This window comes from Musa acuminata, chromosome BXJ3-7 (genome assembly GCF_036884655.1).
Source record: "Musa acuminata AAA Group cultivar baxijiao chromosome BXJ3-7, Cavendish_Baxijiao_AAA, whole genome shotgun sequence".
Classification (NCBI taxonomy): Eukaryota; Viridiplantae; Streptophyta; class Magnoliopsida; order Zingiberales; family Musaceae; genus Musa; species Musa acuminata.
Window position 1 is genome coordinate 38,158,307 of NC_088355.1, and position 127,793 is coordinate 38,286,099.

The window sequence follows — 127,793 nt, forward strand, 5'->3', positions numbered from 1 at the left end:
TTCCTCCTTCCGGCTGAGATTGATAGTGTTATTTGACTTGCTATTTGACTTGTGTCTTTCATTTATTTTATATCTTTCATCTGCTCTTTTGCTATGAATCATTCAGATGCATTTGTACCCTTTCAGATGTTGGGAAGTCTCTCTGTGGTGATGCATTCAAGTCTAGTGGCATCTTGACCTCACATTTTCATGATAGTTTTGTATTTTATTACATGTTATTACTAACATTTTGCTTCTTTAAATGATTAAATCTTCAGTGAAGTTGCAATCAATTTTCTCTTAACTTGTTTCATTTGCCTATGTGACGATAAATTGGACATTTAATTTTGTGGATAATTTTATGTGGTTGAAGTTTGTGTTGGGAATTTTCTGATTGTGTATGCCTGGCTTTGACATATACCTTTATAGCTGGAGAGTTCTACTAACTCATTGCAGTGAGGTCAACATGGAAGACATGGTTTTCCAGTATTGATCCTAACATTTTCAAGAATCACATTGTGATATTTATGTAGGAATGATTTTTCCATGAATTACTTAAGGAGGATTGTTGAAACCAGAAAGTGATGTGGTCTGCTGGCTAAAGCATAGCTCCTGTACATCAGAATGAAGAGCTTGATGCACATATGGAGTGACCCAGAGACAAGTTGAGGAAGTCATCTTTAATAAATATGAGCAGTGCATGAGAACATGTACCGGTTAAAGGGTGAAAGATAAGAATGTAGCCTATTTCTGATGCTTCAGGTATTTTGTAACTATGTGTGGTTTAGTAAATGATGCTTAAAAGTGGTAACAACCATAACTATTTCTGGAATCTGTGGTGAATTCAAAAGGATATCAAGGATTGAAATAGGCACTGGTATAGGAATAGAAAGTCAGAGAAGGGGAATGTTGTTGTTACTGCTACATTAATTGAGTAACAAGATTCTTTTTAGTAGATTTAGCTCAAAAGATAGTGTGTATAGCAGCAATTTAAGTATTACAAATTTACTGGATATCTTTCATGATTTTTTATTATGTGTGATTAATTTATCAATGGTGCTAATAGTACTTTCAAAGTTAAATGAGGAAACTCTACATAGAAAGGGTCATAGTTATTGTCATCTGGCTGGAAAGATTGTTTTCGCTGAAGCAATTGTCATGCAAAGTCAGTAGGAAAGAATTCCACCTTTTGCATGCTTTAAGTAGGGTGCTAAGACCATCTAATTGTTGATTAGTGAGAATTAGATTTTAAATTTTTGTAGCAAGTGGTGTGTTTTACAACATTTGATGTGGATGAACTGAATAATTCCTAGTTTGCTAGAATGAAATTCACACAAAGTGTCTTTTGAATTTGTTATTTGCTGATATTACTGACTTTGGATGTCTTGGTGCATTTATATATGAGACGGCTTACCGGCAGCAGAAGGGGCTAAATCTGGAGTTATTCATGTTGGAAATAAAACTGATGATCTCTAACTTTTCTGATCAGCCATCAGTGAAGTATTAGTCCCACCTGAAATGCTTCCCATGATTTAATTGACTCTTTGGAATGGGAGGTAAAAACTCAAAAAAGCTTGTGCTGGTCTATTGAACTTTGATCTTCTGCTTTGTAGGAACTGGTTAAGATGACTACCTGATCCATGTATTGAAGTATTGTTGTGTACTGTACCACAGCATGATACATCACTATCTTATGATACCCTGCTGATGCATATGCACAATTCATACCTTACAGGCATCAGCATTAACTATTTCATCTCAAGAACTGTGACACATGCAGGCGCAATACTGAACTTGATAGTGAAGGAATGGCATGGGAAGACACACTCCATACTAGTAGTTGTTGTCTTTGTTTTCTGTGTGATATGTGTGCACTACTTTAAGAACCTGTGGTATAATGATTCAGATGTGAATAGTGTGGGTTGAAAATTGAGTGATGTGTATCTTCTCTGGATTGTTTCTGTTTTATCGAATTTCTCTGATGAGAAGAATGATATATATCTTGGTGTATTGTTTCAGTGACCAGGATGTTTTTCTTGGTTTTTTTTGTTCATCACCATATCATGCTGCTAATCTTGAGGCCTCTTGTCACAAGCATGCATTTCCTGTAGCATTTTTTGTGATCCTCTTTTTTGCTGCTATGGTGTTTATGACTGACTGACTGGCTGATTTGTTTCAGGGAGTCAAATTCTAAGAAAAAGTCATTTAAATTGCATGGTTGATAGAGAATATATTTATGGTTAATCGTCATATGACACATAATCATCATGTGAAAATTATCGTGGAAGAAAGAAGGTCCAACTCACCTTTTACTCGTCTACCCGTATGGATAAATGTCTAAAGTAAATCGTTGCTCATGTGGATAAAATATCAAGACAGAGACATTGAAGCGATTACAAATTATTACTTTTAAGTCAATGTATAAAAATTAATCCTCGATGTTACGTAACTTTATTTTTAGAAAAATCTATATCGAAAAAAACATCGATCACTAATTTAAACGTCGGAGGGATCGTGTTTTGGAAGCTCAATACTTTTACTTCAAAATCACTTCGTTTACCATCTTGGATATTTTTGCACTGTCGAGTTTAGACCATTAGATTTCATGCCTATGACCTGTGATTTTAGCCCTTTTCTCTTCTCAAAACTTCGATCATGTACTGCTTATCACAAGTCCTTTACGAGCAGTGAGAGCTCTTGCCATTTTTAGTTGCTTTTCACAAGCTTTTTGCGGTTTCCGCAAGCCAATCTGCGAATTGGAAGCAAATGGATCGTTCGCGACCGACGCTCTCTGGCCCAGTCCAAGTACGTTCCCAATTGGCCCGCATAAAGGCCCCGTCACTAGTAGCCAAATTGCAGCCTAATTAATACATCTTTATTCGGATCCATTGACATTATTGGATGCGCAAGCGTCTTAGTCTTGTCCGTTAAGCGGATCCGGATACATAAGCTGTGTAGATCCGACCCGGTAACACTCCATTTCGTTTGCGACTCCTTTCTTGGGGTTCAAGCAGCTTTAGCCTTTAGCTCTTGTTAGTATCTCTTCCTCCCCGATTTGTCCTCTCTCCCTCGCCGCCCTTCTCCGCTTCCCTCCCGATCTGTTGCAGGAAGACGAAACGAGCCGATTCTCGCGCAATCAAGGTTTGCGTGCCTTGTTTTTCTGGCCCTTTTCTATTAATTGTACGCTATTCGTCTGTATCCCTCATTTGCTACCTCCCGTGACTGTCGTACACTTGAGGCTTTTTTGGAGTATGATCATCTCTTTCGATCCGTGTTCGGGAGGGTTTTTTTTTTTACTGGAGATCATTTACTGTTCTTTTTTCTTTATTATTTGAAGGCGTAGGTCTTGTTTTTCTCTTCTATAAATCTTCGTCTGCACTTTGTAGTTTTCTATTAGACTCACAATATTATCGTCTATGTTGATTGTCTTCGTTATTGAATTGGTATCATTAAGATCATTCAGTTCGCGAAGAAACTTTTGTTTCATAGATCTTTATTATCCTGTGTGTATGCCACATTTGAGAGATTATAATCTTCATTTGTATGATACAGCATATTTATTTATGTTTCATGCTGATGTCTTCACAGAAACCTAGAAGCACTGCCATTTATTTACATTGTGGTTTCTCCTCTTTTTCTGTATGTTAGGATGAAGTGCTTTTGTTATACTGCCCTGCATTTAATGCGAATAGCTTATCATATAATAAGATCGGATATGAATAAAACAAAGAGACATCTTTCTTGCACATGTTACATGCATAGATGATATCTGTGGTGCTGAAAGTACCAAAAAAGAGTGATTTCATACCTCGCTCAGGTGATTTGTTGCTAGTATTCTTGGGCACAGCTATGACGGGCATCTACCTAGATCTGTTTGTGTATGAGTTATTTGGCTAAGTTGTATTGGGTGATGAAGAAAAAGGTATTGAAGTAACTCCGTAAGGCCTTTTCACGTAAGAAGATATATTGTGGGTCAGGTTCAAGATCGGGTTTTCTTCTTCCTGATGAGAGGGATGGGACCAGAGTTGATGAGGTCAACTGTGGTAGATAAAGATTTGAGTTTACTTCCACATCCGATTCGGGGCCCAGCTTGAGTCAGAGTCGATTAGAGTTTTAGATCTAATCAGTATTTGGTGTAGATTATCTTTTTTTCATGTATTTTTTTGGAGAATTTTGTTTTTTTGTTTCATTTGATTTCAGATGTATATTTGCTTTTTAGATCTCAGTTGATCGATTAGTATTTTTTATTACTGCTGTTCTCAGTCTACTTTTAGTTCTGTTAAATCTTTGTGTCGGTGATCCTCACCAAAATAGTCGATCAGTTTGACCTGTTGCGAGGATCCTGCCCGATGTGGTTGAGGACACCCAAATGTGTGATTCCCGAGGGTGGGGTCTAGCTCCCGATGTCCCTTTTCGTGCATCAAGACCTTTGTCGGATGGGACTCCCTACCAAGTCCCCTAACCACAAGCAGTTAGGAAATATTATTCGAAATACGAAATGGAAAATATTTGGGAAATATTTTCTTCTCCGATTGTTGTTGACATTATAGATTTGTTCTGTCACATTTTGTCCTTTCTGCCTAGTTAGCAGCCACGAATCAAGCCCCAGTTGAAGGCGAATATTCCCCTATCAAGTTGAATTTTATTTGGTTTTGGGATAGGATTATGTCCATGTGATCATATCTATCGAGCTTTGATTTAATGGGGTATGGAGTCTTAGCTACACAACATCATGGGCTGAGACAGATGTTTTTTCTTTTCTTGCTCATGGTTATTCCCTTTGCTTCTGATTCCTCTCTTCTCTTTGTGGTACCTTTACCATTATTTTCTTCCTCTTGTCAATTGTCTCACTAAATTGATTGTTAAAAATGAGAAATAGCAAAGACAGACAGGTGTAAAAATGGCTATATTGGACAAGACAAGGCTTTTATTTATGAATCCAAAAAAGAGAATATATGAAAATCTTTACTGGTTGTGAAAGGATGTTATTAGTTGTTCGTTTACATCAATCCTTGAGAAAAAAAATTTTACATGGCTCCTTCGTGAAAGGATTTATAAATGTGAGGGTGAGTTTGTAAAGGTAAGTATGCAAGTAATGGAAACATAGATAATTGCATGTGTGTCTTGTTTTCAATTGATTACTGATCAACTGGCCTTGTCCATAACTACATGCAATTGACGAAAAATTGATTCAATGATTATGAGCAACAAGTAGAGCATCAGGATACATAATAAAATGGATGAGGCCAAAGTTCAGGTCAAGTTGGATGGGAATGTTGAAGTTGTGCTGTAGACCTAATAACATTATTTGGTGAATTTATGTTGTGCAAACTGGCATGATATGTAGAAGCTTGATACGAATTTGACCTAGCAGGCTACATTTTCCAGACATAACCAACATGTTAGGGTGTCTGTTCAAGTTAAGCAAGTCTAGATCGCATGGACCCTATAACTGAATTTGGCTTTTTACTGTCATGGATTGCTAGTTGCAATTATCCTGATATTGTAACTCAACTATATATCCTAGTCCTTTCATACGTTTGCTAGAAATAATAGCCAAAATTTTGTTTTGTACTTCATTTTTTCATCATTAGTTCTTTATTCCAACTCTTTCTGATACAAATTCAGTTGACATATAATCCACTAGCCTGGATCCCCCAGTTTTATATCCATTGTTTTCTTCTTATGCATAAAGTCTCCTTGTTTTTTGTTATGTTATAAATCTTTGTGCCTGATTCAGTTCTGTGTTTAATGAGTCATGAAATAAATTATAGACCTCTATTCATTTATTTGAATCAACCCTATCCTACCCTATAAAGTAGGTGGGCAATGATCATCTAATGATCATGTAATGTAAAGGACTATCCTCTCAAAAGAAGATTTGTTTTAGTTTGGCACTAGTACTAGAAAATTTGTTAGTGGTCCGACAAGAAGGGGGATAGAATTAAAGAGTAGAGTTCAACCCTTTTTCTTCCTCCTCTTTCAGAATGAAATCCAAGGCTTTATTAGTTTCAGCAAGAAGGCTTCTTCAGCAACCCGGTGATGAGGTTAGCGAAGAATTTTGACTCCTCTCGTGTTCCTCCATATCACTTTGCCTCTATTATTATCCATCTTCTCGGAGGTGAAGCAGAATGCTGAGGGAAACTCTAAGGGTGATAATATTCAATTGATTGAGAGGTTTCCATTTCTATGTCCCCTTTGTGAGTTCATACGGATTTTTCAGAAACCGATCGCATGAATTAATTCATATTAGATTTTCAACTCATCTGATCCGATGATGATTCAATCAGGCCGATTAATGATTCGATCTGATTTTGATCACTATAATTTCTTTTATTATTAATCATATTATAATGCAACAATGAATCAAGTTTTTTCTTATAATTCCACAATTTATATCTTACCATCGATCGATTAAAGTAGAGATTCATCGAACATTCATTCATTTCATGTCGATAGTTGTGAACCGAAAAAATACATAATTGGAAGGTCTAATATTCATTTTCTTTCCTTCTTTTAAAGTCATCCGAGTTGAAAATATTTTTTATTATTTTGACTCACGGCTCTTCAATTTGGCAACAAAAACATTTCATTATCGTATATTTCGAGGATATTGATAAGGTATATTTTGGGCTCTGGCCACATCATAATCAACGCCATGCCACGCCGCCGCCAGGTCAGCAGGAGGAGCAGTTCCACATGCCGAGCCAGAACCTGTACCAAGACGTTCCTCGATACGTCTTGTTTTGGGATGGTGGCCGCACAAAGATACCATCTCGCCCCTCGAGGATCAGCCGTCATGCCAAACCCGCGTATAGCCGACCCTTGTATAATAGTATAAAAACCCTTGGCCGACACCCGGCCAGGAGAGGGGGCAAAAAATAAAACCAACTAAGCACTGACTTGCTCGTTGAGGGGCTAAAGTCGATAACCACCCGACGAGGGCTTTCTATGCAGAACAACAACCGCCCCCGAGCTACGACCACCTCAACCAAGAGTCGCCAACCAACGTCCTGATCGAGAGATGCCAATTAACGTCCCGACGCCAGCATCTCGTCCTGAGGGTGTGATTGACCTCGGCAACTAGCTCAGCTGACCGAAGACTTTTGACATCGATTCGTGGACCAAGCCGTGCTGACTCATCAGCCACGATACATCAATTCATCAACAGGCAAGTGTCACAACATCACAAAATGCTATATTTAGGTCTCATATAGTGCAAGATTTACTTAAGGGATATCAACAGGGGAGGATACCTACTCCTTAAAGATCCCAAAATATCATATACATCTCCCTCCCTCCCTCCCTCTCTCTCTCTCTCTCTCTCTCTATAAACATACGCTTTCACATTTTGGCCATTTTATTACATATATTTTATGAATTCAAAAAATAAAATTTAATATTAATTTTTTTAAAAATTTAAAATAGTTTATTTAATATCATTTAATGTTTTCGTGATTTATATATCAAATTTATCTATTTTTTGAAAATAAAATATATATAAAGATGATTTATTCTTAAAATATTGTTTTATAAATAAACACACTTGTTTTGTCTTTGCCCCCAAAAAATTCCTTCGCCTTTGTGTCTGCCTCTCCGTCGTTCTCCCATCTATGCTTCGCGTCAAAGAAGCTAATCGAGTATAGGAGAAGGAATAGGAGGAGGCGGTCATGGTCGTCGGCATCATGCGTCATGAGGGCGGCGACGGTGGCGGATGGGGTGCTGAAGAAGGTGTTGTTGTCGTACGCGTATGTGTCGATCTGGATCTTCCTCAGCTTCACGGTGATAGTCTACAACAAGTACATCCTCGATCCCAAGATGTATGGCTGGCCCTTCCCCATCAGCCTCACCATGATCCACATGGCCTTCTACTCCGCCATCGCCTTCCTCGTTGTCCGTGTGCTCCGCCTCGTCGAGGCCCCATCGTCGCCGTCCATGACCCGCGCCTTCTACCTCTCCTCCGTCGTTCCCATCGGCGCCCTCTACTCCCTCTCCCTCTGGTTCTCCAACTCCGCATACATGTACCTCTCTGTCTCCTTCATTCAGATGCTCAAAGCCCTCATATTACTGACTTTGGATGAAATTCACACAAAGTGTCTTTTGAATTTGTTATTTGCTGATATTACTGATTTTGGATGTCTTGGTGCATTTATATATGAGACGGCTTACCGGCAGCAGAAGGGGCTAAATCTGGAGTTATTCATGTTGGAAATAAAACTGATGATCTCTAACTTTTCTGATCAGCCATCAGTGAAGTATTAGTCCCACCTGAAATGCTTCCCATGATTTAATTGACTCTTTGGAATGGGTGGTAAAAAATAAAAAAAGCTTGTGCTGGTCTATTGAACTTTGATCTTTTGCTTTGTAGGAACTGGTTAAGATGACTACCTGATCCATGTATTGAAGTATTGTTGTGTACTGTACCACAGCATGATACATCACTATCTTATGATCCCCTGCTGATGCATATGCACAATTCACACTTTATAGGCATTAACATTAACTATTTCATCTCAAGTACTGTGACACATGCAGGCGCAATACTGAACTTGATAGTGAAGGAATGGCATGGGAAAACACATTCCATACTAGTAGTTGTTGTCTTTGTTTTCTGTGTGATATGTGTGCTCTACTTTAAGAACCTGTGGTATAATGATTCAGATGTGAATAGTGTGGGTTGAAAATTGAATGATGTGTATCCTCTCTGGATTGTTTCAATTTTATCGGATTTCTCTGATGAGAAGAATGATATATATCTTGGTGTATTGTTTCAGTGACCAGGATGTTTTTCTTGGTTTTTTTTGTTCATCACCATATCATGCTGCTAATCTTGAGGCCTCTTGTCACAAGCATGCATTTCCTGTAGCATATTTTGTGATCCTCTTTTTTTGCTGCTATGGTGTTTATGACTGACTGACTGGCTGATTTGTTTCAGGCAGTCAAATTCTTCTTTTAGAGAGTTGATGATGTTTATAAGTTAAGAAAAAGCTATTTAAATTGCATGGTTGATAGAGAATATATTAATGGTTAATCATCATATGACATATAAGCATTATCTGGAAGGAAGAAGGTCGGGTTCATCCTTTACTCGTCTACCTGTATGGATAAATGTCTAAAGTAAATCGTTGCTCATGTGGACAAAATATCGAGACAGAAATATTGGAGCGATTACAAATTATTACTTTCAAATTAATGTATAAAAGTTAATCCTGTTACATAACTTTGTAACTTCTTTTTAGACCACTAGATTTCATGCCTATGACCTGTGATTTTAGCCCTTTCTCTTCTCACAACTTCGATCATGAACAGCTTATCACAAGTCCTTTACGAGCAGTGAGAGCTCTTGCCATTTTTTGTTGCTTTTCACAACTCTTTTTGCGGTTGACATTATTGGATCCATTGACATCTTTATTCGGATCCATTGACATTATTGGATGCGCAAGCGTCTTAGTCTTGTCCGTTAAGCGGATCCGGATTCATAAGCTGTGTAGATCCGACCCGGTAACACTCCATTTCGTTTGCGACTCCTTTCTTGGGGTTCAAGCAGCTTTAGCCTTTAGCTCTTGTTATTATCTCTTCCTCCCTGATTTGTCCTCTCTCCGTCGCCGCCCTTCTCCGCTTCCCTCCCGATCTGTTGCAGGAAGACGAAACGAGCCGATTCTCGCGCAATCAAGGTTTGCGTGCCTTGTTTTTCTGGCCCTTTTCTATTAATTGTACGCTATTCGTCTGTATCCCTCATTTGCTACCTTCCGTGGCTGTCGTACACTTGAGGCTTTTTTGGAGTATGATCATCTCTTTCGATCCGTGTTCGGGAGGGTTTTTTTTTTACTGGAGATCATTTACTGTTATTTTTTCTTTATGATTTGAAGGCGTAGGTCTTGTTTTTCTCTTCTATAAATCTTCGTCTGCACTTTGTAGTGTTCTATTAGACTCACAATATTATCGTCTACGTTGATTGTCTTCGTTATTGAATTGGTATCATTAAGATCATTCAGTTCGCGAAGAAACTTTTGTTTCATAGATCTTTATTATCCTGTGTGTATGCCACATTTGAGGGATTGTAATCTTCATTTGTATGATGCAGCATATTTATTTATGTTTCATGCTGATGTCTTCACAGAAACCTAGAAGCACTGCCATTTATTTACATTGTGGTTTCTCCTCTTTTTCTGTATGTTAGGATGAAGTGCTTTTGTTATACTGCCCTGCATTTAATGCGAATAGCTTATCATATAATAAGATCGGATATGAATAAAACAAAGAGACATCTTTCTTGCACATGTTACATGCATAGATGATATCTCTGGTGCTGAAACCTGAAAGTACCAAAAAAGATTGATTTCATATCTCGCTCAGGTGATTTGTTGCTAGTATTCTTGGGCACAGGTTACGAAGGGCATCTACCTAGATCTGTTTGTGTATGAGTTATTTGGCTAAGTTGTATTGGGTGATGAAGAAAAAGGTATTGAAGTAACTCCGTAAGGCCTTTTCACGTAAGAAGATATATTGTGAGTCAGGTTCAAGATCGGGTTTTCTTCTTCCTGATGAGAGGGATGGGACCAGAGTTGATGCGGTCAACTGTGGTAGATAAAGATTTGAGTTTATTTCCACACCTGATTCGGGGCCCAGCTTGAGTCAGAGTCGATTAGAGTTTTAGATCTAATCAGTATTTGGTGTAGATTATCTCTTTTTCATGTATTTTTTGGAGAATTTTGTTTTTTTGTTTCATTTGATTTCAGATGTATATTTGCTTTTTAGATCTAAGTTGATCGATTAGTATTTTTTATTACTGCTATTCTCAGTCTACTTTTAGTTCTGTTAAATCTTTGTGTCGGTGATCCTCACCAAAATAGTCGATCAGCTTGACCTGTTGCGAGGATCCTGCCCGATGTGGTTGAGGACACCCAAATGTGTGATTCCCGAGGGTGGGGTCTAGCTCCCGATGTCCCTTTTCGTGCATCAAGACCTTTGTCGGATGGGACTCCCTACCAAGTCCCCTTAGCCAGGTTCCCTAACCACAAGCAGTTAGGAAATATTATTCGAAATACGAAATGGAAAATATTTGGGAAATATTTTCTTCTCCGATTGTTGTTGACATTATAGATTTGTTCTGTCACATTTTGTCCTTTCTGCCTAGTTAGCAGCCACGAATCAAGCCCCAGTTGAAGGCGAATATTCCCCTATCAAGTTGAATTTTATTTGGTTTTGGGATAGGATTATGTCCATGTGATCATATCTATCGAGCTTTGATTTAATGGGGTATGGAGTCTTAGCTACACAACATCATGGGCTGAGACAGAAGTTCCGTGTTTTATTTCTTTTTTAGAGTTTTTACCGAATAGACCTACTGACTCCTTATGTGTGTGTGTTTTTTGTTTGTGGAAAGTGTATTGTTGTTAGTGATTAGTTTGATGTGACAAATTTTTATCAACAGAAACTGCCTTCCCTTAATCCCTAAGCGTTTTTCTCTTCTTGCTCATGGTTATTCCCTTTGCTTCTCATTCCTCTCTTCTCTTTGTGGTACCTTTACCATTATTTTCTTCCTCTTGTCAATTGTCTCACTAAATTGATTGTTAAAAATGAGAAATAGCAAAGACAGACAGGTGTAAAAATGGCTATATTGGACAAGACAAGGCTTTTATTTATGAATCCAAAAAAGAGAATATATGAAAATCTTTACTGGTTGTGAAAGGATGTTATTGGTTGTTCGTTTACATCAATCCTTGAGAAAAAAAAATTTTACATGGCTCCTTCATGAAGAATTTATAAATGTGAGGGTGAGTTTGTAAAGGTAAGTATGAAAGTAATGGAAAAATAGATAATTGCATGTGTGTCGTGTTTTCAATTGATTACCGATCAACTGGCCTTGTCCATGACTACATGCAATTGACGAAAAATTGATTCAATGATTATGAGCAACAAGTAGAACATCGGGATACATAATAAAATGGATGAGGCCAAAGTTCAGGTCAAGTTGGATGGGAATGTTGAAGTTGTGCTGTAGACCTAATAACATTATTTGGTGAACTTATGTTGTGCAAACTGGCATGATATGTAGATGCTTGATACGAATTTGACCTGACTTCAACTACTAGCAGGCTACATTTTCCAGACATGAACCAACATGTTAGGGTGTCAGTTCAAGTTAAGCAAGTCTAGATCGCATGGACCCTATAACTGAATTTGGCTTTTTACTGTCATGGATTGCTAGTTGCAATTATCCTGATATTGTAACTCAACTATATATCCTAGTCCTTTCATACGTTTGCTAGAAATAATAGCCAAAATTTTGTTTTGTACTTCATTTTTTCATCATTAGTTCTTTATTCCAACTCTTTCTGATACAAATTCAGTTGACATATAATCCACTAGCCTGGATCCCCCAGTTTTATATCCATTGTTTTCTTCTTATGCATAAAGTCTCCTTGTTTTTTGTTATGTTATAAATCTTTGTGCCTGATTCAGTTCTGTGTATATAATGTGTCATGAAATAAATTATACACCTCTATTCATTTATGTGAATCAACCCAATTACTTTACTCATTTTATGTTTGCAATTTTCAAGGATGTCTCGCCGCTATGATAGCCGGACAACAATTTTCTCCCCTGAAGGTCGCCTGTACCAAGTGGAATATGCCATGGAGGCCATCGGCAATGCTGGGGCAGCTATCGGCATCCTAGCACGTGATGGTGTTATCCTAGTTGGCGAGAAGAAGGTCACCTCCAAACTCCTCCAGACGTCCCGATCAACTGAAAAGATGTACAAGATCGACGACCACCTTGCATGTGCTGTCGCTGGCATCATGTCTGATGCCAACATCCTAATCAATACTGCCCGAGTCCAGGCTCAGCGATACACCTTCGCTTACCAGGAGCCCATGCCTGTTGAGCAGCTGGTTCAATCCCTCTGCGACACTAAGCAGGGCTACACCCAGTTCGGTGGCCTCCGGCCTTTTGGGGTTTCCTTCCTTTTTGCAGGATGGGACAAGAACTATGGTTTCCAGCTATACATGAGTGATCCTAGTGGCAATTACAGCGGATGGAAGGCTGCAGCGATTGGTGCCAACAACCAGGCAGCACAGTCGATGCTGAAGCAAGACTACAAAGATGACTTCACAAGGGAGGAAGCGGTGCAGCTCGCACTCATGGTGCTGAGCAAGACGATGGACAGCACAAGCCTTACATCCGAGAAGCTTGAACTGGCAGAAATTTTTGTCGAGCCTTCTGGGGATGTGAAGTATCAGGTATGTAAGCCGGAGTTACTGGAGAAGTTGCTGGTGAAGCATGGGGTAACTCAAGCTGCGACGGAGTCCGCTTAGGTTCGGGGTTTCCTGAGTCACTTATATTGGCCCCTGGAGATCTTTGATGGGAACTTACTTAGCACCTGCAATCCAATGACAGTGCCCCCTTAGAACAGTTGTTGGATTAGGGTTCAAAAATTATGTTTTGAAATATAAATCTTTTTATTTAAAATGCAAAGCATGTTTCTTTGTATGAACTTTTCAATTTGAATCCTTCGCTTGTTTATTTTTTGGGGGTTGTAGCTTTGTCTTAAAATCATGTGCTGTGTGGCTGAGGATGGCTCGATCAGATTTCATACTTAGTGTGAAGAAAGATATTACTTTCTTCAAATGCTTAGTGTGAAGACAGAGTTTGTAATAGTAGATTCACACCAAGTTATAATATATCTGAGTTCAAATGAGAATATAAATCTGTTTCTAAGCTCGAGACCGCAGTTTGTGTTTTTGATAGAGGATAGGTGAAGCAGAGATGGGACATACACGAAAAAGAAGTTAAAAGACTTATTTGCCACTCGAGAATATCCCAATTGATAGACGACTCAGCCTTATCTCACACGTGCCAACGGCGCTCACTTGGAAACCCATCGGCCGGAACTCGTCGCGCGCGCTCTCCTCTTCCCCGTCCGTCCGTCGGCAAGAGCGCAATGGCTCTCGCGAGCTGCTTCTCTCCTCCTTTTCGGCCTCCTCTCTGTGCCGGTGGCCGCTCGTTATCTCCAGTCGCCTGCGCTTGCGCACAGACCGTCACCACCGCTCCTGCTGCTCCTTCCCTCCCCAAAGCCCTACCGGCGATCCTGGACTCTAGGCTCATCGCGTGCCTCCGAGCTCGAGAGTACTTCCCGCCCCCATTTCGTCTCCCATTTTTTCGATATCTGACAATGAAGCTATCAATCAATGTAAGCTGTAATTTTGTATGACTTGTGAGCGCTCCTAGTATAATCTTCCAACAGAATTGATTCAAAGCGTTCATTCTCGCGTATGTTATTGCACCGTCTTCGATGTCCTCGAAACGAACTAGATGCTTTTTACGTGTGTTCTTTTACCTTCTCTAATGCCTAGGAAATGAACTAGATGCTTTTTGGAACCAATAGTTTCTCAGTTATCCGAACATGATAAGTTGATAATGACGTTTGAAGTCTTTAAGGATTCGTTAAGCTGTCTTAATCTGTGTACTTATCTATGTTAGGTGGGTTATGTTTATAACCCACATGTTTAAAACAATATGTTATGTTTCTTAGTTTGATGATTATGATACTGTTTCATCACATTTTTAGGATAATATTCCTATTTTGGATTTTGCTAGAACTGCCTCTAACATTCTTCATATGCATGCTATTTAAATGCTTGAACTAAGATTACAAAAATGGTGAATATGGCTTATGCTTGAAAAATATTTTGTAGTGGAAATACCGCGATGGAAGCTGCTTGTGCTGCTCTTAGTGGTGGCATATCCGTTGTAAGTCCTATTCGGAAGTTGTTTTAGCTTTTCAAATGATATTTGAGTTTATTTGCCACCATTGTCTAATAAGACTTCCTTTCTAAAATGTGTAGCTAGAGATTGTGATGTCTACTCCAGGTGTGTTGGAGGTTGTTTCTTGTTCCTTAATGTGTGAAAATTCTTCTTGCCTTTTCTGATTAGACATATGTAAAGATACTCATGAATCTTTTCTATTAGGTGATAAGAGGACTTTTAAAGGATTATCCTTCATCGGTAATAGGGGTAAGTTAACAACAATTTTGAGTTGCTATACTGGCTTTCCGTCATTTTGCTGTATGCACAATGTTATTATGTTTCAAAACCTTTGGGTTTCCGAAAACATTCTTGACAAGGACAAGGATAAAATATCAAATGAGCTATTTTATAACCACAACAAAACTGTAACCAAAAGTATCTCATCAGAATATAAGGTAAAACTTAGGTGCCTGTATTTGTCCATGTTATCTCAGCTATATAAATATCTCAGCTTATGTTCATGTAATTATTGAAATGTCAATTTTATACCATCATAAATAATTGAAATGGGATGTGAACGTCTACTTGGTGGCAGTCTTTGTTATCGTCTAGTCTTACACACAGAAATCTGAATAAAACTGCTTTATTTTTTATTAATATCTTCGAGTAAACTGTATGACTATTGACTGAAAAATTATGCAATTATTTTTCAGCATCCTTTTGCTGCTTTAGATGATATCAATTTCTACATTTTATTTGATGTAGGTTGGTACTGTCTTAAATGCTGAGGATGCAAGAAAAGCTGTGAAAGCTGGAGCCCAGTTTCTCATGAGTCCTGGTACAGTCATGGTATGAGCCCATGTTTAATTCATATAGATTTGGTTTGTTTATATGTTAACTATACTTTCAGGTCTGTCGACTGTATTTTTTGTCTTTATAATTTCTTGCATTCCTTGATAAAGTAAATGAAGATATCATTAGTGATGCACTTTCCCTCTTGCACGGTGTTCTAGCTTACTCTTGTTTTTCCTGTTTGTCATGTTGATATTGTCATAGGGATTATGCTCTGAAAAAGTTCGAGCTTTGGCATCACCATAAGGTCCTTCCTATGTGACATTGGCGACTAGGATTTGAATTTTAGTAACAACCTCTCTGCTTGCAGAGGTAAAATTGAGTACCATGATCCTTCTCAAATTCTATGTTAGTGGTAGTCTCATGCACTAGACAGATCCTTTATTTGGTATTATTATTGATTCTGGTATTTTTGCTTGGTTAAACATTATAAATTATATACGATGATTTTTCTTACTTGATGAGTAAACTTTTTGAAGTATTTTAATTTATATTGTAATGTTATGCTCTATTCATTTTGTCCTACATTCTGATATTCAATCACCCAAAACCCCTGGTGTGACCAGAATTTGGTTTCAGATGTAGTGCAAATCCATATTCCTCAGATCAGTGTATAATACCATTAGTGTCTCTATGGTAGATATCGCACATTCATTGTTGCTTCTTTGTTTTAGGAGATATTACTAGATCTTCAAAACACTGATGTCTTATATATTCCAGGAGCGATGACGCCAACAGAAGTAAGTCTGTTTTTCCATTGCCCAAATATAATGAAATAAAATGCATTCTTTTAATTTTATCATTTTTACTATATTTTTTTATAGCAATATGATACCATATTTTCTTAAGCACGCATACTTGCTGTTTATTTAGCTTATTATTCATTCCAATTGTTTACTCAATTATTATGATGTATAGGTATTATCTGCATATAATGCTGGTGCAAGAATTATCAAGGTGACCTTCATAATCTTTTCATAGCTGTAAAATGATTATAACAACACTGAAACTAAAGAATAGTGTATGAATCTGTAGCAATTTTGTATGCTTATAGTTAAGAAATGAGTAATTTTTTGCAGTTATCATATTAATGGTAGTTATTGATTTGTCTACCTTGGTGATTATGTTGAATTTGTCATTTTATAAATAAAAGAACAAATATTTGCTTTTTTTTTTCTTTTACTTGGTGATAACCTATATGAGCAAAAGTGGGAAATAAAAACTGACTCGATATTGAGTTTATGTAACAAAAAACTTTTGGTAAATGTTTTGCTAGGGAAACTTTGCTTGCTCTCTTTTCTATATAGGCAATTACTGCCAGCTGTCTTTTGTCTCTACTTCATTACCTACTAACCTGAAACCATGGTTTGCCTTACTGATCCATACTAGTATATTGACTAGCTATCGGTATAGTACGCATCGAGTTGTACTGAGCCATATTGAGTGTACTGGCACATGGTACATGGGGGTGCACAAATATACTGCCCGTACCGATCCCCCGTTAGACCGATATGTACTGTTTATAGTATACTAAGTGGTATTCCACGGTATGGTAAACCTTACCTGAAAGGCTGAAACCACTATTGAACTTATAAGAAAGCATAAGGTCCTTACTTTTATCGTGGCATCAATAGTTCCAACCCTTTTTGTGGAACCCTCTATGAGTTACCTTGCTTAATGAGGTCATTCAATAAAAGCAGAGCTATATTAGTACCAAATTACCAATAGTGTTTTATTTGCTGGTACATTGGCAAATCATATTGGAATATCTGATAGTTTCATGCTGTATCATGTTGCATGGAGAAAGAATCTGCTGTACTTTTCAAAATCTTAAAAGGAGATATTTAATGGTCACTTTTTAGTTTTTTTTTTCTTTTCTAGATTTATCCAGTTTCGGTCTTAGGTGGATGCGATTATATAAAAGCACTTAAAAAACCATTCCCCCATATTCCAATGGTTGCTTCGCAAGGCACCACGACAGGTTAGCTATCTCAACTACACAAACTTCTTCAATATTTTTTTTTTACATTAGTTAACATTTTACTCTCATTATGTTTGCTGTCTTCTTAACTTTTTTGTACCAAGGCACATCATAACTAGCTGCACTGAATCACATGTTTCATCTGTAATAGATATTTCAACAACTTATTCAGACCCAAAATATTACTGAATGTATAATACATTGTTACGGAAGATGTGTCACAACTTAGTGTGCACCACATAGCAGTCAAGAATTGTGCATCCAAGGTTCTTTGGCTTAATTTTCGAGGACTGCTTATGTTTTGTCTCTTCTTTCCATTTCCTTTGCTGCTTATGCTCTTTCCATAGGTGTGGAAGATACACGGGAGTCATGTCACTGTGTCACTGAGATTGCTGCACATTGAGGTGCTCCTCTGAAGTTGTTTCAAACTTTATCCCCAAAGTACGATCAATAGGTTTCTGCAGAGGTTCCACCCTTTTTTGTATAGACAACATTAGAGGGGTAATCCTAGGTGGGTATTCGGTGGAGAAAAAAAAATCTTAACAAGAGGAAACAAATAAAGATTTTAATTTTAATCACATTAGTTGATCAAAAAAGCATCTTTTTTTGAGATATATTTATATATATGTATATAAATATAAGTTATATTTATATACATGTAAAAAAAAGCCCTTTTTGAGATATATTTATATATATGTATATGTTAATTCCAGCAAAAAAGCATCTTTTATCCTTGAAGCATTTTATATATAAGTTAAATTGAATTAGTTGATCAAGCCTTTGCTCTGGAGATTATACAGTTAATATATTGACTATCATTCATTTGCAATCTTTTCTTTGGATCATGGTATGCTATTTGAGCTATTCCATGTGAACTAAAGATGCTTCTTGCATAAGCTTTATAAATGCGCTATTGTTAATGTAGTCAAAGAAAAGGCACAATTTGTAAATGCCTTTCTTCCCATTTGTAAATTTATAGTCCTTGATATTTGATAATATCATCGTTACCATTCTATATGTTCTAAATGTTACAGACATTTGTAAATTTATAACCAAAGATTCTAAATGTTACAGACTTATACAAATGCTCCCTTCTAAATTGAGACATACTTCAGCTGAATTTCGGACAAAATGGCACCTATAAAATCATTGGTCTTGCTTATTATGAATCTTTTTAATGGGGCTTTATATGACACCAACAAACTGACTATTCTCATTAAATTTGACTTGCACAATTTTACTATTATCTTTTTGGTGAAAAAGGCACCTATTTGGTCATTCATGCTGTAAACACTTGTTTTGTGTAGTATGAACTTACTAGTTATATGATAGTATTCTTCCAAGGAAACTGATCCTCAATATAAGTCTAGCATATTCATCACTTGTTGCTACAATGTTCAAACTTGGCGCATGTCAAAAAATAATATTATTTCCAGCCTTCGACGTCTTCGCCGAACGCCGCAGATGAGGAGAAGACCGCGTTCTTCTCCTCGTATGACGTGACGAGGAGAAGAAAAGGAAGCGACGTTGCCGAGGCAACGTACGCCTCCTTTTTTTATTTTTTATATTATATATATATATATATATATACCAAACGGTACATCTTGACGTACAACTCAGTACACCTGTACCGAGCGAAGCTCAATACGTCGGTACGGTATGAAGAAGAAGCCACCGGCCACAGGCGTCTCTAGCCTTCGACAAAGATCACAGCGAAGAAGAAGCCGAGCCGCCACCTCTATTACCTCCTAGATTGGGATCGTCGAGGGAGGGCAGCGATAGTCGAAATTGACCATTATCGGCCTATTTTTCGACCGTTACCGCCTAATAGAGCTCCATAGCAGATTAATGGTACCGCCTGGTAGCGAGCAGTCCACGTACCGGTCTACTGGCGGACCGGTACATACCGCTCAGTATGGGCGATATCATTCAATATTGTAATCCTTGATTGCTTCTAGGATTGGATTATGTTTTAGTTAACTTCTTATTTCAACTTTTCATGCTTATCAACAGATTCAATCAGAAAATACATTGAGTGTGGAGCCTCAGCTGTTGTACTTTCAGATGCTATATTTGAGAAAGAAGCCATGAGACACAGAAATTTCGACGAAATACATAGGCTAGCTCATCTTGCCACTCTTCAAGTTGGCCAGGCTGGAAAATGTTAAGCAAGTAAAAAGCTATGGTCGATAGCATTGAGATTTACGAGAATTGGCTTAACGCGTCACTCTTCTATTTTACATGTTTTTGGAAGGGCATCATGGTTTATTTCTCTTGGGATCTTCGTCACACTTAGTGTTGGAGCCAAAACAACTTGTTTCAGGTAAACAACTCCTCTCGTCATTTTTGTTACTCTTCCTTTATATTTCAGCCCATTCCATCTGTTCAACTTCTCTTCTCTTTATGACAGGATCAGTCAGGTGGTTTCGATCTCCCTTCTACTTCGATGCATGACTCCACAGTTCTCGGAAGGTGATGCTGCTTAAATCGTAAATCATTTTCCAAGCAGACCAGCAATTTGGGCTTGAATGTTCATTTCAGATGACCAGCCTTTAGTTCGTGTATTCATATCATCCATTTTGTTGATAAAGAGGACTAAAACCTAATGTAATCTCTTGTTTCATAGAAGAAAATACATCTTTTGATATGATTGATCAAATCATGTATAAGAATGTGGGAATTCAAAGCACATTGGAAGCTCTATATTCTTGTAGTAATACTTGATGGTCTCTGTGCATGTTTGTGTTCTTGTAGTAATGCTTATTGGTCGCTATAGGTGAACACAACACAATCTATAGAGGTTCTGTTTAGGCCGAGCGTGCAGCCCCAATCGGTTTAATCTTAGCTCGTTTTAGACCGTACTGATAGACCGGCTTAAAGAGTGAACCGACCAATTCTTGAACCGATTGATGAATCAAACCACGCTGGTCGAACCGGTGCTGTCCTGATTCCAATCTCTTTCGGCCGGGCCGAATCGTCGCCACGGAATAGCTAACTCCAACCGACGCCGGCTCGAAGAAACCCCAGCGGACCCTCGGCTCTCCTTTCCTTGAAATCCTTGATTCAATCAATCGTTTTCGTATCAGCTCGCGTCTCAATCGAGTTTTAGGGAGGCGAGAGAGAACTCGTTGGATTTCAAAGGTCTTGATCTTGCTTTCTCCGTCGCTCGATCGGGCCATGGCGACACCGAGCGAGCAATCCATCCTGGATTGAACCGTGGGCTCAGGTATTTGATTCCTCCAAACGGATTGTGGGTCGGTCGGAAGCATTTGACGCTTTTCTTGGAATGTCAGAAGATTAGGGTTGCGATCAATTTCTGCTCGTCATTCGGGAGGCGTTGATTTCTTGTTTGGTTGAAGCGATCGCCGAATTTGGTTTGGGGAGAAAGAGAGTCGAGCTGAGCGATGGATCAGAGGAGGGCCCTGTTTCGCTCGAAAGTGAGAGAGGCACAAAAGCGTGAGAAGCGCATCGATTCTCCCCTCGTGAGGTACTCAAGAATCCTCGCATTTACTTCCGCGATCGTCAAAGCTTTCTCCGTTTGTCAAGGTCACTTGCTGTGTTGATTGTTGTTCCTCTGTTAGTAAATATAGTTTCACTTCTATCTCTTGTTCTAAGATCTTCGAGGTTGTTTTCCTATTAATTTTATTGCTTTATTGTTTTTGCTGGATATAGGCTTACAGTTGCCTATCTCCATATATGTTGTGAGCTTATACAATAATTCAGATATTTTGCCTCTAGCCTTCAACTATAATCCGGATAGAGGAGTTAACTCTGGAGATTTACAATTGTACGTTATGATTTGTCGTGCAAAAGGACATACCTAAAAATTTGCTTATGTATGCATGTCAATATTCATCATTCCTTATGCCATGCTAAAAAATCTGTTTTTCTTCACTTCTGTCATATGTTTAGTCACGAAGCATCTTCATCAATTGCTTTCGCCACCCCTTTTCACATAGTTTAGAACCACATGCTCTGGTACCATGACGACTGCATAGTTGCACACGTACTCAGACATGCTACCATGCTGAAACTTCAGTTCTTAGGAAAATGTTGTTAGTTATTACGAGTCGTTATGGAGATGTCTATGGATTTTAAATGTAGAAGAAGATGCATGGTTCAGGGGTCAATGAGAAAAATGCAATAGATGTGCAGGTGCATGTCCATCAAGGCTTCTATAAGGTTTTCTCCTCCGATGCATGTTTATTCTTTTCATGCTAGTGGCAAGGATTTTCTTTTAATTAAAAGATTATAACATATCAAACTTCCTAAATTGTGACACTAGTGAGCTAGACAGACATAATTGCTTTATTATATTATTTGAGTTGGGACAATGATCTTTTGGAAGTTCAATTACATGTATTGCTTTTAGCTGAAATGATGGCAAGTGTTAGAATAAAGGGTTTTTTTTGGTCCTGTAGGTATAATGAGAATGATCAGCCAGTTTGCCGAGTGTGCAACATTGTCTTGAAGTCAGAATCAAATTGGCCTGCACATCAAGTTTCTAGGAAGCATCATGAGGTAATGTTTCCTCGTCACTGTGACTATTCTTCAGTTTTTTAACCATTCTGTGAGTGAGAGATTTTTAATCAAACTTGATGTCTATTATGATTACTGAAAATAGCACATAATGGGTGCCTTCACACTGTTCTTGATGCAGGCTATTGAGAATCTAAAAGCTACAGCTGGTGGATTGCCTCGTGAGAATAATCTAGGCTCTGAACCTCCAAAGGTGTCACAAACTAGATCGTCTTCCACATTGCCTGCAGACTTTTTTGATGGTCAAGGTGCAAAGAGACAAAAGACCAGTAAGATAGCCTTTTCAGCTTGGCCTCTTGATAAGTTTAGATGCTAAGCACATTGTGTATTAGAAGTGTAAGGAACGAGTAATCTTGTGTGGACACAATGAGCCGATGCTGAAAACTATGATCTGTGATCAGCGAAGTCAAGTATGAGGTCTTTTGAATTAGAGTTGAGTCATAATTTGTTAGCAAAGATTTTTCTTTTCTTAGGATTTTTGGGTAAATAATCATCTAAATAATGTTATGCAAATGAGACTATTTCACCATTTTTTTGTCGTGTTCACCACAACCCATTGATTGTCCTCTTTTGAATAATTACCAACAACACAAGTAAGCAACCATCTAAAAGACTTTAAAACTTGTGCACAACACAAACGGAATAGGAACTCATTGAGAACTCTTGTCTCTTCTCAGTGAGAGATAAAGTAGTCCAATCAGATTTAATATGTTGTGTTTTGGAGTAAACTCAACTTCTATGCTTAATCCTACAGAACAATCAAAATAAATATTAGTCAGCAAATCTATATAATTTTAGTGCAATTCTATGCCAAAGATGAGGCAACCATCTGCTATCCCACATAGATTTTGTGATATTTTGTCACTTTCAGGTCCTCAATTGGGATCAGACCAACACGTTCATTTTTAGATCATAATGTGGTTTCATGAATGTTAAATATCAAGGAACTGAAAGAACGTCTTTGCTCTACTTCCAAATTAACTTATATAGTTTCTGTTCACTTGAAGAATGGATCTAAGTTATTGTGTAAATGTTATTATGTAGATCTAAGTTATTGTAGAAGGATGGATCCAAGATAATGGAGTAGATAAAACTTCAATAGGTCTTTGCTCACTTTGCCGAGTCACTCAATTGTTTTCTTTTCATTATATTCTTGCTGAATCTGCATCAGATGTATTGTGTGATTAATTACATGTACTGGTTTTCTATAATGCAAATCATATGATTGTATGCCAGATGAATGCTCTATAACTTCCTGTGCTTCATTCTTGTATTGGTCCTGTTGTTAGTTATTACTTTGTGCTTGCACCTACCAAATTTACAGTATTCAAGTTATCATCTTCATATGTGGTCCTCATATTTATTGTTTAACTCATTTGACTATCTGATTGTCTAGATACGGTTCTGGGAGGGACGACCCAGTCTGTTATCACACCAGCTGGTTCTTCTTTCTCTTATAAACAAGGCAAGAAAGATTTATCTCCCGTTAGTCAGCCCTTGAATGCACCAGAGTCTCTGAACATTAGAAGTGAGAAGGTTGTGGTGAGTGAGGAAACAAGTGTGAGTAAACTGTCTACTAAGCTTGATCAGCCGTCAAAAATGATGGGTGGCACAGATGGTCAGCAAGATATGGGGGTTCTTCCCAATAACTTTTTCGACAACAATGAAAGAACTGATGATCAGCCTTTAAAACAGATAGAAGACAAAAGTAATTTACAACTCAAGAAGGTAAACAAAACTCTGGATAGTTCCAATCAGACCAGTCAAGCATCAAAAAAGATCGATGGATCTGATACCAAGCAAGTTAAAGGAGCATTACCAGAAGGTTTTTTTGACAATAAGGATGCAGATCTCCGTGCACGTGGGATTGAACCTGTTAAAGTTGATATAAAGTAAGCCTCTTTTACTTGTACTTCTTCCATCATGCTACTATCTAAGTTTCTCCATTGCTCATTTCAATCTGGTATAAGAAATGATTAAGCTTATTGTAATTACAAAATTTGCCATGGCAGATTGTCTGCTAAACGTACTGTCATTTTTGCAATCATATTTGACATGTTTTCCTTGCAGCTAAGTACTTTAGGATTCAAATTTGTTTGTTGGATTATTGTTGCATTAGTTCGTGTTAAGCAATCAAATCTTGACTGTTACTGAGTACTGTCCCCTGTCTGGACAGTGATGGTAATGTATGATGCTGACACATTATACAGTAGGCATTTTGACAAGAAAAAGGAAGAGAAAAACAGACAGCAGGGAGAAAAAGTCATCATCGGCAAGAGGACAATTTATTATTGTCAATGGCTTTGAGAAAGCTAGAGGGTACTTGGCTGCTGGCAACATGGGATGTTTTTGACCATACCCCACCTTTGGCCTGGTGAAAATGACAGAAGAATCAGGTTGGGGCAGTGACGAGAGAAGCTAGGATTAGGAAAGGCTCTAGTCAACCAGATATGGGAGCAAACTTGCAGCCTGAGGCATGAGGCTTGGGCATTATAGAAGAGAGGACAGAAAGAGAGAGATTGAAAGAGGATGGTCCTTACGGTTTTTAATCCGGTAAAAAGAAAACAATGGTAGAATGGGCTTTCAGTCAGTTATTGCATTTGTTGGACTATGTATGCCCTCTGCAGACCAAGTAGGCTGTGCCATTCCCTTCAGCCTGACTCCTCTTGATTACAATTTGACAAATTATTGACCCTAACAATTTGGAAATAGTGTTGATAAACTTGTTTGCACCACATACATAAAGGTCTTCTAACAAAGAATGCTGCTGTCTGGACTTTCCTTCCATTTTCAACTGTTATTACTATCGTATTCAAGTTTTCTTTTATGTGGATATGGAAGTATAACTGTGGTCAATATTAATGCAGTGATGCATACAAAGAATTCGAGAAGGAAATCCAAGGTAATTTGCAGGAAGTGGATGACCGCCTGGAAGAAGAAGAGGTTTGCAATCTTCTGCTTTGCACTTCTTATTTGTGCTGGTCGGCTGAAAATGATTTTCTTAACAAATAAACAATTGATTTGATTATTTGGGAAGTCACAAATCTCATGTACCTGCTGCAGATTGATGCTGCTGATGAGATGGAGGAGTTTCGTTCTCTGGAGCAAAAGTGAGTTTTTATTTTCCGGCAACTTCATGTTAAATATATATGCCAAAAGACTTACGATTGTTCCTACATTTTCTGTGAACTATCACAGGGCATATAAAGAGAAGGTGGATGAGATAAAGAAGAAGCTTATTGAGGCGAAGGCAGAACGTCTTGCAAGATTACAGCAACCCCCGACGTTTTTGGGCAAGGAGTCTAGTGATGAGTCATCGAGTGACGAGGAGGGTGACGATGATGACACCAGTAACTTTGCAGTGGATTGGAGGGCTCAACATTTGTAGACTGTACAACTATTTTGATCATACAGACCTATTTTGTATGCAAGTATCCTCTCATTTTTAACTTTTGTCCCAATCATTTCTTTCTGATTTGTCTTTTGAAAAACCTGTAGATTTTTTTTTTTTTTTTTTTTTAAGAATACTAGATTTGAGTCTAGAATCTTATGATAAATCATCAAGATCTTTCATCAAGGTCTTTACCAACTAATAGTTGATATTTTCATCATTGTCAATTGAATTATTTTTTATATTACTAAATATAAATTAATCGTTTGATAATGATGATTAGATATTTTATCTAGAAATTTTTGTATTGTTATGGTTTTACCAAATGATGTCCCATAGTTTTCACTCATGGGCAATCTTTTTTAGTCAATTTGATGAAAAAATCCTTTCGTCTTTCGTTAGTCACTTTCAACCATCATCATCATTGTTAGTGTCATCTTCGATCATCATTGCCTTCGCTTATGATTGTCCTAGCTGCTCTTGCTCTCACCACGAGCAATGTCGTGGTCATCTCCTTTTTCTTCTCTTCCTCTTATAATTTATCGATAAATCTTCATCTCTTCCTCTCCTTTTTCTTCTCCTCTTATAATTTATCCTTTTTCTTCTCCTCCTCTTATAATTTATCGATAAACCTTCATCTCTTCCTCTCCTTTTTCTTCTCCTCTTATAATTTATCGATAAACCTTCATCTCTTCCTCTTATAATTTATCGATAAACCTTCATTGAGGAGGCGCAATAGTTATGAGTCGAGACAATGATGAGTCGAGACAACGATGAGTCGAGACAACAATGATTGAAAGTGATTGATGAAAAAGAGATGACCCTTTGTAAAAATTAATTATGGGGATGTCATTCGATAAAAATCTAATATTAAAGATTTTTTTAACTTAAACTATCCAGGATGATTAATCAATTAATTAATTAATTAAATTAGAAAACCCAAAAGGAATCTCATATTGCAAGTTCATTCAGTTCTATCAGACGTTTGGAATAGCCATTTTCTAATAACTTGACTAAAAATATTATTGGAAGCTCTATATTCTTGCCGTAATACATATCAGCTCGAGCCCGACCACAGGCCTAATTGGTTCAATCTAGTTCGTTCGACACAATAATTTTAGACCATGTTGTCAGATCGAATCGACTCGACCACTCAAACCCGCCGGGCCGAACCGGATCATCGGTAGCATGGTGGTACGACCTCCGTGCGTTTCCTGATTCCAACCTGTTTCGGGCAAGCTAGGGCAGTTCGCCGCCTCGTTGCTACATAACACCAAGCCCCCCCACCCCCACCAAGCCGCCGACGACTCGAAGAAACCCTAGCGAGCCCTCGGCCATGGCGGACTACGACCTCACCTCCCGCATCGCTCCCCACCTCGATCGCCACCTCGTCTTCCCGCTCCTCGAGTTCTTGCAGGAGCGGGAGCTCTATGCCGACGATGAGATCCTCAAGGCCAAGATCCAGCTCCTCTCTCAGACTAACATGGTCGACTACGCCATGGACATCCACAAGGCCCTCTACCACACCGAGGATGTGCCCCAAGGTTCACTTTCGTCTCTGGCTTCTTTCTTTTTTCTCTTTTTCCTCCCAATTTTGTGATCTGGACCTGGTGTTCTTGCAGAGATGGTGGGTAGGAGGGTAGAGGTCGTCGCGAGGTTGAAGTCCCTCGAGGAGTTGGCCGCTCCGCTTATCTCGTTCCTTCAGAATGCTTCCTTGGTCCAGGAGCTGAGGCCTGACAAACAGTACAACATCCAGATGCTCCATGACCGCTTTCAGGTGTGTTCTTGGGTTCATTAGTGCATAGATCGATGGCAATTTTGTATGCGAATTTCCATCTGTGTTCGCAATGTGATGTGATGCCACAGTTTCACGACAAAGTTGGTAGGATTGACTGGTTAGGGCAATTGATACATGAAACTATTGGTCAAGAAGAGGGGGAAAAGGGGAGTATTTAGGAGTGGCTGATGTTGATTGTGTTCTGTTGTCGAGCAGATTGGGGCAGATCAGATTGAGGCTCTCTATCAGTATGCAAAGTTCCAGTTTGAATGTGGTAACTACTCTGGTGCTGCGGATTACTTGTATCAATATCGCGCGTTGTGCACTAACAGTGAGAGGAGCCTGAGTGCGCTGTGGGGAAAGCTTGCTGCAGAGATTTTAATGCAGAATTGGGATACTGCACTTGAGGAGCTGAACCGGCTAAAAGAGATTATTGATTCAAAGGTATTCAATGTTTTAATCGATGCATATAATCTACAACTGTTCTGCTGCTGCCCTAATTTATGTCAATTTTCTGTTTGTTTGGCTTGTGAGCAGAGCTTTGCTTCTCCCTTGAATCAACTGCAAAACCGAATATGGTTGATGCATTGGAGCCTCTTCATCTTCTTTAATCATGAAAATGGCAGAAATGGAATCATTGATCTATTTTTCCAAGACAGGTTTGCCACATAAAACATCTATTTTTCTATTTTTTTCTGTCACATCTGTTGTGAAATAATACTCGAGCCAATCTTATCTTTCTTTTGATAATTCTCGTAGGTGGTGATTCTTTTTCATAAAAGTTGCTAATCAGAAAGTTTGTCCTCTTTGTATGTATTAGTTATCCCCTTATAAGATGGTATAAGTCATTTTATACTGTACCCTTGGTGCATTGTTGTGCCACCACACAGCATGTAGGAGTAATTACATGGGCACCTTGGTATTATATTCTCCTATTGCTCGCATCCTGTGCTAACTCAAGTAGACATAGTGTAATTAATTTCCCTAAAGGACATTTTTTTCTGCATATGTTTGATGTTAAAACTAGCATATTCTTTTGATGTAGTATATGTAAGTTGCAGATATTTTTCAACATATTTTGGGTTCTGAATCGACTTCAAAATATGATAGCCGAAAATTTACTGGTAGGTTCTCCATATAATTGATTGATAGTCACCAGTTTTCAGACCCATCTGCCAACACTTCCATGAAGGCTCACAAACACAATAAACATCTAGTCATTTGACAGCTTGAACATACTAGTTGACAATAAACAGCACTTCAACTGAATCCAGTTAGTCCCAGGTGGAGTGATTGATATGCTCAGCCTGCAGGTGTCAACAATTTATAGTTTTAATGCATATTATTATGTTAAACCAGATCTGTAAGACATCACAATCTACACAAGTAAAATGTGATTTGCCCTAATCGACATCACAATCTGTCATTTTCAGTTTTCTAAGACTAATCTTATTTTCTAGTGGATAATCTGCAAATTTGAGCATTTGAATCCACTTTTTCGTCTGTTCAGATACTTGAATGCCATTCAAACAAATGCACATCACCTCCTCCGTTATGTTGCAACTGCTGTCATTGTTAACAAAAGAAGAAGAAATATGCTTAAGGAGTTGGTCAAAGTTATCCAACAGGAGCTGCATAGCTATAAGGATCCCATAACTGAATTTCTGGAATGCTTGTATGTGAATTATGACTTTGATGGTGCACAAAAGAAACTCAAGGAGTGTGAACAAGTAAGTTTTTCGAAGTACATTGAGATTTCTTTCTAATTTCTATCATTTTGGTGGTAAGGTTTGATATGATATTTATTTCATATGGTTGCTGAGTTTAGTTTTAATGGTTTTTTATTGAGTGTAGCTACTGGGTTCAAATTGTTCATGTTCTGTTTTATTTATTTATTTATTTATTTATTTTGTCAATGGAGTTTTGGTTAGAGCATCTGGTAGGAATTATTGGACATGTTGAACTATTGACTCAGAGTAAATTATACCAACGGTTGGATGATTTTGGTGCTTTGAACTTATCAACATGTTCAAAATTATACCAACATGTTGAACTATCTACCAACGGTTGGATGATTTTGGTGCTTTGAACTTATCAAAAAGAAAAAGATGATTGTGGTGCTTTGAAGATATTTTTAATGACTTCAATCTGCACTCAGACCTACAAGCCTTCTTGACTCTTAGGTTTGTGATTGATAACTAAATAAGGCTTCGTGTGGAAGGTTATTAGATCAAACTGATCTGCAGTTGCTTGCTTTATATCAAAGATTCAGAAGTGGAACAAAATTACACTGAGAAGACTTGGTAGTGGCATGTAGGATATTATTTTTGTATTGTATGAACCAAATGCCATGACTTTAGACTTGTTTAAACCTGTCTAGCCATTTTTATCCAAAAGTGGGACTTGCATGAATGCTAGAAAGCTAATTGACTGCTCATGGCTTGCAAGTACCAGAGGCAATTTTCACAAACAGAGTACAATCCTGAGTGAAGGCAGTGCATAACTATTTCTATGTTAGCATCTTTGGGGAAAAAATAAGTTAATGGAACTTTAAACTAATGAAATAAAACTAGATTCAATAAGAAAAACCCTCAAGAAGCAGCAAGTTTTGCTATCGTTGCCACTCACATAAGTAAGAGAGAAGCTGCAACCACTGGCCATGCTAGCACTGCATTAGCCATAGCTTCTGCAGAATCTGGTGGAACAATAAGCAGCAGCTGCACTACAACTGCTGTGCAAGAAGCAGAAGTTGATGCAATCACAGCTGCCTTCCATGAGGCAAGTGACATCAAATGTGTAACTGTAATCTTCTACTAGTTACCCAGGCAGCAGCAGTTTAGCATATTTAGAGACATTTTGAAAGCACAAAATAGGAAAGATGAAAACAAATCTTTTTTGCCGAGCATCATTGGCTATTAGTAGATCTACCTGTTTGCAGTCATTCACATTTGCAGTTGGCATGAAATATTTCCCTCCATTGGGATGAAATTCTCTATATCAGCTTATATGTCGAGTTAATTAGAGCCTTTTGGATTTAGTTGATTTCTTAATTCATCCAACCACATGCATGGATAAATTTGCCCTTAGTCTTAAACACAAGATGCATGTGCCTGGTTGAAGTGGCTTCACCTTGATATAGAGGTCCTTAGGTTCGCCTTGTTATGGTAGTACCTAGGTAAGCCAGGCATGTGCCCGAGGGAATACCAATGCTGACATGATTATAATCAAGATTGCAAGATTCACATGTAACCATCAGAAGTTTATTCAGTGAGTAGTTCATCTATGATGAACTTATGGGCGGAGTCAATTTTGTTGCTTGGATTTACAAAGTGATAGCGTCATTGAGGATGTTTGTTGCCATGAATGATTAAAAAATCTCTGAAGGATTAATTTCCAGCATGTTGCTTGACTGTTAAATTTTTATATGGTGTTCGATTCTGTTTTCTGTATTTCATTGTTTTTTTTTTGTTTGCTCTGCAAGGCTTATTTCATTAGAGTTGTATGTGAACTTCTGTTGCATCATGAATGATTTTCCTAGATATGTTTTATTTTTCTTCCAAGTCAAGTCATAGTCACTTCTCTCATTGAAAATACTTAAAACTTCTTTATGTAGTTGTCTTAATATATTGTGGTCTTCTTCTGAATCTAATGTTGTGCATGTTTTACTTAGGTAATATTGAATGATCCTTTCCTTGGTAAACGGATTGAAGATTCTAACTTTACCACTGTTCCTCTGAGGGAGGAATTCCTGGAAAATGCTCGTCTCTTCGTATTTGAGACTTACTGCCGTATCCATCGGTGCATTGATATCAGGTAGGTTGCTTGCTTTTTTACTTTGATATTTTGAGATTGTATATAATAGTTGCAAATGACCTTTAGTATTTCTTGCAATCTACTGAGATATGGTAAAACATTATCTCCCTAATTATGTTCACGAGGTTCTTCAGTCTTTATGTGAACTGGTTGGAATTAAGTCAAGAATTAGTATTTCTTGCATTCTTCTTATTTTCGTTTTTTTATCCAGAACCTGAGTTCCTCTTCTAGAAGATTGTATTCTGAAACTAATGAATTATTGCTAATTATCAAACTGACCTGTGGCGACAGTGTGCTTGCTGAAAAGTTGAACTTGAACATGAGCTATGATGAAGCACTGGTTTGGATAACGAATCTCATCCGCAACTCAAAGCTTGAAGCTAAAATAGATGCAGTGTTAGGGACTGTGACCATGCCAATCGTTCATCAAAATGTGTAAGTATATATTCCAATCCACGGATTTCTCCGGCTATCCATCAAATGACAGTTCTAGATGTTTCTCCATCCATTATTCAGAAACTAAATGTTGGCCTATCTGCTTCTGCTAATGCACTTCTACCTCTCTCTCTGTTAATTGATCTTGTTTATGACCATTGACCTAATCCGAACAGTAAGCTCTGATCATTAAGTTCTTATTTGTTGTCGGTCTTTGTCCTTGTAGCTCTTCTTGTAGGTAGCCTAAATTTATGTACTTTCTTGTAAGCTTTTATGGTTGTATATACTGATTTAAAAATGTTGCTTCAGGCACGAGCAGATAATAGAAGCAATGAAGAATCTTAATATGCGGACTTACCTACTGGCAAAGAACATTGTAGAACCTGCACAAGCTGCACAAGCCACTCGTTAGGAGGGGAACTATACCTTCTTCCTAACATACAGTCAGTTTTTTTCTTTGTTTCTTGAACTCAGTAAGATGTTATGGAAGCTTTTTACCCAAGCGGAAAATTTTGCATCTGCAAAGTTGTTTTTATTCATATTCCTTGTTGGCTTTATGTAACTCAATACTTTATGGGGAAGTTTTGCTGGACTGTGTTGCAGAGTCTTAGTCTCTCTTCTACCTCTTGATGTAATGTATGCTAGGCCAAGGTATTTAGGGTCGCATGACCATTCTCTCTGTATTGACAGCTAGCTATTGGATCTGTGGTTTCTCTGAGAAGCTAATTTTTAAGGACAGGGTTGCAGATCATTCAACTTGAATTCGAAGAGATGTTTGCTCATACCAAGGATGATCATATTATTATACTCTAATGGAACAGTAGATGCACATAATGGTGCAAGATTTATGAAGCTTAATTTTTTACGTCTCAAGGAACCAAACATCAAAGAGTTTATTAGGTGATTATGCAAAACAGTGATAAAGTATTTTTTTTAATTGTCGAACTAATTATATATTATTATTTATAATTAATTATATTTAATATTTTTTTTAATGTTTTTTTAAAAATTATATTATTATTTTTATATTTACGAAAATAAAATATCTAATATCGTTTTTTTGGATAAAAATATCGCGTATATTTAGTGATAAATCAAAATAAGATAGAATCAATATGATAAATTTTATAATATTTTCATTAATAAAATTTGAGAAACGTGAGAAAAAAATAAATATTTCTTTATAAGTATAAAAATTCTAATATAATTTTTAAAAATATAAAGATGAAATTAGATAACGTGAGAAAAAAAAATAAATTTTTTTTTATGAGTATAAAAATTTTAATATGATTTTTAAAATATATAAAGATGAAAATGTTAAAGGTAGCTAATTAATATGTCGTAAGCCGCTTGTTGAATAATTTTGAGTTAGAGGAATGTTCACTTTTCTTCTGCCTTATTGTGGCAAAGGGAATCAAGTTTCCACCAACATCATTCCAGCAGCAGTACCACATGGATCATGTGATTCATTACATCATATAGTTAATGATACATGGCCCCAAAAGATAACAATGGACACAAGGCATGTATATGATTCAGCAATGCAATAATATCACAGGTAGATGCGTAGCTTCTGACCCGAACCAAGAAAAGAACGAGACATGCTAACAACGTTTGTACACACTGGTCTTCTGTTGGAAACCTTACGATATTCCCACAAAAAATATCGTATGGAAATAAATCATCAGCATCCACACCTTTGCTTCGATGCCCATTAGGATTGTCACATCACCATCGATGCAACAGGGAACAATCTATCTAGTAAGGTGTACAAACCCCCTCCAAGTAAAAGTGCTCCACTGCAAAAGCAAAACAAGTCGGTCATGACAGCCGCGCATGTATCAATCAGGAATTTGTTAATGAGTTAATGCTTGTACAAGACCATCCTGAGTTCATTTTCTTTTTTTTTTTTAGATGAGACAAATCAGGAACAAGCTTGCTTGTCCAGCAAATATTTATGCAAGACAATATCTATTTAGCTTAGTTTCATACTCTGCATGAGTCCCTCAAGACAAAAAAACAGCTGAAACAACTCTTATGTCAGATTAGTGTTTTTGTGGCAAATGGGATCATAACTATAACCCATTATAGTTGCAATTCCAGTTTTACTGATTACAATATCTATATATACCCTTTGTTTTTTCTTTCAATGAGTGATGATTAACATTGTGGAAAAGAAAAAGGAGTAGTACATTCTTTGATTAAATCATGCTTTTGAATCGTATTAAGCAAAAATCATACCTCAAAGGGTTTATCCAAGCTGAAAACCTCCGAAAAGAAAGCAAACTCTGCAAGATAGCAATGTTTGTTACTAACGGCAGAAGAGAAATAACCTAAACAACTTTCATTGTTTAGAAATCTATAAGAAAGAACTTACATATGTCAGTGATAATTTCAAGGAATCTTTAACGAGTCAAAATCACCAAAAATAACAGAAGTGTTAAACTTCCTTTAAGCAATAGCCAGTTTGCTCGACATACAATTGACAAGTAACACTATGATCTATACCAACGTTGATGTGGCTATTAAAAAATGATGTTTTTTAGCCAATAACAATTTAAATAAAATGTATATACACTACTTTTTAAGGTTCAACTCTCCATAAAATCCAACTATCAACTTTATTCTTTTTGCATCTTGGCTATTTAAACTCTGCACATTTCCAGTCACTGTTCCTATCACTCATGTCCACTATGTGGATGCTGCTCTTGATACCTTGTCTCTCTTTTCTCTTGGAGTTCACTTGCTCCTCTTCCTCTACCTCTATCTTGCAACACATCAAGAGACATATCTGGTCTTTAACTCCAACCCTTACCCACTTCACCGTTGATCAGGCTGGCTCAGGGTTTAACCAAGTTTTGCTAAATCTCGTATTTAACTCCAACCGTTAACCACCTCAACATTGATTAGACTGGGTTAGATTTTAACCAAGTTTTGTTAAATCTCCTCTTTGACTCCAACCCTTACCCACCTCAACATTGGTTGGACTAGGTTAGGGTTTAGCTAACTTTTGTTAGGTAGCAGGCTGGTGGGTCCATGTTGAAGATGGTAACCAACATCATGCTACCTCGATCTAAGGCCAGTCATGTCTCATGTAAAGTAAATTACTCATATCTAAATATGCAAATAAATCAACTTATCAAAGAGAGAATATCCTGTAGAAACATGAAAGAAAGAAGGATTTCCATATCTGTTGTTAACCTGTAATGCGCCAGCAAAAGAAGCTGCAACAAGGAGAGGAGCAATATAGCCTGTAGTATATGTTAACAGTAGGCTCCCACCTATTATTGGATCCTGGTGGATCACATTTACAATTATAAGCATTAGTTGCAACATATATGGTAAAGAATCCATAGAGAAGTAGGATTCTACTCAGGAAAAGGGGAATGTACATCATCAGTAGCAATATAGCAAAAAAAGCAAACTTTTGACCATGTGGAATATAATTTTCCTGTCATTTTACACTATTAAAAGCATAGAACTAGGTATGAAGCTTCACAAAAATGTCAACACCTTATGGAAATATAATTTAGCAAATAGAATTGTCTTTGAACAGAATGGGAAAAAAGCCATGTGCGAGGACTGAAGAAACTCATATTTAACAATAAGAAGCACAAAAAGCCAGTGTTAGTCATGCAAAATAAAGCCTCCTGCAGTGGCCATGCAATACTGATAATTCTTTAGTTTATACTTTATACAACCCACAATGATTGCTGAGTATTAATGCTTTACCTTCTGCTAGTCTGGAAGATGATACTTAGTCTTTGTCAATTGACTTTGATGAATATATTCTCTACTAAGCCATGACCTTTACAAATTACATTAATTAAAACCTTGTACAATGTTTCCTGGTCATGCATTTCTCCATCTGTATAGCATAAAATATTGTTTCTATTGCAAGCTCTAAATCTCAATCAGTATGTGATTCTTCGACTCGGTGAAAGAATACAACAGAGTGAAAGAGAGGAAAACATTAAGCACCAATTATTGGATTAACTTAGTTAATATCAAATAAAGGTTTCAAGTAATGGTTTATACAGGGTTTTCAATTTCGATGTGTACCACCCGGTATGGGCGGTATGTACCAGTCCGAGAGGATACTGGTACATGGACCACACTCTATCGGGCAGTATTAGTATTTTGACCGGTACCGCTTTGTATTTCGACCGTTACCGAGACGTACCGATCGGTATGCCCTGGCGTGATAGGTGGAGCTATTTTTAAGGTTTTAAGGTATACCATCGGTATGCCCTGGCGTACTGATAGGATATACCGGTACATACCGCACCGAGTAGAGCTCGGTATGCCGGTACGGACCCGTATTCAAAACCCTGGGTTTATATACATGATGACAGTAACTAATTAGTAAGAACAATGGAAAAATAACAAATAACAAATCTTTTAAGTTAAATTCTCAGCCACAATTTCTGTTCAAACAAAGAAGTTCTTGAGCTATATAAAAGCTAAATTTTAGCACATATAGAAATCATGCTATAATTTTATTTTGCTCAAATTTTGATACCCTGGATGTTGCCACATATCCCAGAAGAGTGGCAAGAACAGGAGTACTGCAAGGTGATGCAGCTAGGGCAAATGTAAGGCCAGCCAGATATGCTTGCACACCTGAGATTCAAACTTCAAATTGGAAATCCTTTATTACAGATCTTAGTTAAAGTAAAGAATAGCAAATCATGTATGCCTTCTAACAAAATTGAAACTAGTAAAACAAGATATAATTACCCGAAGGGAAGTTAGCTGCTGCGGACCGAGGGTCAAAATCACTAAAGAATGAGGGAAGTTGTAACTCGATTATCTTCAAAAAAAAAAAAAGGATGGCTCAGTAGAAGAAGCAAGTGCAAAGCTAACACTTAGCAACATCTTGGTAGATGTTTAAGGCTTAAGCACTCTAAATCACATAGTATAAAGTGAATAGTAGAGTTATAGGATCCAAACCACAAAGATAATTGTTTTCTCGGAAAGACAAGGGCATTAGACAATGTATATCTGCACAACATATCCAACTTAATTTTGACTGGTTTCATTGTATCTCTTAAGTTGAGATTTTAACAGAAAACCATCTGCACAATCATGATCATCAAGGATTTTCTTGGGATACTCTGGCTTGAAAGTTCATTCATTATCAAATAAATAGACCTCGGAGAAAAAGTAATTTTATTCCTTTTGCATGATATATTACAGTGGCTGGTTCAACAACATAACTACTTCAAATATTAATATAGCTCAAATATAGAGTATCAGCAAAAGCAGCTTCATTCTTGAAAAACCACATGCAGAAGTTGAATTACCTCTAAGAGATTTAAACCCATCAGGATTGCCAAGCCTGAAGCAGCTACTGGAAGGCCTTGGCCAATCTGCCCGTAGGCCTTTCCAGCAAAAGAAGCACCAATTCCTAGGATGGCTAATGTTGTAGCCAAGCCCAGTGAAAAAGAAACTGAATTCCAGATAACCTAAGAAAAAGAGCAAAACAACCTTAAGCAGCATTTAGTAACGAACTATTAGATAAGGTTCGAACACAATGAGTTACTTTCAATTTCACAATCAGATTCATAGTTAGTTCGAAAAAAATTTTAATCATACCAGGAGAATCTCTAACCAACAAGTTAGGCCACTAATTCCAATTGCCAGAAATGAATATTAAAGTAAAATTGGTTTCCCGAATTGTAATGATCATTTATTAATTAACATACAGCATCATATGAGCTATATACTCGATCCTGTATGTTTGATATCATATTCTGATATGATTAGGATATTGTCAAATCTTAGTTCTCTTTCTTCCATGTTGCGCATGCATCATTTATTTCTTTGACAAATTCTCACCTCAGCTCGACTTTTCCCAGAGCCAAAAGCACCTGAATGATTGCAAAAGCAGACACGCATTAGCCAAAAAAATAATTTACCCTGTTGTTTAATGCAATGGATAATTTAATAAAAGCAACCATATAGTGATGTTCCTAATGACTAATGTGCTTACCAATGTATCCTAGTGTCAATGGCAAGACACTAAGCGTACAAGGTGACAAACTGGTAACAAGACCTGCACCAAAAATAACCGCCACACTGCAAACAAAGACATTCACAAATATTGAAATAAAAAAATAAAGATTGATAGTTATGAAAATCAATTACTGAAAATAAATCAACCTAGTAAAACTAAGGGCAGACAACTGGTTCTGAACAGCCTCATTAGCTTGTTGTCCAGCTGAATACAATAGACCTCCAAACCAATCACCAAGGCTTATATCAGCTAGAAAAGTGGGGAATGGTACTTCCTGATACCGCAAAACAAAACTTAGTTTTCAATGTTGATCCAAAAATTAACCTCATGCAATAACAGATATATTAACTATTAAGAACATGCTACATGAAGTTAAAGTCTCGATTTGTCCCAAGCATCGACCACTGGATCTGGAGCAAGTTTGTCAGAAGCTCTTACAAGAAAAGGATTCAATCAATACAAACATTAATCTGTCAGCTTTTTCAACCAGTGGTTTAAAAAATGAAAAACTCAAGAAAAAGGCCTCGAAACTCAAGAACTCAATATAAGCAGAAGCTAGATTTCACTTCAAAGAACTTCAATGTTTTACAAATGAATTCATGAGTCAAGGTTCAAATAGTTTGACCATAGAAGCTAACATAAAATTATAGAAAATTTATCTAGTGAGAAGGGACTCTGTATCTGCAACTTAGGGAATCAAAAGCTGTTAAGTTTGTAGGCTGAAACTTGAAAATAGAAGTGTATCATTTTTTAAGCTGTTACTTGGCCTCGGTCGAATTATTCACCACATGGTACGGGTATATGAAGTTCAGAGCTTCAAGGAACTCTTTAGGCATCAAGCAACCTCTCAATTAAGGTGTAGATTTTTTATCTTTGATAAGCATCAACTTGATGTCACCACAACATATACATAATCGGCTAGCTAAGAGAGGCCAGTTTTCAAACCACATGACAATCTAAAGCACAAGAGCAACAAGTTCTTTTACCAAGACATTCTCCAAAGGCAAGGCACCAACAGAATCCACAGCAACCAAGCTTCCCACTGCAATCAAACCACATCAGCAATAAGCATTTAAACAAACATATAGCAGGCACCAAATCCCCGAAAGGTTCCATCTTCTCCGCAAATGAAGTCGCAGCACAGAGGCAATAATTGGAATAAAATCCAAGGGGAACTAATTACCTGCCACGGCTGCCGCCCAAAGGGAAGGTGACACTTTGGGCATCTTGACAGGCAATTCGTGCATCCTCTTTCCTGATACGAAGTTGCAACCACTAATTAACTGAAGAATCTCCACAATATTTTCTCTAGCCTGACAAAAGATTTCATAAAATACAAAGTGGGTTGGTGATAGAAGATACCAAAGTGCCCGCGCGCACAAAGAGGGACAGCGGGCTTGCCAGGGACGTTGGGGTTCTTGCTCAAGGTTGGGATTTTGGTTGGAGCGGAGAGACGGCAGCAGCTCATAGCGGAGATCATCTTATCCTTGCTCTACTTGTACTTGTCGCGAGAGAAGGGGCGGAGGAACGGTTGCCGGTCGCCGGAGTCCTTAACAGGAAGAGGTCGGCCTGACGTCTCGCCCAATATCTTTCGACTCTTTTTGTCTGAGGTTATAATAATGAATAAAAATTATTTTGTGGCTGCAGTGAAATGAGATCACGGTGAATGTGTTTATAACATCCGACATATATTATATAACGGTCGTTATTTAAGTTGCAACGCCTGATATAATATATCATATCGCCAAAAGCTATATGTAGTTCATTCGTGTCCAGTACACGCGTCGACATAGATCAAACCCAAGAGAACGCTTCGCAACAACGCGGTGCTCCGCATCCTCCACCCCAGGCGACGGCACAGACGCACAGCGGACGTAGGGCGGGTCTCTCTCTCTCTCTCTCTCTCTCTCTCTCTTTCTTCTGTTTTAATGTCAGCAATATTAGACTTTTGCATATGTAGAAACCTTGTAGTTGATGATTTCTGCTGTGATTTCAAAGATTCTGCACACATCTGACAACTCTTGGGTTGAAGGTTTCCCAACTTTTGAGTTGGCCAAAGATTTACCTAATTTGGGCTTTAGAGAAGCCTTGAAAGGATTTGTCTTTGCTCTCTTTCTTTTGAAGATGTCGTTCCATTGAAGTAAATGAAACCCAGTGATTTTCATTTTTGAGAGAATTGCATGTCTACCCAAATCATTATTTTACCTTGATATGAAAAACTGTTCACCGCATATCATGTCATAGCTGATAATGTTGTTATGCTTATGTATTTTCTCAGGAGGTTGATATAGAGACCTAATAGATTTATGGATTATAGTAAACCAACAAGTTCTGAAGGTATTGTGACGTTAATCCATTGTTTTTCTGATGGCTTCCATCCTTCGATTTTACATAAGTTAGACTTATTACTTTGCTGTATTTGTTCTTGTTGTGAGCTAAAAGTGAGATTTTAAGTAATTGTTTAATGCAAGACTCGCATTGCTCTAAATTAGATGGTTAAACATATACATGAATGTAGATTATCTTCAGTTTATGTGTGTGTATAACATTCCCTTGTGTAATCATAAATAAAGATATATTTGTATAACGTTATGGATTTAGAAAAAGTATTTCATGATGCCATAGTTTAAACATTCACAATTTGTGAGTACTGAGATCATAGTAGAAAAAGTTGTCCCAAACCCCAAGTCAGTGAAGAGTAGAAAAAAAGTCACTGACTATGTGGAATTGATTTATAGATGTAACACTTTCCATTTTGCATTACATGTTAAAGCCAAACAAGTTTAAAGTCTTGGCCCTGGCATGCTTTTTCACTAAAATGTAAAAATAAAGAATTCATTCTGGTTACAAATTGCCAAGAAACTGAGCATAACTTGTATCAAACTCTTTTCAGTCAATTCAACCTATGAGAGAATTTGCTTGTATCTCGAGAGGTTGAGGACAGAAAAAAGTTCCTTGATGTCACATTAAAGGTAATAGTATATGAAGCACAAGGCCTTAAGTTACAAACAAGTAGAACTGGTTAACTCCATTCTTGATCTGTAGTATTTAAGGTGGTTATGTAAAGATGAGTTGGGCTCTTGATGAGCTGATGGTGTAGGAAAGTTTATGAAGTGGAGACTGTAATTTTAGAACTATTTTAATGATTGATGCATGCAATGCAAATAAAAAACTTGTTACCATTATCTCATTTTCGACCACAAGAGAAATTTGTCTCTTGAAGTTCTTCTTTATGAAGGTGGTCAGATTTCCATCGCATCTGGAACCACTTGCTTCTTAGCATTGCAAAAAACAGTAGAAACAAACAAAGAACTTACCAATTTATCTAAGTAATGTTGTGCATGAATCCATATTTGTATAATGAACTGGAACATAGAGTAAGTTGGTTGAAGACAAGAATGTTGCATGAAACTACACGTTTCTCATGACAAATTCATTTTTGTTGGCACAGTTAGATTTTAACAACGGAACATTATGTAGGGTTAAATGGTAATCTGAATTCTGGTGTATCTCAAAAGATCTTGGACACATTTGTACTTATTGGTGTCTATGTGTAACTAATTGTAGGTAATATGACATGGTATGTTATGTGTAATTCGCTTGCTGTTTTATCATATATAATTAAGTTTTTCTGAGTAAGCCGGGAGGAAATCTAGGTGGCTGATCCTCATTTTATGGTTGTAAAGTAAGGTCCATTTCTATTCTAACAGGAGCTGATATGTGAATAATGGGTTTTTTGTTAGTATATTATCTGAAATGAGTTTCTGGTCATGTTAAGTATGAGAGTAAACTGAATATACAAATTGAGCACAAAAGCTATGACATTTGCTCCATATCAATAATTCTTAGGTAGATTTTTACTACTATGAAGAATGATCTAAAACTAGATAGGTGTCATATCCATGGGAGATGTATTTAGGTGCAAGGATTGCCATATATAATATTCATTGGGCCCACAATTAAACAAAAATTCCTTCTATGGCTTTTTGTTGCTCACACTGGACCAAACAAAGGTTGTTCCAGCATTTCTATGGCTCAGCTAGTCTAGCCGCTCTAGATGTCTGAATAGGCCCCATTGGTGGCTGGTGAGATCCAGGATAAGGCCAATTACCCTGGCTTTTGGCCTGGGGCAAAAACTTTTGCCTCTATTAGTGGTCCACTTGCCTGCCTTTACATCATTAAATCTTCATTTATGTCGTTGGCAATAATAAGTTAATTCTTTTTCATTGTATTGTCATGTATTTAACGCACAGAAGATAATGCATGTCATCTTAATATTTATAGTATGTCATCATCTGTTCATAATTACAATTTTGCAAGCAACAAACTAGATCATAAAACAGAATTTATTTAGGAGATTCAAGTGCACTTTTTTGTATGTTGGCCCTAATAATTATATACATATTGAAACTGTCTTTTTCTATTATATATTGTTTTTATTATCATATGAGGATGGCCTGTTATATCTCATTTCGATGCCTGTGCTTAGTAATGTTCTTATGGCCTATGTTTCTTTTAATTACTTGGGTAATCAAGCTAAACCGAGAAGATTTTGTTATCTATTGATTGGACTAGCTATTGATTGTATGTAAAAATAATTATGAGCTATTGTTTAATAAATTTTAGGAAATAATAATGGTGTATTGAGCAAGGATTACAATTTCGAATAATACCGCTTGTACCGGGCGGTACATACTGGTCCGTCAGCAGACCGGTACACGGATTGTCCACTACCGAGCGGTATTATATATATAATATATATTATAATATATATATATTATATAAATATGCGACGTCACCTCTTTTTCCCTAGGCGGGAAAAGGTGACGTCGCGTCGCCTTGGCAACGTCGTCGAAAAAGGCGAGGCAACGTCGTCGAAAAAGGGACGTCGCCTCGGCAACGTTGCCTAAAAAGGGACGTCGCCTTTTTTGGCAACATCGCCAAAAAATTCTTTTTTATTTATATATAAAAATATATATAAGATTTTTTTTACTTATATATATATATATATATGCGATATCGCCGAATTATATATACACAGTACCGTATCATACCGAGCGAATATCGAAACTCCGGTACGGTACGATATTTCAATCCTTGGTATTGAGAAAAGAGGGAAACCTGTTCTTTCATTTTTGGCATTGTATCATTTCTTAAATCTTCAAAATTTCAGAATACAATAAGCATGCACATCGATAAAGTTAAGCCATAAACTGAATGAAATACAACACTATCGGTTACAATTGTCGTGATTGAGATCTGTATTCTGAAAATGGATTAGGAAAATATGATATCTAATAGAAGAAACTGGCAATATCTGGCATTATAGTAGCTTTTTTGGTGCCAGTGATATCATGCCCAAGGCCTTAAATGTCAACTCAGAACGAAAGTTTCTATGTAAAAAACATTTTCGCATTTGTTGTCCTGACATATTGCATCAGAATTTCTGTGTCATGGTCAAGTAGCTTTCCCTATTATAATTTTTCATATGCTGAAATTGAAGACTGCTGCTGCTAGACCATGCTTTTGCTTCTATAAACATTGTTTTATATTAACTACAACTATGTAAAATTCATGTAACTTCTTAAAAAGGTTAAAAGAAAAAAGTCTAGGATTTGTGGTTCTATTAAATATTGTTCCTTCAGATCTTTTCAGTATCTCTCCAAACTATCCTGCCAAAGTTAGGTAGGTCTTATGCAATGTATATTCTGTTTCGTATTTCATGACCTCTGTTGAGCATTAGTCCTTGAAGGAATCTTAATTTGATTTTTTTTTTTTTTGGTGTCAGTTGAGAAAGAGAATCAACATGAGGTGGAAATTAAAGGTTCAACAGAGGACAGTAAGAACATCGATGACTATCACATGGAGGGTAACAATGGGACAGTCGTAGAACAAAAGAACAATGATGATACTGGTGTAGCATATACTGATGTTGCGATATCGGCAGACGATGTTATACGAGCTGGAGGTCTTGGAGCTAGAGATGATATAAGCAGCTTTCTTCCGGTTGCAATTGATTCAACTGATTTCGAGGCTTCACTTCGCGATGCGCGGGATTTTGAAGAACCACAAGGAGAGATGCCTAGGCCAGGCCTTGGTTGGACCGAATCAATTGATGAAAAGTAGCATCAATCAACCTTCTGAACGTTGATGCTTAGTGTTGCACATTCAGATTGTGATCTTTGTGACCAGACCATTCAGTTTTAGGACTTCTATAACCTATTTCAGTGCTTTTGTAAGCATATCCAGGCAGGCAAGTCAGCCCTATGCCACTTCTTTGTGTTGCTAGTAATATTTGCAGGATCCAATTTGTTTTGAGTCTGATTGTGTGCAGTGTTGTTCTTTGTGAAGTAACGTTATAAATTGGTGGCTGACAGAACCACCAAAAATCTAATTTCTTTTATTTCGATGGGAATTTTAATTCCAAGTTAACTTGTTGTGGCTACAGTTTTGGGCCAATCGTTGCCACTGCCAGTTCTGGCAGTCACGAGCTCAGTGCCTTGCCACTTCTGCAGCTTGACATGACGACGAGACTCGCTCACCGTTAATGCTTTACGTTTCTTGTCGAAAGCCGGCATTTGTGTTGCTGCTGTCAGACCTCGAGACCACCACACGACCCTCGTGCTGCCTCAGTCGTCGTTTATATAAGCAGCCAGCCGCCGGCTCTTCTCACCTGAAAGAAGCGCGCTGTAGGAGAGACTGACGAGAGAGAGTTGAAGCTTTAGAGATGGCAGAACGCAGGCTTCCCTTCTTCTTCGTCCTCATAGTGGCCTTGGCCATGTCCTCGGCCCTGCTTGGTGGCGCCCCTGTGCGGGCCCAGCAGATGTGTGGAGCTGACCTTGGACTGTTACTGTCGCTGTGCCGCGCGTACGTCGTCCCTGGCCCCCGAAAGGATCCATCCAAGGAGTGCTGTGCCGAGGTCCAGAAAGCCGACATCGTGTGCCTCTGCAAGAACATCCCGTCGGAGGTGGAGAAGAAGATTAGCATGGAGAACGCCGTCTACGTCGCCAAGTGTTGTGGGAAGTCTGTTCCCAGTGGAACCAAATGCGGAAGTAAGCTCTCTTCTCACCCTATGGTTTATGCATGTTTGGTGTTTTTGGGTTCTTCCTTTGACTGCGGACTGGTTTGGTTGCAGGTTACACTGTTCCAATGGCATGACATCGGAGAAGCAAAAGGAAGGAGAGAAACCAAAGGCGTCCTTGTGTTGTTGCTTTGACGTAGCACCACCGATCAAAGCATGAATAAACTACTTCGTTTCTGTTTGCGTCTTTGGTGTAGTAATCTCGTCTTTTCCATCATCTGCTACTGCGTACTGTTCTGCACTCTAATTTCCTGCAAAGTATGATTGATGGGAGCTCGTAGATCTGTTGTCCTCTATCTTGTTTTGAAGAAGAAGATAGGTTAATGAACCAAGTCAATCAATCTCTACACGAACTACTCAGAACTACATATTAATGAAACAAAACGAGAGAGGTATCTCACTACCACACTTGGTTCCATGGTCGAGAAGCTGGTGAAACGCCGTGGTGACGTAGACAACCTTCTTCACGCTTATGACCTTCTCCATGGCCTTCGTGACGTGCTTGCAGAAACACGGAACAGAATCACCTATGATGGCCGATGAAGAAGAAGGTCAAGAACAAGACGGCGGCGACTCTGTTTTAGCAATTATTTGATATACCATTCAAATACATAAAATCTGCAACTCAAATCTCTATAGCTTTTTATCTACCAAAAAAAAATATTTAAAATATTAAAAAAAATAGAAAATAGGATTATAAATAGTAAAAAAATTAATTAAGAAATATCATGTTGGGTTGTGATACTTCGGATGCGGACGCGGAGGCAGTCATGGTCCATCGCGCCACGTAAGATTAAGTAGGCCGATCAAGACCGTTCACTTGCTGGCCTCCAAGCAAGGCCGTTAACGGGTCGGGTCGACTCGCGTATAAGTATATCCCCGTGTCTTGGATTTGACATCGTTTTCTTGTTTCTTGCAGCCGAAGCGGGGATCGGGAATGACGGACTCCGTCTTGGCCGCTGCGGCGCCGTCCGATGTCGAGAGGGAGGAGATGCTCGATCGCATGCTGACTCGTCTCGCCCTCGCCGACGATGATAAACTCGAACCCTTACTCGCCAAGATCCTTCCATATTCCATCTCTTCTTTGGCCTCTCCTTCCCCTTCCATCCGCAAATCGGTAACTTTCTTGCCGTCAGCTGTCTCTCGGGATTTTTTTCTCGTGATTTTGGATCTTTTGCTCGGTTCTTGATTGCAATTCTTGATCAAATTTGTTTGTCGGTTGGAACATCATTTTAAAGAATTACTCTTCTCTCGCCTCTCCGTCCCCTTCTATCCACCAGGTAACCTTCTGTCGGTTCTTGATCGTAATTCTTGGTAGTTTTGTTTGTCGGTTCGTGCATCATTTCAAAAGGCCGGACCATCCTTCCGCCGTGTTTGTCGGGTTCGAGCTGCGAGACGAACTACATTTTTGGTGTTCCTGTAGTCCCCGAAATATCAAACCTATAGTGTTCTTTAAAGTTTTAAAGGAGGATGTTCTCTTTTTCGGCAGTCTGTAGTTTGGTTGCTAAGTCGAACGAGTTGTGAATTTTCAACCTTGTTATTAAGGTTCTTGTAGTTCTTATTGTCCTTGTATCGATTTGTCGTCTCTGTTGTTGGAAATAGTTTTATAGTATCTTCTTGATTCTCTTATTTTCCCTTTTTTTGCGTCGTGGATGTAGGTTTTGGAGATTCTAAGTCATGTTAACAAGCGGGTGAAGAACCATCCAGATATCGCTCTTCCGTTCTTGGATTTATGGAGGATTTATAATGAAAATAATGCTTCTCCGATGGTTAGGAACTTCTGTATTGTGTACATTCAGATGTCATTTGAGCGCTTGGACGGAGAGGTATCTCTTTCTATCTACAATGTTAAGGCTCTAGATGTCTTGTACTGGATGTAACTTACTGCTTGCGCCCTTTGTTGCAGGACAAATCCGCTAGGGCACCTGATCTTTTAGTTAATATTGCAAAAGGTCCTCCTCAACATCAAGAAATCATCTTGAGGATTGTTGCACAGGTTAGGTGGAATATGCTGGTTTCTAAATTATTTTTGTTATGTATTTCAAAGGAAACAATATTTAATCTAAGAAGCATGTGTACTTAGTTGTCATTCAGGTTTCTGCTACTATCTAATTGTTAATATTTTGAGAAACAATTCGACTCGGATGCTGTGTGGAATGTATTGAGCTGACTGAAAGATATCAAATCAAATGCCTAACATGTTGATTATCTATATGTTACACTAGTTTAAAAAACAAACAAAGGATTTGAAATGTTTACTTTTATTAGAGGGATGAAGAAGGATAAAAGAAGGAGAAAAATGAAATATACATAGCGGAAGAGTTAAGCGTGACAAAAATTCACATTTCAACCATGCTTCATCACCTTATCTCTTAGGTGTCAACACGTCTCCTCTGTATATGCTTTTTACTTTAAACTTGATTTGAATCATTGATCTCTTTGAAACTAATCCTATACATTGAACCTATGTTGTTACTTGGCATCTTATGAATTTTGTGTATTGTTATTGTTTGTGTATGTGTTCTTCATTAAAGCTCAACAATTAGCAAATGTCAGTTCTTTTTTGGTTGCAGTCCACAAAATTATTAATACCAATCAAATCTGGATGTTCTAAAAGGAACCTTATTAAGACTATTATTGTAGGATCCATCTCGAGGAGGAGTTATATTTGTTAATGAAAGAGTTGATGGCTAACTCATCTGATTGAAGTCCCCATTTAAGAGTCCAATTGGTATCAGAAGTGTCCACATGCTTGCATGCATGGGCAGGTTAAGACATTTTTTTGAGTTAGCACAAGAGTGGTGAGAATTGTTTTTATGAGCCAAAATGCTCAAAAACAAAAGGAAGACATATTTCCACTTTTATGAAACTTATAACTAACTGTGCATTCTTTTTTGAGGATTGGTTATGTCTCAGGATATATATTCATCAATTCACTTTGAACGATCAATTCACATTTAATGCATTCAATTGAATCTATTTTTTCCCTGAACTTTAGATCCTATCATCTTCACGTATACTGCATTATGATGCTGATTGCTTATCTCTTTTTTGATCATTCACCAAGTTTTGTAGTGAGGCAATCATTCATGTCACTTTAATCGGCTCATTATTCCTTTAATCTCTGTGGACTTGCATCCTTTTTTGCCTTAGACGTGGTAAAGTTATTCATAAGTGGAGGCAGTGAACTGTCCTTGTCTAGTTACTTGTTTAGGTCCATGCTTCTTCTTTTTGGTAGCTTATCAGAACTATTATACTGAGTGCTGTCAGCAATCATTGGCAGAATTAGCTGTGCATGAAGGAAAATGGTGATCTACAACGAAGAAAGTACTGTAAGTGTTAAGAAAAGTGAAACAAAAGAAGCTGTTGGGGTGGATTGAATCACCCATGAGAACTCTCTGGGTTTTCTTCAACCCTTATAGAATTGTTGCAACTTGAGCCCCACATGTGAGGTCTGTGAGAGACCACGTAACCCCTTCAAAAAATTTAGGGATGATTTTGTCCACCTAAACCAGAGCTTTAAGTGAAATGATAAAAAAAAATTATTGATTGAGATCTGAGGTAAAAAAAAGGTTTTGTTTTTTATGATCTTTCTAGCTGATATATGCTTTTCGTAGACTAAGGCCTGGGATGTTTTGTGTTGTCATCCAAATATTGTGGTTATACTTAAAAATGTTTCTTGTTTAAACATCTAAAAACCTGAACTTCTAAAGATCTAGTTGGCATATGTTCTTCTTTAGATGTTGTTTGAAAACTCTCTGAAAGTGTGAACTTGGGTGAATTTGGTAATTATGTGATGGTTAGAACCTGATAAAGTTGTTCAAAATAATATTGCAGATTGTATAATCTTGATTAGGTTTATGCATAATGACTTTGTTTCTCTCTATGAAGATATCCTTGTTGTGAACCTTATCAACCTTAACACTTTCAGGTGATTGGTGAGAACTGCTCGAGTCAAGTTAATGAAAAAGTTGGTGCGATGTATAGAGCTATTGGCAATTCTGAGGATGGTCAAGTGTTTTTGGAGTTTTGCCTTCACACGCTCTTGTATCAGCCACCATCCCCTGGGTATGACATCTTACTTTGTGAGAATTTTGTATACCTAATAGGCACGTGGGGTGACTAACTTCTTTATTGATTGATAGTAATGGATGTCCAGCTGGGCTGTCAATTTCCCAATCAGACCGTGTTACTGGAAAGCTTCCATTAAAAGGTGACATGTTAATGCTGAGAAAGGTATGTTTGTCCTTTTTTATATTGATTATTAGATGTTATTGTTGTACCTAAAGCCATTGTATGCCTTTGCACAGCTTGGCATGTTGAATGTTATAGAAGCCATGCAGTTAACAACTGAGCTTGTATATCCACTTTATTTGGTTGCTGCCTCAGACAGGTATTTGGATCTGATCACATATATCAGTGTCTTTGTTGTGCTTCAATTTTCTGACACTTCTTTTGCTGTTCTAGCCAAGAACCTGTTTCTAAGAGAGGAGAGGAGCTCTTAAAGCGCAAGGCTGCAGGGGTCAATATGGATGACACAGCTTTTATACAGAGACTATTTACTTTATTTAATGGTATGTGGTTTATCTAAAATAAATTGTTGCAAGAAATTTTACATAGCATAGGATCTTTTGAAATTGTAATGAAGACATGGGCCATTTGGTTAATTTGCTAGAACTCATTGTTTAGTTGCCCTTGATGATCTCTAGCTTAACCTCTGCGTAGAGTTATTTATACCCCATGATATTTCCTAACAAAATAATAAAATAATAAAAAGAGTGCTATACTTGAGTTACCAAGGTGAATGGTCAAATATTGATGCTTGGTCAGATAAGTAAATACTGATCAGTATGTATAGGTTTGCTCAGTTTTTAAAATCATGACTATATGATGTCTTCCCATACTCTGTGAATCATTTTGTGATTGTTTATTTTTGAAGAGCTGTGTCCGAAATACAATAATCACTAATATATTAAATGATAGGACACATTAAGAACTATAGGCTCTTTTCGCCTTATAACAGTTAAAACTTTGTAATGTCTTTTAACTGGAACCAAATGGCTTTAAAGCATGAGTGGTTTTTGCTATATGGCTACATTAATGAATGTGGAACAGTAAGTGGCAAAGGGTTGGAGGTAATTCTCGCTCAATAATCTACATGGAGAAAAGGAAGATGTAGGTTGTCTTTCTATCAAATTGTTTGCATGATGTAAGTCAAATGTTTGAATTACAATGGTTTAATCTAGTAAGAGTTCTTTGTATGATTTCTGTTGCATCTTAATTGTTGACCCTATGACTACAGACTAGCTGCATCGTCAAAAGAACTGCTTATGAAGTTTCATACTTGTGACTACATTGGTCAGTATTGAGTAGTGTGTGGCTAAACATGTTAGTGTGGTTAAAGTGAAACAGTTGGTAGCCTCAATAGTATTGTAGTCATGCAGACATAATTACCAAGGACCACGGTTTTAAAGTTCTGGCAGCATGAGGGGTTTTGCCTGCCCTGCTATAGAGGCACGTGCTGCCATGTCAGATCAGATGCTGAGTTAAGAATAGGCATGGCCAGTGTTCTAAAGGGAAGATATATATTCTAGAGGACATATCTCTCAAAATTCCCATCCAATGAAAAGTTCATATTTTCTTGTGGTTTGCTTTTGTCTACTTAACTGTTCGTTTCCTTCCTCCAGCTTTCTATCTGATGAGAAGTACCTCTATCCTTGCTGCACTTTTCTTAGCATGGTTTGGCCTGTCAAACTAACCCTAAACTACCAAAACTAGGTGGATAGGAACAAAGGTTTATTTTGCTATGTATGGCCAGTGTGGACCTGCAGAAAAAGGAAAAAACAATGTAAGCAGGACAGGAACAAAGATTCCCCATTCTGCATATAGTTGCCTTGTTAGAACAAGATACTTTTGGAAAAAATTATCATTTCTTGACACTTGGATCTTTGCCTACAACTTTTAGATTGCCTTTTGATGCCATATTGTACCGTCTGCTCTGTATTTCATGATCTTTTGATTCCTGTTGCAATGAATTGAACTGTAAAGTTATAGTTTACAGGAAACTGTGACAATGCCTGTGTATGCTCTAGCATTGTCTCTCTGTGATGCTGAGATGCTTGTTTACCTTGTGTAATCTACATTTTTCATTTGCTTGTACAATTATGTATATCACTTGAGAATGAGTGCAGTTTATTTCACTGTTCAGGTAATATTGGGGTTGAAAGCATAGCTGCAGATTGCAGAGTCACTCCGGTGAATGTTTCAATGCGAGTGCGGCTTATGTCTGTGTTTTGCCGGTCAGTTACTGCAGCAAATTCTTTTCCTTCAACGCTGCAGTGCATCTTTGGCTGCATTTATGGTATGCTGTTTTTACTCTTTCTTTGTGATGGTTGATTTCAGCTTTCTGAGTAGTACTGAAGGTTCATTCTGGCTTTCATGTCTTGATTGTCATAGACATTATCATCAAATTTTAAAAACAAATTCTATTTTACCTTTCTCTATTAACCCTTTTAAAGTGAAATGCAGTTCTTTGTTATATTGACTTGGATTATAACTCTATAAGTGTGGACTGTCTTTATAAGATGTAATGTCTTGTCAAATCAATGACTCATGGTATATTGGTGAAATGGTAGGAGTTGGAGAGTGACTGTGATTGTGGTGCCACTAGTGACCTTTTGGATTTTTCAATGATTAACATCCAAAACTTTCATTACAATGTTCTAGGTGCTTTTCCAATCTATAGCATGATAGTTTAGATATTTTCTTAAGAGAATAGGATTGAATGGTTTTAACGCTGTTATTTATCATTTCTATGAACTGTTTTGCATCTCTTATTTACTGATTTGTTTTGTCAATTTCTGAGACAGTGTCTTGATTTGAACTTGCTTCTTTGTTTTAATATCCAATTTTGTTGCTGCATTTTCAAAATCACCAGCTTGTTAGGACAATGCAATTGTCATATTTGATTCAGCTTGTCAGAAAGTACATTTGCATATGATGGGTAATTGAACAATAATGTTGTGCTACTGTCATAGCAATTCTGTCTCTATTAACATGCCTTTAAAGTTGATGGTCCACCATGTTTCTTAAGCTTATCTGTCATTTACATTTGTTGTTATAATTTTGTTTGCACATCTGTAATTTCCATTATTATTTATTTTCTTATTTTTTGTTAATCTTATATTTATTTCTCTGCAACTAAATTTTTTCCTTTTTAAGTGACATGTTCATTAAATTGTTTATTATTTTGGCTCTGTATATAACAGGAAGTGGGACTACTTCAAGGTTGAAGCAGCTAGGGATGGAATTTAGTGTCTGGGTATTTAAACATGTATGAGTTTGGTTTCTACATCTGTATTTCCTAATTTTCTAAGCATGATATTGTTGATTCCTTTTAAGTAAAATTATCTGATTTTTGTAGAAAACAGAATTTCTGATAATAAAACTTGGTTCAAGGCCTAGTTCAACAATTAAACACATAAGAGATTGACAGGTGATGTTAGTGTCCACTTTTTCAGAGATGCACATATGTGTCAAGGTGCATCAGTAACTCTTGCCTGGTTGTACGTGAGTCCTGGTAACAGTATTGCAGAGCCCGTGCATGTAAAAAATTCAAAATTATCTCAACTAGGGTAGATATAAATTGAATTCTCTATTGGAAGAAAATAAGACAGGAAAGAGAGTGAAAAATGGAAGAAAAAGGTCTAAGGCCATGGTGGCCTATGCCTAAATTTTCAGACACAAAAGTAGCACAAGATCTTTATTGTTATTTGATTAATGTCGTCATGAACTTTGAGGTGAAAACAGTACAGATCTTTAACTTCATTCAAAATTTTTAATTAAATAATTTAAATGAAACAAGGGACTGTCCAAGTCATCTTAAAAGGTAGTTTGACACTTTAATTGGTCATCTAAACTCTAAAGGTATTGAAGCATCACCATAACAATTTTTCAAAAAGCTTACAATTTAATGAGATTTGCAATGATGATGATTTTTATATAAATTTGCAACAATTGCTCTTTTGCACTTAATTCCATTTTAATTCCAATTGTTTTCGTAAAGGTTTGCAAGTTTTTCTTCAAGCCTAAAGGGGGCCGGTGTGGTCATTTCTAAACAAAACCGGTTTGGTTCAGTCAATTTAAAAGGAAAAAAGCCCATACTTTACATTACAAAAGAGAACCAGATGAAGGTTTGCATCTCGGTTTGAGTTTGATACAAACCGAACTGGACGAAATTGAATTCCTTTGTTTTCTTACTCCTTGCCATTTTCTATGAACCATGGATGCGTCGTTATCATGAACAAATTATATGATTTCTTTTGCTTCCTTTTCTTTTTCAGCATGGCCATACAAGTACCTCTGAACTTCTGATTCATAAGACTTGCTACAAAAATTTAGCCTATCCACAATATGATGATAAGCATCAATTTCAAACTATTTGCAGAAGGATACATTTTTTCTTTTCCACTAATTTTCTCTATCAAGAGAATATCGTGTGTTAAATGCTGGAAATTTAGTTAACTGATTTTTTTTTCCTTTGCTTAGAAGTTGCAGTTCTTGAGTATATTTTTTCATGTTGATTTATGTTTGATGTATAACCTTGTTTATATATTTTTTTCCCATTAAATGTAACAGCAGGTTGTCATATTTATCTTTTTCTTAAATTATGTTGATCCTCAGTTGGCTCTTAATATTTTATATTGACAAACTTATATCTTGTTAATTATGTAGGCTGTGATGGATCAATTGAAGCTCATGGGTCCTGTTATTTTAAGTGGAATTTTACGATCTCTTGATGGTCCAAACGCAGAAACTGGTGAATGCAACTTTTCTATTTTTTTTGTCCTTTTCTCTTTGGCATTGTTTCTATTGAAAAAGCTAGTTGCATGACCTTTTTATTGTCTGCAACATCCTTTAGTGGCATTGCTTAACTTATTGGTCTATTTTCTGGTGAATGCAACTTTTATATCATTTTCTAGTCCTTTCTTTGGCCTGGTTTTTACTGGAAGCCAGCTGCATGACCTTTGGGTTGTGACTTATTGTTCTATTTTCCAGAGGCTACCGGATATGTCAAGACATTTGCTTACCAAGCTATTGGTTTGCTTGCATCACGTATGCCTCATCTTTTCAGGCAGGTATTTTTACTTTGTCATTTATAATTGGGCTACAGAAATTTCATGTTGACGCTGATATGTATTGTGTCTTTCTAATTTTTTCTATAGAGAAAAAATTGACATGGCTCTGCGGCTTTTCACTGCTTTAAAGTTGGAAGATCAGTCTCTGCATCTTACTATTCAGGATTCAGTCACTTCGCTTGCAATAGCCTACAAGGTACTATATGGTGCATGATGTTTTATCAACATGATGCTATCTCCACTTTTTTCTGTGCTGACATGCACAAAAATAGCAATGCTACGTTAGCCTCTTGTAACCACATCTTACATTCATGTCTTGTCATGTTCGACCATGGTTGTGATGTATTGCATATAGTTGGTTTGAATTTGCCACCTAGAGATCATTTCTGCATGGGCAACTAACCTCTGAGCTTCCTAGTAAGTTACCCTTTTGCCTTGATTCACCTTCATGAGGATTGTAGCACAGATTTAGATTGCAGATATCATATTGGCAACTGCATTTTGTACATTGTACAATCTTCTAAGTTGACCCTGTTTTCCTGGAAAGAGGGTTGGATGAAGCTGGTGGTGATTGATTGTGCTTAGTTGTGAGTCTTGTGACCATGTAAACAATCACTTATAGCTGATGCTAGTTAATTGCATCAATACTTTACAATTTTTGATTGATTCCTCCTCCTAGACGATCTCTCATTGTTTTTTTGATTGTTCTTTGTTGTGTCTAAAGGGAGGATTCAGGAGTTGCTTGTCGAGGATTTGTTCACAAGTCGTATGTTGTATGTACTATAGTCCAAAAGTAACTTGCAAGCATTTCAGCATATCTGGATTTTGCAAAGATATTATGTGATATTGGAGTTCTCTATCATCTTGTTCCTTTATAATGCCTTTAAAATTGTTCCCTAGGCTAATTCCTCTTTTTATCTCTGTTCTTGATCTGTCACTAGGCCTTTATTTTTTTCAGAATGCTGGAATGTCTTATAATTCTTATAAATGGCTAATACAGGGTGCTCCAACTGCTGTCTTGAAAGATATTGAAGAACTATTGCTTGAAAATTCTCAAGTGGTAAGAATTTTTAATATTCATAATTGATTTTCTTGAGTATTGTTTTTAAAATGGAACAGTAGGATCCAACTTATGGTATCATCTGAACTCACGTTCATTGGTTATTGTTTGTAGTCTTATTTATTATACTATAACAAAAAGCCCCAAGAGGGCCATCTTGATCAGCTTTCTTGGTGTTATAGGGTCTTGCTTAGTGTTTTGTTTGTAGTGCCTTGATCCGACTTATGATACCATGATAATCTCACGTACTGCTTGTACCATACCAACCTAGGCGAAACTGCAAACCTTGGTATCATCTGATCTCACTTATATCGGACGTCTGTGGTTTGTGGTTTTCTGTATTATACTATAGCAAGAAGCCTTAAGAGTGCCAAAACTTTGATCTAGTGGTCTATTTGGAATGCCTTGGGACGAGGATGGGCTGAAATATGCTTTCCATAGACCAGGTAGCCTTGTTATATGAAATCACAAAGAACAAACCTTTACATTACAATATATTGATTGATCTAAACAAGGATCATAGGTAGCCTTGTTATATGAAGATCGGAAGCCATGATAGGATGTTAACTTGTTGATTATGATTTTCAAGTACTTTGACTATAAAGTAATTATTAGTATGGTTCTAATGTACCAGGTAAAGTCTCATAGATATTATTTTTTGATCTATTTTAGTGTTTACTAATATTTTTTATAACTTTGGAAGGCTCAAAGTGATGTGCGATTTTGTGCAATGAGGTGGGCTACATCATTGTTTGATTTGAATCATTGTCCTAGCCGATACATTTGCATTCTCGGAGCTGCAGATTCCAAGATTGATATAAGGTTACAATTTCTCTTCATGAACTTGCCTTTTTCTAAAGTTTGTTCACATTGTTACTTGTGCTTATTCTGCTAACCAGCCTTTTGTTAACCCATAAATAGTGGCACATGCATAAATTCACTTTATTTGTTAATTTATTTTTCTAGCAGTGATTTTATTTGCTCATTCTGCGTGCCATTTTGGTATAGATATTTTTATAGTAGCACATGTTAGGAACATCCGACAATATAGTTTATGTGAATCCTTTAGCAAGATACTATGGTACCTGTATTTTGGATGGACGAATGAGCAATCTTACCACTAGAATGAAGTTTATCCTTGATTTTTAGTTTTCATGAAACATCTTAATTGTGACTTATACTATAGTACTGCCATTGTTTCCTAAAAATAAGTTCTGTTAATGGTGCTAAAACTTCATTCAAGGATTAGAATCTCATATTGAGTATTATATTGGTCCCTGACCGAGTGACCGGACCGGTATCGATGTACTGACACATAGTACACTGGTATGTACCAAAGACTCGAAGAGGATGAAGAGGAGGAAGGAGAAGGATTGCCATCTTGGGCTTGCCTTTTTCTTGCTTTCTTAGTTCTGATTCTACAGTATGTTCTGGTTCGTTGAATCCGGCTTCTAAATATTGACTTAATAGATTATGTACAAGTGGGTTTTCAAATTAGAAACCCTCCTCTTTAATCTCAAGCTGTACATTTTTTTCTTCTATTGCCTTCCAATGTATTTTCTTTCTAGGTGCTTAACATTTTGAGAAATCTTCTTTTGCTTGTTTTTTCTTCTATTCTTCCTAGCGAATTGGCAATTCTACTTGGTTTCCACACCATGTATATTATTACTTGTATTACTTGTTAGTTGTTACATTGTCAACCATTACAGACTGCTTAGAAATTTCTTGTTATATAAGGATCAAAACATACTCTCAGTGGAGAGCATGTGGTTGGTGGAAGGCCTACAAAAAGTGATAATAAGTTTGTAGGTGATCTGTGTCATTCATTATTTACTAAAGATTGGTCAAAGTCATCCATTGGAAGATTCAGAATTTGGTCAGTTACAGGTTCCAACACCTTTTTGGACCAATATATTCTTGGTATACCAAATGGCAAGGTTCGTCGTACCGTACCATACTGGCGTTTTGACCCGGCTCGGTATGGTACGGTATGGTACTAGTATACCGGACGGTATTTCAGGGCGTACTGAGCGGTACACACTGGTGTACCGAACAATTTTATACTTTTCATACTGTAGCAGTGCTACAATATAGTACTGTAGCACTGTAGTAGTGCTAAAGTATTATACTGTAGCACTGTAGTGGTATCGGGCGGTCCACGTACCGGTAACCTGTTGGACCGATACGTACCGCTCGGTATGGGTGGTACGCTTCGGTATGACAGACCTTGCCAAATGGTATACTAACTTGTGCCATTTGGTATCATTAAAAAAAAAAGAAAAGTGGCCTGACTGGTATGGTACCAAGTTATCTGATCTAGTACCGGTCCTTAATTGGATTGGTAAATACCATTCGATATGTTTCTGTCTGTCTGGTGTTTGAGATCATGATTCCGTACGATAGTTGTCTTCTAATACTAATTTGTAGTTGCATGTGCTGATGATACATTACATTTCTAATATAATGATAATCTTATTACAAACCATTCTTTAGTTTCAGAATGGGCCATATATCAGTTATAGTGTTCATTGCATTAATGAGATTTTCCTTCAGATCTTTTTACTGTGTGTATTTATTTTTTGCCATGTGTGTTGCATCACTCTTCCTAGGGAAATGGCACTTGAGGGGCTTAATCTTATGAAAGATCAAGAACAGACATCTGGAGTTAATACTGATCTGAAGTATCCTGATCTGACAACGATGCTGGACTACATATGCAACCAGCAGCCAAAGTTATTAGATTCCTCTGAACAAAGAGAAGGAATGCTTTTTTTTCCATCTAAAGCATATATTGCCATGATTAAGTTTTTAATGAAGTGTTTTGAGGCAGATTTTACGTTATCCAAATTCAGTTTTCCAGTGGATACATCTTCTTCTCCAGTAGTGAAGTTGTGTTCAATTTTGGAGCATGCTATGGCATGTGAAGGATCCACTGAACTTCATGCTACTGCTTCCAAGGCATTAGTTGAAATTGGTGCCCATTTTCCTGAGGTTAAGATTTTTTTGCATATTTTTCTGTTCTTATTAATTTTCTTTCAGTTCCTCTTGTCTCACTAATTCCATTTTAATTCTTTACAGTTGGTAGCAACGCGCTATGCAGAGCGTTTGTCTTGGTTGAAGCCTTTACTAGGTCACATCGATTCTGGTACTCGGGAATCTGTGTCACGCTTACTTGGAATTGCGTGTTCCGCTCTTCCTACATCAGCAGCCTGTGCTCTTCTTTCTGATGTTTTATCCCCTATTGGTGGTACTCACATGTTGAGGTTGTTATTGACTTATTGTGCACTTCCATTTTCACATAGTTTATTTTTTATCTTGTTGAATAAATTAATCCCTATTTAAGCTTTGTAAAGCGTGGTACTCACATGTTGAGGTTGTTATTGACTTATTGTGCACTTCCATTTTCACATAGTTTATTTTTTATCTTGTTGAATAAATTAATCCCTATTTAAGCTTTGGCTTTACATCAATGATTTCAGGTTTGAAAGTCGTCATGGGGCATTATGTGCTATAGGATATATGACAGCTGAGTGCATGAAAAAACCATCCAAAGTAAGTACCAATCGACCTATACTGACTGGTGTTGTCTCTTGTTATTAATTTCCTTGCCCAGTTTCATCACTATGACCAAATCTTTTTACCTTTTTCCATTTAGTTTCTTTTATCTATTTTGTTAAACAGTTTATGAAACTTTAAATTCTTATCTAAATTTCTGTTTTGACAAACAATTTATCAGATTTAAACAGTACATTTTAATGTCAAATTATTGCCAATTATTCACATTGATACAGATATCAGAGGAACATCTAAAAGTTGTTGTTAACACACTTGTACAAGTTGTCGAGTCTGAGAACTCTGAATTGGCCTCTGTTGCAATGGAAGCACTTGGCCATATTGGTCTTCGTTGTTCATTGTCTTCATTCAAGCAAAACTCCCTTCCAGGTAGTCCTTCTGATGCTTTGGGATATTTTATGATGGATCTTGGATAAGAATAATTTTTCATTTTTTTAATGTATTTTCTTATGATTTTCTTACAGCTGGAATTTTAACAGTTTTGCATCAGAAGTTGAACAAGCTACTTTCTGGAGATGATATAAAATCTATTCAAAAGATTTTAATTTCATTGGGTCATATTTCAGTAAAGGAAACTTCATTTGAGCACATAAATTGTGCACTAGATTTGATTTTTAGTCTTTGCCGATCAAAGGTGTGTACTGTTTCCTCATAAAGTTTGTCATGCATTGGGATAAACTTCTCAATATCTTGATTCCAAGTTACATATTTTGGAAAACTAAGGTGGAGGACATACTTTTTGCTTCTGGGGAGGCTCTTTCTTTTATATGGGGAGGTGTTTCTGTCACAGCTGACATGATACTTAAGTCAAACTATAGTTCCCTTTCCAAAGTCTCTGGTTATCTTACCAGTGAAATATCATCATCCATAACTGGAAGTAGGACTTCTCAGATTGGCATCGATATAGAGTCACGAACCAGGGCTCAGGAAGTCATAACCAAAAAGCTTTTTGATGTTCTTTTGTACAGTAGCAGAAAAGAAGAGCGTTGTGCTGGTACTGTCTGGTTGGTGTCGCTCTTGATGTATTGCGGGCATCATCCAAAAATTCAGCAACTCCTTCCTGAGATTCAGGTTCATTACATTATTCAACTATTATGAAAGGATCACTTACAAATTTTGCTAATCTTTTCCATCTTAGTTATGCTATCTGATATTTCTCGTGATATCTGGACCACTAAATAGATAGTTCATTAGATGAGTTATATGTAAAATTGTTAAGGGATAATGAAGGTTCAAATATGACAAGATCCAATAAAATAGAGGGAGTCTGGATGTGAAAAGTACGAAGTGGGAGTACATGAGAGATATCAGTGGAAACGTATTTCTTATAGTATATTGAAGTAACTTTTCATATATCATCCTGAAAACGGTCTTTGAAGGCTTGCACTTGTGTATTGGTGAAGATTGGGCCTTAGCTTAATTTTTGGAGCCATAGCTTATTTATCATTGGAGCTTGGTGTCCTGGTCTGTGCATTATCTTTCATAGTAGTTTAATAAATCACTGTCATGCTTGTGGACATTTTGGCAATATAATATTTACCTGGGTTGATGGAATATCTATCTGAATAACTCTAGTCCTACACCCTTTAAACTTATATGTATTACAGATTTTTTTTTTTTTTTTGCCTTCTAGTAGCCTTTATCATGCAAATAAGCACAACAGCTTTTTTTTATATACTTTTGAGATGAATGTGAATTAAGAAATGTTTATTTACTCACTTTGTCAAATGCTTGATCAAACACTCACCTCTTTGTTTTGATTAAATTCCCTTTCCAATACCAAGCAACCCCTTTGATATGGTAAAATTACCTTCCCAGCACCCACCCATTGTTGCTAAAAAACATGCAACATCATAATCTAATTTTGGATGATTAACCTGATGGTTAACAAATTGGGTGCAGAAAACATTAGTCCTGGTTTGGATTATTAAGATGAAAGTATGAAACCTTCTTGGAAGCTTATCCTACTAAATTCTAATATCTCGATTTTGATTGTTTATATTTCAGGAAGCTTTTTCTCACCTTCTTGGTGAACAGAATGATCTTACGCAGGAGCTGGCCTCCCAAGGGATGAGTATTGTATATGAACTTGGTGATTCCTCTATGAAGGAGAGCCTTGTAAATGCTCTTGTAAGCACATTGACTGGATCGGGGAAGAGGAAAAGGGCTGTCAAGGTAGTAATTCAGTTTTATTCTGCTTTTCTATTTGTTCCTTCTTCTACTTGTTACACTAGTCAGAAACTGTCTTGTTAATTTGTTTTTTCTTCTAGCTGATGGATGATTCTGAAGTTTTCCAAGAAGGGGCAATTGGTGAGACTCTTAGTGGGGGAAAAATAAGCACTTATAAGGAACTTTGTAGCCTCGCTAATGAGATGGGCCAACCTGACTTGATATACAAGTTTATGGATCTGGCTAATTATCAGTCATCTCTAAATTCCAAGAGAGGTGCTGCATTTGGATTTTCAAAAATAGCGAAGCAGGCGGGGGATGCACTTAAACCATATATGCGTTCTTTGATCCCTAGGCTAGTAAGATACCAGTATGATCCTGATAAAAATGTCCAGGTACTAAATTCTTAATCCTTTTGAATTGTTTCTACCTGTATATTGGCTGCTAGCACTTTTTGTTGTGTGTTGTGTAAAGTCATGTGAAGCATGTTGGATAACGACACTTGATTCCTATAGGACACAATGCAGTACGTGTATACTTCATAATTTGAGGGGAGATTGGGTACAATACAATGAATACTGTATGGTAATAGAATATACTTTGGATACATAGTATATGCAAGGTTATTGATCATGATAAATGATGAGAGTATAATAGTCAGATGATTAAGATGAAATTGTCATATTTATTTCAACAATCACAATATGATGCTCAATATCTTCTCTTTCGTTTAGAATCTAGCATTCAACACCAGATGGAGACTTGAGGAATTGCATGCAAATATATGTATTCTGCACATATACATATTAAGCAGTTTTGATTATATAGAGGGTTCTAAAATCATCCCTAATGAGACAATTTCATCATATGACTGGCTATTGTGTTCTATTAGTGTTTTTATCATTCAAGTGTTGTATATATGTATATAATAGAGTACAATATATAATATGATGGGTTGGTTGTTTGGTATATATCGATCTTAACCTAATTAGTGATGAAGAAATCACTAATATTGTCAATACATTGTACATTTCTTCTAATAGAGTGCATAATGCAACACTATAGGGTACTTGCTCAGTCTGTTGTGTTAATTTTGACCTGATCAGTGATAACCAGATCACTGAGTTTGAAAGGCAACTATGAGTTTTACCCACAAAGGGAATTGAATATAAGGGAATTACTTATAAATCTTTAGTATGTGAACTAGACAGATGAAAACACATCATTTTTTTTCTAATAATGGTGAATAGTTTTTCATGTATATTATAATACATACTGCAAGGATTGCAACTTTCACCCAGTTATGGAGGAATGCCAACAAAATTTGTGGGTCACCTGTTTAATGTGACCATCTTTAATGACTGTGACTTGATAGAGAACTTGAATTGTTGATGGGTTCTTCCATCCAAGTTGATCGGTGCATTTTGTTGTACTACAAGGTGAAAGATTTTTCTTTTGGCGACATGTTGTCAATCCACCTATTCTAACCCATTTAAGTTGCTGTTTGGCTATGATTAGGGTGATTTGGTTGCCAGCACTATGTATCTAATGCATAATGATTAAACTTGTTTTTGCCATTTATCAGAGACTCTTATTCTTCTCATGTTAAATAATTTCTCATTGTAAGATTGTATGTATGTAATTAGCTGTTTTGTATATCTTTGGTTGCATTTTAGTTGGTATTTCTTTTATTATGCTTTCTTAACCATGAAATTCCATTGATAGGATGCAATGGGACATATTTGGAAATCAATTGTAGCAGAACCAAAGAAAACTGTTGATGAGTATTTTGATTCCATTGTGGATGATTTGTTGGCACAGTCTGGATCCAGACTTTGGCGCTCACGAGAAGCATCTTGTCTTGCCCTGGCTGACATTATCCAAGGCCGCAAGTTTAGTCAGGTAGATCATTGTCTAAAATCTGAAGTGAGAAAAAGCTATTTATCTAATTCATTTTATTTGAGCACCCCAACAAAATTTAATTTTCATCTAACTCTGGTAGATGGACCTATCAGACTTGTTCTGATAGTTTAAGTATATGACTTGTTCAGACTTGTGCTTTTGTGTATGTTTGTGATTGTTTCTGTTCTGTTACGCAGGTGTCTAAACATTTAAAGACTATATGGACAGTAGCATTCCGTGCAATGGATGACATAAAAGAAACTGTACGGAATTCTGGTGATAGTCTGTGTCGTGCTGTAAGCTCATTAACAACCAGGTTATGTGACATTTCACTTAGTTCAGCCTCAGATGCAAGTGAAACAATGAACATTGTTTTGCCATTCTTGCTCGTTGAGGGTATTGTAAGCAAAGTTTCCAGCATACAGAAGGCATCCATAACAATGGTTATGAAACTCGCTAAGGTAAGCATTAGTCAATATATTTAAGAGAACATGTTTCCAAAAGATATTTTGTTTTATGGGTCTAGGTCTTTTAGAGATAATCATGGAATTCAAATTCACCCGGGCCGAAACCATACCAACCCAGTCTTTAGCAGTTTGGGCATGAACCTGGATGTGGGCATGTGGATCGCTTCATTACGGACGACAATATTGGTTTTCTTAAACAACAATATTTTTTTTCTTTTAAGAGGGTATTATTATCATTGAATTTAATGTATAAGGAAAATTGGTCAAGAAAGAGTGAGAAATTGGAGAATCTTCTTTCCCTTAAGAGTCTCAATATTCCTAACAATTCAAACTTAATCAAGGGCTGAGGTGATCTTATATTATGCTTTAAAGTTATTTTAGTTTGTTGATGATACAGTACTTTCATGTGCTGTAGAAGAATATTTTGGGTTCTTATACTTATGTTATAATGCTTTCAACCAACCTTTAGTTTGATGTTCCAGAAAAAGCAAAACACTATTTTGAGTATGAAGGTTGCCAATATTCTGAATTGTCCATTGATAGTGTTTCCAGTCTTTTTTTTGAGTGATATCCTTTACTCAGAATGTCCAAAAGTAGTGAATCCAATCTCCCTCTTTTTTTTGTGGTAACCGTTCTCTTCCCTAGCCGGCTTATTAAGCAACCTGACAAAGTGGAAAAGCTCTCTCATTGAAAGGGAAAAAGGATTAACTTCCAAGCCTTTTGTGCGTATTAGGAGCATGGTTGATCTAGAGTCATTAATGTGGGTGAATTTGACCTTGCCTTGTTATTGGTGGTGGAAGCTTTTCAACTCAACCTGGTTTAGAATAGATTAGTTTTGTTAAATGTTTCAAAATACACAAAACCTTGAGTCTAACTGTCATCGAAGAAAACTTTGGTTCTCTATCTGGAACAGAATCTTGGAGTGTCAATCATACTATATAGGAGCTTCCTCATATGTGTTGGGGGATAACATGAATGCTACTCTATAGGAACTTCTTTGTGTGTATATTGGGAATGATAATTTATTCTAGATTATAAAAGGCTTATGGATTCACCAGGCATGTATCTGTCCAGAGGTGGACCATTCCAGTATACACATGGTATGCTGGTAAGTACCAGGAGTACAAGGTGAGGTGGCGACGTGAGGGAGGCATACAAGCGTGTGAAAGAGAGAGGTGGGAGTTAACCTTAAATGAAAAACAAGAAAAAAAATGAACCGAGCGCACCATCCAGTTCAATTGGCTTATCAGATGCCAAGCACTGTCCTGGACTTGAATTGCCAGAAATGGGATGGTCTGCATGCTGGTTCAAATTTGGACCGACAAATATCGACCAGTTTGTACCGGTCTGGCCAAAATTACTAACCATGACCTTTCATCAATCCTTTGCCTAAAAGTAATTACAAAGTTATCCACAGTATTGACTGATTAGTAAAGATTAGTAAACCATCTTTGTTGGTTTCTAACGTCTTGGCCTATTTTATATTGATAACAATGCCTGTGAAGGTAAAGAAAAGGGCAGATGGACCTTGTTGTTTATTATAGAGTTGCAGGGAATACAAGTTAAATGTGTACCTTTAGTGATTCACTGTGGATGAATGGCCTAAAATTTCGTGGATGCAGATTGCTAGAGATGTAAAAAAATCATGCAGTTACATCATTACACCATACTTGGAACTCTAGACCATCTTTAGTCATCAGCTTTCTTTCTTATATTTCAATTCATAGTTTTTGATTGAACAAGTACATGTTGCAAGCATTTCTGATGTAGTTGCATTCCAGGGTTTTATTATACAATGTTTAAGGCTGATGTCATATAATGTTACTGTTGCAGAATGCTGGAATTGCAATTCGACCTCATCTACCTGAGCTTGTGTCTTGCATGCTGGAGTGTTTATCAAGCTTGGAAGACCAGAGGCTCAACTATGTTGAGGTTTGACCATGCCAAAACTGTTAATTTCTTTTGTCATCTTGAACCCCTTTACAAGACTGCTGCATTTTTTTGTCATTCATGTCAAATAACTTTCTTGTTCTATTAATCACTAGTTGCATGCAGCAAATGTTGGAATTCAAACTGAAAAACTTGAGAGCTTAAGAATTGCTGTTTCTAAAGATTCTCCCATGTGGGAAACGCTGGATCTTTGTATAAATGTTGTGGATAAAAAATCATTGGATTTATTGGTTCCTCGCCTGGCCCAGCTGATCAGATCTGGGGTAGGACTTAATACCAGGTACGTTCAGTCATACACCATTAAGATGTGAGCTTTCAGCAAACACCATGGAACAATTTTTTTTGATGAAGTTAATTGAACTGTGATGAAGTTAATTGAACTGCTTACATTCACCTCTCTGTCATAGGTACACATGCACGATCTAATTTTTCATTAATTGTTATGATTTCCTATCTTAGAGACCATCTGTTTAATTCATATTTTGATGTTTTTTTAAGACAACTAATTAGAACCGGTCTTGTACACCACTACTTTCCGACCATTTATTTTCTGATTTCTGTTCAAAATTAGATGTAATTATCTCAATCTCATCACAAGTGGCAAATATAAGTTGCACCCAAAAGTGGAGAGGCAAAATTTCTGAATTGGTTGGAGAACTTTTGAAGTTTGTGAAGGATCATTACACAACAATATAACAGGTCAAGAACTAATATTTAGAAGCCCAATTTATTGTGTTGGGAAACTACATGAGAATTTTGATTTGAACAAATATCCTTCAAAAGTCAATACTCACCAGGAGATTCATGTTATGCTAAAGCAAGGTTTTGTGTATCAAAAGTCAAGTCTTGGGCAGGCCCATTACTGGGCCTGAACTGCATGTTAAGTCTGGTTCATAGACCTTATTGTTCAGTTCACAGGGCTTACCTCTTGGTAAGCCCTGTATTACACATGAATCGCCTAAACTTGTGCTGCTCCGCATGCTGTTTGTGGTTAGACTGGTAAATACTAGCTGTTCCATACCAAACTGGACAAAATTGCATTCCTTGAATCCTATGATCCTTAACTAATGTCTTTATATGCATCATATTAGAAAAGTGCAAGAATCCTGATTTTGGATAACATCTATGTGCCGATATGATGGCTTGCTTTGGAGTGGCTTCGTTGCCCACACCTTGATCTTTAGGACATCAAGTTGGAGAAGATACCTCATCCACACTAATTTTGATGATGACGCACCCCATGATAGGGATGGATTGCTCTGTAGTGCTCCAGCAATTCTGACTGATTGTTAGGGCTTTTCAGTCTTTCAGCCAACCCATTTGCCAATGGCGGCCAGAGGCTCTTGGAGTTTCTGCTGGCACCTGCCAGTCATAGGCTTGTAGAACTTGTTACTATTCTGCTTGGCCCTGTATATCTTCTTTTACCTTGTTTGGTGCTTGTTTTTGCTGGGATGTTTTCCCAATTAACATAGGCTTTTGACTATTACTGATATAATCAGTGTTTGCTCTAAGCGAGCTATTTTGTTGTACACTCTATGAATGACTACGTTGATGGATCTGACAACCTTTAAGTCTAAATGCAGTTGAATTGGCCAGCGGAACTGCCATAATTTTTTTCCAACAGTTCATGAGCCTCTGCTTTGTCTACCTGCTTTATGTGCCCTGCAATTGTGCTGACTGATCATCCTGAAACTTCGAGTTTATTTATTTTTAGTTGAGCGTATAAAATGGTGGATTGTCTGCAATAGCTTCAGATACATGAAAAACTCCTACCGGTCTTCTGGTAACCTTATGCATGTGCTTATGATTTTGTAGGGTGGGCGTTGCAAGCTTCATCACATTGTTGGTTGAGAAAGTTGCTTCAGATATTAAAACTTTTACTGGAACTTTGCTGAAGCTCGTCTATAATGCTGTTCTTGAGGAAAAGAGTGGCTCTGGAAAGAGAGCTTTTGCAGCTGCTTGTGCTGTCATTTTGAAGCATGCAACCCCCTCTCATGCTCAAAAGGTTATCAAAGACACTGCTGCTTTGCATTTGGGTGAAAGAAATGCTCAACTTTCCTGTGCGATTCTTCTGAAAGCCTATTCAAGTCTTGCAACTGATGTTCTTAGTGGATACCATGCCGTAGTAGTTCCTGTAATTTTTATTTCCAGGTTCGTGTTGGCCTAATGAAGGTTGCTTCTTTACACCCCTTGTGTTTTCATTTTGTTGTCTAAGATTTTTTAATCATGATATTACTCTTGACTACTTATTTTCAATTGCACATTATTTTGAATTTACTACTCGGTTTGTTTCAATTTTCCATTTCTTTTGGATCTTTTATACTAGGGAGCAATAATGAGATGATTGTCAGTTTGTCACAATGGAACTCAATTTTGCTTGGACCGTTCCGTTCCTACTGGTATTTGTCAAACCAGCTCGGGTGGTCCAGTTAGAAAAAGGGATCTTTTAAACTTAAAACCCCTAATCCTTCGAAAAATTGCAAGCCTTCTTGGTCTTCTTGTTGCCTTAGCGCTATTGCATGATAGCCCCCATCCACTGCTGCCCGTCCACTCACCATCCACCACTCGCCTCTTGTTCAGTAACATACTGGTATATGATGAAATGGACTGGACCCATATGGATCCAGTATTCGAAATATAAGACAGCTCTATGATGTTGTTTAACTGATGAATCAGATATCATTAGATAGAGAAACTTGGGAGGACAGTTACCTCCGGTGTTCATAACATCGTATCACATGTTAGCCATATTTTGGAATGATATGTTGTATTCTTGGTATAACTTTGATCTTCTCACTATACCCTTCCCATATGTTAGTAATAACCAATGTTCAATAAACCAAAATGTTGCTTTGCATTCTTAGTTTAGATAATTTTAACTTATTCCTTTATTTGATCTCTATCTTCTGTTTCATCTGACATTGATGATTGCTGAATTAGCAACTAATCTTCTCTAGTCCTTGTGCTATCTAGATTCGAAGATGATAAGCATATCAGTACTTCATTTGAAGATCTCTGGGAAGAGAATTCAAGTAGTGAAAGAGTGACCCTTCAACTGTACTTGGCAGAAATTGTTGTCCTTCTTTGTGATTGCCTTGCCTCATCATCTTGGGCAAACAAAAGAAAGGTGATATCCTTTTTTTATGTACACAAAGGGTGAACATTTCCTGTACATTGTCATGTTGTTAAGGTTATTGTCATTGATCACTCATTTTATTATTTGGTTTCTTACATATGACAGTCAGCCAAGGCAATAAGAAAACTTAGTGAAATCCTTGGTGAATCTCTTTCTCCGTATCATCACAATTTGCTTAAATGCCTTCTTAAGGAGTTGCCTGGTCGTTTTTGGGAGGTATGTATATGAATGAAATTATGAAGGCCATGTCATGGTTTTCCAACCATATGTATATGTATGTGTACAACTTTTTGTAATGGCTTTTTTTTCATATGAATTGTATGTGTAGTGTGAAAAATATATGTATGAATGGTAAATATGGATTAGTAAATGGATGAATAATTACATACAGAAACACATGGAAAGACATCCTTTTCAAATTTTAAAAATAATTTGAAATTGAATAATGAATTTGAGTTATTCTAAATTGACAACTTGCACTGCTTAATTACATGTAAAAGCCAAAGTGAACAGATTGTGGTCATTCAAGAACTTCAATCTGTAGAATGAGCCTATAAAGAACCTGGTTTTGCTGAAGCTAAAACATGTGATTGTGCTTCTGTCATTAACTGATTATGATACATTACGAATGGAATAAGGTCCAAGAAGAATCGCACAATTGTAGGTGCCAGCAGAAACTCCAAGATGTATGAACATGCAATAACTTGCAATTTCATATGGGAAATTTACATTCATGTCCCATAAAATGTGGCTAATGAAAGATGTATCATGGCAAGTTTTTCAGTATTATGGTTGTGTTATACTAGTTCAATTTTCTTCCCAAGATTCCTAATTTTGTCTGGACCTGTATGCATCGAATATGGTTTGAGCATGAATCAGGATGTGGACCACCTCTTTTTGGATGGTCAGGTCTAGTTCACTACTCAATTGCTCTGTTTTAGAGTTGAACAATAAACATGGCTCTCTCTCTCTCTCTCTCTCTCTCTCTCTCTCTCTCTCTCTCTCTCTCTCTCTCTCTCTCTCTCACTTGCACATGTGCATGATGCATGCCTCACTCGCCAACCACCACCTCTGGCCCAGGTATCCTCTTCCTCTTCTCTTTTTCCTCCTCCCTTCCTGGTGTTGCAGTATCAGTATATAGTATTGGTCCAGTATCCGACATTTAGAACCATGATTTTACCTATATAATGGTGTACGGAAACCTATTGGTATCAGTTATGGTCCGATAATATTCTGGAATGTGTTTCAGTATAGGATTCTGGAATGCCTGGATACATATTTGACATATCTTGTAGGGGTTGGTACACAACCTCAGATAACTTTGTTTTTCCCAACTGGAATTGCATTGGGGTGCTTAAAGAGTGAAACTTACACTCTCATATGCTAACCCTATAATGGCCTATAGAGTACCACATGCAGCATGCACCATTGGATGTAGATCATCAAACTATATCATTACAGATCTTTCAATTCTTTTGTGGCACTTTGAACTTATTTAATGCCTTCAAATTAGCTCTCTAGCAAAAGCACCAGTAAATTCAAAATATGATGATGCCTGGAAACTCTCATTTCACCATCATAGACTGATTGGCTAAAGTATCCCTGAGAGGCCAGATCTTAGAGGTGGTAGTAGTTGGGTATATCTTGTATGAGGCATCTAAAATTTTGACCACTGCATTATCAGGTTCTTCAATGCTTTTTGTTCTAGGTGCATTGACTGTAAAAGAAGAGCAAGAGAAGTTTTTCTTTTTTCTAGGTGCATTAAATATAGGAAAGCAGGATAACAGGCAATAATATAACCACTAAGTCAAAGACAACTGTTGTACCTTGATCTTTAATATTCATCCAAAAATTTTGTTATAACATGCTGTAAACCAGTTGAAATGTTATTATGGCTAAAAACTTTCCCAGAATTTGTATAGTATTTGCATATGCTTAAATCCATTGTAAAGTACAATGATAACTAAAACCTAATAGTTATGCTGTTTTAAAATCTTTATTTTGGTTTGTGTATATATATTTGTAAATAAACCAACATTTTCGTAGACATAATGTGATTTAATCTTCTTGACTCATTCTATGGATCCACAAAGCATTGCAATAGATATAATGCATTATGGATATGAGGGTTGAGCAGTTGAGAAGTAACATATGCAAAAAGTTTGTGTTGCTGATATGAAAATATTGAGATAAATTTATGGAGTTAGAAGAAAAATAATATTTTTATTCATGAACAATTATGTATCGCTTTGATAATAAAATGAGAGAGATTTATTTAAGATGGTACGGACATATGCTCAGGAGACCTACAGATTAGGTAATTGGAAGATGTGAAATGATTACCATTAGTGGAAAGATAAGAGGTAGAGGAAGACAAAAAGATGTTAATAGAAATAAATAAAGATTTAAACACTCTTAACTAAACATTCATGTAATCGACCCCAAATAGTTGGGAATTAGGGCTTTGTTTGCTTTGTTATTACTGATTCATTAATTTTGGCTTGCTTGTTGTCCCCTTTGGCCGATAACTTTCTCAGAGTTTGTATAATATTTGCATATGCTTAAATACTTAATAAAGTACAATTATAACTAAAATTTAGTAGATATGCTGTTTTAAAATCTTTATTTTGTTCTATGTATATGTATTTGTAAATAAACCAACACTACAATAGATATAATGTGATTTAATCTTCTTGATTAATTAATTACAGCTTGCTTGTTTTCCCCTTTATTTAACGCTTCAGGGAAAAGATGTTATTCTTTATGGCATAGCTTCACTATGTTCATCTTGTCATGAAGCAATATCTGTTGAAGACCCTACCATGCCTTTTCTAGTTTTGGGTGCTATCACATCGGCATGTTCCAAAAAAATCAAATCTTATCATGAAGCAGCTTTCTCATGCCTTGAACAAGTAATAATTCTAGACCTTCTGACTTGATATTAGTAATTTTTCTGTAATATGTTGTGTTCTTGTCGTCGTTGCTATTGTTGTTGTAATGAATAGCTAGTCAGTATAGAAAGGTAACTAATTCTAATTTTTCTTTTTATCTTTTGCATCATCTTTTTTGTTTAATCTCTAAGCCAATGACTCTTTCTTCAATCTTAGACTCAGTGACTCTTTCTTCAATGTCTAACCCAATGGTTGTAGTTTCATTTATCGGACCCATGTTGGTCTCTGGGTGGATTGGTATGGGTCCTGTCCAATTGACATACTGTGTGTCGGTACACCGGTATGTACAATACTACCATTGGGGAAGGGAGAGGAGAGGAGGAAGGAAAAAGATGAGGAAGAGGAGGCAATGGAGGAGGAAGAGGGGAGTATAGAAGTAGGCCGAGAGGGTAAGTGGTGGGTGGTGGCCATGTAGGCACAGGTGAAGACCTCGTGACTCCTTGAGGAGACACGTCCGAGCCGAACTCCAATAAAAAAGAAAAGATGTATATCTATTTAGGATAAGACCAAATTTCTCGGTTTGGGCCGGTATCAACTGGCGATCTAACCAAAAAAGACCGGCTGAACTATACTGAACTACCCGGTTTAGCAAACCATGCTCTAACCTCAAGATTGAAAAGTTTATTCAATCTTGTCATGAAATATGATAAGCTTCATGTCATTAATAGATACTTCTCTTTAAAATATTGCATCATTTGAGTTGATTGATCTTTTCAGATTCTAAGAAGAAATTCATATATGAGATTGCACTATGCTGGAGCCTACATAAATTTATTAGGTTGATAAGTTGCATATAATTTTAAAAATACTCTGATTAAGAAGGGCTCGGAGACCGGGATTTGAGTCATGGAAACAATTTCTCTATATTTATAGTTAACGATTTGTACATTGATCTTCACTGTACCTGCATTGGAGAAAACCTTATGCATTGGGCATGCCCTTTTTATTGTGATTAAGAACTATGACAAACATCTAAATATTATAGATATTACAGAGTACAGACAAATATTTCCCTGACTATACTTAATGTGCCGTTAGAAATGTTAATGTAGTTTACTATGCCGAGGCTGTGTGACCACAACCCAGGCAGTGTAATGAGTTGTACTGGTTGGTCTAGTTCTTGTGCTCTTGTGTGCTAATTGGTGCATACTGCTATCTCAAAATGTGTAATGCAAGTACATGAAGTTATCATTGTGCATCATAGTAGTTGACGTTTGTTGTGATGAGACAGCCATTAGCTAGCATAACATGCCTTTTGTATTTGGAATTTTCAAGCATGTGACCATCAGAATACTGAAAGGATTGTAGGTTAGTTGCAGATGTTCTAAAGTTCCAACCTTTTGCAACTGCTAAGCATATTTTGAGCTTGCGTGTCTTCTTTTTTTAGCCTTTTTCTGAAGCAGAACATTTGATCTACAATATTGTCATTGTTGATGAAAAAAATAAAGCAGATCTATATTTTCTTATGTGATTGCAATTTTCCATCATTTCCAGGTCATAAGAGATTTCAACCACCCAGATTTTTTCAGTCACGTTTTTCCTATGCTCTATGATGTTTGCACTCAATCTGTTGCCACCAAGACCATGAATAGTAATTCCATTATCTCAGCTATTGAGACAGGTAACATCAAAATTCCAATATTCAAATGCTAGCAGGTGATCCCTCTAATTATAAGACCACATATGTCATATATTATACCTAGATATTCTATGTTGACCAAAGTCTGCAAAACTTTCAGTCAATGTTACTTCCCAGCATTGATTACTAGTTGGCTTTTGGGCCAGTAAAAATTAGGTGGATCAGTGTGGTACAACCAGTTCTTAAATCGTTGGCTTTGTTATTTAATTTCTTTTAAACATGGTGCAATCATGCTTATATGATATTAGACCTAACTATCATACTCTAAAAGGACAAACACCCTGTATATTATTACTTCTACATCACATTACACAAACATTGTTTGTACATGGAGAGAGTATGGTGTAATATGGACAGGACATACCCTGATGTGTGAATAATTTGTCACACATTGTTTGTACATGGAGAGAGTATTGTTGTCCTGTTAATTTTCTAAACTATGACTTGAATGGACCTGAATATAATGTTGAACCATAAAAATGATCAAATCTATGAAACCAATGGTAGAAGTTTACATACAAATACCATAATAAAAAAAACTAGACTGAAGTTTACATACAAAACTAGAATTAATCATCGAAGTGTTATGAAACATTTATGTCATCATGCTGTGGTGCTGAAGTTGTTCTGAGATGATTTTTTTTGGCCACAGGTAAAGATAATATGGAAGATGCTTCTGTACCTCTCAACAAGGTTTTAGATTGTGTAGCATCTTGTGTGTATGTAGCTCATCTTCAAGATATTCTGAAGAATAGTAAAAAGTTAATTGAAGTGTTTTCAAGTTCTTTATCACCTGGATTGAACTGGCCAGGTATCCCTTCTTTTATATATATGCTGAACATAATCATTAATTCAAAACCATTTCTTGAACTTTAATTGACACTCTTATTCTTTTGATACTTTGTGGACAGTCAAAATGTCTGTTTTCTCATCAATCAGAGAGTTATGTTCAAAGTTCCAGCATGTTGTGGAAGGCAACCCTACTTATTCAAGTGAAGCAACTCCATTAATTTTTGAGGTGACTTAGCTCCAGTTTTGGCAATTGAAATTTATACTCAATTATTTTTTCCAACTTCATATTCTTTTCTTCTAAATTTCAGTTATTTCATTCTCTTGCACCAAAAATAGTTGAATGCATTCGTGTGGTGAAGATCTCCCAGGTATTTCATTTCTCTCTTTCTCAAATGGATATTTCTAATAATTCTTATCCTTTCACTTGAATTGTGTCAAGTCATTTATGGTCATCCAATGGTAATTGTGTAACAATTTTATCGGCATAAGAACCCAATTACACTATCTCCTTGTCTTAAGTTAATGATTAGCTATGCAAGTCCTAAATAAGAAAAAGAATGGAGTTGGAGAAGTAAATGGAAAGTCGACTACATACTTATCTAATTCAGAACCCTCTTGCGAACTTGATCCAGCCAGTCCATTCACAGTTTTTTTCTTGAACAGTCAATCCCCATTCTGTTTTAGATTTTCAAAACTTATCAATATGATCTCCAAATTATGTTATTGGTAATATTGACTGCTATAGCCTTAATACAAACTGGTGAGTTTCTACAGAGTGGTGAGGCACAAAATCTTTGTCACGGAGTTCTTTATGAAGATCATATGTCTCATTTTCTCAATACTTTTCATGAAGTTTATAAATTTGGTGTTGAAGCTCAAACTCTCCACTCTTTCATCTCCACATAGAATATGAAATTTGGATACCCTATTTTTGACTTTAGCTTTGTGCCGAAGGGAATATAGATGTCTTTTTTCACATTTCAATTCAGAATGCATCACATGAGAATTCATATTTCATGAATATAACATTAAATGTGCATATTCTAAATGTGAATGATAGAACCAAAAATTTTGTTTCGAACTACAAAATAAAATTTTACAGATTTCAGTGGTGACAAAAGATCCATATAGCCAATTCCAAATAGTCGGGACTTACGACTTTGTTGTTGTTGTTGTAACTATAAAAAATTTCATCTCTAGGCAATTTCATTTGGCACGCAGATGAGCATCTGCCTTGTACTGAAGGCCTTTTTCTTTAACCAAGTAAAATTAGGATTATCATCATATGCTTTATGATAATGTGAAAGAAAATGAGAATAGTTTACATATTCTTGAGTAAAAGAGAATGCCTTCGCTTGTAGAATTTGTCTGTTGTCTAATATAGAACATATCCTTTCTGATTAGCTTTCTTTGCTTTATTGGCAAAGTTGAAAGAGTTTGTGGGGAAGTTCCTGCCTATGCTTGATAGCTTATATTTTCATGTAATGTACTTCTTCGCCTGAACTATAATCCACCTGATGTGGAACCCGATAGCTTACCTTTTTGTATGGAGGATGCCTTTTGTATGTGATTCGAGTATCAAGCAGTTGCCTTGGCATTAGCCATTATCATAGTAACCGTAAAATGACGTTGGATTATGTTTGTTGTTAACCCATTACTGTACTGTGTAGACCTTGTTTAATTATGTATAGGGAAGGTTCTATACACTGTCTTCTGTCATGTTTATTATATTGTATTATCTCTGTTAAGTTTAGATAATTCATTCTGCTTTCCTTTGGCAGGTTCATATTTCTGCTTCAGAGTGTCTATTAGAGATGAGCAAACTCTACGGAGAAACACCTACATGTATGGAAGATGTTGAGTTAAAGGACGAGCTTGTCCATTTGTGTGAGGTTGAGAAAAGCGAGCAAGCAAAGACGTTGCTTAGACAATGCATCACCATTCTTGAAGATCTTAAACACAAATCTTCATCTACAAGTGGAACAGTTTAAAGACTGTACATTCTTCACTCACGTAGCATCCAAGACAAGCAGTTAAAACTCTTTGGCTTCCTCTCTTTTAACTCACCAAATTTCCGGCTCCCTCCATGCCATCAGATGTGCCAAATAAGAAAAACAACATCATGATGCTACTGTCGAGAAGAACTAACAATCTTATCCTTTGTCAAGACTTGTCAAGAAGAAAGACGTTCCAAGCTTGTATTATTAGTTCTGACATGTATTATTATTTCTTTCTAAAATTCCTTTAAATGGTACATTGGTTATACCAAGTGGTAGTTTAGATACTTATGAAAACAATGCTCATGGCTTCTTGACGGATAATTATTAATGACATTATTTAACAACACATTTACAAAAAAAAAACCTCCTAATCAATGAAATCATATGCATGTCTATTGTCATTCTATTTTTAGGTTATTCAGCAGGGCAGGTTAATCCATTTAAATCATCAACTCCATCGGAATTGTCCCCCTACATTCATCGTGAGTGACGACGTTTTGTCATGTCACAAATGATTATGGTGCACTCACGAAACTTTTGTTAATGGAGTGTTTGACACTTTTGTTTATTTGTGCATATATTTAAAAGTATGTTTCATCTTATTTTTGTATATTTTTGTTTAAAAACTATAAATAGAAATATTTTGTAAGGTTGCAGAATGATCATTCATCAAAATGGGCAAAGTTATATTAAAATGATTCAACTTTTGTGTGTCATGGTCTGTTTTTTATAGACTACGATATAGAAAAAAACATTAACCATCTCAACAAAAAACATCAACCATCTCAACAACCCAAAACCCCTCGGGTGCCGATATCACAGTTCGAGTTCATCCTAAAATATCAAAATGTAATAGAAATATCATCAAAAGGCAACATAGTCCAGCGAATCATGATGGAATAGTTTAAGGCAATGTGACACACATAGGAGAAGTTTCATGAGAGGCTTTTTCATATGAAGATATGATCGAGAGCTCTCGAAAGCTCTACTTTTGTAAGCAACATGATAACAAGAAGAGCTATGGATTCAGGGAGTGAATGTCATGATACCATAGAGGTGAATCTTCCATGCGTGTATCGAATTTTATATGTAATGAAAGCCTCAATCAGCGTATGGGGGTTATGAACCACCAAAGGGGATTCCAAGTGCAAGTATTAGTGAATCCTAGGAGGAAACTTGATCATATAAAGGTTTAATCAGAGTGGTAGGAGAGTTGGAGCACTCTAAAGCTCACATTTACTGGAAGAAGCCTGGTAAGTTAGAGGATAAGACTGAGTGAGCAAACGCAAGGATGCAAAAGAAACATAATCAGTATAAGCCCTATAATATGATAGTAAAGACCATAATCAGTATAAGCATACATGTGAGTCCATTTTTTTATCGACCAAAAGAAATTTTCTGGAAAATACAAAGGTGTTAAAACAGGTGGTCGAAAGGGGCGACGAAGTAACGATAAGTCCAAAGGGACTTAACTACCTATAACCAAGCATTGTTAAGATGGAGATAGACTTAAAGAAGTGCTATAACATCATAGAGGTGGATCTATTGATCGTAAAGAAATGGACAAGATGTAAGGCGATGAATAGTAGGGTCATGGGCATGATAATATTTCGTAAAGTCATTGAGCCCTTACTTTCATGAAGAGAGAGTGCATAATCATAAAAGAGAATCGAAGAGGTAGAGAATATAGAGGCAAGCTCCAAATACCAAAACAAGGTCGAAGGGCAGAAGCTAGGAAACTTTGTAATACCAATGTCGATGGACTTCTCACCAAGACAATCGAAAATGAGAAACTTTGGGTCGATGCAAGAGTGCTCGACCAAGGAATGAAATAGGTAGGATGTGGTATTATATCTTTTCTTACTGAGAGAAATAGGTGGTGAAAATGATAGAGAAGATGATACAATCCTAGAGGCGACCAAAACTCTTAAAAACTTGCTTTAAGTCTAAACAAAATTTTACACTTTTCGAGCAAAACTTCTCATATTTCAAAAGTTCAATAGTAATAAGAAGGCAAATTATAATATATAACTCAATACAAACAGTGCAAACAATTCGAGTGCTTCAAAAGTATGAACAAAGAGCAAGCGAAGGCTCGTAACTAGCTTGATGTATAAAGTATAACCCTCAAGGAAGTGGTAACATTTGTCTTCTCAACTCTTAAGAGAATGTGTAAAAACGAGTATCTTGATTCTCTTATTTATCTAGCAGAGAAGCTCTAAACATGTTCTAAAAAAATTCAAAGAAACTTAGTTAAATATGACAATTGTTAAATCCTTAATGACGGTGATCAGAATCATCGAGAGTAGATTGTCTATTTTATTTCCCAATAGAATGGTAATCGAAAGTAAAAGTGATATAAACTTACTTAAATATAATAATTAAGTAAAAAAAATAATTGATAAATTTTATAGAGGAAAGACTTCATAACTTCAAATTCTATGAGGTAATGCTCATTAAAGCTTCAACATGTATCCGTCAAATTCAAGTAGCGTGAGATATTTAAGAGACTAGCATACAACATGGAATGTATTTTTCTTCGTATGAGGGACTCGTAGAAATCAACAAAGATCAACACAACTTAACCGTCCCCACACCAGAGTCAAGAGTCATTAGCAAATTAAAACGACGTTGACAAATCAAAGTTTGACTACTCAACAATAACGGAGAGCATCTAGGAGTCAAGAGGGGCATTGCAACTACAGCATAAGATTAAAAATTTAATAAATGCAAGGAGATGCAACGTTTACAAAAGTTTCGACGAGGATGCTAAAAGAATAAGTGGGAGAGAACGTCATGGATAAATCTATACAAAGGGTTCTCAATGTAATATTTATGCATATCTATGTCTTTTGATTTTGTTCATGCTTACATAACATATAGAAGACTTGTGATAGACTTGATAGCTCTATTTTGGTTGGCTTTTGTGGTCATCTTAGTCTTGTCAATATAGATTGTATACAGTCATCACGCGAAAGCAAAATTGCTAAAAAATAAATAATCTAAATAGCTATTTTGGGGGTTTTCTAGTTCTGTAAAGTAGTACAAAGTCTCAGCAAATATAATACCCAAAAGCTATCTGGAATGCACATGGCTAGATAAGCCTTTGGGATAATATGTAGGGTCAGTTCATTATCTTATTTTACAGTAATATCATATGAGTAATTATGAAAACTTTTGATAGTGATGAACTCTCTTAAACTTTTGGGAAGATAGACCCTTTACGGATGGATACCTAATGGTACTGTATGATCTAGACAAGACTAACTAAGTTCATAACACAAACCAATTATGAAAGATCGTTTCGTAAGTAAGAGTTTTCTAAGGTTGTAAGTAATTTACTACTGTGCTGTGCTTTCCTGAGACCTACACTTGTCAGTGGACCATTTGCTAGTTTTGAGAGGTTCTACGGAATCGGCAGACAGCTAATCGTGCGTTTCTTGCAGTGCAGTGCTGTCCAGTGGCTTTAATCTTTGATGCGCGATGAACACGGCAAAGTGGACTCCCCGACTCATATATTCTCTTCTCACTTCTCAGTGCGACCACCGCAGTCTTGGATCGACCACTTCTATATATATGTCACCTCTGCGGAGAATAAAATCCGACCTTTAGAGCTTCCCACATGTTCCCAACGATGCCGGCGGGCCGAGCAGGGAGGAGCGACCTGCAGGCAGAGATGTTGAGCGGCTTGCCTGAATATTTCATGGCGTCGTTTTACCCCCACATGGAGATGGAGATGGAGATGGAGACGGAGATGGCGATGAGGGATGAAGCCGTCGATGCTACAAGGATGGATCGAGCTCTCGTCGCGTCCCGGAACCACAGGGAAGCCGAAAGGCGACGCAGGGAGAGGATCAAGTCCCACCTCGATCGCCTGCGTACCATCCTTGCCTGTGATCCCAAGGTCACTTCTTTAGTTTCATGGACTACTTTTGTGTTTTAGGGATTTGTTTACTCTCTCTCTCTCACACACACACATTTTACTCTCAAACAACCATTTAATGAATGAAGTTTATGCTATCTACAAAAGAAGACTCTGCAACAGCCATTTAATGAACTCTAATGTTGAAGTCAGTAGGATTCTTTCTCTTGCATATGCACTTTGTTTGTGTGAAGAGATCAGATTAGGGCTTCCCCCCCCCCCCTCTCTCTCTCTCTCTCACGTTACCATTGTAAGCTCCTGATCTAACAGCTTTTTAGTGATTCAAGCAAAGAACTTTAATGAATTCCAATTTACTATCAAAAGAAGATGCTACATCAGATGGGAATTTGCTAGGGTTTGTATTTGTTAGAGTTAGCCTTTGTTGAAGTTGCAAGAAGATATAACTACTAAGGCTTCTTTAGGCATGTTGACGTTTTTCTGGATCTTCCCCTTCCTGGATTTCTGCATAGACCAAATTCCTGTGAAACCTTTTCTCCATTCTCCATGATGAAAGTAGCTTCGCTTTCTAGGGTTTCTTTTAGGGTTGCCTTTCTCTTTCCCCTCCTTTTGGCTTCAGCTCTTCCTTCCTTTATCCCCTGCAGACGGACAAAGCATCCCTCCTGGCCAAGGTCGTGGAGCGCATGAAAGATCTGAAGCAACGGGCTGAGGAGATCACCGAGGCACAGTGCTTCCCATCTGAAACCGACGAGATCGTCGTGCTCCCCTCCTCCGCCTCCATCAGTGGCCAGAGATCAGTGTTCGAGGCTTCCTTCTGCTGCGAGGACAGGTCCGACCTTCTGCCGGAGCTCATCGACACCCTCCGATCGCTCCGCCTAAAGACTCTGCGAGCCGAGATCGCGACGCTTGGCGGAAGGGTGCGCAACGTCCTCATCCTCGCCAAGGAGAACGAGGCGTCCGAGGAGGAGGAGGAGGAGGAGGAAGAGGATGAGCCCGGTGGCGCCTTCCTGAGGGACGCTCTCCAGGCTCTGGTGGACCGACCACATCCGGCCGAGCGTTGCAAGAGGCGCCGTCTCGTCGACCAGGATTCAACCTAAGAGTTCACTTTTGGTTACTCGATTCATGGTTTGGTGTGGCCTGTCAGGTTTTAGGGTTGTAACCGATGTTGTGAGCACGAAGATAAAGAAGATGAGCTACTTTGTTGTATGGCGTTAATACAGTCTAACACATGAGAAGAAAACGATAATGGAATGTCCAGTGGACATGTGTTGTTAATGGCCTCTCAACTTTGACTTTAATGGTGTGTATGTGTGGAATTAACGGAGAAGAATGTAAGAGTGGGAGCTGTAGAGAGATGGCTAAAGTCTCCTCTATGCACTAAAGATGGAGGATATCTTTCTTCTTCTTCTTCTTCTCCATATTGGCTGCTTACTTTTGAGAATTTGGCAGGTTTCTCTTGGCATGTCTTCCTCTTTGAGAATTGTTGAGGTAAGACTGTATAGAACCAGAGACATTGTTCTTCATATTGAGAATGCTAAAGAGGTGTTGAGAGGCATGGCCTCGAACAGCACAAGAAGAAACAAGGAGAAACGACCAGGAACTGCCGCATTCATGTGGGGGCTCCTGCAATCCATCCATCGATTCTGTGTCTTTCCACTGTAGCTCACGTGTTTCAAGCCTTATCACACAGTCTCTTCTTGACCGAAGCTTCCCAAAAGTTATGAGAGGTAACTCGATGAATCACCTTCAGCTGCAAGTTTGACGAAGCATCGATGGCCTTCATTACCGACTGAGTTCGGTGCAACACATGCACTTCGGTTCGTCGACAAGACGCAAGGTGAGATAAATGCTTCTTGATCTATCATCGCAAGAGCCTTTTTGTAGTCTTCTGTGACGAAGACAAGTACTGCAGCAGCTTTATACGACGAGAGAGAGAGAGAGAGAGCGAGAGCGGGAGTCGATCTCGGTCGCGTGTGTGGCGTTGCACAAAAGGGACCACCGGGGTTTGGCCACTTGCAGAGGGGCCGCGCGCGCGTGCCGGACCGGTGTCAGAGGCCGCAATCATTTGCGAGGTGAGAGGGAGCTGCGGCCTGCTCGTGTGCGCCCAAAGAGGAGGGCACGGCCTCGCGCCCTTGCCCACTGTCGCGGTTCCTCCCCACCAAAAGCGCGGCCTTTGGGACTAGGGTTGAGAGGACGCGTACGTGGTTGGTAGAGGCCGGGAAGGGCGACGCGCGCGCATGCGCGGTCGAGAGCAATCATTGTCGACCGTGCTTGCGGGGGCGAAAAGGGCGGGTGGGAAAAGAAGAAGAAGACGGGATGGGGGAGCGAATCATGCGCCATGATGAGGCGAGGCGTTGTGGGTGGGGGGTGGTGGTGGTGGTGGTGGTGGTGGTCTGTCGCCCGCGGTGTGGGGATGGAGGAGGAGTGGGCGGACGAGCTGCCGCTTTGCCACCTGTGGTTGGCTGCGTCTTCTTGTTTCCGCCGACTTGGATTTCGTGGGAGTGACGCAACGCGACGCGACGCGCGTTCGGCCGCTTTCAGACTTTTGTCCGTCAACGGTGGTTGGCTGGCGTGGGCGGCTCAGACCCGACGAACTCCTCGGGTGACCTGGCCGTCTGAGATCCCCGCGACCAAAGCCATTTATGGGCCAAGGGTGTGAGTCAGGCCTTAAATGGGCCATGCTTGGATTTGGACCCAAATCCAAACACCGTTATGTTTAGAGCTGATGAAACTTGTCGGCCAACAACAAAGCAGACAAATGTGTTCTTCAACAACAATTTACTCTGAATTGAATCCTCGAACGCATTAGAAACACAATTCCTGATTATTTTCAGAGCAATATCTTTTTCAAATTAAAAGATATTTGCAGCATCTGCTTTTCCCAAATTAGGACCCAAAAAAATTGTCCTACCATCATCATCATCATCACCTTGTTCCTTGGTTACCACTCTTTCATAAAGAACATGAAATAAATGCAAGCTTCTACTACTTAAAGTGATGCAGCCTTCAGCTCCTCCACCAATTTGGCTGCGGATGGTTGCAGTGCTACAGCTCCAAATTGCTCACTAGAATACTTCTTGTACACCACCTTCAGCTTGCCCTCAGGAGCAGCCGCATGGGAGTTCACCAGCATCTGTGTGCAATCCCTGAATCAAATCATGTTCATTAGCATGTGTGATTCAACGGAACGTAAGGCACAAAGGAGAAGATTAAAGTTCACGCACAGCAGTTGTTGCTCCGAAAACCCTGTGTGGTGCTTGAGTGTGGCAGTCCAGAGAGGGCTCTTCCGCAGAGTGCACCGGGCTGCATGAACAGCAGCAGCAGCAACCATGGAGGGACAGAACATTATCATGGAGTAGTGCATCATAGCCAACTCCGCGAAGAAGAAAACCATGCGTTCCATCTGCATTTTAACCACGCTAAACTGTGTCATAAACTACATCAACATCAACATGTTTGGCAAGAGAACAACCGTCTGCTCTCTCACCTCCTGGTCGCATGCTGCAGCCTTCAGAAATCTCACGAGGAACACATAGGGCGTCGGCACTGTCAAGTTCCATTCAAGCTTGTTCAGGATTGCTTTCTCCATTCCAAGGATCTGCTCCCTCGTATAAGCCCTATCCGATATGCAAATGAAGTCATTCACCTGCAACCACCACATTCCCAGCTCAGTTCATGAAAGCCATGCCATCTCTGATATGGAACTTGTTCGATTGTGCACAACCACACACACCTCTGGTGCCCATATCTCCTCGTACTTGCTTGCGATGAGCATGGCAGACACCCCCACAAGCTGCAGTTCTCTCCTCAGAACCGTCTCCATCGAAAGATACCGGTCGATGATGTGGAATGTCAGGTAGAGAGTCTCAGGCGACAGCTCGAACTTATGGTGCACTTCGATTAACCAGTCAGCGAGAATGGCTCTCATCTTGGCGTTGATCTCCACCTGGGAATCCATGTAGTCGTGAGGCCTGCAATGGTGCTGCATCAACAGAGGACAGAAGTAATCTTAGTACAGATAAATATGGAGTGTCTGATAAAGATGGGAGGAACTAAAGCTGCCATTTTGGAGTACCTCAGCAGATTTGTAGAACTTGTAGATGTCCTCAACGTAATCCACGACGGCCAACTCGTCCTCGGTATCGGCCGCATCGATGTCATCAACCAACTCCTTCGGCTTGTCAGTGAGTCCACAAGCAACCTAAGACCAAAGACAACACTCTTAAGTTGAAGTGCACATGCAGATCATAACAATGGAGATGTTTGAATTGGTCCTTTACCTTGCTTCGAGCAGTGAGAACAGATGTAAGCGTAGTGACTTTCTTCCTGGTAGATTTGGTGCGGGATCTACTTGTGTCAGCTGCTTGCTTGGGTACCTCCTGGTTCTTGTCGGGGCTTATCACTATAACCTTCACCTCCTCTGTCTTCTTCTCCTTGCCCTTAACTGCGACCTTCTTAGCTGGTTTTGTGCCAGCTCTAGCGACTGCTGCATTAGCTTTAACGGCGACAGGTTTCTGCAATTGAAATGGCATGTCATCAATAATAGATTCTTCTCATTTGCAGAGACAAGTCGGTGAACAATGGGGCGAAGCCTTTGTACCTTGTTAGCAGCAGCAGCGGCAGCGACAGCTTGTGCATTGGCAATAAGTTGAGCACCAAAACTCCTGTACGAAGATTACAAATATAAGAGATTCGTGCAACGATGGGGAAGGAAGTACAGAATTGCTGCGTTCACAGAGTATGTTGATCGAATCTACCTGGTGATGGGACGATTGATCTGGGATTCCAGCTTCCTGACAACATGGCAAATGTACGAGTGTTATGTGAATCTTTAGGAACGAAAAGAAGAAAGGGAAAGAGAAGAGGCGCATCTGCTGCTATTATTACCCTTCGACAACCTGGGCGTGAACCAGATTACCAATGTCTCCAAGGGCTCGGCGATTCTTCCCATCTGCTGCTGCGCCGGCTTTCTGCTTGCCCCCTGGCACATGCCCACCTGGTAATCGCATCAAAAGTGGATGTGATTTCAAGCTAATAGCTTTGGATTCCCCACAACACACACGTGATCAAGAAGAAGAAACTCTTCAGATCAAGAAAAACAGAATCTTGACAGAAAAGATAGAACAGTTCAAGAGATCATTCAAAAGGGAGAAAAGCAAAGAACCGGGCGTAACCCTGACATGATACCAAACAAAAATCAGCATAAAGATTCCTTCTTGAGAAAAATGAGTTCCTTCCTAAATGGATAGAGATCAATGAAAGAAAAGGGTTGCTTTCGAAGTCGCGCTACCTCTCTGCTGCTGCGGGACGACGGTCTGATGCCTGGACGCCATGTCTTCTCCCTCCTGGTCGATTACTTCCTCCTCCTCTTGATTCTGAGGACGAAAGAGGCTCGAGAACACAGACGAGAGGAACGATTGGAGGCGAGTCCTCTTCGACTCCCCTTCTCCTTCCGCTCTTAGATTCGCCGCCACCGTCCGGACTCAGCCCCCGCTCTCCGCTATCCTCCCCTCTTCGCTCGTCCTCTTCCGGGCCTCACTGTGGGGTTTAAAAGGGGGGCGAGGAGGAATTTTGCCAACGGTCGGATTCTTTTCGAACTGACAACTCGCAACGGTCCGATCCTTGAGATCCTACGGCTGACGATTCTCCTCTCCCAAAGTAGCCGTTGGGTGACCTGCCCAAAAAGGACTGTGTGTGTATATATAGAGATAGGGCATGATCGTAATTAACTGTTGTTTTAAGTGGGCTGGAATTGGGAGCCCAATAACCCAATGTTAAGCCCACACTGACTTGGGTTACTTTAAGGGATAGGAATCAGTCCTCCAATCCGAAGAGTGACAGATGAATCCCATAAGAGGAGAGAACTCATCATCACTTTCTCTTCTTCTCCTTCTTTGAGAACTCATCACCACTGAGCAGAACAGACAATTTAGTGTGCATAATTCTTCACTACATGAAAGCATTCTTCCTGCTATCTGATGCTGCAGCACTATTCTTCATTGGCAGACGTGTTTTCTGCTCACTGACAGGGGGAAAAATAAGCATTAAGTAGGAGGAGAAGAGGTTGTACTTTGAATCAAAGAAGCATATTGATAGAGACTTCAAGAGATCTTTTCATCTGTTTGCTTCTGTGACAGTAATGGTGATTGATTGCGTAGTTGTGCACTTGTAGAGGAATATGCCATTGAATCTCCCAACACTTCGCTTTCAGCCTCCATTCCGTAGCCATCCAATGTTGTGGCTGCAAGCTTCTGTCGACCGACCTCAATGCAGTTTAGGTGATCTCAAAAGCTTTCTGTTTGTTCATATATATGTGCATATTTCCTTATACCATCAATTTCTTATAATATCTAAGCATTATTAATTGAGCATTTAGAGTCACTCAAATACTAAATTGTAAAGATTAATAAAACACTAAATTGTAATGATTACCGTCCTTTTTCACTCAATTAAATATATAAAAAAATCATTAACCGTATAGAGAATATAATGATAAAAAAATAATTGAATTGTAATGGTCACTATCTTTTCACTCATTAAACGTATAAAGTATGAGACAGCGACTTGAAATATTTTACGAGTTAATTCTAATTCTAGTAAAATTCGACATATTTAGATATATAATAAAATAAATAAATTCATTCTATTGACAGAATTATCCGATTTGAAATAATTGCATCAATCAAAAGTCGAATCAGATTTCTATGCCGTCCGATCCAAACTTTTTCCCTTTTCTCTTACCCAAAAATATTGTATATTATTCAAATTAATTCAAAATTCTTAATTTTATATATATATATATATATATATATATATAGTGAGTGGAATCCATGAGGTAACAAACCATTTTCTTGGCGGAAGTGAAGCTGCCTGTCGATCGAGAGACGAGGGTTTTGAGCGAGGAAGAAAGCCAGGGGTTGGTCTGTTTGGGACCGAGAAAGAGAGACGATAGGGTTTAGGAGATCGAGGGAGCGATGCCGTACCTGGTCCGGGATCGCCTCTTCTTCGGCGACATCAAGGCCGCCGCCGAGGTGCTCGAGAAGGGGAGCGCGGAAATCACACACGTCCTTTCGCTGCTCAGCTCCGCGTCCATATCCTTCTTCTCCGGATGGAGAGCCGATATGTGCATCCCGGCCGAGGAAATCAAGAAGGTGTTCGTCGGCGCCGAGGGCTCCCCGAGGAAGTCGCTGGCGCCGGAGAAGCTCCTGTACTCGCTCGAGCACGCCGGGCCGGAGTTGAAGCTGGTGAGGATGGCGGTTCCGCTAAAGGACACGGAGGACGAGGACCTGTTGGATTACCTCGATGCGTGCTTGGATTTCATCGATCAGGGCAGGAAGGAGGGGTCCGTGTTGGTGCATTGCTTCGCCGGCGTGTCGAGAAGGTATCTGGATTTCTTCTGGGTTCGCTTATTACATTCGTTGGCAACCTTTGCTTCTTTGCCTAATCTAGAAAGGGAATCTTGGACGTGATATGCTTGGATCTGCTTTTCTTTTCTGCAAGATTCGTGTTCAAGATTTTTCTATGTTTAACAGTTTGGTTTATTGAATGATGCATGGACTCCGTTGTGACTAATCAAGTTGTAAAGATTTTTGTTCCTGTTGGCAAACCAAAGGATACTCAAGGCTGTAGTAGTTGGAATGGTTTTGTCAAAGAATGTTTGATGAAATCCCACAAAAAAGAAAAAGAAAGAAAAAGAAAAAGGTTCTGAATTTTTTGTGACTTGCAAAAGATATATAAGAACCTTTGGATGCCACAAGTTTTGTTGGGGAAGTGGAGGGGTTGAATTTTTGGCTCGATGAATCAAAATTATCGGTGCTGACGGAGGGCACCGCAACACTGGGTAATGGAGATAAAGAACCCTGCGACAAAAGCACACTAATGAAACTTAGTAATGGCAGGGGCAAGAGGGTGCAAGAAAAGGTAGCAAGGAGGCAAAAGAAGCTGACACCGGTAGTAATTCACCTGCTGTTGACAATGGAAGCATTAGCAGTGAAGAAATGCATTTCGCTGTTGGATAGTGAATGTTTGGAATGTTTTGGTTTTCAATAATTGCCATAGTTGGCAGGCTATTCAACACGCTAATGTGGGCCAATTGTCAGCTATGATTCAAAATCTGCCAGCATCCACATGGCATGTGAGATGTTTTGTTAATTTTTTAAAGATTTTTTAAGAAACAAGTATGTGATGATTTGATTGATAAAAGAATTGCAGTTTTATCAAGAAAAAAGGTCTCTGGTGATATGGTGCAAAAAAAAAAAATCTCTGCCTGTGATTTTTCCAATGAGCCTAAGACAGTCTATAATGTGAATATATGAATTTTTTGTCTTGAGTTGTTTGATATAATTGATCTTATCTCAATCTCAAATTTTGTTTAGTTGTTTCTATTATTCACTTTCTAGATATGTCTTAGCTTTTAATGATGGTTCTCTTGTATGAATTTACCAGAACATCAGGAAAATTTAACTAATGTAATAATTATAACTTGCCTATAAGAGGAGCAGATTAGTATTTTTTGCCTGCAGTTTCATATCATTGAACCTCATTTGTGACCTCTGGTTTTCAACATTACCTTTGTGGAAATTGTTATCTGCTAGTTGATATAACTTGCATAACATGTTAAATTAAGGATTCAAGATTATTATTTTTCGTTCCAATATTGACTTTTCTTGTAACACTTTATGAAGCATACCCACCCAAAGAGTCTTTTTCCTAATTACTTGTTAATGTAAACTATCTGTTCAGATTGAGGTGCATGAAGAAACCGTATCGAATAACTTGCTTACTTAGCCTCTGGAAGATAGTTACTTGTTTGTCAGGACCAGCATTCTGAATTTTTTGGCTAGTGAGTTTAACGTGATGGGGCAACATGTCATATTATTTGCTGAATCATGAGATTTTGCTTAAATACTTTTTTGCTTATCTAGTTTGTCCCCCGCTAGTTACATTTGTATTTGATTGTGTGTTTGTTGCAGTGCTGCTGTGATAACTGCATATCTTATGAGAACAGAACAGAAATCCATGGAAGGTTTGTATGACTCTTTTTGTTAATTTTGTTGTCTTCTGGATGTAGACTTTTGTTGGTATGTAGATAAGCTGCAGCTACCATGCCCATATATTATAACAAAGGTGAACTCTTAGAGCTTTTATTCTAGTTTCTCTTTGCTAATGTAGTTACATGCTGTTTCCAGATGCACTTGAATCCTTGCATGAAGTTTGTGACCTGGTTTGTCCAAATGATGGTTTTCTGGATCAGGTTTGATTAATTTTGGATACTACTGTGATTATGGTAGTGTTACAAAGAACCTTTGACATAATCAATATAAAAAATCTTGCAGTTAAGTTTATTTGAAGAAATGGGTTTCAAAGTAGATACTGAGAGCCCCATTTACAAGCGCTTCCGTTTGAAAATATTGGGTGGGTTTTTCATCTCTCTTTGGATTAATGTTAGAGCAATAGATGCCTTTTGCTTTTGTGTTGCTTCTTACTTTTGTCCATTTTGGCTCTATCATGGATTTGATTGTGCTTATCAATTCTTTTGTAGTTGCTAAACAAGTTGAAGTTATGGCATGTGTTATATGTTTGTTGAACAAATCCATGCACGTATATGGCACATATTTGTTTTAAGTACATTTCAATATGATGCATGTTCCAAGAATTGATTGGGCTTATAAATTCTTTTGTAGTTGCTGCATAAGTTGAAGTTAAAAAAAAAAGTTAATATTATGGTATGTATTACATGTTTTGATGAAGAAATCCATGCACACATTTGTTTCCAGTACATTTCTATATAATGCGTGTTCCAACAATCAAATAATTTAACAGCTTCTATGGAACATAAAATGTTTATTCCTTTTCACCTTTGTATTTGTGCAACCTTATAATTTCACATTGGACAACTTGACAGCTTAGTGCATATGTGGGTTTGTCTGTAGCTTATGCATTAATATAATGAAAATGTATTTCTCCTATTGAGAACATACAGTTGGGTATGAAACTCTAGTTATGAAGTTAGAGAAGCTAAAAATTGGTCAGTACAGGGCTGAGCCTATTTGAACTGTTGAAATATTTTACCTGCTTTCGAGAACCTATTCTAGTGATAACTAGTGTTTCCTATATAATGAGTAAATCTCTGATTTCAAAATAATAGTCAAATGTTTACTTATTTTAGCTTACTAAGAAGAATATGCAAGGGAGACATGCAAATTGTATATGCAAGTTCCTGGGGATGCTTGGGTTGTCTTGACACCTACCATGTTCAAGGGTTCCATGAGATGTCCTCAGATTTGATGGTGGTGTATTTAGCTGTAAAGATCACTTTTTAAAAGAACGCAACAAATACTAAGTAGAGATTCCATAGGAAACTTTGGCGGTTACAGTTTTGGGGTTCTTAGATATGTGAGATGAACGTAATGCTAGAGTAACTGGTAATGTCCTTTTGCTCATGCCTGATATTTATGGACATGTGTGACAGGTTTTGATACATCAATCATTTGCGGAAATATACCAATTAATAATAGTAGATGTTTAAAGTTGTGAGGGAGTGGAAGGTTCATGAGCAGAGAATATGGGTTGGAAGTTTTATTTATGTGCTAGATAGTGTTGAAAGGGGAAAATGAATTTACCAACAAAGAATAGGTTAACCATAGAAGTCTGACTTAAGAAAAGAATGGCAGCATTTTGTGAAGTCTCTAATTTTCTATATTTGAATCAAGTAAAACAGAGGCAAAGAGAATTTATAACAATGGTTTCTAATGAGCATGTAATGGAGACGAATGTTTACAGGTGTGGTGCTTCAGGATGGACTCAGAAGACTATGCAAGAAAGTTTGGGAAGTAGGAATTGAATATATAGTAGTTTTAGCTTTAGACCCCGTTAAAATATGTGAAATAAGGAAGTTAAATGCAAAATACTGAAGGTTAAATGACTCACAATCTGTTTGTGAAAAATGTGAAAATTGCTTCTCTTGTGTTAAATGACTCAATCTGTTATGTGAAAATTGCTTCTCTTTTGGTTGGTCTTGGGAGTATTATTAATGAAAGAAATCATAGTTGACTCTTCAGTCATAAGTGCTTGATCATGTGACAAAATATTTTTTCGTAAATTTGTTCACACATCCCGATTGGGACAATGTCTGATCATTCTGCTATGGTTAAGTAGTTAGTTGGACTAGAAAGCATCAGCTGAATGCATATGAGACTGTTCAGGAGTGCTGATTGGGTGGGCAAAGATTTTTTTATCACAAACTTGTTCAAGAGCCTGATCGAGGCACGTTTGGTGGCTGATCATTCTCCGATAATTGGGTTGTTAACTGGACCTGAAAGCATCATCAGGATACATATGATACTGTTCAGATCACCCTTGTTGCCTCTTACTTGATGGTCCAATAGAAAGGTTGCCAGATAAAGACATACTGTAGTGTACTTGAAATTATCCTCTTTGGACTTTTTTTTTTCTTTGCTGACAAAGGCACATCAAATCAGTCAGCCAGATTACTAGGAAGAGCATAAGATTACATCAACAAGCGACCTGTTTGGAGACCAAATCAAATACTGCACACTCATGATGGGACAGGTGGAAATGGTCTAACAGTGCATATTTGCTTGATTTTAGGGATCTGTTTGGGGCCAAAGTTTGATGTACCGAATCTACCACTCAGTATGGGTGGTACGTACTACTTCGACAAAGGATCAGTATGGGTGGTACGTACTACTTTGACAAAGGATCAGTATGGGTGGTACATCGGTACATCCCAGTAAATCATGTGTCAGTACACTTGGTACGGTTTGATATAGCTCAGTACGTATCGTACCAATAGTTAGTCGGGATAACAGTATGGACTGGTAATACGAACCTGCATTTTCCATTTTGTGCAGGTATGCACTTAGTGTTCATATTTCACAACAAAATGATCATTTAGGTAACAGAGAGTATCATCTAAAACTAGGTATCTGCTATATTCCTTATTATCCAGACCAAGTTCAAGGCATCACAATAGGGGTTTTATTTTCATGGTATTTCAAGTGGTTTAGCATAATTGTGATTTTGGATTTATGATATGGGCTGATTTTTCTTGTGATGAATGTTGGTAGTATATCCTATGTTAATATCTTTTGCCTTGCGGACTGAATTGTCTGATTGAACTAGAAGTTTGGCATTTAAGTATTTCTCTCAACTTATATTGATAATAATATGGCCATTGTTATTAGGTCATTCTTACAAACAAGGGGAGAAAATAGACAGTTTCGTATTTGGTGCTGATCCTGGTTTGCCGCCGCTAGAGTTCAACCCTTCTGAGGAGGCCCTCGAGGGAAATCAACGTAGCACAGCCTACCGCTGCAAGAAATGCCGGAGGATTGTTGCATTGAAAGAGAATGTTGTCAGCCATGTGGCCGGTGAGGGGGAGACGTGCTTCGAGTGGCAAAAGCGAAAAGCCAGTAACCGGGCTAATAATAGATTTCAGGAGCAACAGTGTTCATCCTTGTTTGTTGAACCCTTGAAGTGGATGACATCAGGTAAATTCATTTCAGAGTTTTACAGTCGTGCGTGTATTTCAAAATCATAGTCCTTTATTTGTTGAACCCTTGTTTGGAATTATTTACTCGGTTTTGATGGTGTTTCAGTGGAAGAAGGTGCACTGGAAGGAAAGCTATCATGCGTGCATTGTGAGGCACGCCTCGGATACTTCAACTGGTCCGGCATCCAATGCAGTTGTGGTAGTTGGATCACCCCTGCCTTCCAGATTCATAAGAGCAAAGTTGATATTAGCACGGTGTAGTTGGTGCTTTGCTTCTCGAGGCACTTACTCTCCTCGGTACTGCACGAATTACTTGTACCCTTGTAAATGAATGGAGCATTGTTTTCATGAGAGCTGGTCGTTTGTTGTTGATTGGTGTATAGAAAATATATGACTTACAGAGAATATATATTGTATCATCACAAGCTCTTCATTTCTATGGTTACAGAAAAACATAACTCAAAGAGCAGAGTTTTGGTTCGCGGCTCTCTGGCCCTGCTTCGCCTCGGTCAGCCAAAAATGGGGACAATTCGGGGGAAATTCAATCAAATAAAAATATTATGACATAGGTGACTAAGGTTCAAGTCATGTAAACATCTTCTTAGATCATCCTGAAATCGGCAAGAGCCTTGGGAAATGTTATGGAACCCTATCGTGTATGTGATAAAAGACTTATTTCTAGAAGTTAATTACCCTATATTTGAGATTGAATTATATGTGTTCAAATTTTCGATCGTGAGTTTAAAAGGCATAGTCTTATGCTATTTTGTCTCTTAGCTACTCCATTAAATATAACATGAATTTATATATATCTTAGATCAATTATTTAAGTAAAATAAAAAGATTGATGAATATATTATTCATAAAGTAAAGACAATATGATTAAGATGATAGGAGTATCATAGACCTAGTTGATTTTGCTTAAATTGTATAGTACCTTTATGTATCAATATATGGATACGTAAAATCTTTTTATGGTCCCATAGGAGACGAGTTACAAGCATTTAACTTAAGATCCCATAAAAAAATATTTCAATAAATACTTAATAATATAAATTATAAGCAATTTTCATGCATAGCCTTTGCTATTAGTGACTCACGGGAGAACATAATCGACACAAGCCTTATAATGTAATAGTAAAGGTCATGGATGAGTGTTACGATCTGTTTTTTTTATCTTATCGATCAATGGAAATTACTTGGAGAATACAAAAGTATTGAAGAAAGTGATCAAAAGAGATAGCTATCTAAAATTAAGCACCGATTAAAATTGAGGTGGACTCGTAGGAATGTCATAGTGCCACAAAGGCGAATTTACCGATCGTGAATAGGGACACATGGTAGGTAACAAATAATATGACCATAGGCATGGAAGCATCATAATATTGCAAAGGCGAGACTTCAGTGAGGATATCGATCCTTTGCTCTCATGGAGGAAGAGCATATGGTCGTGAAAAGGATCGTGAAAAGGACCGAGGAGGTGGAAAATATAAAGACAAATTTCAAATACTAATACAAGACAGAAGAGTAGAGGTTATGAAACTTCGTAAGATCGATGTCGAAGGGCTTCTCATCAAAATAGGCCATAGTGTGAGACTTCAAGCCAACGTGGGAGTGCTCGACTAACGAACGAAGTAGACAGTACGCGATATTGTACCCTTTCTACTAAAAAGAGTTGGTAATAATAATGATGGAGAATATGATACAATCATAAAGGTGACCAAAACTAGTAGAGACTAGAACTCAACTAACCCCACATTAGAGTCAGAGTTATTAACAAGTTGAAACAGAATAGATGGATCAAAATTTGACTACTAAACAACAACGACGAAGAGTAGTTGGGAGTCAAGAGATGTGTTGTAGCTAAAGCAAAGGATTGAATATTCAACTAAGGTAAGAAAAAATAATATCCACAAAAACTTTGACAAGGACATTAAAGGAATAAGTAGAAGAGGATGTCATGGACAAGTCTGTACACAAGGTGTTAGGTGTTCAATGTAATATTTCTACATGTTTGTATCTTTCGATTTTATTTATACTTTATACAGTGTGTAGAGAGCTTGTAGTAGGTTGGACAACCCTATTTTAATTTGTTTTTATGACTGTTTCAATTCTTTACACATAGATTGTATGGTCATCATGCAAGGGTAAAATTGCTCAAAAACATATCATCCAAAAAGTATCAACTAGTACAACTTAGAGTTATCCGAATGACATGGTTGGATAAACTTTTGAAGTATTAACTATGGTTGGTACGTTGTTATGTTATGTAATTGTATCATGTGAATATTTTTGGAGACTTTTGATCGCGATGAACCACATTGGATTCTTTATTGTACGATCATTCAAAACTTACAAAAATTTGTAATTTACATTATCTATCGAGTGCTTGCTAAAATATATATATATATATATATAAAACCCCAAGTTAAACATTTCTTCTAACCCTTCTCTTTTACAGTTAGGAGATCTTAGAGGTTACGAAACAATTGGGCAAGGATTATGCACTTAGGCAAAACCGGCTATTATCGTAGCAAACACTTATCAATATCAAGTTGATTTTCTATATAATAAAGAAATTTTAATATTAAGAGTCACCTGACAATCGGCTAAATAGATGAATCATTTGTCAATAGTTTGTCGAACATACAGAACCTCAACGAAACTAAAATTATAAAGATAAAATGGTAGAAAGGCAGATCATATGGCCTAGAAGCAAGTTTAGTCGACGGATCTGCAGAAAAGTTAAGCTCCCCAGTCAAGATAACATAATCATCCAAAAACAACAGCGTAAGTATAAACAAAAATATCTTCTCATGAAATCATTTAAAATGGAGAATGGAAATTTTTTGTCAACAAAATTTGAGTCAAATAAATCCTGATAATCACATTGTCAGGCAATCAAATCATTAGCTAAAAACTACTGGCAAAAGATATTTCTTTAGTCAAAACAAAAAGAGATACGGGGCAGATGTAGCTCAGGTGCCAAAAAGGAGTTGGAAATGGATCCACTTAAAATAAAAGAAATAAGGTTTGGGCAACAACATCTGATGGTGGATTTCTTGTCAGATAATAGTTATCCTATGTTAACTTCCTAACAATCAATATCCACCGAGAAAATGCCAGCATTTACATGATGTAGCTGATGCATTTACTACCCTTTTTGGTGAACAAGCAGCTTTAGAGTAAAAAAAAAAAAAGAGAAAGAAAACAGTTGGAATGACCTCAGAAGAAGGCTGATCCAAATTCCTCAGAGTAGGACTCGAAAAGATATAATAGCACCCCAGCTTGATGCAAAAGAAGAATTCTGTTCAGTATTCTTTTATAGTGCCAGCAGATTTAAGTAGCAGAAGGATGTAATAAAGGTCTGTAAATGATCATGCAGTTGCATTTTATTGCTCAATGCTGCTGTATGACTCTTGAGTAGTAGTATGTGAATCGTTTTATGATGTCACTGATCCATCAAGTCATGCATTTCCTTTAGCACAATAGCCGAATCAGAGATACGGACCAAGTGGTATAACCCCTCCCAGGGTGACCAAAATATGTGTTTTGAGAGATTCTGGGTTCTTGTTGCTTAATGAAATTTGGTTTCTAATACTATACAACAGATATGAAATAACCCCATAAGGCAGCCAATTTATAGAGTTATACAGCATATGGTTAGGCCGCCAAATCAGAGTTATACAGCATACAGCTTGTCGAAAAAACTAATTTAAGAAAGATTCTTGAATATTTACAATGATTTTGTAAGTATTTTAATCAAGCACCTACGGTGATTTGCACCCCAGAAACTTAAGATGCAAAGGACCGATGTCCAAGTCAAGCCAGCTATATATCTTTCTTACCATTTTTAGTAGTTTACAAGAGAAATCAACACTATCAACCAAATAAATAAGAAAAACAGCATGCAATAAATGAAAGTGCAGTTGGTTACCATTTCAGAGCTAGTAAGGAACTCTGTTGCCTTTATAATCTCAATGTATATTTTATCTAATTAATGCAGATGGAACATAAAAGTCTTCCCAATAATCAATCACATATGGGGTAGGCTTCTAGATTTTTTGTTTCCCATATGTAATACAGATGATCATCATGATGTTTGGGAATGAAAAGTAAGTGACAACTTCCAATTACATGCAAATCATTAGACAATGTCGTAGGCCTACCAGTTCTTGGTGACTCACGAGAACCATAGGTAGCAAAATAGGAGTTGGTGTAGGGATCAATCAATTACAAACTTGGTCTCGGTCAGATTGGATTGACAGGGTCATAGTTGACCAAGAAAATAATTTAAATTAAAAATAAAAAACAGAAATAAGGGAAAAGGAATTTTAAAATTTTTAAAAATATATTAGATTTAAAAATATAAATATATTTTTGTATCTTATTTACATTATTAGTAATAGAAAACATATGTCAATTTTTATAAAATATATTAATAAACCATAGACAAGAGCCACATCTATCAGCTAGGAAGGATCAACAAAGATGGTTCGAGATTGGCTGATATTCCCCAAGATCTGCTGATCCCAGCCGATTCCTCTAGAGCCCCAATTTCTCAAGATCAATCACATAACCCTTTGTCACAAGTCAAAATCCACCAAGTTTGAAAATAGGTTACCTACAGTGGATCCTACATGCCCCTTTTTCTTTGAACCTACAACCTTCTTTATTAATTGAAAAGTCCTCTATTTTCTACATATATTGCAAATGTGTGAAAGAATATTTTTTGCATATTTCATCTAACTTATTTTTAAATATAATATCTTTCATGTTGTATTCATGTTTTTTCCCTGGACAGTTTGCCCATATATTTGACATAGCACCTAGTACAGCCAAAAAGTTTCCAACAAAAGCCATGGCACAACACTGAGAAACTTGACAATCATTCAGAGGAAACAATTTTTCATGATCAGAAATCAAGCATATGCCTCTCCACCCAGTGAACCACTTATGTACATAAATTAACCTAAGCAATCGGTTAAGATTCTAAAACATAAACTAAAATGTGAAGTAAAGTTTCAATAATGAGCTTTTCGTTACCTAACAAACACACAGTTAAGTTATTTTAAATATACGTAATAATTTGAACCAAAATAACAATCAAAACTATCTAAAAAATTTCCTATAAAATAGATACTACAACTCGACCATAGACTTAATATCAGAAAACAAACCGATAGAGCCTTGAGTCACTTATGCCATTGGTCAAATTGGTGAGTCAGTTGGTCGGACCACATTAATTCAAAATTATATGTAGTACTAGAAAAGATTTAAAAAAAATCTATAAATATCAAAATAAACAAAAAAATTCAAATGGTCTTAAATATGATGGAAGTTCAGTTTAGATAAAATGAATAACATCAACTAACATTATAAACATTAATATTTATCTAAAATAAGTTATTCAACAAAACAAAACAAATTGTTTATCCAACATAATTGTCATTACTCAAATATTAGAGGGATGATTGAAGAGAGGATTCCTCGATGAGAGGATTCTCGAGGAAGGAAAAGATCCTCTATTCTTTTCTTAATAGTTTTTATTTATATTTTGAAATCTTTCATATTAAAATTGTTATATGTCAGAAGGATTAGTTAATTTAATAATAATTCTAATTCATTTAATTAGACATATCTATGTTTCAAAGAATTATGTATAAATTTATATGATTTAATTAGTTTTAAATTTATAATAGTGAATTTAAATTAATTAATTCATGAAAAAAAAATAGATTTGAGGTTAATTATTATTTTGTAATATTTTAAAGTATATATGAAAATATTGAAATCTAATTTAAGTTGATTGGCCAAACCAGCCCATGTGCCTAGGTACAAATTAGCCCGTATGGCTAGGTATAACCTAGCATATATAGTCAGGCATAACCCGGCTCATATAACCAAGTATAGTTTAACCCATGTCGTTAGCCATGACCTAGCCCATGTGGCCAGGTACGGTCCAACCCATATAGCCAGGTATGACGCAACCCATGTGGTTAGACACAACCCAACCCACGAGCCAAGAGTGGCCCAATTCAATGGTTAGGCTCAACCCAACTTGTGAGTGAGGTTCAGCCCAACCCGCAAAGCTAGGCTCACCCAGCTATACGACTAGCGCTAGACACATCATCGTCCCTCTATCCAGCCCGTTATACCTCGACCCAATCTACTACCAAGGACAGGCATATACGACGCATGTGACCCACCCAAGGCTCAGGTGGGTCGGTTCGGTTTGGGCTAGCACTATACGATATAGTATAATTTCCTCTCCCATTATTGGTTTGAGTTCATTAGTTGACTGACTCAAACAGGTTCGAACGGTTCAGGGCGATTCCAGACCATCTTGACCGATTCAAGCCCACTTGACCTATTAAAACTAATCAAGGTTAAATTAGACCAATCTAGGGTTATTCCAGATCGGTTTTATAAGGATTTAAGGTTGGGTTCATTAGGTCTTAATTGAATTGAGTTTGATTTAATTCAATTGGGCTATTCCAATTAGGATTCTGGTTGATTGAGGATTATTGAGAGATTGATGACTTATATCTTTATGATTTGATGAACTTAAAAATTTTATTTGAAAGTATTATTATTAGGAAATGATTAATGATTTTCTATTGTTTCTTAGATTAAGTTGATGATATTGATGTGATTGCTACTATATAGTATATGTGACCATGCTGAATAGTCCACATTAGAAGTACAACTTGTGAAAGGAGCTTTGGGTCCATCACAATGCAGAGCCACCAATAGACTTAGTCTAGTAGGTCATACATCAATCATGGTCCCTCATAATATCTTATCATACAATCTCTTTGATGCATGAATGAATGAATGCAAATGAATGTCATGATTGACTATGCATCCCTACCAAGAGCAAGTACGATGATTCCTTCAGAGATTAGCGAGCAGTGAGACATGATTGTTAAATGATTCCTCCATCTGCTGTTGGAAGAATGTGTCCCCGCATGGGCGGATGAGGGATACCACTCCATCCGCTATTGGGAGTGCAACTTGGGTTGTCTTCATCAACTGTTGGGAGGAATCTATCCCGTAAAGTATGCATATCTCTTCACCCGCTATTAGAGAGTACATCATCGGGTATAATGTATGTCTTTGTTATCTAACTATTATATATGTCATCAAGATGCATTATATATGACTGATGCACGATTTTATTTACTACATAAGAATTATCATTATTTTTTTAATACATGAGTTTCATAATGAATTAATACGTTATCATTTCATATTAAATTATTGACATTTGTATATATTTCACGGGTATTAAAGATTAATTTTATGATTTTTCGGAGGTTCCTATCAGCATGTGTGGTTACTAATGTGTTTTTATCTTATATTTGTTTTTAGAGTAACCTACTAATTCGTAATAGATCTAAGGCTTGAGTAGAGAAGACTTTTTCGTTACTTGTGGTATATGATTTTTTAATTAAAAAATATTTAGTATTGTAAATATAGGAATTTGAATCCAAAGATTTAAAAAGAGTATTATATAAATTATAAAAAATAAAATGATGATTTATATTTTTTATAAATTTCGGATGTGATAATTTAACAATATCAAAATAATAGTGTTGAGGATTTGTTGGAATATGAGAGATCCTAGGATTAGAATATTAGATGACTTAATTATTTTTTGATATTTAGATTTTTGAGTTAAGAGATTAAGATCATTTTACTTAGCCAAATATGATTTATTTTTAGATAAAATTAATTAATTAAAGATATTACTCAAGGAAAGTCTCATTAAATAGACTTGAACTGAGATTATTAAGTAAAAGGCTAAAATTTTAGTGTATTTTCTTTAAATTGCAATAAGTGTTGTAATGTTTTATCGTAGAAACTCTTGTAAAATTTTATGTTTTGGATATAATTTTATCATAACAATCTTATCCACTTTTTGAAAAGTGAATAAGAGTTATTAATTTGATTATAGAATATATTATTTCATTTTTGAGATGTATTTGTCAATTGACTTCATTATTCATAAAGATGCACATATTAGATTTATATTTAATATTTTTTAAAAAATAATTTGGTAATCTGATTAGAAATATTATATGATACTTATGTTCACAATGAAATGTTTAAAATTTTATTTTACTAAAAAAATAAGTTTATTTCATGAGTCTTGTAGCATTTTTTTCTACCATAGTTTGTCCAGGGGATCTAGAATTTCTTCATATAATTTCGTTATAAATTTTAGGTAGATTATATATAAATGAAGCTTGAAATAATTTCTATTATAATTTGACATATTACTTTCTGAATATTGTTATCCTCTGCTTTGGAATATTAATTTTGTCAATAGTTATGAATAAGATAAATTTAATAAGAAATTATAAGAATATATTTACTACTTATTGTGTGGTTTCTTTATGGTCGATGATTAATTTTCTTTCTCACTTTTACCTTATGTTATTATGAATGTTTGTGATTAACATGTCTAGTCTTACTAATTGGAGATAATAGTATCAATTGTTTTCTTAGATGTAAGAGTTTTGACAAATTTTAAGTACAAAAATTTTGTAGGGTCTTTCATAAATATATAAATTGAAAAGTATTTACCCTTATGATTTTTTATATCAAATATTATCCTTGAAATTAATATTAGATTTGACATATGTTAAGATGCTTTGACATGTGCTAAAAAAAAAGAAAAATGTCCAAAAAACACATATCTTTTAACTTAAAGTTTTCAAGTGGCACATTTACATCTAAATATTTTCAAGTTGATTTAGATTTATCTTTTGACTTAGTATTTCAAGTGCGAACTATGTTGAATTAATATTATTTATTATATTAAATTTGGGAACAAATTTTTGTTAAGTGTGAAGGAATGTAAACATCGATGATTTTCCTCCCTTAATATAAATCAAATTGCCATAAATAATGTGTTATTTTATTTAAATTATTAACTTCCTTGTTTGTATAGTATGATTAAGAAAATGATTAAATTTGATTTTCTTAATCACGTGGATAAATTAAGAATTTTATCAATTAATCAAATTATTAATTGATTTATTTCTTAACAAGTGATGTGATTTTTAGAAAATAAATAGTTTAAATTTTATTTTTGTGTGTTGACCATAAAAATATTATAATTCTATCTTTGTGTGTAAAAACAAAATAAAAATAAATTAAAAATAAAAATTAAATTATTATTTATCTTTCAAGCACATCTTCTCCTATATAAAAAGGGTTTCCATTCTCTCATTCTTTACCGAGCCTAACAGTAAAAAGATTAAGAAGAGGATTCCCTGAAGAGAGATAGAATCTTCTATTCTTTTCTTATTTGCTTTTATTCATATTTTGAGATCTTTGATATTAGAATTGATATAATTTGTATGATGCATAATAATGTTTCGATTTTCAAATTTTATGATTAATAAATAATGATCATTGAATTATGATGTTAAAATGATTAATTAATTTATATATTAATTCTAATTCATTTAATTAGACATGTTTATGTTTCTAGAAATTCTATACGAATTTCAACGATTAAATTATTTTTAAATTTGGAATCATGAATCAAAATTAGTTAATTTATGAAAAAAATGGATTTGATGTTAATTGTTATTTTAAAATATTTTAAAGTACTTCTAGAAGTATTAAAATATAATTTAATAAGAGGGATAAAATTGGGGTCTAACCTAAGTTAAGTTGATAGGGTAGACTAACCCATGTGACCAAGTACATCTCAGCCTATGTGGTCAGGTATGGCCTAACATATGTTATCGATCATAACCACAGTCCATATGGCTAGGTATGGTCTAATCCATATAGTTAAGCATGACTCAGCCCATCTGGTACACCTCAGCCTATATGGTCAAACATAACCCAACCCATATAGTTAGGTATGGTCTAACCCATGTGGTTAGACATGACCCAGTCCATGTGACCAGATATGACCTAGCTCACGTGGTCAAGCATAACCTAGCTCATGTAACTAGGCACGACCCAACTCGCGAGCTAAGTGTGACCCAATTTAGTGGTAAGACTTAACCCAACTCGTTAGTGAGGCTTAGCCTAGCACGTGAAGCTAGACCCGCCCAATTATATGATTGGAGTTAAATACATCGCCGCTCCGCTATCCAACCCATTATACCTCAACCCAACCTGCTATATGGGATAGGCATATGTAGCACACGTGACCTCCGCAAGGCTTAGGTGGGTCGGGTCAATTTAGGCTAGCACTATATGACATAGTCTAATTTTCTTTCCCTCTATTGGTTTGAGTTCATTAATTAATTAGTTTGATCGATTCAAGCCGATTCATCGTGATTCTAAACCAACTTGACTTAATTGAAACCAATCAAATCCAAATTAAATCAATATAGGATAATTCCAAACTGTTTTATAAGGATTTGAGGTTGATTCCTTTACGTCCTAATTGAATTGAGTTTAGTTTAAGTCAATTGGGCTACTTCAATTAGGGTTTTGGTTAATTGAGAACTATTAAGAGATTAATGTCTAATGTACTTATGATTTGATGAACTTAAAAGTTTTTATCTAACGTATAATTTAGAACTTTTTATTGTACCCTAACCGAAGGCAGGTAGGGCGATTTACTTTGAGAATTACTGGGCCATCAAACGTGACAGTATGATGATTTCTTGATCTGCTGTTAAGAGGAATATGTCCTCATTTAGGCGGATGAGGGATACTATTTCATCCGTTGTTGGAAGTGCAATATGAATTATCTTTATCCGCTGTTGGAAGGAATCTATCTCATAAAGTATGTCGATCTCTCCATCCATTGTTGAGAGAGTGTACCATTGGATGTGATGTACGCATAATTTTGTTTACTGCATAAGAATTATCATTATTTTTTTGATACATGAGATTCATAATGAATTGATATGTTATCATTCCATCTTAAATTATTGACATCTGTATATATTTTATAAGTATCGAAGATTATTTTTATGATTTTTCGAAGGTTTCTACCCGTATGTGTGGTTGTTGATGTGTTTTTATCCTATATTTATTTTCAGAGTAACCTGTTACTTTATAATAGATCTAAGGCTTGGGTGGAGGAGACTTTTTTATCACTTCTGACCCAACTAAGAAGATGTGATTTTTTTAGTTAAAAAATATTAAGTTTTGTAAAGATAAAAAATTTGAATTCAAAGATTAAAAAAAAATCTTCCGTAAATTATAAGTAATAAAATGATGATTTATTATTTTATAAATCTGAGACATGACAGTTAATCCTAATGTAAGATGGGTATAAATACCCTCTAGAACATATGATAAGAAAGCTTTAAGTAGCGGGTATATAAATAACTTTTGATATATTACAAATCAAGATCAGTTTTATTTGATTCGGACTATTCATGCAGTTTATTAAAAACCGATCAGGTTAGTCATTCATTCTAGTTTTTTAATAAACCGATGAATTATGGGGATCAAACTGGTTCATTTTTTCAGTAATATGACTCAATCTAGGCAAAAATATGACCAACCTAAACCCTAAACTCATGCTGCTCTTGTACTCCAATGGCTCTCTAACTTATCCACTTGGCCTTTTCTCCAAACTCCTAGCTCCAACTACACAATTCAGTAGCTCGCTCTTTCTCATCATCTCAGTCATTACCTTCGATGAATTTGTTCCTTCCACTCCCTGTGTTTAATTCCCTTGCCATGCCTCTATTCTTCCTCAAATAATAGTGTCTTAGACTAATTCTGATTTCTATTTCTTTGAACCTACCGAGCGTAGCTGTTCAAAGGAATGGAAGAAAAATGAATAAAAGTAACCGAACCTATCAAGTTCAGAAAATATAGCACATTATCTTGGAAAAAGGAACGTTTAGAAGAGGCAAAGACAAGGGATAAAATAGATATACCAAATAAAAGAATGTCACAAGAAGTTATAGTTCTTGAAAGCTAAAAATGATGCTCTGATAAACATAATTCACTAATACTGCATACGTTTAAGGTACACCAAAGCTAGAATTTCCAGCAACAAAGAGAAGATTACAGAGAATAATACAAAGATCTGCATGCCAAAAAGATCAATGGGAGGGCAACATAGTCAAAAGAATGATATACTGAAGCAATAAACAGATATAATTTGTGTAGTTCAATTAATTCAGGTAAGTTAATAATGTTCAAGAGGAAGCTAATTGCTTGGGTTGCAGATTTGCATGCACAAAATGGTTCAACTGCATAAATTCTCAAGTAATTTTCCCAAGAATCATAAGTTCATATGAAAAAAACTCACTGAATGTTTATTTGAGCTTATTTCTCTCTCAGAGACCCGAAGTAATAAAGCAGATATAGGCCAAAAATCATCTCTGGTGCTTATGAGAAAGCAAAGATGGAGGTAACGAACTTCCTTAGTTGGAACTCTTGAAAGATGTTCTGCAATAACAAACGAAGAGGAAACCAGAAAAGCTTTGAGAACATAGCCCCCATATTGCCAGCCAACAGTTCTATTTAATTTTGAGAAGATACAAGACATAACTAAGAACTATCATGTTGAATCAATTAAAAAAGGGAAATAAGATCTACTACACCAAAGTAACATATTGAGTTAATTCAAGAAAGTCAAGAAAAGGAGAGCGTAGAAAGATGGCATCAATCCTTCCTGTCCCGATCTCACCAGGGCAAGTAGCACCCATCTCCCTCGGCGCAACCACCACATTCCCTGTGTAACTACTGGATGGTTGCTGGAGATTCATCCACCCTCCACGCACCGCTAACAAAACTTGAATAGAGACCCACGATGACAGATTAAATTCAAGAAAGTGTCCGTGTATGTCTTAAGTTGGCTAAAAAGCATTCAATCAACACAAGCAACCCTCATGATCCGGGAGAAGGAAAAAAAACTCCAAAATCCGAGTTAGATGTCCAATGTCGCAGTTCGAAGAACACGTAACATGAAGCGGCACCGCTAGGGCGCAAGAAACGAAACCACCATCAGATAAAAGAGTGAAGGGAAAGAAAACACAAGAAAGAAGAAGGAAACCTGATACGACAATCCGAGCTTGAGCGAACGGCCATGGAGCCCAAATAGGACAGTGGGAAAGCGCTCGCGGCAACGAAGGCTTTCGACGCCGGAGAAGAGATAGGACCAGACGAGAATGGGGACGAGATCGAACCGAGAACAAACACGGTTAACCGAAGGACAAGAACGGGAGCTTCCCTTTTCCGTTTCTTGTTTCTTGATTCTTGATTCTGCCTTAGGGGCCGAAACGTTATAATGGGTCATGCAGCATTATAACGGGAACAGCGCAACAAAAAAAATGATTATGTCGGCCGATATTTGTTGGTTGTACTGTGAACGAGCTGTGTACACGAGGGCATTTATGAACATTTATGAAGCGGCAACAAACTGATGATGATCATGATCATGATGATCATATCGACTTCTTGCTACCATCGTGTTCGGAAAGCATTAGAGCTAAAGTCGATGGTAGATATGGAACTGCAAAAAGCCTAATTAATTTGAGGTAAACAATATTTTATGATAACCAGAAACAGTTATTTTATGAAGAATAATTTAGTCCGAAGAAACAAATAATATGCAGAAAGTCATTACAAGTCAAGTCAAGATGGCCACCAATTAATTCACACGACAAAGTCAGCAACGACAGCGCCGAGAAGACTTCAATTGCGTTCTCATCTTCCCTTCTCTTTGGCCCTTTCACCAGGGAAATAGGGAGCTCAACGCCATGGCAGGACAAGCTGTTCTGTCAGCCTTCATGCAGGTGCTCTTTGAGAAGGTGATCACCGCTGCCGTCGACGAGTTCAGATTGCTTCGCGGTGTCCGTGGCGAGCTACAAAACCTGGCGACCACTCTGTCGACGATCCAAGCCCTGCTTGAAGATGCAGAGGAGAAGCAATTGCAGGACAAGTCAGTGAGGCACTGGCTGGCCAAGCTCAAGGATGTGGCCTACGACATGGATGAGTTGCTGGACGAGTGCGCAGCGGCAAAGATCAGGTGGGAGATGGAGAGCAGAGCTCGGAGATGCAGCTGGAAGATGCAGGTCAGTGGTTGCTTCTCCCATTCTTGTTGGCACAGGAGCTCGTATCACTACAACTTAGCACACAGAACAAAAGCAGTCCAAGAAAGATTTGATAGGATTGCAACGGAGCGGCACAATCTGGGCCTTCAAGTATCAGGTGGGATAAGTCAACTTCAGATCACAGAGCGGCCGCAGACGAGCTCGCTGGAGGATGATCTAAAGGTGTTAGGCAGGGAAGAAGACAGAGAGGCTCTCATAAGCATGTTGCTCTCTGCCAATAATTCAGGCCACACTGTCACCGTCCTCCCCATCATTGGCATGGGAGGGCTTGGAAAGACCACTCTCGCTAAATCTGTCTATAACGATCACAGGATCAAGCAGCACTTCCAATTGCGTATGTGGGTGTGCGTCTCCGAGAACTTCGACGAGACCAAGCTGACGAGAGAGACACTGGAGTCCGCAACCAGGGAATTCTACGCCACCACCACAAACATGACCTTGATCCAAGAGGACCTCTTTGAACAGTTGCAGGGGAAGCGCTTCCTGCTCGTTCTAGACGATGTGTGGAACGAGGATCCTATCAAGTGGTATAGATATCGAAATGCCATCATCGGTGGGGAACGAGGAAGTAAAATCTTGGTGACGACCCGGAACGAGAACGTGGGACGGATCATGGGCGGCTGGCCTTCGTACCGGCTGAAACAACTCTCGGATGATGACTGCTGGGAATTGTTCAGGAACTACGCGTTTGTGGGTGGGAATTCGAGCACACACCCGAATCTTGAGAAGATAGGTAAGATGATAGTGAAGAACTTGAAGGGATTGCCTCTCGCAGCTATGGCAATTGGGAGCTTGCTGTTCTCCAAGCTTGAGGAAGAAGAGTGGAAGAGCATCTTGAGGAGTGAGATCTGGGAGTTGCCGGCGGACAAGAACAACATCTTACCAGCTCTAAGGTTGAGCTACAAGCAATTGCCTTCTCATCTGAAGCAGTGTTTCGTGTTCTGCTCTGTGTTTCACAAGGACTTCGTCTTCGACAAGGATAGACTGGTGAAGACATGGATGGCGCTGGGCTTCATCCAGCCGACGGGAGGCAAACGGATGGAGGACATCGGCAGCAGCTACTTCGATGAGCTTGTCAGCAGATCCTTCTTCCAGTCTCACAAGGGGTACTACGTGATGCATGATGCCATCCATGACCTGGCGCAGTCTCTGTCCGTGGAAGAATGCCACCGGCTGGAGTGTGGCCTCAGAAACGTCGGCCTGGAGAAGAAGATCCGTCATCTATCATTCTCGTGTACTCATTCGATGGCAACTTCAGTTGAGAGCTTCTTCAAGTTCAAGAAACTACGTTCACTTCTGTTGCTGAAAGGGTACAAGTCCAGGACGGGTGGCATCCCCGATGAGCTCTTTCTGAGACTGAAATGCCTGCGTGTGTTGAAGCTGCGCCGGAGAGACATCGAAGAGCTACCGAATTCGATCGGAAGTTTGATCCAGCTCCGGTACTTGGACCTCGCAAAGACGGATATCAGAACACTGCCCCAATCGATCAGTAAGCTATATAATCTACAGACATTGATCCTAAGGAACTGCAATTTCCTAACCGAGATACCTTGTGGTATCACCAATCTGATCCATCTGCGACATCTCGAAGCAACCAGCACGTTGATCTCTGGAATAGCTGGATTAGGATGTCTAACCTGCCTTCAAGAATTAGAACGATTCGTCGTCCGCAAGAATGGTGGATTCAAGATAACGGAGCTGCAAGACATGAATGAGCTTCGAGGACATCTGTGCATCCAGAATCTGGAGAGTGTGGTCGACAGGAAGGAGGCCGGTGAGGCTAATTTACATGCCAAGGAGCACCTCAATTTTCTCAGTCTGGAATGGACAAAGGACAGAGACCTTGTTCTCGAAGATGATATCCTCTGCGAGGAGGAGGTTCTCGAAGACCTCGAACCACACCATGAACTGAGAGAGCTGAAGGTCATGGGCTATGCAGGTACCAAGCTCCCAAGTTGGATAGGCAACCCATCATTTTGCTACCTGGAGACCATTCATCTCTCCAACTTGATGAGGTGCAAACACCTTCCACCTCTCGGACAGCTGCCATTGCTCAGATATCTGGACATTGGAGGAGTGCCTGGATTGGTAAGAATTGGTCAAGAGTTCCATGGCAGAGGTGACATCAAGGGATTCCCATCATTGATTGAACTGGTACTTGAGGATATGCCAGCTCTGGAAGAATGGGTGTGCTCAGATGATGACGAGTTGCTCCCTTGCCTCACTGATCTTGGAATCGCGGACTGTTCTAACCTGAGAGAACTGCCCTGCCTTCCTCCAACTATAGAAAGGCTCAGAATCTCTGGTGTGGGGATTACTACTCTGCCAGACCTGCGTGGTTCAAACAGCCAGTTCTCATCCTTAAATGTGTATGACTGTCCTAACTTAACATCCTTGCAGAAAGGATTGCTTGGGCAACAACTGAAGGCCATTGAGCAATTGGCAATCGTAGACTGTGAAGAGCTTATCTTGCTGCCCCAAGAAGGCTTCAAAGACCTTGTTTCACTCAAGAGCCTCAGCATCTACAACTGTCCAAAGCTCGTGCCTTTGGAAGATGACAAAAGACTTCTTCCGAGATCGCTCACAGAATTGCGAATCAGCTCATGCTCCAAACTGATCAACAGACTGCTTGCAGACTGTAAAGATTTGGCTTCTCTTAAGCATCTGCGGGTCACCGACTGCGCTGACCTCTACCGTTTCCCCGAGGAAGGACTTCCCACCGCGCTCGAATCTTTAGGAGTTTTTCGCTGCTACAATCTCCTCCTTCTGCCTGCTAAGCTGCAGGAGCTCCACTCCCTGAAGTCTATGGTGATTGACAACTGTCACCAGGTGCAGTGCTCGCCAGAGGAGGGCCTTCCCATGGAGCTGAAAGACCTACTCGTCTGTGGATGCCCTTTGCTGCAACAGTATTGTCTTGGGGACGGTGCAGCAGGTCGGCATAAGTTGATGCACATCCCTAGGGTACAATTTGATGATGTGCTTCTCAGGAACTGACGATGGAGATGGTGATCCTGCGATGCACGATCCATTTGATGATGTACAATTTGGGCTTTCTCCTCATGTTAAGCCCATTTGGGCCCAAATTAATTTAACCATGTTGAGCTGTTTGGGCCCTCGGCATGATTCGAATGATTGATCCGCCAAGTCAACACGTGGCGTATCTCGTCACCCTCACAGCCACAAGATTTGGATTCCTTGCAGAGAACTAAAGAGACGGATGTGCCCTCGTTATTTTATTTAATTGCTGTTGTGGTACTCTTGCAGTAAAATACAAACTGTTGCCTACAAATTTCGCAGAGAAACCTATAATATATCTCCGTCTTCCCTGACGTCTAGGGGGAATCATCCGATGGCTGCGATGGCGGTCAGAGCCTTCTGTTCACCCCGCCGGCCCCTCCGCTCCGATGCCTTCCTCCTCCTTGTCCTCTTTCTTGTATCCGTCTCATGTTCGACCTCCGAGCCGCAAGGGGTAGGTCCACTGTTTTGTTTGCCCTCTCCAGTTCCGGGATTCTGATCGGTGGTTGGATCGAACTCTGTCAGTTCTGTGCTGTTGGGTACGAGTCGGATTGTGGTTTGTCGTCTGAGAAGATCTTGATCAAGGGGGGAACCGTGGTGAACGCTCATCGCAAGGAGGTGGCGGATGTGTACATCGAGGATGGTATCGTTGTGTCTGTGAGGCCTAACATCAAGGTGAGTTGGTGTAGGTACTAATTCTTTTGATAGTTGTTTTTGGGGTTGTCTCTTATTCGTTTGGTTCGGTATAGAGGCGGTCAGTAAGATTTAGACCGTGTGACTTTGCCGCTTTAGTTGAGTTGTCGATGCAAAAGAGCTCGTAATTGAGTCATCTTCGTCTTCTTTTCAAGTAAAAGAGGGGATTTTTTTTTTTATGATTCTGATGTTGTTATCTTGGACTTCTAGAATCTGGAACTGCACCAATTCCTTATTTTAGCTGTGCAAGCCAATTTAATCAAACTTTATATACCAACTTAATCCACCATCCACTTCTGATGTGATACTAGTTGGGGCAATACAATGTTTCCCTACCCATGTGTTTAGTATTTTTATCAAGGCCTAATTCATAGTACCCAAAATTCACATTTACAATTCCAATTTGGGTCTAAGAGGTAAATTCTGTTCTTGTTCTAACCAGGGGAAAACAGCATCTTGTTGAGCACAAAGTAATCCATATTTAATGTGTCAGCCACTTAGATTGACTCATGAATGTTCTACTCTTGATTCTCACACCAACTCAGTTAGTCTACTATCCCAGTAACTGTGTATAATGAACCTCAAATCATGTGATCCAAATTCATAAAATCCCATGTTGCTTGTGGTTTGTCCATCAAACTTAAAAACCAGATTAACCCATCCACTTCCATTGTGAGGCTTAGCAGGGCATCACAAAATTTGAACTCAAGTATCTTGAGGATGCTGGATCCTTTATAAGCCAATTCTTCTTTTGGTCAAATGTGTGAGGAGATTATGCTTTTGGCATGTTTATATAGGCAGGGGGCGTTATTTATTCTTGATTACATATGCTTCTTCACTAAATACCATAACTTTGTAATTTACAGGTTGGTGATCATGTGAAAATAATTGATGCAACTGGAAAGTATGTCATGCCAGGTGACAGATTATTTTTGTTATGACCATCATAGTAGCTCTCAATATTTTTACTTACACTTGTTATCCAATATCTCCTGAAACATTTGGAGGATTATAAAAAACATAAGTGCCACTATAACAGGTGGAATCGACCCTCACACTCACCTAGAGATGGAGTTTATGGGAACTGTGACGATAGATGACTTTTTCACTGGTCAAGCTGCTGCTTTGGCTGGAGGAACCACCATGCATATTGACTTTGTTATACCAGTTAATGGGAACTTGACTGCAGGTTTTGAGTCATATATGAACAAAGCAAAAAAAGCAGTAATGGATTATGGCTTTCATATGGCCATAACAAAGTGGGATGAGGGAGTTTCAAAGGACATGGAGTTGATGGTTAATGAGCATGGTTAGTGAAACCTACTATTGGTGATAAATTACTCTTCAGATTGATTGTTTATCTAGAAGTAGATTTTGCTGGCTTTTTTTTGCCTTCCAGAAAGGATATTCCTGATATGTTTTTGCATAAACATTAGGGATCAACTCTTTCAAGTTCTTTATGGCATACAAAGAATCATTGATGATAAGCGATGAGCTCCTACTGCAAGGCTTGCAGAAGTGCAAATCCCTTGGTGCAATCGCGATGGTTCATGCAGAGAATGGAGATGCTGTTGCTGAAGGACAAAAAAGAATGATAGATCTTGGGATAACAGGCCCAGAGGGGCATGCTCTTTCGAGGCCTCCAGTGGTAATTCTAAGCCATATATATTCAGCAACTTATTGTCAGTTCTACCCTTTCTTAATTTATATTTTTTTAAATAATTTTTTAGGTTATTTGTTTATTTTTTTTTAATGTTCAAATTACTCCCTAGCTTTTTGCGTTCATTAACAGAAAATTAATGTTACTTAAGCGTTGTCATCAGTAAATTTCTCATTTAACAAACTAGTAACTTCTGCATGGAGATTTACATTGACATATAGACAACTCACAAAAAGTATCATTTTATCAATCAGCATGATTTTTCTCTTTTGCAACTTCTTCTGGTCATGTACTTGATGCAATTACTGCATTGCTTATTATATCACATGGTGTAGCATGGGAATGGAGACTGTCATGTACCTAATTGGGAAGGAAATAAAGGTCATATGCATTTAGAGAGGAGTATAATATTATTGTGATTGTCATATGTGGTTTTCAAACTCTTAAGTTGAACGAGTCTTGCTTGTGAATACATAAATATGTCTGACTTGATCAGTGGGATTAAATGATAATGCAGGCAACAGGTATGCTTGATCCAGTACTGTACAGCTGTTTTGAAAATACTCTTTAGATTTATGCTTATCTTTTCAAGCCCTACAATATTATTTGCTGCTTTGCAGAATAAGTATTGTTTTCTTTCCTTTTCTTATGTTTTTCTTTTAGATGAAAATTCTGGACCTAGCATTTTCTAGAAATGATCTTGGAATTCCTATCTCAAACACAATGGGATAACCTCTCACACTGTAGAATATGGAAATACTTTACTGGAAGAGGATGCTAAAGCTAAATCATAGCAGTGATGCATCACTAGTACAATGAGCTGAACTCATTTGTCATATGTCACTATGTTTCTTCTTTTCCAACTTGGTAATTAGATTCCCATCTATCTTTTTCTTATGTGCTTGCAAATTTTAAACAGTTGGAGGGAGAAGCTACTGCAAGAGCTATCCGCTTGGCCAATTTTGTCAATACTCCCTTATATGTGGTTCATGTTATGAGCATTGATGCCATGGAGGAGATTGCCAAGGCCAGAAAAGCAGGTAACAGATTATGTCGTTTCCTTTAATTTTATTCTTAGTGCCTTCAAGATATATTCCAGGATGACTATTTATGTTCTGCACCTAAGATGAAAGGTCAATATGGAGCTGGTTGATATGGGAATTCTTATTTCAAAGTAGCTTACCTAGTAGAAATTTATTCTCTAGCATTCATCTTATGAATGCAGGGCAAAGGGTCATTGGTGAACCTGTAGCTTCTGGGTTAATCCTTGATGATTCTTGGCTTTGGCATCCTGACTACACTACTGCTGCAAAGTAAGACCTAGTACATTTTCCATTCCATTCATTGTTTTAAAATTTTCATATTTGCTGTGTCTGATAATTACTTTTATTTTCTTCTAGATATGTAATGAGCCCTCCAATAAGGACATCAGGACATGATAAGGCTCTTCAAGCTGCCCTTTCAACTGGTGTCTTGCAAGTAATGAATCTTCTCTACTGTTATAATGGTGAACCTTCTTTTTTCATTACATACAAAGAGAGTGATATTTCTAAGAGAATGTGGGATTGATTAGACATAAAGTAGAAAACTATAATTGGGCGAGAGAAATACAGATTTATGGGTGCATGCACATAAGGTTACCAATTCCATATGAAGGGCATAAACTCTCGCTTTTGTACCATATTATTGATTTGCACGATGCTTCTCACCTCGTATGTCAAGAAAAATTAGAGAAAATAAATAAGAATGACATGAAACACAGTTCTGTTGGTGCAGTTTTACATTTAGAAACTGTTTTGTTCTATTCTTTATGGCAGTATTATATTCTAACACTTGCTTACACTTGTTTTTTTTCTATCTATGTTTCTCTATCTGTCAATTGCTTTGTGATTTTGGTTTTGGTTTGCATTTTATTCTAGCAAGCATACATGATATATTTCATACATCTCATGTTGATCAATTTATTGGTAATAAAGCTAGGATGTACCAAAAAAGAACATATCTAGTAATTTTTTCACTGCAATGCAGCTTGTTGGGACTGATCATTGCGCTTTTAACTCGACTCAAAAAGCTCTTGGTTCTGAAGACTTTAGAAAGATCCCAAATGGTGTCAATGGTATGTTCTTGTGTTGGTAGCAGTTGCCTTGATGCAGCATTAAATGTTCATTATGAGATGGACATTGTCATTCTTATCAGATGTACATTGTCACCATTAATTCCAGGTATAGAGGAAAGAATGCATCTAATATGGGATAAGATGGTGGTAAGCTGCAACACTGAGATGACTAATATCTACTTACATGGAATATTCCGCAAAATTTCATATGATATTTGCAAAAACTTGGCATTGTTACAGGAATCTGGACAAATGACGGTTACTGATTATGTTCGAGTGACAAGCACCGAGTGGTATGTTATCAAAATGGTGATGTGCATAATGAAGTTGATAATAACAAAGCATTACATGTTTATACGTATTATTTAAATTTCTGCATATATTTGACAAAATTAATTTTCGATAAGAACCTTCGTTATCTAAATAAAACAATCGTTTGGTTGTATGTGTATAGATCATCAGGTGATGTTTTACAAATTTAGCATCATACTTTGTGCAGTGCCAAAGTATTCAACATTTACCCACGTAAAGGAGCTATACTGGAAGGATCTGATGCTGATATAATCATATTAAACCCCAACGCAAGCTTTAAGATAGCCGCTGCTTCTCACCACTCAAGATCCGATACAAATGTGTATGAAGGGGCGAAAGGAAAGGTAATCATTGTTGATCGTTGATCACTATATGTTAGTCAAACTGGGCGAGCATGATGCTAAATGCAAAACTGTCAAGGACTTGTACCTCTTTTCCTAATATTGATAGGATTCCAAATGGAGTTTCACATTTCAAGTATTTTCATAGTCCTGGAATCTTTACAACAGAGTCCCAATGTGTTACTGACTTGCTGTTAAATCACCGCTGCAGGGAAAAGTTGAAGTCACGATTTCACAGGGAAGGGTGGTTTATGAAGATGGTAAACTGAAGGTTGCCCCTGGCTCTGGCAGGTACATAAGAATGCCACCTTTTGGCTATCTTTTCGACGGCATAGAGAAGGCAGATGCTGCATATTTTGCTTCTCTTAATGCTCCAATCCAACGCACGAAATCTGCAGCTTGAGGTTAAATGGTAATGTACTTTAGAATTAGCTTGTAAAAAACAAAATAAGTGATAGAAACGATGAACAAAAATACAACTTCAGAAAAAGATAGATTCTGAATTGAATAGTTGCGACAAATTCAGTTCTACAATAACAGAAAAAGTTCGTCATCAGTTGTGATTTTTATAAGTTAAGAAATTTGATTTGCATGTAGGTGCACATTGTTCTTCTCCTCAAATAGTTTGCAGCACTAAAGGAACAGTTTTACTACAACATAATCTTGCTTTAACTATAACAAACTTATCCACAGAACCTTTAGTCAAGTATAAACAATCTGAACTATACATCTAGTGGTAATCTTCTTAGGTCATTGCGATGCTTCATTTTGTTATTTTGTTTGTTATTTATTTTTTATATATACTTCTCATGGTTGCAATGTCTGAATTTAAATGACAACGGAAAGTTCGGAATATCTGATAGATGTTTCTGACTCGTTTGCATATTCATCGCTGATCAGAAGAAAATGATTTAATGTTACTATTCTTTATCTGTTGTGGAGGGTGTGCAAAATTCTCTTTATGTTTCTGCCTGTAGAGATGGTACAGAAGTGGACTTTTAGTTGATAATTCACCACATTCTCGAAAGAGATGATGCAAAGCTTACATGTTTAGATACACCACAATCTCATAAGAGGTGATGCAAAGCTTTACATGTTTAGATACACCTATATAGATGATGCAGAAATGGACTTTTAGCTGATAATTCACCACAATATTCTCATTATTTTTTATTCATTTCTTGGATATCCTTAAGCCTTCCATTGTGTTAGAATTGCTGTCCTCCCGAAGGAGAGTCTCCTAAAAATCAATGTCCTAAAACTTTATGCAATATTGTTTACAAATTTCTTACTACTCATATAAAGCTCTTCTTATGCAATTTAATAAATAAAAAATAATCTTTTTTTTTTATCTCAAGTAAACACATCACCATTACCCAGGAGTTGACCCATGACACTGTGTGGGAAGAATCCAACATGAGATGGATTGGCAATGAACTTGATGCATTGCTAAAACCAAAATAATTAGAAGCATGAACTGGGCTCCTTGCTAAAATCCAGGATATCATTGAGCCCTCGATTTCTCATTGCAGAAATAACATTGTATGATCTAATCTTCTCATTATTTAGGTTTTAGCAGTGGACCAAGTTCGTGCTTGTCCAAATCATGATGGATTGGCAATTGACCAGCCATGGGCTAAACAACTGCAGCTCCCCGTGACCACCGCCTCTTTTGTTTGTATCAAGTTAACATCATATGCCTACGGTACGTAATCAATTTCTTTTCCTTTCCTTTCCTTGTCTCTGTCGATGGCAAAACCGAGGGCACCAGTATTTGTCGACTATATATGGGTGGACCATGGCGGATCCGATACATGCTATGCCCTCATTTGTTTTATGCATACGTATATTATCCATGTCCAAAGACATAACAATCTGATCCAGTAGTTGTGAGGGCAAAAGAGAGAGAGAGAGAGAGAGAGAGAATGATTGCTAAGAGAGTGGTGGTGTTTCAGGTAGCAGCGACCTTGTTGTTAGCATCAGCTGTCGCAGCAGCAGCAGCAGCAGCGGCAATATCGAAGCCAGGATGCCCGAGCAAGTGCGGCGAAGTAGACATCCCCTACCCGTTCGGCATCGGGACCGACTGCTCCATGGAAGGCTTCGACATCACTTGCAATGACACCACCGATCCTCCAAAACCTTTCATAGCTGTAGGAAACATCGAAATCCTCAACGTCTCCTTGGTTGATCACGAGTTAAGCGTGCACATCTACATGGTTGGTCAGTGCTACGAGCAATCTGGTAATTACTCAACGACAAGCCTGGCCCTGCCATTCTTGTTCTCGGCCGCCAGCAACAAGTTCACCGTCGTCGGTTGCTCCACTCTCGCCTACGTCGTAGGCCAAAACGTGAAAGGCAACACTTACGCGAGCGGCTGCGTGTCCTACTGCGACGACGCCGGTGGCGTTTCGGAGGGGCCGGGTTGCGATGGCATGGGTTGCTGCCAAACTTCCATACCCAAGTCGCTCAGCAATTTTACCGCCTACTTCAGTGATTCCTTAAACAACAGTGAGGTGGCGAGCTTCAGTCCCTGTAGCTATGCCTTCGTAGCCGATCAAGATTGGTTCCGCTTCAATAAATCCACCCTCTTCCCTGATTTCGGCGACGAGACCAATTACCAGGTTCCTGTGCTGCTGGACTGGGCGATGCGCAACCACTCGTCGTGCCGGGATGCTGAAGCTGACTACCCTAACTACGCCTGCCGCAGCGCTAACAGCGACTGCTTGAATTCCACCAATGGCCCCGGGTACTTATGCAAGTGTTCCCAAGGATACACAGGCAATCCCTATCTCGAGGGTGGATGCCAAGGTACTCCCCGCCCATCTCTTCCCACATGCCCGATTACACATTCCTTCCATTTCTGATGGTCGAATCAACGCTCGACAGATATCGACGAGTGCGAACTTTCTCAGCTGTATCCATGCTTCGGAGTTTGCAGCAATATACAGGGAGGCTACCTCTGCACATGCCCTCCTGGCACGCATGGTAATGCCACCAAAGACACTTGTATCGGCAACTCATCCAAATTTCCATTACCGGCGCGGCTGGTTATAGGTAAACTAAACCTTCGGTCTTTCTTACTTTATTGTCCTTCTACGACTTCTCCTAATCTCCAGCTGCCATGACAACACTCTTTTCGGCGGACATACGTTGCAATGTCTCTTCGAGTTGCCTACACGCCGGCTGATGCACCATTATACGTTAAAACTATAGAAGAATGAATGAAAACTATGTGTCGCTTTTCGTTATTTGAGCTAATTCTCGCGACGCGCATGCTTTGTGCAGGTTTCAGCGTGTTCTTTGTGGTATTAGTTGCCCTGGTTTCTAGTGCAATCATATGTACCCAAAAGTTGAAACTCAAACGAGAAAGAGACACTTTCTTCAAGAAAAATGGGGGATTCAAGTTGTACGAAGAAATCCTATCCAAAAAGGTGGACACCGTTCAAGTATTCACCGAGGAGGAGCTACAACGAGCCACAGACAACTTCGACGACAAAGGAGTCATCGGCTGCGGCGGGTACGGCATGGTGTACCGGGGAATCTTGGACAACCAACGAACGGTGGCGATAAAGAAGTCGAAGAAGGTCGACGAGCGACAGAAGGACGAGTTCGTCAACGAGATCATCGTTCTTTCTCAGATCAACCACCGGCATATAGTAAGGCTACTGGGCTGTTGCTTGGAGCTGGATGTTCCCATGCTGGTCTACGAGTACATCTCCAACGGCAGCCTGTTCGACGTGCTCCACCCTGAGCACTACACCTCGCCCCTCCCCTTGCAAGCTCGCCTAACGATCGCTGAGCAGGCCGCGGAAGCGCTCGCCTACTTGCACTCGGCGACCAACCGGTCCATCATTCACGGGGACGTCAAGTCCCACAACATACTGCTGGACGACGACCTCTCCGCCAAAGTGTCCGACTTCGGAGCGTCTCAGCTCGTCCCCATGGACGAAGACGAGTTCATCATGTTCGTGCAGGGAACGTTAGGTTACTTGGACCCCGAGTGCATGCAGACCCGCCGGCTGACGGATAGAAGCGACGTGTACAGCTTCGGGGTCGTCCTCCTGGAGTTGATCACAGGCAAGAAGGCGATCTACGCCGACGATGCTGGGGAAAAGAGGAGCCTGGCGACAAGTTTCCTCGTGATGATGAAGGAGCAGAGGCTGAGGGACATACTGGATAACAAAATGATCGGGGAAGGCGGAGAGCGGTTGCTGGGGGAGGTTGTGGCCATTGCCAAGGAGTGCCTGAGCGTGAAGGGAGAAGAGCGGCCGTCCATGAAGGAAGTAGCAGAGCGACTGCATTCTTTGAGAAGGTTAAGGCTGCAACCGAGGGAGGAATATGATCAGGGAGCGATCGAAATGGTAAAAGCTGAAGAGACAAGAAGATGCACGGAGACGGATACCAGCGGTTATCATATTCTGGATAGCAGCACGCTGCTGAACAACGTCGACGCCGGGAGATGACGAAGTTGCTTCCTCCATCTCCTCCTCCGAGCCATAGATATAGTTCCATTACAAGACGTCGTGTGGTACCAATAGATCTTTACAGAGTGAACTCGATGATTTTTATGTGATAATTATAATCCTTGGCAATTTCGCCCCTTGGAAAGTCGGATGCATAGATCATTTGATAGGATTTGTCTTTTAGCATATTTATTACCGTAGTAAAAGAAATGATCAATCTGTAAGACATTAAATGTAGAAATCAAATGCTTACTCCATTAACCATAGGGTAGTGGGGGGAGGGATGCGTCCCATGTTGGCAGGGAAGGAACACTGTTTTCTCCTTCAGCACAGAGATAAAAGTACTTATGTGAAACACAAGTCTCTATCAACTACAAAGAGAGTTACATCCATAAGATGCCCTATCTCGCAATGTCGATTGATGATACTGACTCACGCATGTTTTCTTAAATAATTTTATTACAAACTTGTGTTTGCATGGTATTCTAAGATCACTTGTATTTTCCAAAGAAAATTTGATTTAGATAGTTATATTTTTGTGAATATTTAATTCAAAATATCCGACATGATTGTTAAGTTATTTTGGATATTTTTTCTCAAGAAGATCATCTTTTCTTTTTTTTTCCCAAATGAGCCATTGTTTTAGTTTTTCTCAAATAATGCCCTATAATTTTTTCGTTCATTGTGAGCCATAGTATTTTCATTTGATTTATTTACATGTGATTTTAGTGTTTTTATTCAGGTACTGAAAACACCATAAAGGCTATTGAAAAATACTATAAGTGATATCAAATTATGACTATTACAATATTATATTTCTAAGTTTGTAATTATTTTGATTGAGGTTAAGAAAATATTTGGGTCATTTATTTTGTTTTTGTTGTGGTGGTTAAAACATTATAACATACCAAAATACTATAACAAACTTTATTTTAGGGAAATCATCCAATTATATTTATTTTTTATTTTTGATAGTACTCTTTGACAATGGACAATGGGGAAAAAATGATTTTATGTTATTAGGTAGTACAAGGCATCAACGCTTATGGCAGATAAAAGATTCAGTGATCTCGTCAACTTTATCCTAAATGAGACAATTCAGCTACCTAAAGGGCTCCCTCATGACTAAGGGGGGAGAAGCCTAATCTATTATTGGAGATGCCTCCTCCATTCATTGACACTAGGTTGCGACGGTGGCGGTGGCAAAGATCCTAATCGACCTTTGTGTGTTAGGGCTATCCTCTCTCTCTCTCTCTCTCTCTGTCACTCTCTCATATACGTCCCAACATGCCCAATCTAAGGGTCGAAGGAAGCTTGGATCTCATTGACCAAGCAGCTCTACTCCCACCTGATGTCCTCTTGGTGCACCCTTGCTAAAGGGTGGGACACTATCATCATTGTCTTCATCCTACACCTCATGTTGACTTGGATAATGTTGTAGAGATTTGTGTCTTCAAACAAACAAAATTAGCTACAAGATTGGCAAAATCTTAAACTAAGAATGGGGCATCAACATCTTATCTCATGGTATAAGATAGCTACTATTCACTCATATGATAGATGATGATGGACTCGGATAGGGCAAGAACAATTCAACGGATCTACTCTTTCTTCGACTCATGGAACCATGGGGTGACATTGGAAAACTTTTAAGTAGACCAATTCAAGTTGATTGGCCATCTGTTCCTTAAAAAAAAAAAAAAAAAAATCTCTTTTTCTAACTTTGAAATCGGAGGGAGCAAAGAGAAAATATATCGAACCCTTGAAGCACACGATATAGCATACAAATAGTAGAGTCAATGTTAAGGTAATACAAAGCCTTCCAAACTCACAAACAAATGCTTTAAGATAGCGCTAGGAGTTCGGTGCCATCTAGGTGGGCAAGCATTTTTAGTACTAAAAAAACTTGACAAAAAAAAGTGTAAAAACAATGTCTTATCCTATGTAGATCAACGCTAGTGTAGTAGTGATGTGATTCATAGGATCAATCACCAAGTCGAGCAACAATCAAATTAAACTCAATCAGAATGTGATAGATATCCCAAATATAATTTAGGTTAGAGGCCAACACGATAATATCGAAGTCGAACGAGTTTACTGAAGGTTGTGGGACTCTACCTCTTGAAGGATTCATCCCCAAGTGATAGCATCCCTTAACATGACCACTTCAACATATTCCAAGGAAGAAGCTTGATCAAAGACACCGAGGGTGGTGACGAAATTAATGACATATCTGACCTCTTTCAATAAAGACATTCAGATCTTTATTGAAAGCTATGGATGAGTCTAATGGCTAAGGTTTGAATATCCTGATTGAAGGCATGAGCGACAAATGAACATGACCTACTATTTATAGGAGCCAAGAGTAACCCTTCATCTACCCCGAATATCCATTAGCTCCCAAATGATTCAAAATGAGCGCAACATGAAAAGTATAGCCAAAGCAATTGAGCCTCAATGTCGGTTAATTATTACCATAATGCAATTTTGATTGCCAATCACAATGTCAAGTACATGTCAATTATCTGTTCAAATACCCAACAAAAACAACATTCATCAATTGTCGAGCATAGAAAACAAGCTTAGAAAAGACACCACCGTTCTTGCAATACAAGCGATGAAGGAAGCATACGAGGACGTGAAGATTTCGATCACGCTTAGACTTACAACCTCGTCATCTCCCCATATTCATGTGCAGGGCATGATACGCGCTGCTACCCGTTTCCGTCTCTCTTGTTGTCTCTTCAACTTGTACCATTTCGATCTCTCCCCGATCATATTCCTCCCTCGGTAGCAGCCTTAACCTTCTTAAAGAATGCAGTCCCTCTAGTACTTCCTTCATGGAGGGTCGCTCTTCTCCCTTCACGCTCAGGCACTCCTTGGCAATGGCCGCAACCTCCCCCAGCAACTGCTCTCCCCCTTCCTCCACCATTTTGTCATCCAGTATGTCCTTCAGCCTCTGCTCCTTCACCTTCGCAAGGAAACTTGTCGCCAGGCTCCTCTTTTCCCCGGCAGCGTCGGTGTAGATCGCCTTCTTGCCTGTGATCAGCTCCAGGAGGACGACCCCGAAGCTGTACACGTCGCTTCTATCCGTCAGTCGGTGGGTCTGCATGCACTCGGGGTCCAAGTAACCTAACGTTCCCTGCACGAACATGATGAACTCGTCTTCGTCCACCGGGACGAGATGGGACGCTCCGAAGTCGGACACTTTAGCCGAGAGGTCGGTGCCCAGCAGTATGTTGTGGGACTTGACGTCTCCGTGAGTGATGGAACGGCTGGTGCCCGAGTGCAAGTAGGCGAGCGCTTCTGCGGTCTGCTCAGCGATCGTTAGGCGAGCTTGCAAGGAGAGGCGCGAGGCGGAGCGGTCATGGTGGAGCACATCGAACAGGCTGCCGTTGGAGATGTACTCGTAGACCAGCATGGGGACATCCAGCTCCAAGCAGCAGCCCAGTAACCTTACTATATGCCGGTGGTTGACCTGAGAAAGAACGATGATCTCGTTGATGAACTCGTCCTTCTGCCGCTCGTCGACCTTCTTGGACTTCTTTATCGCCACTATTCGATGGTCGTCCAAGATTCCCCGGTACACCAAGCCGTACCCGCCGCAGCCGATGATTCTTTTGTCGTCGAAGTTGTCCGTGGCTCGTTGTAGCTCCTCCTCGGTGAAGACTTGAATGGTGTCCACCCTTTTCGATAGGATTTCTTCGTATAACTTGAAGCCCCCATTTTTCCTGAAGAACATCTCTCTTTCTCTTTTGTGTTTCGACTTTTGGATCGCTATGGTTACACAAGAAATGAGAGCACCTAATGCTACAATGATGGCGCTGCAACCTGCACGCACAGTCATGTGAGTGGCTAGGATTAGCATGAGAGCAACTGCTACAAAGAGGGCGCTGAAACCTGCACGCACAGTCATGTGAGTTGCATGGATTAGCTTAAAGGCCGAGAAGTGGATGAGACACATATCTCATCCATTCTTTTATAGTAGAAGCGCATCCAAAACAGATCGTATAAGTGAGACATGTGAGTTGCAATGCATGACATCCAAATCTAAACATGTGCACCTTTCTCATGTTTGAACTCTTCAAAAGACAGCTTCTTGTAAGGAAGACCGTCTTCTGTTCAGGAGTGTATTCATCATAGCTCCTCTTTGTTGCAATGAACCTATCAATAATCGGTCTCTCTCATGATCTAAGAAGACTTATTGTTCTACCAGGTCTCTCAAAGTCAACTTCTCTTGCTAATATAAAGCATGATCTAAGAATCGAGATAGAGGCCAACGTCTACAATCGTTGGCCTCTATCTCGATTATTGTAGGCGGCCAAAAATTGATGTGCCTAATATTTGGGATGCATGCGAAAGCCAAACAAAAGAAGAGTAGAATCTCGAGTTCGATCGTCGAAAGTTACTGACAAGCAAGAGAGACGGGTAAGACGTGAAGGCGTGGAGATCGGGTTTACCTACAGCCAGCCGTGCTGGTGCTGGAAATTTGGATGGGATCTCGGTGCAATTGTATTCGGAGGCATTGCCGAGCGTGCCGGGAGGGCATGTGCAATTGTAGCCTCCCGGTGTATTGGTACAAACTCCGTAGCATGGATACAGCTGAGGAAGTTGGCACTCGTCGATGTCTGTGAGCATTCCACCATCAGAAGAATGAAGGTGTGATCGAGCACAATGGGAAGAGGAGGGGCGTAATACGTACCTTGGCATCCATCCACGAGATAGGGATTGCCTGTAAACCCATCGGAACACATGCAACGGTATCCATCGCCATTGGTGGAGTTGAGGCATGTGGTGTTCCCACCGCGGCAGGCGTAGGTTTCCGGCTGAGCTTGGGCATCCGGGCACGACGACGGGCTGCGTATCGCCCAGTCCATCACGGCGGGAGACTGGTCATTGTTGTTCTTGCCGAAATCTTCGGAGAGTTTGGACTTATCGAACTGGAACCAATCTTGATCGGCCAAGAAGGCATAGCTGCAGGGACTGAAACTTTGTACATTGGTTTTGTCGAAGTTAAAGTCGAAGTAGGTATTAAAAACATTGAACTCCGTGGGGATGGAAGTTTGGCAGCAACCCAAGCCATCGCAATTCGGTCCCTCCGAAACACTGCTTTCTTCGTGGCAGATGGATATGCATCCGCTAGCATAAGAGTGAGTATCGTCGTTCTGACCTCCGATGTAGGCGAGAGTGGCGCACCCGACGACGGTGAACTTGTTGCGGGTGGCGGAGAACAAATATGGAAGATCCACGGATGTATTTGCGTGAAACGCACGGTCGTAACACCACTTAGCCATGTAGATACGTGCGGTTAACTCATGATCAACCAAGGAGATGCGGACGATTTCGATGTTTCCTGTACTTATGAAAGCTCTTGGATTATCGGCGGTGCCACCGCAAGTGATGTCGTAGCCTTGCATGGAGCAGTTGGTTCCGATGCCGAACGGGTAGGGGATGTCGACTTCGCCGCACTTGTCCGGGCATCCTGGCTTCGACATCGTTGCTGTGCCATTCAAAGCTGCTGCTGCAACAGCCGATGCCAGCAACAACGTCGCCGCTATCTGAAACAGCGGCACTCTGTTAGCAACCATCGTCAACCTCTCTCTCTCTCTCTCTCTCTCTCTCTCGCGCTGCCGTCCAAACTATTGGATCAGATTGTTATCATCATGTCTTTGGACATTATATGTATGTATATATACCCCCTTTGGGTTTTACCATCGAGACAGACAAGGAAAGGAAAATAAATTAATTAGCTACCAAAAAGACATTTGATGTTAAATTGAAACAAGCATGATGTTGTTTCTATTTCATAATTATTAATATATATTATTTATATTTCATAAATATTAATATATACAGTGTGCATTTAGAATCTTATCATTGTATAAAATTAAATATCATTTTTTTGGATTAGTGCAATACTAAATATAAAGTAATTATTTAAAGCAAATTCTTCTTTGGTATTAATAAAATTTTGCAATTATCAATATTATTATCATTTAAGACTGATGCCTTAATATAATTTTATAACTTATTAATCCAAGCTATTTTAATAAATTTAAGATAAATATAAAAATATAAATTATATTTTAAATATCTTATAAATAATAAAATATTTATTATTATTTAAATCTCATATAAATTATAAATAATATTCATTAAATTTTTCTTTAATGCTTACATGTGTAAAATTGTTAAATAAAAATATTAATGATTTTCTTAGAAAATATTCTTATTTTAGTATTATCCAAACAGTTATCCTCATATTAGTTTGTTCCAAACCATATCTCCTAATTTCAATTCTACCCAAATTGCCCCTCCATCACCTTTCTCTTCCCTCCTTCCACATTGCCTACCCTCTCCTTCTCCTCCTGCAGCTCACCCTCTCCTCCTCTCTTCTTCTTCATTGTTGTGTACCCTCTCCGCCTCATCTCCTCTTCTTTCTCTCGCCTGTCCTTCATCCTCCTTCCATGTTTATTCTTCTTTCCTTTTTTTCTCCTTCCCTTTCCTTATATCCTCCCTCCTTTCATCATTGACGATGGGCAGTGGATAGCAAGCGACAACGGACAATGATAGAGGTGGGCAACAATAGAGAACGGATGTTAGAATTTTAATATAATTAAATGTGTTAAGTTATTATTTTGATTAGTCAAAATTAAAGTAATCTAATTAAAATAAAATTATTTGGCTAAGGGATATAATTATGATAAAAATTAATTATGTGGATACCATCAGTTACATTTCTAACTTGATGATGAGATAAGTTAGGAATATGAAACATCCTGACTTGATGACGAGACAAGTTAGGAATATGAAATATTTTGAAGCATTTCTATAAATAGGATTATGGTTCCCAATTATAGTATCAATTTTTAGATTTTTCTTCACCCGTAAAAAAGAAACAAAAGGGTTCTTAGAGATACTCTACAATTGAAAGGCTAATTCACCAATTAAACTAAAATACTCCGATGGATTTATCAGGTACATTTCCATGTTAATATGTTTCATAATTATTGTAAAATTTTATGTATATTATTATGGATTTAATAAGTTTTTATAGAAATATTCTAAAATTCAGTTTTGGTTATATAAAACATGTTTGATCCATATTTGGTGTGTTAAACAAACCACCATCTAGTATTAGAGCCATCCTATAATGATTACTGAACATCTAGCCTTATTTTTCATATATTTTTATGGTATTTTTCATCAGTATTTTGGTGTGATTCGGTTATATCATTGTCAGGGGAGATGATAGTTTTATGTAATCATATTATAGCATGCTTCATAATTTGAGATGCATTCCTATTGTTGTTTATTTACATGTTGCAATGCATAAATCTCCTCGCTCAAATTCAATTAGTGATTATATAGTTGTTTAATATTAGATTGAGTAATTTGATGCATGAAGTTACCAAAGTGACTTATCATATGTGGTATTTTTTTTGAAAATATTAAATGTAGTATGTATTTACATCCATACAGAAATTACCCGACTCAAAAGAAGGTTAATGACGGGTAGGATTCTATACACACTTGTAATGGTAAACATATGACAATTATAAAATTATACATTTGAATAATAAATAAATCCAAATATGGATTTATCATTTGACATGTCTTATTAGTGTTTGATCATTATAATAAGATTACCATTATTAATTAATATTGAAGTCCAAAGATAATATATTAATGTTGCATTTGGTATCTAAGATAGGATATATCATTATTTAAATTTACTTAAGTTTATGGTAATATATATGAGCATAATTTGTAGTTGTCTATTGTTCTCTTGTTTAGGTTATTTTGCAATAATATCTGCTAACCTCAATTCAGTACCGGTTCTAAACAGAATCAACTTTAAGGATTGGAAGGAAAATATTTTGATCATTTTGGGCTACATGGATCTGGCCTGACACTAAGGGAATACCAACCCACTTCTTTTATGAAAAATAGTACTCATAATGAAAGGAGACTATATGAGAAGTGGGATAGGTCTAATCGCATGAGTCTCATGATCATTAAGTATGACATTCCAAAAGCCTTTAGGGGTGCGGTATCCAAAAGGATTACCATGGCCAAATATTTCCTTACCGAAATAGAAAAGTATTTTCTTAAAAACAATAAAACGAAAATAAGCACTTTGCTTCAAAGCTTGATTTTTATGAGGTACAACAGCAAAGGAAGTATAAAGGAGTATATCATAGAGATGTCTAATCTTGCTGCAAAGCTTAAAGCATTAAAGCTTGACTTATCAAATGATTTACTTGTCCATTTAGTTCTAATATCTCTCCCTGCACAATTCAGTAGATCAGTTATAACTATCAAAAGGACAAATGATCTCTTAATGAGCTCATTTGAAGAAGAAAGGCTAAAGCAAGAAAGGATTGAAAGTGCCAACTTGGCCGGCACCTATAAGGACAAGGGCAAGAAAAGAAAATATAAATATAGAAAGAATGAGACTGATAAGAGTTCAGTGTAGATTAAACAAAATAAGGATGATACTTGTTTCTTCTATAAGAAATCTGGGCATTTGAAGAAGAATTGTACCAAATATCACGCTTAGCATGCTAAAAAATGTATGTTCCTTAATTTGGTTTGTTCTTAAGTCAATTTAATTATGGTGCCTAAAAATACTTGGTGGTTAGACTCTCGTACAACTATTAATATCAATGTTTCAATGTAGAGTTACTTAAGCTACCGTAGGCCCAATGATGCTAAGAGATGCATTTATGTCGGGGACGAAAAATCGGTAGATGTGGAAGCTATATGTACATTTAGATTGTTATTGTGTACTAGATATTATTTGGATTTGAAAGACACTTTTGTTATACTATCATTTAAACGAAATTTAATTTCTGTTTCTTATTTGGACAAATCTGGTTATTCTTATTCGGAAACAATCAGTTTACTTTGTCTTTAAATTCAAATGTGATTGGAACTGGTTCACTTATGGCTTATGGCAATCTATATTTGCTTGATAGTATAGCATCCTATCATGAATCCCTAAATGTAGAATTGCGAGGTACTAAACATAAAATTAAAAATTCGGGTATTATGACACAAACGTTTAGGTCACATATATAGGAATAGAGTTAAAAGTCTTATATTAGAAGGGATTCTTGATCCCATTAATTTATCAGGTTTAGATGTTTGTGTTGAATGTATTAAAGATAAACAAACTAAACCTAAGAGATTAGGTGCATATAGAGCTACGAACATCTTAGAATTGATACATACATATATCTATGGGTCATTTCCTATACCTTCATGGAATGGTCAATAATATTTTATATCATTCGTAGATGATTACTCTAGATATGAATACCTGTATCTAATACATGAAAA

General features: G+C 37.8%; 15 protein-coding genes and 1 long non-coding RNA gene across 24 annotated transcripts; 12 read left to right on the forward strand and 4 right to left on the reverse strand.

Moving 5' to 3' along the window:
• The first annotated feature begins 3,000 nt into the window (after window positions 1–3,000).
• LOC135643207 (proteasome subunit alpha type-4-like) lies at window positions 3,001–13,506 on the forward strand. 3 transcript variants are annotated; one of them, XM_065159903.1, is made up of 2 exons: window positions 3,001–3,120; window positions 12,545–13,506. In XM_065159903.1, the coding sequence occupies exon 2, from the start codon at window positions 12,546–12,548 to the stop codon at window positions 13,296–13,298; it is 753 nt and encodes a 250-aa protein (XP_065015975.1). In that variant the 5' UTR covers window positions 3,001–3,120; window position 12,545; the 3' UTR covers window positions 13,299–13,506. The 3 variants fall into 3 exon arrangements, with proteins under 3 accessions (XP_065015975.1, XP_065015974.1, XP_065015976.1); XM_065159902.1 differs by lacking the exon at window positions 3,001–3,120 and adding an exon at window positions 9,223–9,653; XM_065159904.1 differs by lacking the exon at window positions 3,001–3,120 and adding an exon at window positions 9,671–9,692.
• On the forward strand, window positions 7,672–8,241 carry LOC135642948 (probable sugar phosphate/phosphate translocator At4g32390). The gene has a single exon (XM_065159427.1). The coding sequence runs from the start codon at window positions 7,672–7,674 to the stop codon at window positions 8,239–8,241; it is 570 nt and encodes a 189-aa protein (XP_065015499.1).
• Window positions 13,507–13,649: 143 nt separating the features above from the next.
• On the forward strand, window positions 13,650–20,266 carry LOC103992452 (uncharacterized). 4 transcript variants are annotated; one of them, XM_009412149.3, is made up of 10 exons: window positions 13,650–14,109; window positions 14,679–14,733; window positions 14,829–14,864; window positions 14,953–14,997; window positions 15,496–15,579; window positions 16,257–16,322; window positions 16,501–16,539; window positions 17,464–17,563; window positions 19,577–19,886; window positions 19,974–20,266. In XM_009412149.3, the coding sequence occupies exons 1-9, from the start codon at window positions 13,925–13,927 to the stop codon at window positions 19,729–19,731; spliced, it is 765 nt and encodes a 254-aa protein (XP_009410424.1). In that variant the 5' UTR covers window positions 13,650–13,924; the 3' UTR covers window positions 19,732–19,886; window positions 19,974–20,266. The 4 variants fall into 4 exon arrangements, with proteins under 4 accessions (XP_009410424.1, XP_018684394.1, XP_065015978.1 ...); XM_018828850.2 differs by having other exon boundaries at window positions 14,034–14,173; XM_018828849.2 differs by lacking the exon at window positions 16,501–16,539.
• A 370-nt stretch (window positions 20,267–20,636) lies between these two features.
• LOC103992455 (protein ABA AND ROS SENSITIVE 1) lies at window positions 20,637–25,551 on the forward strand. 2 transcript variants are annotated; one of them, XM_009412152.3, is made up of 8 exons: window positions 20,637–20,789; window positions 20,857–21,050; window positions 21,985–22,084; window positions 22,224–22,371; window positions 23,499–23,994; window positions 24,970–25,045; window positions 25,166–25,212; window positions 25,301–25,551. In XM_009412152.3, the coding sequence occupies exons 2-8, from the start codon at window positions 20,968–20,970 to the stop codon at window positions 25,488–25,490; spliced, it is 1,140 nt and encodes a 379-aa protein (XP_009410427.2). In that variant the 5' UTR covers window positions 20,637–20,789; window positions 20,857–20,967; the 3' UTR covers window positions 25,491–25,551. The 2 variants fall into 2 exon arrangements, with proteins under 2 accessions (XP_009410427.2, XP_018684771.2); XM_018829226.2 differs by having other exon boundaries at window positions 20,640–20,789; window positions 20,860–21,050.
• A 1,179-nt stretch (window positions 25,552–26,730) lies between these two features.
• LOC135642025 (eukaryotic translation initiation factor 3 subunit E-like) lies at window positions 26,731–32,128 on the forward strand. Its single transcript, XM_065157794.1, has 8 exons — window positions 26,731–27,037; window positions 27,116–27,270; window positions 27,487–27,714; window positions 27,808–27,929; window positions 28,781–29,000; window positions 30,941–31,083; window positions 31,375–31,518; window positions 31,828–32,128. Exons 1-8 carry the CDS (start codon window positions 26,830–26,832, stop codon window positions 31,928–31,930), a joined length of 1,323 nt encoding a protein of 440 aa, XP_065013866.1. The 5' UTR covers window positions 26,731–26,829; the 3' UTR covers window positions 31,931–32,128.
• An 896-nt stretch (window positions 32,129–33,024) lies between these two features.
• Window positions 33,025–39,155, reverse strand: LOC135643516 (cytochrome c-type biogenesis ccda-like chloroplastic protein 1). The gene is made up of 12 exons (XM_065160562.1): window positions 38,900–39,155; window positions 38,721–38,792; window positions 38,524–38,579; window positions 37,684–37,811; window positions 37,514–37,599; window positions 37,360–37,391; window positions 36,825–36,986; window positions 36,259–36,331; window positions 36,041–36,141; window positions 34,720–34,812; window positions 33,760–33,806; window positions 33,025–33,317 (listed from the first exon to the last, which is right to left on the reverse strand). Exons 1-12 carry the CDS (start codon window positions 39,015–39,017, stop codon window positions 33,242–33,244), a joined length of 1,044 nt encoding a protein of 347 aa, XP_065016634.1. The 5' UTR covers window positions 39,018–39,155; the 3' UTR covers window positions 33,025–33,241.
• Window positions 39,156–44,193: 5,038 nt separating this feature from the next.
• Window positions 44,194–44,805, forward strand: LOC103992458 (protein LIM3-like). Its single transcript, XM_009412157.3, has 2 exons — window positions 44,194–44,589; window positions 44,673–44,805. The coding sequence occupies exons 1-2, from the start codon at window positions 44,265–44,267 to the stop codon at window positions 44,693–44,695; spliced, it is 348 nt and encodes a 115-aa protein (XP_009410432.1). The 5' UTR covers window positions 44,194–44,264; the 3' UTR covers window positions 44,696–44,805.
• A 711-nt stretch (window positions 44,806–45,516) lies between these two features.
• LOC135643233 (uncharacterized) lies at window positions 45,517–75,657 on the forward strand. Its single transcript, XM_065159943.1, has 35 exons — window positions 45,517–45,735; window positions 46,277–46,444; window positions 46,525–46,614; window positions 48,550–48,686; window positions 48,764–48,854; window positions 48,929–49,011; window positions 49,086–49,192; window positions 50,827–50,979; window positions 51,887–51,951; window positions 53,352–53,436; window positions 53,676–53,751; window positions 53,843–53,951; window positions 54,756–54,815; window positions 55,519–55,637; window positions 57,425–57,806; window positions 57,894–58,078; window positions 58,295–58,367; window positions 58,607–58,757; window positions 58,853–59,022; window positions 59,112–59,459; window positions 60,396–60,563; window positions 60,659–60,952; window positions 62,283–62,459; window positions 62,657–62,920; window positions 64,760–64,858; window positions 64,972–65,156; window positions 66,692–67,027; window positions 67,850–68,003; window positions 68,118–68,228; window positions 70,757–70,924; window positions 72,458–72,584; window positions 73,255–73,413; window positions 73,514–73,620; window positions 73,703–73,762; window positions 75,176–75,657. The coding sequence occupies exons 1-35, from the start codon at window positions 45,556–45,558 to the stop codon at window positions 75,383–75,385; spliced, it is 5,451 nt and encodes a 1,816-aa protein (XP_065016015.1). The 5' UTR covers window positions 45,517–45,555; the 3' UTR covers window positions 75,386–75,657.
• A 3,260-nt stretch (window positions 75,658–78,917) lies between these two features.
• On the forward strand, window positions 78,918–80,692 carry LOC135642024 (transcription factor bHLH106-like). Its single transcript, XM_065157793.1, has 2 exons — window positions 78,918–79,298; window positions 79,919–80,692. Exons 1-2 carry the CDS (start codon window positions 79,017–79,019, stop codon window positions 80,369–80,371), a joined length of 735 nt encoding a protein of 244 aa, XP_065013865.1. The 5' UTR covers window positions 78,918–79,016; the 3' UTR covers window positions 80,372–80,692.
• A 1,343-nt stretch (window positions 80,693–82,035) lies between these two features.
• On the reverse strand, window positions 82,036–84,779 carry LOC135643077 (G2/mitotic-specific cyclin S13-7-like). Its single transcript, XM_065159633.1, has 10 exons — window positions 84,565–84,779; window positions 84,162–84,270; window positions 84,032–84,067; window positions 83,875–83,938; window positions 83,555–83,788; window positions 83,350–83,475; window positions 83,008–83,256; window positions 82,762–82,920; window positions 82,499–82,677; window positions 82,036–82,420 (listed from the first exon to the last, which is right to left on the reverse strand). The coding sequence occupies exons 1-10, from the start codon at window positions 84,605–84,607 to the stop codon at window positions 82,264–82,266; spliced, it is 1,356 nt and encodes a 451-aa protein (XP_065015705.1). The 5' UTR covers window positions 84,608–84,779; the 3' UTR covers window positions 82,036–82,263.
• Window positions 84,780–86,104: 1,325 nt separating this feature from the next.
• On the forward strand, window positions 86,105–92,207 carry LOC103992462 (uncharacterized). Its single transcript, XM_009412161.3, has 6 exons — window positions 86,105–86,655; window positions 88,247–88,299; window positions 88,463–88,527; window positions 88,610–88,688; window positions 91,481–91,786; window positions 91,895–92,207. The coding sequence occupies exons 1-6, from the start codon at window positions 86,249–86,251 to the stop codon at window positions 92,047–92,049; spliced, it is 1,065 nt and encodes a 354-aa protein (XP_009410436.2). The 5' UTR covers window positions 86,105–86,248; the 3' UTR covers window positions 92,050–92,207.
• A 2,149-nt stretch (window positions 92,208–94,356) lies between these two features.
• LOC135643111 (uncharacterized) lies at window positions 94,357–104,981 on the reverse strand. Its single transcript, XR_010498150.1, has 3 exons — window positions 104,789–104,981; window positions 104,042–104,181; window positions 94,357–94,522 (listed from the first exon to the last, which is right to left on the reverse strand). It is a non-coding gene; the product is annotated as an uncharacterized LOC135643111 (long non-coding RNA).
• A 340-nt stretch (window positions 104,982–105,321) lies between these two features.
• On the forward strand, window positions 105,322–108,968 carry LOC103992463 (disease resistance protein RGA2). Of its 2 annotated transcripts, XM_065159703.1 has the most exons (2): window positions 105,322–105,809; window positions 106,160–108,968. In XM_065159703.1, the coding sequence occupies exons 1-2, from the start codon at window positions 105,709–105,711 to the stop codon at window positions 108,840–108,842; spliced, it is 2,784 nt and encodes a 927-aa protein (XP_065015775.1). In that variant the 5' UTR covers window positions 105,322–105,708; the 3' UTR covers window positions 108,843–108,968. The 2 variants fall into 2 exon arrangements, with proteins under 2 accessions (XP_065015775.1, XP_065015774.1); XM_065159702.1 differs by having other exon boundaries at window positions 105,322–108,968.
• Window positions 108,969–109,050: 82 nt separating this feature from the next.
• Window positions 109,051–114,541, forward strand: LOC103992464 (dihydropyrimidinase). Its single transcript, XM_009412165.3, has 13 exons — window positions 109,051–109,317; window positions 109,389–109,538; window positions 110,423–110,474; window positions 110,596–110,865; window positions 110,993–111,204; window positions 112,136–112,256; window positions 112,442–112,529; window positions 112,617–112,695; window positions 113,245–113,332; window positions 113,439–113,479; window positions 113,573–113,625; window positions 113,832–113,988; window positions 114,197–114,541. The coding sequence occupies exons 1-13, from the start codon at window positions 109,198–109,200 to the stop codon at window positions 114,386–114,388; spliced, it is 1,623 nt and encodes a 540-aa protein (XP_009410440.2). The 5' UTR covers window positions 109,051–109,197; the 3' UTR covers window positions 114,389–114,541.
• Window positions 114,542–114,674: 133 nt separating this feature from the next.
• On the forward strand, window positions 114,675–118,880 carry LOC135643110 (wall-associated receptor kinase 5-like). Of its 2 annotated transcripts, XM_065159706.1 has the most exons (4): window positions 114,675–115,690; window positions 115,941–116,793; window positions 116,872–117,039; window positions 117,271–118,880. In XM_065159706.1, the coding sequence occupies exons 1-4, from the start codon at window positions 115,682–115,684 to the stop codon at window positions 118,446–118,448; spliced, it is 2,208 nt and encodes a 735-aa protein (XP_065015778.1). In that variant the 5' UTR covers window positions 114,675–115,681; the 3' UTR covers window positions 118,449–118,880. The 2 variants fall into 2 exon arrangements, with proteins under 2 accessions (XP_065015778.1, XP_065015777.1); XM_065159705.1 differs by lacking the exon at window positions 114,675–115,690 and having other exon boundaries at window positions 115,697–116,793.
• Window positions 118,881–121,122: 2,242 nt separating this feature from the next.
• Window positions 121,123–124,036, reverse strand: LOC135642949 (wall-associated receptor kinase 5-like). Its single transcript, XM_065159429.1, has 3 exons — window positions 123,151–124,036; window positions 122,909–123,076; window positions 121,123–122,348 (listed from the first exon to the last, which is right to left on the reverse strand). Exons 1-3 carry the CDS (start codon window positions 124,034–124,036, stop codon window positions 121,123–121,125), a joined length of 2,280 nt encoding a protein of 759 aa, XP_065015501.1.
• Between the last annotated feature and the right edge of the window lie 3,757 nt (window positions 124,037–127,793).

Excerpts from the sequence above, each read along its gene's own strand:
- LOC135642948 (XM_065159427.1), top strand. The coding sequence starts at position 7,672 with ATGAGGGCGGCGACGGTGGCGGATGGGGTGCTGAAGAAGGTGTTGTTG.
- LOC135643207 (XM_065159902.1), top strand. The coding sequence starts at position 9,232 with ATGCCTATGACCTGTGATTTTAGCCCTTTCTCTTCTCACAACTTCGAT. Across the intron at positions 9,654-12,544 it reads CCGATTCTCGCGCAATCAAG|GATGTCTCGCCGCTATGATA; the intron begins GTTTGCGTGCCT and ends GCAATTTTCAAG.
- LOC103992452 (XM_009412149.3), top strand. The coding sequence starts at position 13,925 with ATGGCTCTCGCGAGCTGCTTCTCTCCTCCTTTTCGGCCTCCTCTCTGT. Across the intron at positions 14,734-14,828 it reads TTAGTGGTGGCATATCCGTT|CTAGAGATTGTGATGTCTAC; the intron begins GTAAGTCCTATT and ends TAAAATGTGTAG. Across the intron at positions 17,564-19,576 it reads TTCGCAAGGCACCACGACAG|ATTCAATCAGAAAATACATT; the intron begins GTTAGCTATCTC and ends GCTTATCAACAG.
- LOC103992455 (XM_009412152.3), top strand. The coding sequence starts at position 20,968 with ATGGATCAGAGGAGGGCCCTGTTTCGCTCGAAAGTGAGAGAGGCACAA. Across the intron at positions 22,085-22,223 it reads TTTCTAGGAAGCATCATGAG|GCTATTGAGAATCTAAAAGC; the intron begins GTAATGTTTCCT and ends TTCTTGATGCAG. Across the intron at positions 25,213-25,300 it reads TTTCGTTCTCTGGAGCAAAA|GGCATATAAAGAGAAGGTGG; the intron begins GTGAGTTTTTAT and ends GAACTATCACAG.
- LOC135642025 (XM_065157794.1), top strand. The coding sequence starts at position 26,830 with ATGGCGGACTACGACCTCACCTCCCGCATCGCTCCCCACCTCGATCGC. Across the intron at positions 27,715-27,807 it reads AAGAGATTATTGATTCAAAG|AGCTTTGCTTCTCCCTTGAA; the intron begins GTATTCAATGTT and ends GCTTGTGAGCAG. Across the intron at positions 31,519-31,827 it reads CCAATCGTTCATCAAAATGT|GCACGAGCAGATAATAGAAG; the intron begins GTAAGTATATAT and ends ATGTTGCTTCAG.
- LOC135643516 (XM_065160562.1), bottom strand. The coding sequence starts at position 39,017 with ATGATCTCCGCTATGAGCTGCTGCCGTCTCTCCGCTCCAACCAAAATC. Across the intron at positions 37,812-38,523 it reads TGCCTTTGGAGAATGTCTTG|GAAGTACCATTCCCCACTTT; the intron begins GTAAAAGAACTT and ends TTGCGGTATCAG. Across the intron at positions 34,813-36,040 it reads GATATGTGGCAACATCCAGG|GATCCAATAATAGGTGGGAG; the intron begins GTATCAAAATTT and ends GTGATCCACCAG.
- LOC103992458 (XM_009412157.3), top strand. The coding sequence starts at position 44,265 with ATGGCAGAACGCAGGCTTCCCTTCTTCTTCGTCCTCATAGTGGCCTTG. Across the intron at positions 44,590-44,672 it reads CAGTGGAACCAAATGCGGAA|GTTACACTGTTCCAATGGCA; the intron begins GTAAGCTCTCTT and ends GTTTGGTTGCAG.
- LOC135643233 (XM_065159943.1), top strand. The coding sequence starts at position 45,556 with ATGACGGACTCCGTCTTGGCCGCTGCGGCGCCGTCCGATGTCGAGAGG. Across the intron at positions 49,012-49,085 it reads TTGGTTGCTGCCTCAGACAG|CCAAGAACCTGTTTCTAAGA; the intron begins GTATTTGGATCT and ends TTGCTGTTCTAG. Across the intron at positions 67,028-67,849 it reads CCTGTAATTTTTATTTCCAG|ATTCGAAGATGATAAGCATA; the intron begins GTTCGTGTTGGC and ends TGTGCTATCTAG.
- LOC135642024 (XM_065157793.1), top strand. The coding sequence starts at position 79,017 with ATGTTCCCAACGATGCCGGCGGGCCGAGCAGGGAGGAGCGACCTGCAG. Across the intron at positions 79,299-79,918 it reads TCCTTGCCTGTGATCCCAAG|ACGGACAAAGCATCCCTCCT; the intron begins GTCACTTCTTTA and ends TATCCCCTGCAG.
- LOC135643077 (XM_065159633.1), bottom strand. The coding sequence starts at position 84,607 with ATGGCGTCCAGGCATCAGACCGTCGTCCCGCAGCAGCAGAGAG. Across the intron at positions 83,789-83,874 it reads CCGCTGCTGCTGCTAACAAG|AAACCTGTCGCCGTTAAAGC; the intron begins GTACAAAGGCTT and ends TTTCAATTGCAG. Across the intron at positions 83,257-83,349 it reads AGTTCTACAAATCTGCTGAG|CACCATTGCAGGCCTCACGA; the intron begins GTACTCCAAAAT and ends CTGTTGATGCAG.
- LOC103992462 (XM_009412161.3), top strand. The coding sequence starts at position 86,249 with ATGCCGTACCTGGTCCGGGATCGCCTCTTCTTCGGCGACATCAAGGCC. Across the intron at positions 88,528-88,609 it reads ATGATGGTTTTCTGGATCAG|TTAAGTTTATTTGAAGAAAT; the intron begins GTTTGATTAATT and ends AAAATCTTGCAG. Across the intron at positions 91,787-91,894 it reads CTTGAAGTGGATGACATCAG|TGGAAGAAGGTGCACTGGAA; the intron begins GTAAATTCATTT and ends ATGGTGTTTCAG.
- LOC103992463 (XM_065159702.1), top strand. The coding sequence starts at position 105,495 with ATGGCAGGACAAGCTGTTCTGTCAGCCTTCATGCAGGTGCTCTTTGAG.
- LOC103992464 (XM_009412165.3), top strand. The coding sequence starts at position 109,198 with ATGGCTGCGATGGCGGTCAGAGCCTTCTGTTCACCCCGCCGGCCCCTC. Across the intron at positions 112,696-113,244 it reads TTTCAACTGGTGTCTTGCAA|CTTGTTGGGACTGATCATTG; the intron begins GTAATGAATCTT and ends ACTGCAATGCAG. Across the intron at positions 113,480-113,572 it reads TAATATGGGATAAGATGGTG|GAATCTGGACAAATGACGGT; the intron begins GTAAGCTGCAAC and ends GCATTGTTACAG.
- LOC135643110 (XM_065159705.1), top strand. The coding sequence starts at position 115,911 with ATGATTGCTAAGAGAGTGGTGGTGTTTCAGGTAGCAGCGACCTTGTTG. Across the intron at positions 116,794-116,871 it reads TCTCGAGGGTGGATGCCAAG|ATATCGACGAGTGCGAACTT; the intron begins GTACTCCCCGCC and ends AACGCTCGACAG. Across the intron at positions 117,040-117,270 it reads ACCGGCGCGGCTGGTTATAG|GTTTCAGCGTGTTCTTTGTG; the intron begins GTAAACTAAACC and ends TGCTTTGTGCAG.
- LOC135642949 (XM_065159429.1), bottom strand. The coding sequence starts at position 124,036 with ATGGTTGCTAACAGAGTGCCGCTGTTTCAGATAGCGGCGACGTTGTTG. Across the intron at positions 123,077-123,150 it reads TCTCGTGGATGGATGCCAAG|ACATCGACGAGTGCCAACTT; the intron begins GTACGTATTACG and ends GAATGCTCACAG. Across the intron at positions 122,349-122,908 it reads ACCAGCACGGCTGGCTGTAG|GTTTCAGCGCCCTCTTTGTA; the intron begins GTAAACCCGATC and ends CTGTGCGTGCAG.